Source organism: Symphalangus syndactylus, chromosome 16 (assembly GCF_028878055.3).
Source record: "Symphalangus syndactylus isolate Jambi chromosome 16, NHGRI_mSymSyn1-v2.1_pri, whole genome shotgun sequence".
Taxonomy (NCBI): Eukaryota; Metazoa; Chordata; class Mammalia; order Primates; family Hylobatidae; genus Symphalangus; species Symphalangus syndactylus.
Window position 1 is genome coordinate 743,055 of NC_072438.2, and position 144,179 is coordinate 887,233.

Consider the following 144,179-nt stretch of genomic DNA (forward strand, 5'->3'; position numbering starts at 1 on the left):
TAAACCTGAGTTTTCAGGTCTCCTAGTTATATTCATTTAAACTTATAGATGATTTGTCACTATTTTAAGTTGTTTTTCACTGAAAATTCAGTCTGAATATAGAGCCTTATTTCATTCAGAACAGAAAGAATGGGTTACGGTGAAATCTGTTTATCTATAATTTTTAAGTAAGTACAATTTTATAAACCAGTTATTCCTAACTTGAGAGGCCTGGAGGATTTATTACAATGTGTATTTCAGGGCCACATCTGCAGAAGTTTTGATACAACATTTCCTTACTAATCCCCCTGACAGCACATTTTAGCAGGCATCCTGTGTTATTGAGAAGCAGAACGTTTATGCACCACACTTTGGGAGAGAGAAGTGCATGTTATGTTACCATTTAAAGATGCCTGGTTCTTGTGGGGCAAATTGGCAAATGATTTATCTGAACTAATGGCAGAGTGGAATTTTAATATTTTAGGGTTTTCAGGAATCTTAGAGCTGTTTTCATTTGTCTCATACATAGAGCCTGAACCTTGAAGACATTAATGAATTTGTCACAGAAATTAAATTGGGCCAAAATTTACATTTCCAACCCATGTCTGTGCTCTTCATTCTAAAGCACAATGGCCTAGAGTCATATTTTAACCTCTAACTTTTATCTTATTAAAAAATAAAATAAAATAAATAATTGTAAATACATGCATGTATTATACCTATATATACAATTTATATACATTACAATATTAATTTGAACTACACATGACATCACTAGTAAAGGCCAGTTACAGTTTAGACTGAGATAAGCCCTGTGAGAATTTACTAAGATCAAAAAGACTCCTTTTAATAGTGACTCAGTGGCACCTACTCTAAGGACAAAGGCTCCAGTATGTATCCTAATCTAAGTTATTACTGAATGTGAGTCCTGTGATAGCTTCTAATGAAAATTTCCCATTGGAAAAAATCAATGTTAATAACTGGAACTCGAGAGCTGTAATGGGTTCTGCTGTGTTTTTCGGGCTTAGACTGTGTGCTATAATATGCTAAGAAGAGGAGTTGATGACCTGTGAGCTCTGGTCACTTCCTGATCTCATTTGATTCTTTGGTCTTTAGTTTTAAAAGGGTGATCAGAGAGGTTGCTTTATAATGGAGAAGTTGAACAAAAGGACCATCAACCTGCAGGCTCACTGGCACAGCGCAAGTTTCACCGGATAAGCATTTCAGTAAAGAGGACTATTGCCAACAGCAATACTTGCAAGGAAGCTTTGTTCCAGAGAGGATTTTTGTTTTTAAAGAAGCTGCTAGAAAAACTGACACTAGAAGCTAACTAGAGTCACTCTTTCTAGATATCAATGAAATTGTAAGTCTGAAGACATTACTTACCTAGATACAGAAATGGACTTTATTTAAGAACCAACTTTATACATATCTAATATACCTAGGCTTGTTGATCAAGTTGGCTGGCTGGGGAAGAATAAGACCATCTAGAAGATCCACATGATGAGAGAAAGCATTCGGGGAGGGCAGACAGATACTTGATGCTGGCCACAGATAGAACCCAGAGACGCTCTGTGATTGAAGTGGTTCTAATACCTAGAAGCTTCGATTTGCTCTTATAACGTGTTCTAAAGCCATTTAATTCAAGACTACCCTTCCTGGTTGGTACCTGTAGATGTAATGCATCTCCTAAGGTATTACTCTAGGCTCCATCGGACAGAACAACTACATGGAGGTAGGTGGTGGAGCCTCCGGACTCCACGACACATTTCACAGTGCTGTTTACTCCAAAACACTGGCCTAATTGAACTAATGTAGCTATTGGGTAAGACGAGAAGTAATACACGAACATTCTTAAAGTCTGTTCTCTTTTGCCTTGTGACCTTAAACATTTGAAAGACCAAGATGAACACTATTGAATAGAATTGTGTTTCCATCGTCATAACTAACCTGAAAGCCTAAGTTTTACCTCTTTCACTGCACATCCGATCTATTTTATGGGCAGAAGAGCACAATGGGCTCAGCTATCCAGGCTTTAGGAGTTATTTTAATCTTTAAAGAACAATAGACACAAGTAAAAGTACATACATAAAGTAGGTATTTTATATTTAATTTTTATTTTCATATGCATGAAAAGGGGGTTCCAAAAAAAGATTAGAGAAGTCCATGGCATGTCTTTCTGGTTAATGTTACTTTATTTTTTGGTTCATCTACCATACTACTTACAAGTTACTTGATTTTGTTCATGGAAAATTATTTTAAATGAATTGATTTTACTTTTCATCAGCACAGTTGTTGACTAATACCAAAGTTAGTTAGAAGGTTATGATTTTTGTATTTATAGAATGGCAGGGGCAGCATTTAGATAATACATCATAGTAACTTGGCATTTATGAAATATTAGTTTTCCATAAACATGAACTCAGAGAGGAAGGTTACATTTTTTTAAATTATAATAACATTTTGAAAAGCATCTGTCCTTTAAAATGTTACTGAAATATATATTGGAACTGGTGTTTTAGATGCCAGTCCTTCCTGAAGAGTGTTTTGAGATTTTTTTCAAATACTGCCTCAGTTCTATATAAAATAGAAAAAATTCTGCCTTGTAAAATGACTACTGGATGTAGGTAAGAAGAAGTTAAGGAAATATTACATAAAAATAGATTTGCAAAGGTAATTTGCTGGAGGATTATTTACACTTTGATGAGTGGATCTGGATATTTTGATACTAAGTGAAAGTGGTTCCACTGGAATTAGAAGGGAACAGAGATCTGCAAGCAGGAGTGAAAAGAATGTGTGTAAGCCGGGCACGGTGGCTCATGCCTGACCTCAGGTGAGCCGCCCACTTCAGCCTCCCAAAGTGCTGGGATGACACGCTTGTTAAGTGGTACTCTAATTAATCAGTAACTTAAACCTCAAAAGAGATTCATTATGTACACAAAATTAATCTTGTGTAATCAAGTGTATAAGTAAAATTAATTGAAGAAATCAAAAAACGCACGGTGGCTGACACCTGTAATCTCAGTGCTTTCGGAAGTCCAGGTGGGAGGATCCCTTGACTTAAGGAGGCTGAGACCAGTCAAGCAACACGGTGGGACCCATCTCTGTAAAAAAATTAGCCGGGGATGGTGGTGCGTGCCTGTAGTCCGAGCTACTTGAGAGGCCGAGGCAAAAGTATCGCTTGAGCCTAGGACTTGGAGTCTGCAGTGAGCTATGATCACACCACTGACTCCAGCCAGAGCAACAGGGGAGACAATGAGAACACGTGGACACAGGAAGGGGAACATCACACTCTGGGGACTGTGGTGGGGTGGGGGGAGGGGGCAGGGACAGCATTAGGAGATACACCTAATGCTAAATGACGAGTTAATGGGTGCAGCACATCAACATGGCACATGGATACATATGTAACAAACCTGCACATTGTGCACATGTACCCCAAAACTCAAAGTATAATAATAAATAAATAATAAACCACAAAACACTTGTAATTCCACATCCAGATATATAAACCACAGGAATACTTAGATAAACACACGCTATACACACGTATAGTATATATATGATAAAATATATTTGTATGTTCAACTTGGGAAAGGTTGATGATTTTAGAAACAAACTAATAATTCTTTTGCCTTGTGCTCTAATGATTTTCAATATGAAGATGTATTTGGGATCAAATACATGAGGCTCCACATACAAGACATCTTTCTTTCCCCTCTTCTCAGCACCATTTTTTGGCTGATTATTGGACTACAACTGGGAGATCTAGAACTAAATTCCTGCTTAGTGTTTACTTGTTCAGAGCATAGGCTTTGAAATCGTCCTGTTTTGCCTCAGTCTCCACAGTGGTACCTACTAACCTCATGACTAGGGGATCGTGTAGCATTTCTCTAAGCCTTGTTTTCTTAGCTGTGAAGTGGTAAATTTTGGAAGTGCTTTGTTCATAGGATTTCTGTGAAAACTGAATTGGGTAAAGAATGTAAGGCATTTAGCACAGTAAAATAACCTGGATTACAGTAACTTTTCCAGGAGTGTTTATTAGTACTTAAACTGTCATTGTCATCAAAATTCTGTTTTTACATATGAACTTAGAAATGTCATTGTAACCTTCTCAACTCATTTGGTCATTTAAAATGGAGAGGTTGAGTTAGGTGTTTCTTCAATTTCTCTTTAGCTCTGATACTATGAGTCTGACGTTAAGTAATGCAAAGTTGGTAATTAAATCTTCCCCTTTCGTGATGTAGGAGAAAGGCATAAAAAATTTCTGGGTGACTGGATTCCCTTGCAAGTTTATTAGAATTGTAATTACGTAGCATTTTGAATAAAGCATTCATTCTGGAAATCATTAAGTTTATTTTTCTTAACTCCGTTATTTTGTCAACTGTGGAAAAATTGGGATTTAGGAGTAACCTCTGATTTAAAATTCCACCTACTAACCATTTAAATTGTAGTCTTGTAATTTCCTAACTTTAGTCTTGAAGGTGTTTCTCATTCTTATGCGTTATTATACTGTATTATATATTTATGCAACATAAAATTTATAGTTTTAACTATTGCACATGTTTACATATGAAAGGTGTAATTTTGAACTTATCATTATTAAATTTGCTAGTTTTGCTTCACTATTCATTTTGGACACTTATCCATATTAGTACATGCAACTCAAGTTTATTCTTTTGAGCTACTGTATATCATTCAAATGTATGAATAAATAACCTTGCTTTGGTGGACATTTAAGTATTTTCATGTATCAGTATGAAAAGCAGTTTCAAAATGAACATTCAAATATACATTGTCATATATGTGTATAATATTTGTATATATGAAGGTTCCTGTGGGTCATAAATCTGAAATCAAAATTACAAGTGTTTTGTACCTTCTATAATTAATTTTACTCTCAATTTTAAGTAAACAAGATTAGTTTTTGCACATGATGCATCTCTTTATTCAGTTAAAATTACTGACATAATTAGAATACCACTTAAAACTTGAGAATATTTTCAAGGGTATTTATGCAAAACTTACATAAATGTGTTGAAAAGTCCTTTTGTATATATGTAGAGATTACATGGTATGTTAAATTCATCAATTTGCCTAAATATCAAGTTATACTTAAGTAGTGTCCATACACCATGCTTTTGCTTGACTGAACTCCAATATGTATATCGGGAGTACTTTTTAACATTCATAGGTTAAGTGGCCTGTTTTGGAAAATGATATTAAAAATGGAATTCAGATGAATGCTTAAAGATTAAAAATGAATGAGCTTTCGTATTAATCATCAATATGACAACCCTAAAGGGAAGCATGATTTTCAAATGTACCTCCTTGTAGGCAGGATAATTCAGAAATGCACAGTGCATATTAGATATGGGATTTGAGTCGTAGTGTATTTCTCTAAGAATGTAATTTATTGTACTTTCACATCCACCCCACTGAATATGCAGAGTTTAAGATGCAATGGCCAGAAGACACGAGCGTGTCACTAGAAGGATGTGGACGTGGGCTCCGGGGCTGTTGATGATGACGGTGGTGTTTTGGGGTCATCTGGGGAATGGACAAGGCCAAGGTAAGTGCAAGGATTTTCTAATTCTTTGCGAGTTGGATGCGAATTTCACTTTGTGATGAAATTATGTTTAGTGTTTGGTTTGATGTTTAAGCAATTTGTTACAATCTTCCGTCAGGTTTTTGTTACAGGGTATTGTAATATCTCTGCAGTTAAATTGAAATAGAATTAAGTGTGAGTAAATGCATCAAAATTGAAGCCATGTTTCTGAAATTGGCTTTTCTCTGTTGTAATTGATGATATGTATATATATGTGAGGTATTATGAGGCCATATATATGCGTGTGTCTCTGTTGCATTTGGTGACATGTATATATATGTGAGGTATTACGAGGCCATATAAATTCGAGTGTGTGGGTTTTGGGTGGGTGGGTGTGCCTGTGAGTTTGTGTATGTGGTATTTTACAGGAACACGTAGCATATAAAGTTGTTGTGATTTTGAAGAAAAGTTTTTGGACGTTTGTCTGTTTAGGGTTTTTATGTTTTTGGATGTTTGTCTCTTTAGGGTTTTTATGTTTAACATTTTAAAATTTCAAGAACCTATTCTTAAAGGATGTGATGTTCTTTAGAAATTAAATGAAAAATGTGACGTTTCTCGTTCTTCTGCCAAGGGTATTTAGGGGAAATTAATGAGAGAGTGGAGCTGCAAGGTTGTGGCATCCTGAAATGTCAGTTGGAGAGTAGAAAAGGGCCATAGATTTTGGAATAAGGCTTTCAATACTGATTTCATCAATAGCTGTATGGAGTGGTTTGTGCCAAATCTAGTATCTGTGAATGTATTTTGTGATAAGTATTGTATTATTTTTGGAGGTGTGTTGCCTGCTCATATACAAATTGCAATTCTGTACTTTATGTGATAAAACATCCTGACACCCCTGAAATTTTCTTTTCCTTTCGGGGCAAGTATATTCAGCATTGATTTTCTGCATTTTCAAGGCTTGAAATGAAATCTGTGAGCAGGAAGTTTACAGAGTTATTTCAAGGGATAGATATATTTCTCCAGATAAAATTGAAAGTGTGCAGTGTTATTATATAATTGTGATGAAGTTGAGCTTTGCTAGTTTGGAGTATCTAATAAAGTTTAACACTTTTTAAAAGATCCTTCAAAAAGATCAGTTTTCTTGCCATATGTAATATTGTTCAATGAAGATTTGAAATGAAATAGATATTTTTTCAAAACCACAAATGCGTCTGTGCCTTTGTATATGAACAGTTGTATATACATGTAAGCAGATAATACATTTTGTTAATTAAGATCAGCTTTGATTTTAATTTTTCTTTCCTGTCATTCAGAATTTGTATTTGCATCTAATAGAATTCTCATTTTTCTTTTGTGATAAAACTAATGTAAAATATATTCAATACACATAGTAGTTTTTTTCACCAAAGGTCTAAAACAAGAATATGTAGACAGTAGCTACGTTGGATTTCTTTGGCTATAAGAGTTGTCTATTTCTCTGGTGATGTGTAGAATTACTAAAATGCAGCATGACAACTGTTTCTCTGTAATAGTGATCCAACATGACATGTAGTATTACACAGGGTTGCTAATACCTTCCTCTGACCATCATTTCCAGTAATTGTGGCTTGTTTTAGATGAGGAATAGGTTATTAGATATTTAAAATATTTGAGAAAAATAGGTATCTTCTCTCTTATTTACCCAAACCCTTTTATTTACTCAATATTGATGGCTCAAGTATTCTATCTTTCACTAGGGACCATCATTTATTAAAAAATGGCCTGAAATCAATTCCAAGTCTAGCTGTAGTGAAGCTTCTAGTGGGAAATGCAAGTTAAGTAATTTGTTTTCTTTCTAAAAGGATAAATTAAAATAGACAATGATTCAAAGAACAAAACAACATAATAGAAAACATAATGGAATGCTTTGATACTATGATTCAGGGAATTTTGCTTCCTTAGTGGTAGCTAGATTGAGTGAAGGAGATTGCTTAGGTATAATGAGCAAATCTTATAATTGCAAGTATAACCCAAGCTGCATATCATCATTTAGCTCAATAAGCCTCATTAAATATTAAATATTACCTTTTAACTTTTATGCAATTAAGCAGAATTTAAAAATAAAAGTTTTAAAAATTAAAGTTTTTATTACTAAGTATCTTTTAAAATACAAATCTCACAGCTCCTTATTGTCAAGAAAAGAACACATGAAAATTTATAAATAAGGTTTTCTCTCTATTAAATTTACAGTCTTGCATTAAATATTGGTTATTGGGACCCACCATGTCCATGATTATGATTAAGTATCAATGAAAGATGACTCTTGCAGCAAATATGCATGCAAATGTTTTAAGATTATTTTCACATTATTTCACATAATTTCTTAAGCATAATAGGATAAGTAAATTATACTTTCTACACAAGCTCTTCATATTTATGAATAGACCATGTTCTAAATTTTTCAATCATTGGGGAATCCCAATGTCATATTTATGAATGGACCATGTTCTAAATGTTTCAGTCATTGGGGAATCCCAATGTCATATTTATGAATGGACCATGTTCTAAAAGTTTCAGTCATTGGGGAATCCCAGTGTCGTATTTATGAATGGACCATGTTCTAAATGTTTCAGTCATTGGGGAATCCCAGTGTCGTATTTATGAGTGGACCATGTTCTAAATGTTTCAGTCATTGGGGAATCCCAGTGTCGTATTTATGAATGGACCATGTTCAAAATGTTTCAGTCATTGGGGAATCCCAGTGTCGTATTTATGAATCGACCATGTTCTAAATGTTTCAGTCATTGAGGAATCTTCCTAGAGAAACCGTGTGAGAAATTGTAGCTAAGCTCAAAAACGGAAGACAAAAATCGATTTAACGAGGAATGTAGATTAATGTCACAGTATTATCGCCACTGTGTGCAACCACTACTTATAAACAATGATATAAGAAATGCAATCTGAAATCTGAATTCTAAATAGGAATGTAGTGCCATTATCCCTCTGGGACCCTTAGGGTCAAAATAAGATAAAAGTGATGAATGGTGGGTTGGAAGGCAGTCAGTGATCCTTGTCAAATTTTTGTATCTGTCAAGAAAAGCATCTGCTTGAGGACATCCATTTTCCTACTTCTGAGTTACAGAATAATAGGTACTTATCCTGAATGTGACATTCCCTGACGTGGACTCTGTCTTTGCTGCTTAGGTGGTGTGTGCATGAGAAAGTGCTTAACATCTGAAAACGGAGACAATCCTTAGAGAAAGATATATATGAATTTTAAAAGGAAATATACCTACGATGGAAATAAAACAAATAGCATAAATATCTAGCTGTATTTGGTCTTTTTGGTAACTATTACAATATATACATTTTCAAACAACTAAGTTCAGCACTGACTTTGGGAGAATCTAGATAAAACTGAACTGACATATAATAAGCATTGGTGTAATTAATAGCACAGCGGGCAGAACCATGGGGGTATTTCCTGAGGAAGAGGGACTATAGAGAGGCAAAAGAAAACCCAGCTCATTCTGGGGAGTGCCAGGAGCAGTTATTATATTCAGAACTGAGAACTTATTTCTAACTCACCAACCCATAGTTCTGGCTGAAGTGCAGTGGTGCAGTCATAGCTCATTCTCAGCCCCAAACTCCTGGGTTCATATGGTCCTCTCATCTCAGCCTCCTGGTAGCTATGACCACAGGTGTGCACTACTTTGTCCAGCCAGTTTATTTTATATTTTATTTTCATTTCATTTGTAAAGACTGGGTCTTGCTATGTTGCCCAGGCAGGTCACAAACTCCTATCCTCAAGCAGTCCTCTAACCTAGGCCTCCCAAAGTACTGACATTACAGGCATGAGCCATTGCATCTGGCTCAAAAATATTTCTGTCCTAATGGCTTTAACAAAGAAGTGCCGTTTTGGGGATATATACAATGGTGTGCTGCTTGGGAGTGACAAAAAAATAATTATAAGAAGAATGGAACGAATATGTCAGTATGTTTTCAAAAGCAAGTTAGCCCAAGTTTTTAAACAAGCATAATTTTAGGGTTTTTGTAACTAACTTAGGGTTTAAATGTAGCAAAAATTTTAAACATTATCATGCATACACAGAAAATTTTAATCAATTTGGTTTCCATGATGAATTTACATGCTTAAATTCCTAATTTCAATTTGCTGCTAGATATGAGAAAGTTTGAGATTTTGAAGAAGCAAGTGGTTCTTACAAATGTAGCAAACTTAAATTTTGAGGACAATTTAATTTAACTTCCATTTTTATGACCAGATTTTGGGTCAGCTGTTAAGCATTCAAAAAATAAAATCTGATAATATCTGGCAATTCCAATTTTCAGTTTTATTGATCTTCACCATGAAATAATATATAAGCTAAGGGGCAAAATTTTGGAAAAGCAGATCACTTTGTTGTCCTATTTAGCAAGTTCTCAAATTATGCCATCTTGGAATCATTACAAGTAATTATACGAAGACAGTATCTTGTGTTTTGTATTTCATTGTTACACATCCAATTGTTCTCTAGAGATATCAGAGAAAACCCACTCAAGAAGGGAAGGTTAGATAAACAGCCCTCTCTCTCTCTCTCTCTGTCTTTGCCTCCATTTGGTTCCTTATGTTCATTTCTCAGTGCATTTCAGTTACTTTTATTGTTCCCTTCATTTTCTCTTTCATTCCAGAAGTTTAAGTGATTGCATAATTCTTTTGACAGCTGAAAGTAGTATCCGACTTTGAATGAAAGGTTTACAGCTACAGCTTTTCAATTAGAAAATCTCAGATCATGTGATCTATGAGTTTTAATATCTTAGGATCTCGACCAGTAAGGAATAATCACTTTGAAAAACCTTGATGCTACCTAGAGTTTGTGTTTTGTGAGGTTGCTTGGTAAATTATTTTCCTTTGATAATTGAATATTGCTTCAAGAGAGGTGAGCTCAGACGTTTGGCAATGAATATTGAATGTGTATTCCAAGAGACATGACCTTAAAATATCATCAAGCTAAGTAGTAGTGAAATTGAACTCTGCTGTATAATAGAAGTCAGTGTTTCTTACATCTTTGTGATATATAAATATTTTTACATTGTGGTAGATAATAATTTGTATGGGAACATTTAATTGAATTTAATTTATCCTATGGCAGAATTATGTTGCATAGGTCATTTTAGTTTTTGATTTAAGCATCTTAAAATTACAAATGCAAATATTCAACACGTAAAACCCACATGAATACACACTCCCAAACATTTGAAATCCTAACAGTCATTTCCAACAGCTTTTTCCTACAAAAGAAGTCAGCTCTTCTTAGAGAAGACATGCATTCCCATAGCTTGAGAGGTGCACACTATAAGGTAAACAGAGAAAGGATTACAGCAGTTTAAGTATACCAGCGGATTTACTTTATAGACAATAGACTTTTGAATTACTTGTCTTCAAAATTTGGTTTCTTGAGAAAATTATCTGTGTAGATTAATCATGCATTTCAGATACTTTCCAGACATCTGAATGTTGTTTTCTTAAAAGTAGCCAGCACGCCTTTTTATGCAGTCTGCATGGGAGATAGTAAGAGATGTGTATGCTGTATATCTACTAGTAGAGATTTGTTTATGAGTGCTTCCTTAAAAAATTATTTTTTCTGAAGAAAGGGATTTCTTTTTTATAATTTAGATTAGATGATTTTAAATGTTTTTAGGTTTTAACCTCTCTGATCATCAGGGTCATTGCCATGGAAAAAATGCAAGTTATAGCATATTTCATTTTTATAAGGAAAGAAGTTGATAATTTAGACTTTTTTCTTTTACTAAATTGAATTACATCACTCAATATTTGGATGGCATTAATTCACAATAGCAACAAAAAAATCTTACTATTCAACAAAATAAAGTATGATTTCCTTCACATTTAACTTAATTTGTTCTTTAAAACATCTCCTAACGAAGGTTTTCTCATCCTCTGAAGCTGAATTTATTTAGGAAAAAATATTTTAAACACCATCCCAAGTGATATAACTATTTTTATTGAGCTTTGATGTTCTATTTGAACATATTTGAAGACTGTACAAGCACTCAATTTAGAATTAAGATTTTATTTGGAGATTTTGGTTGTATTTGAAATCTGTTGTGGAATTAAACATGAAGAATACGTCAATTTACTAGATGTCATTGTCTATGACACATTTTAGTCTTATCTTTCTGCCTATATGTAAAGAGGAATAGAAATAATTGGTATAAACAGGAAAAAAGAAGTAAAGTGGTAGGATCAGATGTGAGAAATATATAAGCTAAGATACTCTTTTTTTGTTTGTTTGTTTTTTGTTTTTGTGAGACAGAGTCTTGCTCTGTTGCCCAGGCTGGAGTGCAGTGACACAATCTTGGCTCACTGCGGCCTCCACCTCCCAGGCTCAATGGTTCTCCTGCCTCAGCCTCCTGTGTAGCTGGGATTACAGGTACGCATCACCACACCCGGCTAATTTTTGGATTTTTAGTAGAGACTAGGTTTGACCATGTTGGCTAGGCTAGTCTCAAACTCCTGACTTCAGTTGATCCGCCCACTTCAGCCTCCCAAAATTCTGGGATTTCAAGTGTGAGCCACCAGGGCCAGCCTAAGCTAAGATATTCTAGAAGCTATTAATAGTAAAATATAATGTAAATTGTTTAAAATTAATCTGTATATGAAATTTTTTCTAGGACTTTCCTGCCAGAAAAGTAGGAATAGAATGGCAAAAGGAACGAGGTTCCTTCTACAAGTAGGCACACATCCTATTTCACTTTATCCTGTGATCAGTCTCATAACCATCTCCTGGTGTGAAGTGCTAAAACTGTGCTTTAAGAATAACTTAAGTCCTTTATGTACAAACTAAAGTATGAGAGCCTGAACCTTGGAAACCAAGAGATTCCAAAAAGCCTTATGTGTGAGACTGGGTGCCACAGATCTTGGCAGAAATTACTGCTTATTCTTAATTCTTATTGTTCCTTTCTAGCACTTCAATTTATAATGCCAATATCTACCTCAGCCTAAAGACAAGCTCTAGAATCACTTGTGTTACTTATTACATTTCTTTTAAAAAGCTCATGAATTACACATGAATTTCAAAGTTGCCAACTGAGATTCCAAGGACTTAGAAAAGAAAAAACGTGGCACCTTTCCATTATAAAGGCTGTACGCAGTCTTCATAGTGTTTGTCTTTAAGGGACAACATGCCTCATCCATCAGCAACTTTTCTTCCTTAAATCATCATATCTTGCCTAAAAAGGTTTTCTGAAAACTAAGATTTGCAGATTGTTATATCACATCTTAATCTACGTATCAACTTTAGCATTATCAAAGCATGAACTGTTCTGGGTTTTCATAGTTAATTGTGTTTGTGGTAATAACTGGGATGCAATTGTTTTTCTTCTGATGATTTTGTACTTGCTTTTCTTATGGTAACTTCTGATGCTTGTTTGTAAGATCTTCCTCTCTTTTCTCCATCTGGTTATCTTCTTACCTTCTGTCCTTTAACTCAGATGTCACCCACACTGTGTGTCTTTCTGGATTGCTTCTTATTTAACTGTTGCTTCTCATAGTTTACATACCTCCTCCTGTACCACACTATCAACATTTCTCAAGCTGCACTATATGCTGGGTTGTGTCTTTATTTATTTATAAGTTCCTTGATAATTCGGACTATATATTAGTATATTCAAAAAATACTTATGAAGTGTTTACTTTGGGTCAGGAATTATTGAGTGAAGGAAATTGACCAAAACTCTGCCATCATGAAGCTCGCATTCTAACTTAGGGAGACAGATAACAGACAATGAGCCACATAAATATGCAAAGTATCGTAAGTTAGATGGTGAAAAGTAATCCTGGATGGGGATCAGATAATTTTGATAGGATAATTTTTAACTGGGTAGTCAAGAAAGGCCGCACAGAGAAGATGGCAATTGGAAGAACAAGGTGGTGAGAACTGCTGAGTCTGGAGCAAACACACAATTTGGAGCAGTAGAAGATTCCAGAAGTAACAGTATAGAGGCGAAGAAGTGGGAATTGTGTGGAGTCTTTTACTTGCTGTTGTAATGACCTTGGCTATGCTTTGAAGTGAGGTGGAAAGTTGGCAGGGACCTTAGTTTTCTTTTTAATAATTCACTATGAATTTTGAACGGTCACTATTATAGACTCAATAATTTTGCTTTATTACTCTTGCAATTGACTACAAAAGAGCGTATTGAAGAAATGTTAAATTCTAATTTAAACTGATTGAAATAGGTTTTTATCTTTTTATGTTTCTCATCACTGAATATCTCATTTTTAATTAGTTTGAAAGCATTCTAAGATAGTGAGCCAATGCAATTTAGCATAATGCATAACTTATTATTCATCAGATTTAGGTATTTAACCGAGGATGCTAATTAGGAAAGTAACTTGTTCTGTTGGATGATTTTGATAAAGCTACTTTCAAATGATTATCACATCCATTGATGTCATATTAAGTTGTGTTTCTGGAAACCAAATTTAGGCAGTGGTAATGAGTTAATATCTCTAAGTGGATACCTTTTATCTCTACAGTCAAGGATACTTGAAAGTGGAAAAACATACTGGCTTCAAGTCTTGGGAACTAGGACTTACCGGAAATGTGTGTGTTTTTTTTGTTTCCTGGTGGAATTGTCTTCTCGGAAAGATGGTGTTTCCTTTTCAATAGGAAAAAATTGATCCTATGCTGCTTTACTTTAATGCTTTGCTTTTGTCAAAATAGTGTTTTCTTAGGAAAATTAACCTATCATAATATAATGAAAAGAGAAATGCTGAAGACACAAAATGATGTCCATGTTAATATTGAGTAGGAAGCATCAAGGGACATGAGAAGAGGGAAGCGAAGAGAGGGAGAAGAGAAATTTATAGTGTAACAACAATTAGTAAAAAGGATTAGCATATACATGTAGTCAATAAGTCAATAAATGGCTGTTTATAGAAAGCCTACCAGGCACTAGGGGATATAGCAGTGAAGAAGGCAAAGACACAATTGGCTATACTGTAGTGAGGAGGGAAAGAGGAGGAAGACATACAAATACCTAAACAAAGCAATGGTGTGAAGGGCTATAAAGTACACTACTACGAAGAAGATTACATGTGATAACATGGCTGAGTAAAACTGTCAAGGAGGAAGGCACTGATCTGGCTGTAGGTATTTCAGAGCATTTTTCTCTCTGAGGAGGTAATATTTCATTTGAGAGTTGAGTGAAGACAAAGAGGAAGGTACTTTGAAGATCTGGGGTGCTCTGAGCAGAAAGAAGGGCAGATATAAAGATTCTGTAATTTAAAAAGAGAGCTTGATAGTTTCTTACAAAGAAAAGAAGGCCGGTTTGGCTGGAATGTCCATGAAGGAAGAGCATGGAGAGAGATTACATGAGTGTTCTCAGGGACCAAATCTAGATCTTATATCAAAATGTGAATATAAATTAACTACATTGAAAAGTGTATGATGGATGTGTGATACGATGAGGTTAGCTCTTAGGAGGGTGTACTATTGTGGAAGGGTACACTAGTGAAGGAAGGGGGTTCATTTAGCTGACTATTGCACCTGTCCAGTTGAAGGATGATGGTAGTTGGGATTATGAGTGTAGCAATAAAGTTGGAGAAAATCAGTTGAGATTGGAAGTTGATTTGAAGATGATTGAATTTACTGAGCAAGAATTATATCAAGGTATTTGGATTTAGGGACATGGGGGATTATGGTCACTTTTAGTGATATGGCAAAGTCTTGATGACATGAGGCAGTTTGCAAGTGACAGAGGTGTGGGTAGGTGCGTATGTGTGATTGATTTTACATTTTTTAATCTTAAATTAAGACGCTAGTTAGAATCCAAGTGGAGACATCAAGTAGGCACTGACAAGTTGACTTGGCTAGAGATGTGAGTTAGATCATCGTAGCCTATAGAGCATGCCTAAAGTCATGAATCTAGGTGAGGGGTTGGAAAACTATTATAGCCCATGAGCCAGATCTGGTCTGCCACCTATTTTTGTATGGCTCATGAGTTATAAGTACGTGTGGCATTTATAAGTCTAAAATGTAAAATACAGGGAAATTTTTCAGCAGGGAAAGTTCCATAAATTTGCCTCTTGGCAACACAAAGCCTGCAATATTTACTATCTGGCTCTTTGTCAAAAATGTTACTGACTCCTGATCTGGATGAAACCCTGTGAGGAGAGAGTGTTGACAGAAGAGAGAGAAGCATCACAGTGGAAATTAAAATTATGTCAACTGAAGTGTGTAGGGTAGAGAATTTAAGCCTGAGTATAACAGTAAGAGATTAAAATAACAGTAAATTCATTATCAGCGTGATCAATGAAACCTTTGGGGGCAAAGAGGAACTATCTTCGTCACACCTTTCACTCACTCATAGAAAGATCTTAGGCAGGAAATATAACTTGTTTGAAGATCTGAGATAAGGCTAATGTAGTTTGGACAAAGAAAGCCAATGGGAGGATGACATTACATCTGGCCAAAGATTTAGGGAAGAGCCAAATACTTCAGGCTTTTTAAAGTGATCTTTAGATAAAGAGGAGGTCATCAAGGCATTCCGAAGTTGGAGGATCAAATCACATCTGATGGGAAAAAATCTGGCTGTATGTGCATCTAGGATGTAAGGAAGCCAACATGGATGTGAAGTTAAAATTGTCCATTGCAAATAATAAAATGAAGGCCCCAGGTAGCCTTGGCAAGGGCAGATTTGGTATAAAATCCTTATTGGAATGGGCTTAAGCAGTAACGGGAATACGGATCTAGCTGTTGTGTTTAGTGGAATTTTATCAGTCTTTTTGTTGTGTATGATATATAGATGGTCAAAATAAGGAACTTCTACATTTTCGGTTTTTGTTTTATTTTAATTGAGATTTGAATTAAAAATAAGAAACTTTTATTTTGAAACTTGGAGACTGTGTTTAAAAAGTATAGAGTAGGGCTAGAAAAAAACCTAAAACTCTCCTGATGAGGAGAGTGCTAATCGTGACTCTAATAATAATAAAATACTTTTCTGATAATTTTTTGTGTGTTTCATTATTTATATATGTATGGGAAGTTGTACCCTAGCCACATGCCAATTCACCTGGTGAACTTGCTCTTCAACGTGGCACAAATATTTCCTTCTATCTTTAGCCTTCCGGGGTTTCTCACATGGACTATTGGCTCTTCCTACATGAACCTGCTGGTAGTACCCTGTAGGAGACATGCTACTCCATGACAACAGGCACCACGCTGTAGGGGAATTACCATACCTGTCAATCACTATCTCTAGAATGTGGCCTTTCATGAGCCCTGAGATTTCATACTGTTTCTCTGAGCTGTAACAATATTTATATTGAAAAAATAAACATGTTCTTCTATCTTTAATATTTTATATCTTATAATTTGAATATCCCATTTTCATTATACTACTTAGCTGCTAAGTTATGTTATAAAAACAAGTTTTAATTATCTGCAAACACCTTCAAATCTAATCCTTACCGGTGAAGACTGATGTCTGGTTAACATCTGTTAGGACATTTATTTCCATACAGTATTTATAGCGCCTTTTTGTTATTGATTGGTATGATAAATGTGTAACTCTTACACAAAGACAAAATTTTTAGATTTTTGTATTTAAAATACTGGTTATCAAAAGAAAAACCCAGATGTTATTTGTTTATGTTTCTGCTTGAGGTACTGAATCTATTTCAAGTCATATTTCTCAGTATTGATATACTTAATTTTGCTGAAATAATAACACACTAACTTTAGCTACTTTTTTTCTCAGTGTATCTCCTTGTCGCTCACCATTTCCGCCTCATTTCACTTCTCATCTTTATTTCTTTTTCTTTGGTCTTCTTTTACTTTAGGGATTCTTTCAATTTAGAAGTGTTCTTGTTTTCTGTTAATTACTATTCTTCTTGGATGTACACAGTTATCCTTTTCCATTTCATTTGTGAATTCATCTCAGAGGCATTTTGTATGTGCCTTTTACTCATAGCTTCTCAGAAGTCCCTTTCGAGGTTACCGATTTAACATGTCATGTACTATAAGGTTTGCATGGCATGGTGGCAGCTGACTTTGATCTTTACAAGGATTGAAATGTTCACTCAACATGGATTGGTAGAATTTATTTTTTCCTTAAACATTTCATCGCCTTGTAAACAAACAAAAGCAAACCCAAGACTCAAAACTGACATTACTATTGGTGCCCCTGGAAATAGCTACCTTCTCACTAAAGTAGATTTTGTCATCCAACTTTATGTGTTGTTGAACACACATGGTATGAGCACTCACTCACTAGTCTAGAAAACATTGCTGTGACCAGTTACCAGAAAAATAAATTCAGATTGCTCTTCACCTTCCACAGATGACCCTTCTGAAAGCCATTTGAATTCATTATAAATTATAGTTATATTAGTGTGACTTTAATTCACTTGTAATCTGAACTTTATGTGCAATGCATTTTTTCCCGTGTTTAATCATTTTTGAATGCTAAATCATTTGCAAACAAATGGCTTGTCCTTGAGAAAGAATTTAAGGCTGAAAGTACATTAAGTGCCATCTGGGTATCTGTGTCAATGGTTTTGTCACTACAAATGTGTGTGTGTGTGCATATCACCTACTTTATCACATTTATTTGATAAAATTGATATGCAATCTCTAAATCATTGTGTCTCCAACTTGTGTTATGCCACAAATACAAATTTTTGTCCTAAAGTTGATGGTACCCTTTGTAAAACTAGAAGTTCTCATTTGTGCAAAGGAAGGAAAAATAAAACAAGAAACAAATTCAATAAAAAAATTAAAGGTCAGATTTCTTTTATAGCTGCTGAATTCCTTTCTTTCCTTTCCATCATCCTCACATTCCCAAATCTCAACAAAGTTAAGAAATTAAAACACACATCATGAGATCATATGTTCACCTTGTTCAGGAACTGAAGGATTACATATACAAGACTATACCTTAATAAGTAGAGGGAGAAATATGAAGATATGAATAGAATATGAAAATTTATCATAATGCAGTTGTATTCTAAAGTGTTTCCTAGGCAGGCTAAGAGTATGTTGCCAGGAAATTTTAAGAGACCCACTCCATTATATAGAAGAGGATGTGTGTAGATCTCTTAATTCTGAAATGTTTAGAACTGAGTACAACAGGTCTTTGAATAACGACGTTTCATTCAATGTCATTTCATTATGATGTTGATGAGAAAAAACAAATTGATTCCAATTGGGGTTCACTGTCTGTGTAGAGCTTATGTATTCTCCCCATGTCTGCATTGATATTCTCTGGATGCTCCAGTTTCCTCTCACTTCCCAAGGCTGTGCATGTGAGGTTGATTGACGTGTCTATGTGGTCCCAGTCTGAGTAACTGTGGGTATGTGTGAGTGCACCTGCAATGCGACGGCACCCTGTCCAGGGCTGGTTCCCACATTGCGTCCTGAGCTGACAGGATAGGCTGCGGTCAACTGCAACCCTAAACTGAAATAAGTAGGTAAATAATGATTTTACTAGCTTTTATTAATCTTAAACGTATGAATAGCTGAAATTTATTTCAGCATTTAATATTAGAAGTGTTTTGATCTTTATTTACAAGTTTGTTGACGTTTTAGTTACCAAAAGCCATAGAAGCTGAACTCTTTTGATGTCAACCTATGGTAAAATGGGTTTCGCTGACTGTATTTTTGTACCAATTAACCATCCCCAATTTATCCCTCCGTATGCATGTATCAAAACATCACGTGACCATAAATATATATACCTATGACCAGTTTTCAAGCACCTGTCAATGATGTTAAGTGAAGACTTATTGTAGTCCTTTTTTGGCATAACGAAAATGTGTGTGTTTTGTTCAAGATTGGAAAAGTTCTTTGTGTAAAGAACTAGACAGTAAATATTATAGGCTTTGCTGGCCATATGTAGTCTCTGTCTCTCCTTCATCTACTCATTCTTCTTCTCCCCTTCCTTCTCCTTCTTTAAACACTTCCAAAATGCCAAAACAATTTTTAGCTCTCAGCCATATGAAGCAAGCCATTGATTAAATTTGGCTTGTAGGCCCATAAGGTGTGAATTCCTTTACATCATCAGAATGCCGCATATATATGAAATGTTATCTATGAGAAATTAATGGTGCTCCCAGCAGAGAGAAATTAGCCTAAGTTAAGTTTGGGCTTTGGAATTCAGGGGAATGCCATGCACAAAAATGCTCTGCTTTTAAAACTAGTTACTAACAGTCCATTTCTGATATCAGAAATACATGAAAACTACCAATTGAACGGACATTATTCACTACTTTAGTGCTGCTACTCCTGTGTGGTGGAAAAAGAATCCAGAAAGTTTTCCTTTCCATTTGAACATTCATGCAATAAAAATTTCCAAATCTTTTTTTGAACAAATTTTTATCTTATAGCTCTCTTGTGTACTTTATAAGTACGTTTTGCTGCTTATTCTCAGTAACTGTATTGAAACAATCTGTTTTCCTTTATCAATCAAAATAAAATAAGAAATTTAGCTTAATACTAATATTAAGCTGAAGTGCAAGATATATGAAAAAGAGAGAAAAGAAGCAGGATAAACTGACCTTTTGATAACTGCAGAGGACAGCAGATCAAAGACTGGACTTTAACGTCTGACATTTTCAGAATCTATCACAGTAAGTCCACTGGGTCCAGAAATAGGTTTTAATCCTAGATTGAAATGACAATGCTGTCATGACATTGAGTTTGATGGAAAAAGTGAAGTTAAAGTTTTTCTCAATATTTTTTTAAAATCAATGATTGATTTAACTATAAAATGGACTGATTCTGAAGAACTCATTCTGACGTTGGAGGTGAAAATGCTTTTACTCTAATCATTAAAATCAATTTCTCTAGATATCTGACTTTATTCTGCTTTATAACATAAAGAATGAAACTATATTTATTAATGAAGTGTAATCTAGCAAAGTGGCATAAGCATAATTATGAGTCACTTACTAAAGTTGTGTGTTTTTTTCCATTGCATGAAAACCCTGCCTTGTTTTAATTTTTATTGACTCTTTAAAAGCAATTTTAGGTTTGTAGAAAGAAGTGAATAAGCATTCACACGTCATCCTCAGCCTCTACCCCAATTTCCCCGATTTTTAACATCTTGCAATAGCGTGGTACATTTGTTATAGTTGATGAGTCAATATTGGTACATTACTATTGACTAAAGTATGTAGTTTGTATTAGAGTTTACTCCTTGTCTTATGAATTCTATAGGTTTTGTCAAATGTGTAATGACAAATAATCCTCATTACAGTGTCATACAGAATAATGGATTCACTCTCCTAAAATTCTTCCTTGCTCCATCCGTTCATCGTTTCCTCTACTAATTTATGTAGAAGATAAATTAGTAGATTGAGTTGATGGTTATAGCAGTTTAAAGCACAGATAGAAAACTAGATTGACCTGCCTACCCAGACTGTGCTTCTCACTCTCACTGTGCCCTTTCTTAACCTTTGGAAATGCTTTTATTCATATATAAAATAGGCTATAACTTCATATAGTTGTATTACAAAAAGTTAATGCACAGAAAAAGACTTGTGCTAGGTATATGGTTTCTTCTCAGTTAAATGGAAGCCATTGCGTGTGTTTGTCAATAGAATTCGTCATACTTTATCTCACATATCTTTACGTCATTGTTGGCACATGACATGTTTAGACTGCACAAATCTCCTCCAAATCCCTAATAGCCACTGATCTCTTTACTGTCTCCATAGTTTTGCTTTCTCCAGAAGGTCATGTAGTTGAATCATACGGTATGTAGACTTTTCAGACTGGCTTCTTTCACTTGGCAATATGCATTTAAAGGTTCCTGTGTGTCTTCTGTAGCTTGACAGAATACTATTCCATTGCCTGGATATACCACAGTTTATTTTTCCATTCACTTCCTGAAGGACATTTCGATTTTAGTGATCATGAATAAGGCTCCTGTAACATTCATGGGAAGAAGGCTTTTGTGTGCATGTAAGTTTTCAAATCCTTTAAGTAAATACCGGGAATGTAATTGCTGGGTTGTGTGGTAGGAGTATGTTTAGTTTTATAAGAAACTGCCAAACTGACTGCCAAAGTAGCTGTACTATTCTGCATTCTCACAAGCAATGAATAAAAGTTCCTGTTTCTCCTCACATTTGCCAGCTTTTGGTATCATCAGACTTTTGGATATTGGTCATTTTAATAGTCATGTAATAATATCTCACGGTTGCTGTGACTTGCAGTTCCCTAATGATACATGACTAGTAACTTCAAAATCCCCATTTGACAGCTGTATTTAGACCTTTGGACTATTTTTTAAATGAGTTGTTTTCTTTCTTATTTTCGAGTTCTCTGTATACTTTAAATACCAGTAATTTATCTGATATGTTTTGAAAATGTTTTGAATATGTTTTGAAAAAATTTTCTCCCAACCTGTGGCTTTTGTTTTCATTCTAAGCACAGTTTTAATAACAAAAGTCTTTAATTTTAATGATGCTCAATTTCTCAATTTTTTCTTTGTCTAACCCAATAAATCAGAAAGCTTTTTATCATTTCACATGACTTAATATTCAGGCAAGGTCTATATAGGCCCCTTTCAAACAGTCATAAAGTTTAGAAGCTCTGACCTCACAAACAATAACAACGACAACATAGAAACAAAAATGACAGCTTTTGATGTTGTCTCAGTAATTTCTCAATTCAAGAACAGATTACTGAGCTTTATAAGCAATACGTATAGATATCAATTTCACAGTAAAATACCTTATGATATTTATCAAATCACCTTAGTTTTGGTCACTTATTACTATTAGACTAAAATGTAATTTGTCAGACATGAGAAATCCTTTGGAGTATTTTTTAGAGAACCAAGTATTTGTTTTAGCCTTTTCAGTTCTTCTCTTGCTGTTTCTCCAGTATAGTCATTCCAATTGTCTCTATAGATGTATTAATACCAGGTACATAGTAAACACAATTATCTCCCACGTGTACCCCAACCCCCTTCCCTGTTCATGCAGTGAACATAAAGGAAGCAGGTCAAAAGGAAGCAGGTCATGTACCCTGTGATGTGCTGGGTTGTAAGGAAAGGTACACAATTAATGTACCATGTCTGAGTTTTCTTCTTCTCTGTATTTGTTCCATTTAATGCATGTATGTTTTTTATTCCTTAGGCCTCTCCAGTCCTAACACACTCAGGGATACTTGATACAGCTATAAGGCTGTGTCTTTATCAGGTACCTTTGGGTTACCCCCGGCCAGGGGTGGGAAATAGAGGAAGTGAATGTCTGTATCCTCATTAAGTATCACACAGAGCAGAAACATAAAGAAGCCTGTGCCATGAATGGGTCTCTTCTTTCTCCAAAAACCACCTACCCCTTCAACTCCCACTGCTTAAAGGAAAATCTTGTATTAGTCTCCCCATTTTCTCCTCAAACTTGCTTTAGCAAAGCAGTTCCTAAACCTCTGTTAATGTATGTCCCCACCCCTAACTCAACACACAGTCTCATGTCACATCACAGAAAAGAAGTTCAAAACAAAACAAAACAAAGCCACAGTCTTATAAGAAAAATAGGTAAGTTTTACAAAAGTTGTGTACTGTATCTCTGCTTTGAATTTTGTCATTGGCCAAGGATAGTAAAACTCTTGGAAAACTATAAAACAGGAACTTACGTAATATGTTTTACCCAAGATTTTTCAAACATTTTTGGAAGGATACTTATTAACATCTTGCAGAGGTAATGTTACATGAAAAACTTAGCATAAGACCAATCAGGTATTCTATGCAATAATGCAGATATATGAAAAAATAATATAATGAAATAAATGACTTTTCAAAAGGTATTGATCCTAGATCCACATTCTTTTTTTGGTTCAGGTGAGGCAATTAGAATGTGAAAAAAAGAAGCATAGAACAACTGTCTAATGAGAGGGACGAATGCTCCTGGGTGGAAAGTTATTAGAAGATAAATTAGTAGATTGACCCTTTTGCTGTCTACGCAGGTTTTTTTTTTTTTTGCTAGTACCAATAGAAACAAATTCATTTTATGGTTTGTGTCACTGGAAATGTATAACTTAGTGGTAGCTGTATAGCAAACTTTGAATATGTAATAATAAGAGATTAGATGTAGGTTTAATATCATTATTTAATTTATTTGCTTGAATACCAGTGAGGAATTTCCACTTAAGCTCTCGTTTTCCAGATGAGTGTTTAATTGAATTCCAGAATTCATTTTGAAATAGAACTTTGTGTAGAATATGAATTTCTTTGCAAGAAGAATCATTTGTACACTTGGGTTTGAGAGCAGTTTAATGTCAATATAACTTCTTTCCAGGCTTTCATTTCCTACTTTTTGATATGGGAATAATCTCATGGCGTGATTGTGAAAGTCTTAAAAGATAATGTTTGGGGGGAGGGGAAGGGATAGCAATAGGAGATATACCTAATGTTAAATGATGAGTTAATGGGTGCAGCACACCTACATGGCACATGTATACATCTGTAACAAACCTCCACGTTGTGCACATGTACCCTAAAACATAAAGTGTAATAAAAAAAGATAATGTTTGCAAAGATACTCTGTGCACTCAAAGCGTGCTCTATGAACTTCATTGCCGTTCACATTTTGGGTTTATGAGGCTTCCATTTGCTGGCAATTGAAATGTGACTCTGAGTTAGATGCCGTGGTGTGGGAGATGATGTTTATTGGAGTTTAAAGCACAGATAGACAACTAGATTGTCCTGCCCACCCAGACTGTGCTTCTCACTCTCACCGTGCCCTTTCTTAACCTTTGGAAACACCTTTATTTATATATAAAATAGTTTCATATACTATTTTATACTATATACTTCATATAGTTGTATTATGAAAAGTTAATGCACAGAAAAAGACTTGTGCTAGGTATACGGTTTCTTCTCAATTAAATGGAAGCTATTGCCTGTATTTGTCAATGGAATTCATCATACTTTATCTCACATATTCAGTGCTTTACATCATTTTTGGCACATGGTATGTTTAGACTGTGCAAGGGTTAATTACGCCAAATTTATCTATCTACAGTTAATATAGCCCAAGGTACCTTGTTTAGCTGAGCCAAAGTTTGCATTTATTAAAAATGTAAATTTATCTTGAAGTGATGCCTGATCTCACAGAACTATGGGTTCCAATCTCTAAATCACTGTGATCAGTAGTAAAACTATGTACTCTGTGTCTGTCCTACTAGCTATATTGCCGGAATCTGGAGCATGACTTTTGGGTCTTTCTGTAATGCCTTACCTCTCATCAAAATTCACAAAATTCACAAGACCTGCTCTCTGGATTGTGAGACTTTTGCATTACAAAGAAAAAGGTACTGTCCTAATGGCATTCCAAAGCCATTTGAAATGAGTTGCTGTCGTTTCCAGGGAGTCATTTTTGTGTTGGTTATCATTACTTTACCATTACCTTTTAATTTGGAAATGTTAAAATCCATTGCCATGCTCCTTGGAATATAAAGATCATATAGGGTCATTGACATGAGTCTGAAAGTATCAGTCACTGGAGACCTTCTAGTGGGATGATGTTGTTAATATTGCTGGTATTCTATTCTTCACGTTTCCTCCAGTAAAATGTAAAGTGACCAAAATATAAGCGTCACGCAGGCAAAGATTCTTTTATTTGTTCAACGAACACTGCTTTCACAGAGTAGTCAGTTAATATTCACTACTAGAATGCATGTTGAATGGCAGCTCTTTTATTTGCCATTAGCGTTGGCCCACTTGATAGCAGTTGGACAAAAAAATTGGACAAAGTGTGTTGATCTTTTATGAAAAAATAGATATCTCTTTCTTTCTTTCATTGTTGCGTTTTCTCTGGACAAGTTGATACACACTGTAGACCTGATGTTATTTTAGGGATACAGTTGAAGTTACTAGATACTTTAGAGTTTATTTAATTATAATATGAAGCTTTGAGTTTCTGTTTCATTATTAAATAATTTATTTTATGATAGTGTTGCTTAACTTAGTGTGCAAGGCCTACAAATAAACCTAATAAATATCTTACAAACTACCTTAAAATAAATCTAACATTTTTTACTGAAATATTTTTAAACATGTTGAAGTTGGAATGCCAGGTAATTGTATACATACACACACACACATTTTCTTTTGGTTTCTTTGTTCCTATTATTGAAATTCCTATGCTAATAACCATATCAATTTATGAAACTCATTTTGAGAAAAAAGGCCTAAAATATAACTCATTTTTAAAATGATTTTCTCTTAATTTATAATGTCATACTTTAATAAAATAGGGTAGGGCAATTTTGTATAAATATTTATGCTAAGTTTTCTACATAAGTTACTGCATGTAGTCTAGTTTTTAATAGAAGGGTTTTCTTTTTCTTCAGTATCCACTTTAAAGTCAATGACATTTAGTGTTTTTTACTTTACAGTTCTAAGTTACTTATGCTTAAAAAGACATCTGACTTTTAAGTTACTGTCCAACTTGATTGTTATCTCTCTGTATCTTATCGATGTGTTCTTGAAAGTAGTTAGATTTTGAAAGACATTACTAAGAGGGCTTTTTCTCATCTTTGGAGAGTAACTTGGGGTAAACGGTTGTCTTTCGTCTTTGTCCTCCTCTCTACCCACAACTCCCCATCCCAGATCATTAGCTGAACTTGTGTGCTCAGGTTAATGTTCTGTTTCACCTTTCTTGTCAAATTGCTAGATACAACTCTCTTCAGTTATATACTGTACAAACAGAATCTCATCTTTTTAATCTCTCTCTTTTAAACAAATGTGTTCACGCTCAGATTTGTTGTCATTTAGAACAGGACTTCCTATTAGAAATATAATAATTTTCCTTCATGTTGTATCTTCAATACAAAAAAAAAAAAACAGAAAAACACGTATCAATGGTTTGCATGTGTCATGCTGATAGTTGGAGGGCAACTGATATTAGAAAAAGTGACACTATATTTCTGAACACAAACCTTGTTTCATCTTAGAATTTGGTGTTGAACCAATTGTGTACCTCATAGCAATAAACTTTAATGAGTTGTTAATATGTGATTAACTGCCTTGGCCAAACTCAAAATCTTATTCACACATACAATACACACAGAGAACTTATTTTTATTTGTTCAGTCACTCCTTTAGTCCTTCATTTATTTCACAAACATTCATTGACACTTACGTGGCAGCACTCTTATAAGAATAGAATATACCCTGTTAAATCAGACATGATACTTGCTTTTGTGGAGCTTATGCTTTAATGGAGAAACAGAAAGTCAAGCAAAAACTCAAACTATATAACTTTAAATTGGATATGTGCTAATGAAGGAAAATGTGGCAGTGTAAGAAAAAATAATAGGGAGTTAAAGGATAAATAGGAGTTTGGTGGATGAAATTTATGAAGGGCTGAAGATTTCAAACAAAAGAAACTGATGCAGGAGGGTGCAGCTTTGGAGTCAAGAATGAAGTTCTAGGAGATAGCAAGGAAATGGTGGGAGAGGAGGTCAAAGTAGGTAGGATTTTATATATTATCAATGGGAAAATATTGAACAACCCTAAGCAGAAAGGCAATGATAGGGGGTCAAAGTAGGTAGGATTTTATATATTATCAATGGGAAAATATTGAACAACCCTAAGCAGAAAGGCAATGATAGGAGGTCAAAGTAGGTAGGATTTTATATATTATCAATGGGAAAATATTGAACACCCCTAAGCAGAAAGACAATGATATATATTCATCTTCATTACAAATTCTTATATCTTTAGTAGACCTGTTTTCAGGCAAAATTTCATGAGAGAATAGTAACAAAGAGAAAAAAAGTGGTGTTCTCAGATTATCTCTAACTCACCTGATGACTTTAAGCTAAATGACCTCAACATTTTGTGAGGCTTTTCCTTCTTATAAAGTAAGGAGTTTAGATGAGGTGAGGTGTCCAATTTCATTTAGCTTCAATTTCCTGTAATTTGACGGCTGTCAAGTCATGCTTTGATTTGTTCTGTTTGTGAGCCAGAGTAACTTTAAGGCAGTATATTAACTAGGAGAACTATTTCTTTACTTTTAAACTTCAAAATTATGATGACATAAGTATTTTAAAGAGCATTTAGAAAGTAGACAAATGAAAAATTTTTAACATTTTGGAATGCTTCTTGTATTTCTTTTTGAAACCTAGGTTTTTGGTGGTAGTGTTGATATTTATTTTTGCCAAACTAACCATTCCATGTAATTTTGTAGCATTTTGGGTTGATGACCACCGTAAGTCTAGTATTCCCATATGTGTTAAAATTTATCTTTACAATTAATATATTTTCACTGAATTATTTAATTAAAAATTAAACTACGATTTCTAATACATGTTCAGTGAGATATTATTAGGCATTACCTGAAAGGGATTTCTGGAGAAAGAAAGAATTTCTGGTTAAAAAGAGTTGAGCAGGTTTTCCTAGAGCGATTCTCTTGGTCTCTAGGATGGTGCTACAGCATAAAATATCCTCCTAATTTACTTCACAAATTAGCCCTTAGATTTCATGAATTACTTATAATTTTTTTTGTAGACCACAGTTTCTTTGCTCTTCAGTATTACACTTGCTTATGTGAGTTTCTAAAACTAAGTTTAATTTTGGAAATTCTTAATTTTATATTTATATTTTGAATTGTGTTTAAAATTAAGTTTAGTAAAAAGCTAGGTTTTTATTTCTACCTACAAATTCAGTGTCCCATCAATAGAAAAAAAATTCTCAATAATATTTTAAAGTTACTTACTTTAGTCTTTGTCATTAAAGAATAAAATTTACCAGGCAGAAATGCCCCAGAAGCTACCTATGGAGGAAATATAAATATTATTATTACCTACTAATAGTAATATACAAAATAGTCAATTATGTGTATAGAAGTTAAATATATATAAAAGTTAAATATTTATAAATGATACAGGACTCACGTGTTTGTATTCTCTGACTGCTGTGCAGTCACAGTCTGATAAATTGATAAACAGAGTTTGCAGTAAAGAAGGAGTTTAATGATTGCAGGACAGCTGAGTGAGGAGATGCGAGCACCCTCAAATCTGTCTTTCCAGAGAGTACTTGGTTGGGGTGAAGGGATTGTAGAGGACCAGGGGCTGGATAAATGGGGTCACTGACTGGTTTGGGTTAGGGGGATTAAATCTTAAATCACCAGGATATAGAAACTTCACCCTTTAGTGAGTCAGCTTCTCCTGGAGCCCTTCGGAGGAGCTGATGTCAGTAGTTTCACTGGTATGTAGGATCTGAAAGAATACCTCAGAGAGAAAACAACATTTCACAATGCTCAAGTTGTTATCTATGAGTAGTTAAGTTAAGGGATGAATATTCTGATATATGTAAGTCATCAATTCTGATATATGTAAATCATCTATTCTGATATATGTAAATCATCAGTTCTGATATATGTAAATCATCAGTTCTGATATATGTAAATCATCTATTCTGATATATGTAAATCATCTATTCAGATATATGTAAATCATCACTACTCACTATGCTGCATGATCCTTGACAAATTTTCTGATTTCCTTGTATTATTAAGTAATAGCTGCATTCTTTTAGGATACTATTTCATGATCAGCACTCTTCCTTCAGGCTCTACATAAAAATTATATAAGACTACTAAATCAGTTTATGATCTAATTATGTCATTTCTTTATTTGTCTATTATTTGCCACTGTAACTCAATTGTTCAAAGATTCAATGTAGGAGTCATATAATTCAGCCTGATTAATATAAGTATTTGCTCTAAATGACATTGGAAATATATATATCCATTATAGCTCATTTTAGCACATATGTTAATATTTCTGTTGCAGGATTCACTCAGTTATATCCTCATTAAATGTTGGTACACTTCGAAGATATCAAATGATATCAAATCAGCAATACTGAGCAGCTAGCTACATTTATGAATTTCTTATTTGCTAGTTGAAGTTACTTATATTTGTTACAATCTGGGAAGCTCTTAAAAATATAATTATGCCTTTAAATATATCTCTGCAAAAAAAACTTTTGGAAAGAATTTCTTTGGTGTCTCTGAGAACTGTGAAGTCTTAAGTCTGAACGGAATTAAAGGCATTTGTATTCATCCATTCTTTTTTTTTTTTTCCTGAGACGGAGTCTCGCTCTGTCGCCCAGGCTGGAGTGCAGTGGTGCAATCTCGGCTCACTGCAAGCTCCGCCTCCCGGGTTCACACCATTCTCCTGCCTCAGCCTCCCGAGTAGCTGGGACTACAGTTGTCCGCAACCACGCCTGGCTAATTTTTTTTTTGCATTTTTAGTAGAGACGGGGTTTCACCCTGTTAGCCAGGATGGTCTCGATCTCCTGACCTCGTGATCTGCCTGCCTCGGCCTCCCAAAGTGCTGGGATTACAGGCCTGAGCCACTGCACCTGGCAAGTGGTGTCTTTTCACTTAGTTTAAGTTTACTCAGTGATGAGGATATGAACATTTTTCTAATTGGCATTCACTTCCATAACTGTGAACTCTACCCAGTGACCAGTATCTGTGATGGTATTAAGTACCACCTGTTCAAGCTATTTATGTGTTGTAAATTAGTCCCTAATACCCCCTGTTTCCAAAGTCTTATGACATCTAAGATGAAATGATAATAGATAATTTCATTAATTTATAAAACTCTGACTGAAGATGGGAGAAAGATGTCTAAACTAATTCTTTAGATTATATTTATCAAGAACCAGACAGATTCTAATCATTCTACATGTACATTAAATATATTGAATTAGATTTCTCTTCTAACCTTTACAATAAATGCTATATGAGCTTGTGTGTTTATTTAGCTCCTGGAAAATATTAGCTCTAATCTCCCCTATTTCATGCTATTTATGTTTTAAACCTCGTTTCTGAATGTGCTTTGTTAATTTGAATTTTATTGGCCTAAACAAATTTTTTCTTATAATCAACATAAATTACATCGCCATAACTCATATGAAGTTTTCTTCCCTCCCTCAGAAAGTTGTGACCAAACAGGATTTTAATACATTGCAGTTTTTGTAGAACTCCTCTACCAACAATTTCATAGCTAGTTAACTGTTTAAATGCACACTTACTGTGCTAATGGCTGGAGAATAAGAGGTCAAGATGGTGGCTTTTACAAGGAACACATATTTCTGAGCTTATGGCCTGCAAAGCTAAGATAAATTTTAAGAGAGAGAAAAATATCCTAAGTATTTATATATTTAATTATGTTATATTTGAAGTCACATATTTAGGAAATGAAAGTAGGTGTTTTCAAACAATGTCAGTTTCTATCAGCATGCAGCAGGGGTATCCCTCTCCATGCACAGATGCACAGAAACGAGAGAAAAATTAAGTACTAAATTCTAGTGACTATTATAGGATGGTGCAAGTTTCAAGACATGTGAAAGAAAACACAAACTAAAATAATTAGTGAGGACTGTGATGTCCGATAAGGCAAGCAATGAATTCTCTCTTAGCCTCATCTTCTTCATTTGTAAAATTGTTAAATATTTTGCATGACTTCTTCATACTCAGACTTTAATTGTGGTTGGCTTAGAACTCTTTCTCTTTCAACATTGTCTTCATTTCTCCACCGTTTTACTAAATCTTAGTCGTGACTGTTGATATGTCCTCAAGTATCATATACGCACCACGTTCCTTGGAGGTGGTAGAGTGTAGTGAATAGTCAAACAGGTTCTGGGTTTAAATCCTGCATCCTCTGCTTTCTAGCTGTGTGATTTGGGTCAGGCTAGTTGCTATCTGAGCCTCATTTTCCTCATCTGATTGTTTTAAAGACAAAATAGTATATAAGACAAAAGAGTTAAACAATATGTGAAAATATTCCAGCCTCGGACACATCGAAATTCTCAAGAAATATTTACTGTTCTCAGAACAATATTCTATTCTATTCACAATAACAATTGTTACAATTTTTATGCCTGTTCTAAGTTAAAATCTCTACAAGTCCAAGGGTTAATCAAGAAACATTAAATGTCCCACAAATAATTATTTCTATTTAACATAATTTAATTTTAAAACAGTTTTAGGTTCACAGCAAAACTGAGCATTGAAGTGTAAAAGCTTTAAGATAATTTTTTGCCCTTTCAGTATTTAATTTATTTTATTTAGACCTGATTAATTATAAAATTATTTTTCCTTAGCCATGAGAATTCAATATTACGTTATAAAGATATTTCAACTGGAAAGCTTTTTTTTTTTTTTTTTTTTTTTTTTTTTTTTTTTTTGAGATGGAATCTGGCTCTGTCGCCCAGGCTGGAGTGCAGGGGCACGATCTCGGCTCACTGCAAGCTCCACCTCCCGGGTTCACCCTGTTCTCCTGCCTCAGCCTCCCTAGTAGCTGGGACTACAGGCGCCTGCCACCATGCCTGGCTAATTTTTTTGTATTTTTAGTAGAGATGGTATTTCACCATGTTAGCCAGGATGGTCTCGATCTGCTGACCTCTTGATCCACCCACCTCGGGCTCCCAAAGTTAATTTTTGAATATATTTCAGATTTTGCTCTAGCATATTTAATGAGATATTAATGTCACTATACAATCTAAATTTTGGCATATCATTTTATGTCCCTCAGCGTGTAAAAATCCTTTGTCATTATAGCTTGTACTCTCTGTCTTTTAATAGTGAACTTAATGTATTTATACTAAATATGATTTTGACACATATGGATATATTTCTGCATCTTTAATAAAATTTCACTGTATTTTTACTTCTTTACTTTTTTCGTTTGTTTTCTGCTTTTCATTGACTTGATTGCATATTTTTGGGGGGTGTGTTGTTTGTATATTTCCTTTTCCATTTAATCTGTGTCGCTTTTCATTGCTCTTTAGTTATTAAATGTTGAACAAAGTGCATTAGCACTAATGAAGCACAAGGTTGCATTAGCAAAGTACAACTTGAAACAATCATCTCCTTCTACCTGAACAATTTAAAGGCTGTAGAAAATTTTAGATATGATCATCTCTTCCAGTTTTTATATTATTGCAATTTGTAAATATAATTATGTATTGTTTTTTAAATTCCAAGCTAAATAGTCATTATCCTTAATGTTATTATTGCTGTTACTTTGGTTATTGATTATTTAGATACACCAACGTGTTTTCAAGTTTCTGTATAACTCAGTGCCACTTAGATCTCACTCTTTTCTTCTCATTGAAGCATATATTTTGGTGCTCTTTGGTATGTAAACTCAATCATTTATTTGAATATGTGTGTGTGTGTATGTGGCAGGGTCTCAGGCTGTCACCCAGGCTGCAGTGCTGTGGTGCAATCATGGTTCACTGCAGCCTTGACTTTCTGGGCTCAAGCAGGTCTCCCACCTCAGCCTCTTGTGTAACTGGGACTACAGGCATTTGCCACCATGCCCACACCAGGCTAATTGTTTGTATTTTTAGTAGAAATGAAGTTTCACTATCTTGTCCAGGCTGGTCTTGAACTCTTGAGCTCAAGCAGTCTGCTCTCCCGAGCCTCCCAAAGTGCTGAGATTACACGCATGAACAACCATGGCTGTCCTGAAAATTATCTTATTTTATATATCTTACTCTTAATAATTTAGAAAGGTTTAAAATAATAGATTGATGGATATTTTCTCTTAGCACTTTGAAGAGTTTAAAATCATAGGTTGATGGAAATTTTCTCTTAGCACTATTGTCTTTTATAATTTCAAGATGCTTTCATTTTAAATTATGAGTAGAAAACAGAAATTACCTAAAAGGGCACAATTACTAGACTGACAGTGTTATGGGTTGAATTGTGTACCTTCAGCAAATAATGAGGCGGTAATTCCAGTAGCTGTGAATGTGACCTTGTATGGAAATACAGCCTTTGCAGATGACCAAGTCAGGATGAAGTCATTAGGATGGGCCCAATCCAATATGACTCTGTAGTTACAAAAAGGAGAAATGTGGACACAGGGAAAGATAGGTATACAGAGAAGGCGATGTGAAGACACAGGAAGAATGCCATTGATAAGCCAAGCGATATGGTCTGTCTTAGCTCCTGTAACTCCCATGTGTTGTGGGAGGGATTTGGGGGAGGTAATTGAATCATGGTTGTAGTTTCCGTAACTCCCATGTGTTGTGGGAGGGATCTGGTGAGAGATCATTGAATCACGGGGTGGTTTTCCCCATACTGTTCTTGTGGTGGTGAATGAGTCTCACAAGATCTGTTGGTTTGATAAGGGGTCTCCTCTTTGCTTGGTTCTCATTCTCTCTTGCCTGCCGCCATGTGAAATGAGCCTTTCGTCTTCTGCCATGACTATGAGGCCTTCCCAGCACATGGAACTGTGAGTTCATTAAACCTCTTTTTCTGTATAAATTATCCAGTCTCTGGTATGTCTTCATGAGCAGCAGGAGAACAGACTAAAACACCAAGAAACACCCAAAGCTGCATGACATAAGGAGAGAGACTTCTCTGGAATAGCTTTTTCCTTGTGGCTCTCAGAAGGAGCCACCTTTTCAACACCATGATTTTAGACTTCTGCCTTCCAGAACTCTGAGACAGTACACTTATGGTTAAGCCACCCACTGTGCGCTGTTTTGTTAGGGCAGTCCCAGGAAACTACTACAGATACAAATCGTAAACAGAAACAAGAGCCAGGAGAAACCAGAACCTTCAACCCTCTATGCAGTACTCTGTCCTTTCTTTCTGGAGGTTTTCAGAAGGAATTTCAAGGATTCGGCAGGGGGTTGGTAGACCATGCTGGGCCCACTGTGTCCCATTCCTGCCAGATTCCTGCGGGAACTGCACGGTTTACTAGGTTACACTTTCTTTTCTGTTTATGGCTTCTCAGGATGCACACTTGACCCTATGCCCTCTCTTAATCCTGGCAACCCCCCATACTCTGCCTAAATAAATACCAGTGGACATAACTACCGACATGCCAAAGTCCTCAACATCTCATATTCCATGGAAGAGTACATAGACGGGCTCTTTATACTGTCATAGATTATACCAGCCGGGTATCCAAGTGATGTCAACAGGGCCCCAGTGTTTTTTAGACATTTTAATAAAAATTTCTTTTTAAAAAATCAGATTTTGCTATAGAGTCAGGCTTATAATCCCTATGTTCTTTTCTTGACAGTATGTTTTTCCAAAAGAATCCTCAGCCATCCACATAAAAACAGTTTCCATATATGCGAACTGGAAATTTTTATAACTGGTAGAAACAGACTAAAAACTGGACTTTCAAAAAATATAGTTGGCCTTTCCTGTGTACGAGCTCCGCATTCACAGATTCAACCAACTATGGATAGAAAATATAGTATTCCCAGATTGGGCAGCCCAAGGATGCAGAGGGCTCAGTTTTAATTTTCCCAGGTTATACAGGACCAATATTGGAATTTTAGCATTTCTGGATTTTGGCATCCATCAGGGTTCTAGAACTAATCTCTCACGGAGAACGTGGAACCACTGTATATACCAATGGCAAATAAGCAGTGAAAATTTGCTTAACGCCACTAGTCATTAGGAAAATGCAATTAAAACTGCAATGAGATGCTCTATACAGCTACTAGGACGGCTATAATCAAATCACAGAAGACGGAGTACTGATGAGGATATGTAGAAACATCAGTGGTATAGTTGCTTTGGATAACAATAGGGAAGTTTCTTTTAAATTTAAATATACATTTATCATATGACTCAACTGTCAATTCCTGGATGTTTACCCAAGAGAAATAAAAGCATGTTCATACAGAGACCCATTTGCTAATGTTTATAGCAACTTTATTTGCATGGCCTTAAACTAGAAATAATCCAGAGGCCCATGTATTAGTAAAGGTATAATCAAATGGAACACTAGTTGGCGATAAAAAAATACAATATAGACATATGTAACAGCATGAATAAATCTCCAACGCATTAAGTAAACTCAATAAAAAACAATCAAAGCTACATAGTATATGATTCAATTTTTGTGACATTATTTAATAGCCAAAACTGTAGCCACCCAAATCTGAGTGGGGTAGACAGGGGCTAGGTGTCAGGTTGGGGGCGAGGACTGATTACAAAGGGGCACCAGGTAACATAGTACTTTAGGTTGCTGTAACAGAATATCATAGACTGGGTAGTTTATAAACAACCAAAATTTATTTTTCACAGTTTTGGTGACCAGAAGTTCAAATTCACGTTACTGACAGATTCAGTGCCTGGTAATGACTCACTTCCTGATTCAGAGGTGGCTGTCATTCTTTTGTCTCCTCACATTGTAGAAGGACGGGATATCTCCAGGGTCTCTTATAAAAAGCACTAACTCCTTTGATTAAGTCTCTGTTCTTATGATCTAATCACCTTCCAAAGCCTCCAACTCGCAATACCATTATATTGGGTATTAGATTTCAGCATAAAATTTCAGAAGAATATAAAAATTGAATCTATAGAACAAGGGAATTTTTAGGATGAAACGTCTCCATTGAAGTGGTTGTTACACTACTGTAAACATTTGTCAAAATTCATCAAAATGAACACTTAGAAAATGCTGTTATATATCATTATCGTTTGGCTGTGTCCCTCCAAAAGGCATGTGTTGGAACATAATCCAATGAACCACTGTTGGGAGGTGGGGCCCAATGGGAGGTGTTTAGGTCATGAAGGCTGAAGCCTTGTGAACAGATTCATGCTGATTTAAAATAACTTAAAGCTGGGAGTTCAATCTCTTGCTGTCTCACCTTCCACCATGAGATGACACAGAAAGAAGGTCCTCACCAGACACTTGCCTTTGCATCTTGGATTTTCCAGTTTCCAGAACCATGAAGAATCTCTACAAATTGCCCAGTCTCTTATATTCCATTATAGCAGCACAGACTGAATGTAACTATACATGTATTGCATTTGAATGAATATTAGTAAGAAATTAAACATTCACCACAATAAAGGGATCTTTGAATGAGCACTGGGTCCCTCTGAGCAAGGCCATGGACAGATGTTATGTAAGAGAAAGGACTGGATCAGAACTTTGAGAGCAGAAAGCATCAAATATTCTACAGCTTGAGCCTTCTGTAATGGTAGCAGTAGGAACTGAAGATTCCTATGTTTTTGTTATCTTAGATGGTGAATTGGACTCCACTAATGGAGGGGCTTAAGATATCAGCAGCCATTTATTTTGTATAAACAGTTGTGCAAAATGAATGTGCCAATAAACCATAACAAAATAAATTGGGAGAGCTTCAAATCTAATCCACCTTTTAGGAAGTCTATGATGGATAGACTTGACCTACAGAATCTATGCACACTTTTGATAAGCCAATAATTTCCTCTCTATATAGATACCCCTAATTCAGGCTTCAGGGGCTAAAAAGTGTTCCCAGAGTTGCAACAAAATCATCAATACTTGAACAATATAACACACACTACAAGATTCCTTACTTTGAATGTTGAATATGTGTAGATATAGATACTAACAGAAGAAATTAAAGTTTGGCAGCTTTTGAAAGTGTAGTCATTCAAATATGTAAGGCACTGTTTGATGACACAACTAAAAATAAAGTTTTCATATTTCTTTTTTCAGTATTTTACATAATCTAGGGAGATATAAACTTCTGGCTAACAAAAAAATAAATGTTTGCTTAGGAAACAAGACTCCCAGACTTAAAAATCGTTACAAAAATACATATGTGACCAGCTATGTTTGGTTTCTCCGTTGTCTTTTGTTTGCATTCTAATTTTTCCAGCTTGAAGTATCTTGTCCTTACTCATTTTTAGACATCCAATACAGAGGTAATATTTATTTATTCAGTATTTGTCACTTTGAGAGTACTATGTTTTCTCAGATGTGAATCATCAAGTTGTTCTTGAATATTATACATTTCATTTTCAGGGTAGGATAAACTTTGTACCGATTATATTTGAATTTGTTACTTGAAGTGGAAATTGTATGTGATAGCAGAAAGGCTGAGTGCTTTGAAATGAGTAATACTGGATAGTGAAATATTGGTTAAAATTCTGGATCTTCCAGTGATAGCTGCCATCAAGGACACATTTCTTATCATTTTTAGCCTTAAGTCACTCACTTTGAACATGGAAATAATAAACACATTTTACAAAGTTATACTGGTGTGATGAGATCAGCATTCAGTAAAGGGAAGCTGATACGACTGTCAGTCAACGGATTCATCTAGCTATTTACCTACCGTTCTTTTGTTTTCCTCTCTGCAGCCAAAAGATTTAAGTTCAAATTCTGGATTGACAGTTTATTACATCTGTGACTTTTAGCAAATTATGTACTTTGCAGTCTAAAATTTCACATTTATAATGTATGATATTATTATTAAAGAGTCTATAAGAATCCAGTTTAGTGCCTGAAATATAGTAGGTGCTCATTTAATGACAGCTACTATTTCAACTTTTAGACATCACTATTACTACAAAACTGGCTTTGATATTTTACCTTTCTAAAATTTATTTTTTTGCTTCCTAAAATGCAGACTGTCCTACATCCAAACTATATTGGAAATTAAATATTTTAACGGAAAATAAAAATCACACACAGGTCAAGTAAGTTATAGTGGTTTTGAACAAAAGGCATACAATTTCTTTTTAAAAAAATATAAAAAGTACTAAAGCTATGTTCAACACGAATATACTTATATGTGTATTATATACATGCTGGAAATATCAGTTTTTAAGGGACTACATAGCAGCTACATGTTTTGATAATTGACATTATTCAGCAAATTATTCTAATACAGGAAGTATGTCAAATGATGAGTTCAGTATAACATTTTTATCTGCATTGCTTTGTTACTTTTGTGCATTACTATTAAATGCATTGTTATATGTTGCTGTAAGTTGTATTATTGCATATTAAAATCATTCTTAGATAAAATAAAAATCAACAAGGTCATTTGCACAGCTCGAGAAAATGTTTTTATCATACAGAGATTACGCATTTTTCTTTTAGCACTTTTTTTGCATGAAATCAATTGTTTCAGGGTTTTTTTTTTAAAAAAAACACATCTTCCAGGTAAAGTAAATATTTTCACTTTTAGCTACACATGGATATCCTCCATTATTTATGTTGTCATATACTTATCTTAGTAAAAGTTTGCCTAAAAATAACTGCTTATCCAAAGTGTACTTATGTTAAGTGTAGATATATTTTGAGTAAATAAAAAGCAGGTATTGTTTTCAGAGATAATCTTAAAAATGCTTTATCATGAATCTGGAGGTTAAATAGCTGGAAATGAAATCCAGAAGTAAATGATACCACTTGTAAACATACCTCTGACATTAGGAGTATACAGGAAATTATGACAAGTATCTGTTATCATAGATAAGTAAGGGTATCCCATGGGTAACTAAAAATGAGCATATTTAATGGGAGCCAAGTTTCGTATTTTTAAAAGACATGGAGAAATTTATTTTATAAGAAAAATCTGTTTAAAATGGAAAATCTTTGTAAAAAAACTACTCTTTTTAAAATCCTTTGCTAATGGCCTTCTTGAACTTTATCTTAATGTATATAAGAATTCTTCAAAAGTCACATTATATAATTAATTAAGGATACTAGAGAAAATTAGATACTGCAATGTGTCAACAATGTTTAGAACTGATGTTAAATAAGTCTGGGTGCAGTGCCTCACTCCTGTAATCCCAGCACTTTCGTAGGCGGGTCACCTGAGGTCAGGAGTTCAAGACCAGCTTGGCCAACATGGTGATACCCCAACTCTACTAAAAATATGCAAATTACCTGGGTGTGGTGGTGGATACCTCTAGTTACAACTACTCTGGGAGGCTGAGGCAGGAGAATTGCTTGAACCTGGGAGGTGGAGGTTACAGTGAGCCGAGATCACGCCACTGCACTCCAGCCTGAGAGACAGAGCAAGACTGTTAAAAAAAAAAAAAAGAAAAAATATCGCTGCTAAATACGTTTCTGGCTATTACTAATTTCTATTTGTGATGGTCTAGTTTGTGCTTTTCTTTTTAATAAAGACTTGTTTTTTAAAAGAAAGCACAGTGATCTGGATGATGTCTTATGGTAAAGCCTTGGGGTAAACTCCAAAGGGTAAGTATTAGCAGTGTCGATGCCACCTCATTACGGTAACCACAATACCACATTTAAAGTGAAAAAAAAAATCAGACTTTTCTGAAGTGTCTTGCAAATTCAAATCCTTTCTATGATGGCAAATAAAACAGGAATTTGGAGCACCAAACTTGCCCCTTCCTCTGCAATAAAGTAAACAAAAGTTTCAAACATGTTTTAGAATGAATTCCTAATTTTATACATCAAATGACCACCCTCTCATCACATTGAATACCTATGGTAAGAAATTAGAATTCTCTCTCTCGTCCTTCCTTGTTAGTGTAGGGTAGAAGGGATTTTTTTTTCTCATCCATCACTAGGTTCATGGCTGAAGCACCTATAACAAAAGGCAGTTTAACAACAGAAAAGCATACATATTTATTTAATGTAAATTTTATGTGACATGTGGACCTTCAGAAATGAAGACCCAAAGAAATGGCGAAATCTATGTATATTTATGCTTAGGTTGGATGGGGAGTAGACAGTCATGAGGAAGCATGATTGAACAGAAGGAGTATGATCTAATGGTAATAAGCTGGGGGAACTTAGCAAGGCCTGTTTGTTCATATTATTTTCTGTGTCCCAGTGTGACATTCCTTGTCTCCAGATATGAGGCACATGAGGCTCTTATCACATACTTCAGAGGAAGATCAGATTCTTTTTTTATTTTTTTTTTGAGACAGAGTCTCGCTCTGTCGCCCAGGCTGGAGGGCAGTGGCGTGATCTCCGCTCACTGCAAGCTCCACCTCCCGGGTTCACACCGTTTTCCTACCTCAGCCTCCCGAGTAGCTGGGACTACAGGTGCCACCACCACACCCGGATAATTTTTTGTATTTTTAGTAGAGACGAGGTTTCACCGTGTTAGCCAGGATGGTCTCAATCTCCTGACCTCGTGATCCACCCACCTCGGCGTCCCAAAGTGCTGGGATTACAGGAGTGAGCCACCGCACCCAGCTGAAGATCAGATTCTTTTACAGCTTGCTTCAGAGAAGAAGGATTGGAGAAGGTCAGAGACCTTTCTCCTTTGTGATTTTCTCAAATGTGAAGGTGCCATCTTCTGGGGTAGCACGTTCTGAACCCAATGCTCTGGGGTAGCGTGTTTCTATTTGTAGAATATCAAGAGAATGGTGTTGCATCTTTCAGAAAACCCAGTCTAGAAAATCTTAGGAATGAAATATACAACCTAATTTTATACATTTTTCTAATTTCTATTTATGGTTAATATTTGAAGAAACATTCCCTCATGCATATAGAGTTTTAATTTAATGTAAGTGGATAATATACATAATAATGCTGGTTGCAAAGATTTTGTGTTCCAGAAGAGTTCAATAATATTTTCCTTAAAGGTTGGCGTGGAAGAAGAAAATTTATTTCCAACATTTTAATCTTTGACTCTGCATTAGCCATTTTCAAGTAGATAAATTAATTTTTTTCACTTGAGTTATTTACTGAAAATTGGTGAACTTAATTGCTGAAAAGCTTTAGCTTTTGCTGTTTTTTTTTCGCTAATCATTGATTCAGTGATTACTATTTCTTTTCTATTTTCTTTATATGTACTGTAATTTCTCAATGGCATTCAAGAAACCCAGGAAAGCACATTGAAAGTGGAATTATTTGAGCTGGACATATACTTGTGCATTAAAAAATTCTCCAAATATGTCTTTAAAACTTAATTAAAAATGTCAACTTAGAAACTTAATGTGCCTGGGGCTTAGTCCAGAGGACAGTGGTATCAGCTGAAACAGGAAGATAATGGAAGGGGATTTGAACTTTATGATAAGGACTCCTGGTCAGTTTAAGAAAGACAATGGCAGGATCAGAATATACGTTACTGCCTGCTGTGTATATGCAGCAATAGTGGTTATACCTGGTTCTTTGTCTCCAAATCAGAGCACAGGCCCAACAAGAACAATCCTCGGTCCACTTATGAAGGAGGCTTATCCACTCAGTTGGAGGTATGGTTTCCCTGCATATTGCTGCCAACTTCCTGTCACTGCCCCAGAGGTTTAGAATTAGCATTAATGACCTTCAAACAGCTTAATTTCCCCAGAGTCATTGAACACAGCTAGTTGGCCCTACTAGGCTGAAAGCCATATGGCATCAATTGTAAATGTTTTGCTACCATTTCCCAACATAACCACCTGCCTGATTTACTGTTTGCTGGATACTCACCTTGAATGTGAATATGTCCACATAAATTTTTTCTTTAAATTAAGAAATGTAGTTTAAAATTATGATTCATTTTATCCTATTAAGATGTTGAAGGGGGATGCTGAAGAAGATTCACATTGTCAGTTTTGTATAAATCCACTTGTTGGAGAAAAGTGTTGAAATGAAATTAACAAAACCATCACATAAATATAAACGTGTAGATTGTTAAAATTACAGTTTTAGGAAATTTGCAACATAAAGTACAAGGTAAATAAATATCTCATTTTGAACTTAGTACAAATTATTGCCCAAAATACATCCTAGGGCTTGGGGATAATTAGAAAAGAGAAGACCCCCAGAGCTATAAATCATTAAAAAACCAGATAGCTTAACTTCAAAATGCATTTTATTTTTTTTAGTCTTGGGTTTCAAGATAAAACCTTGAAGAAAACTGTAGAAGCCTTTTCTCTTAGCCATAAAATAGACTCCATATCCCTCCCTTTCCTACCATGTATACTCCCTTCACATTTATCTAATTGTATGCTGTCGTCTATATGCCTTCTTAGAAGTTGCAGGGGCTAATCTTGAGTCTGACAAAGGAAGCTTGGAGACTCAGCTGCAAAATTCCCAAGATTATTTCAAGGTGGCTGGCTAGTCAACAACCCCGCCATTGTTGAGATGCTGCCAGCTCGTGATTCAGGAGGACTGAGACACAAAATAGCCACCAGAGCAAGACACACAGACATTGTACTCAGCACAATTTTGCGCGCCTTCCTTATCAATTTTTCCACACTTAAACTCCTACCCTCACCCCCAAAATTGAAGTGGTTGCTTTGGATGGGAATCCGGCCACATCCCCTTTACTAGTTTTGGTTAGTAAAATCCCTTTCTTTCCACCAGACCTCACTCTTGTGAATTGGACTCTGCAAGTGGTAAGCATTCAGATCTGTATTCAGTTACAACGAAGTGATCTCTCTGCAATGGATACAGAAAAGATAGGTTCAAGGGGAAATATAGGGGAAGAGGGAGGGGGAACTTAAATAGGGGGGATAAATGAATTTGTGATAATTAAAAGCAGACATAGAGAAAATTCTGAAGGGAAACTGGTAATAGTGTATATGGAGACATTGTGCTCCTCAATGGAAATTTTGAGGGTACGATATTGTTTCCATGCATCTCCCTTTCAGCAATTCATCCCAGTGACTTGATGCAATGACATCACCTGTTCTCTTCTGAGGAAACAGTTTTAGACATTCAAAGCCCAGTTGTTCAATGTAGCCGAGATTCTTTAATTTCTATTTCAGCTAATTAGTAGCAATACAAACTCTTGCCAAACAAGAAATGTGAATTCTTAAAGATTAAATTTTATTTTCTCTCTATCTAGAGGTAGGAAACCAATCTTTCGGGAGGCACAAATTACGATGACAGCCAACATTCATTTATTCATTCCAAAATAAAGCCTTTATGTGTAATGAATTATTTTTCGTAATTCTAGAAAGTGGCGTGTTCCAGCAATTATAATTATAAAGTGTACTGTTTTTGGAGGGTAAAATAGTAAGTCACATCATTAAGGTCAAAATGATGTTTAAAGGAAAACTATAACTATGCCTTTAGTATATTAAAATTAGATAATATTTTATACATCTGTCCCTGCAAAATAAAACACTTTTCATATGTTTTCTTTGGCTCACACACAACTAAATTTGATGAGATAAAATATACAAATATTTGACAGGGTCAATTTCCTTTTCAAGTTGGATTTTAATTAATTCAATAAGCATGTATTGATGACCTACTGTATGCAATACATTTGGCTAAATTTAGCATATCTGATTTTGCTCTATCATCATGGATCGTGATGTTTGTGACGGGGGATGTTTGTGACTGGGAGCTTTTTTTTCCCATTAGCCAAATAAATAAGTAGGTAAATGCTTAAAGATTTTTTTAAAAATCCACGTGGTGTTATTTTGAGAGGTATAGAATTTATCTAAGCTCCAGTTCCTTCCATTGGAAAAATGCATATTTAAATGAGGTAATATGTATAAAGGCAATGGTGGCTGGGCACGGTGGCTTGTGCGTGTAATCCCCGCAATTTGGGAGGCCCAGGTGGGACGATCGCTTTAGCCCGGGAGTTCAAGATCAGCCTGGGCAACAGGGAAAGACCCAGTTTCTACAAAATATTTTTAAATTTAGCTGGGTGCAGTGGCACGTGCCTGTAGTCCCAGCTACTTGGGAGGCTGTAGCAGAAGGATTGCTTAGGCCTGGGAGGTTGAGGTTGCAGTGAGCTGTGATCGCGCTACTGCCTTCCAATCTGAACCACAGAGTGAGACCCTGTCTCTAAAAATAAATAAATACAGAAATAAATAAATAAAGACATACATACATACATACACAAAAAAGGCAAAGAGTAGGCCCTCAATAACATGAGCTAATATCAATCTGTATTTCCATAAATTGGTATCATTCTATGTATTCATAGCCTCCAAACCTGTTACAGTCCAGTCTTCGGCTCCTTTTCCTGTGGCTTTAAAAATTTATATTAGATAAGGAAAAGAATCACACTATATACTTATCCTTAACTGTTTTATAGTTATTTTCAGATTTACATTTCCTGTGGTTACCAAATTACAAATGGCTACATGTAAAAACATACCTTTCTGGACAGTTTAGTTTCTCAAAGTTCAGAGGAACTCATATGCACTTACATGTAAAAATTATATAAAATATGCATATGTTAACTTCTCATATATACTTGAAAGACACCTAACAAAATTGAGAGTTCGCAATGGCGTTACACACATATTTGAAGTTGCAAATAGAAAAAAACAGATATCCAGAAATCAGGCTGAGTTTATACCCTAGAGATATTTGCAATTCCTCCATAATAAAGTGACAAAATTTGTGACTTTGAAGCTAAAAATTATGTATAACTACATTTTACACAATTTTAGCCATCAACAACTTATATTAACAAATAAATTAAGTTATACATCAAGCCAGAAAAGATAGCAAATTTCTTATGTTCTAGTATGGGAAGAAGAAAGGCATTTTTAGTTTAAAATTTAGTATGCGACACAAAATGGCCAGATGGTGCACATAATCCATTTGTTGCAGGGCTTCTAGTTCTTTCTGTGCATTGGAAGAAAACCAGGTGACAAGTTAGGCAGCAGTTTTTATGTAGGACATTTCCAAATTGCATATAATCAGAGAATAAGGATCTAGAAGATAACTTCCAACTAAAAACAAGCCATTCTGACTCAAAGTCACAAGAATTCAGTCTTAATAATCACAAATGCTTTCTGGTCTCAAGCTTAAATATCTATTCTCTATTTTCTTTGGACTCTCAGTGTCTTAGAATTTTTGCACACATAGTCTTACATTTTCCTCTTCAGAGAATGGGATTGGCAGAAGAAATGAGAGAACTTTTTGCAGCCAGTCATTTTTTCCAAGATCACAGAGCTAGTCAATGCACCCTGAGATTCACATAAAACATGAGAATAGCCAGTATGGGGTACCTAGAAATGAGGAGCACTGCAATTATAATACAAACAAAAATTATACCCCATTTTACTAGTTTGAATCATTACCACAATAAACATGGATTCATATGTTAGGCTGTGATAGAACCAAAAGAAGACATTTATGTGATTTTTTTTTTTTTTAATGGCATGCATCTGCTCGGGACAGGCTGTGCTTTTTAGAGGAACAAATTTATCCTTCAGTAAAAAATTCTGGAGAAGTGTGATATAAAAGATCAATTAAACTTGATATTTAAAGTCTTTGTACCAAAATAATGAATCTATTCATGAACAATACAAGAATGAGATTTGGCAGGAAAGCTATGTCAGTATATCTCATATCAGTGCCTAGCTAGGATGCTAATTCACAAGAAAAAATATTGTCATTCTCCAATGTCAGACGGTTATTTGAAGCCTGTCTGCTTTTTTTGGTAAAGATACTTTAAATAAGGAACCTGGGGAAAGAGTTACAGATATCTACTGGCATGAAGAGGAAGACTGTTTACTGAATAGAATTGAATGGATTTTTTTATGAGTATTGGTATTATTTCAATTTTCAATTAAAAAATAAACTGGTATATGCAAAATCTTCATGCTGTGGGCCATATTGAAAGATAGTAAATAATTGAAATAAAATGCCAAGATATTGGTGGGGACCCGTCTGCACCTACTAGGGTCTTGATGTTACCTGAGCCCCCTTAGGTATTTTAAATATGTGCCAGAAGACATGCTTCCCAGGACATGATTTTTCTATTCCTAAAAATAAGTTACAGGAAAAATAGACAAATGAAGACTAAATGTTTCAAGAGGGAACCCATATAATGGGTTAAATGAGGCATAGGATAGCAGTGTGTGAGGCATTTTGTATTAGAGCTCATTTAAAATACCATCGGTTACATGAGGTTTCAGAAAAAAAGAAAACAGCCTGTGTTCTGCATAAACAACTGTATGCAATGCATTGTAAAATGGGTATGAGGAATTAAGGAAAGAATGCCTTTTCTTCTGGTGTTCATCTTCCTCCTGGTTCCTAGCCAACTACAACAATTTGTTTTATAATCTTGCTTATGGCACCTTCCATGGCAACAGGTGCTTACTCATTTTGACAAATGTCACTTTATTAACAATCGTGATGTATGCAAAGAGGACTAACAATCCCTCTAGTTATGCAAAGGACAGGCACAGTACCCGCTGGGGATCAGAGCCTACCAACTTTGTGACAGCTCACAGTATATTTTCACTATTGAAGCCAATGGAGTATATATTGAATATACACTTTGTTCAAGGATTGGTCCTGCTTTATGCTTGAGGCTTATTTTATTTTCAACGTGTCCTGATTTATTAAACTAGTTTTATGATGGACACACCTAAAGAGCATCTGTCTCCTATACAGGAAATGGCCATGTTATAGTGACAAACTTGGCAATGTAGAAATAAACTTAGAAATGTAGGCAAATATGAGATGATACCTGAACATCATCTCAGCCACACCACAGTTATTGAGATATTGTTTTCTAAGGGTAAGGTCCAAACACTTTATCATATTTTTATATCTTGCATGTAGTAGATAATTTATATACCTACCAATCACACACACACACACACACACTTAATGTCATAGCAATCTAATTAGAAATAAAAGTTTCTAAATTTCAAACAATGTGGAGCAAAACTATAAAATATTGTCTTAAGTTTTACAAATTTTTTAAAAAGGTGATTCACAGGATTATGGAGGATATTGATCCAATTGAATAAAACATAAAGCCCTGAATACTTCTCCACTCTTCCATTTTTATAGAAACTAAGAAGCAATTTAAGGATTTCTTTTTTAATGTGAAGAAAAATGTTTTGTTAGATTTTCTGCTAAATGCCATTTAAATAATCAATTTGCCAACATTTAGGGAAATTGAGTATGCCACTTCTCTAAAAAGCTTGTCATTTCTCTTTAGGGTAACGTGTAACAGAGATGCATAGGAAAATTCAGGGATGTGCTTTGAAATACTATTAGTAGATAGCAAATGGGGGATAGATGGATAAAAATTTAATCTATATATTACTGGGCAAGAGTTAAAAGGGATAAAGTATCTCTCTATACACATGGGTCTCAAAATTGGCCTCAAAAATGATACTGAGTTAAAAAACACTAAGTGAAACATGGTGAATATCACATTTCCCTGTGTAAATATAAAAATAGAAAAAATATAACAATCATTGTTGATATATATTTAGGAAAGAAAGGATTAATAGTTTAATATTGAGAGTAGATTAGACACACACATATATTAAATATATAAGAATTAGCCTTTCGATTTGTTAATCTTTTTGTTTTAATCTGCTGTATCTCTATTTACTATTTCATTCATTATTATTGTTGGTTTTTATAATTGCATTTCTTCTGCTTGGGTTTCTTATATTTTCCCTAATATCTTAAGTTAACTGTTGAATTTATCGGTTTTCAGACTTTATTGCTTTCTTGTATGTTTTAAATATGCTTTCCTATTTCCAAATCTACAAATTTTTTTAAAAAAAATGTTTTTTTCTGACTTTGAACTTCGTTGTGCTAAGAGAAGTATATCTGTCTGATAATTCCTTGGAATTGGCTGATATGTGCATTATGTCTTCCCCATGTGGTTCGGCTTTCTCTGAAGTTCCGTGCGTACCTGAGAACACTGTGTATTCCTTGGTATGATGGGTTTGTTGACTTCTTTATATGTTTTGAGGCAAGTTATTAGAGGCATCAAAGTTGAAATGAGTGTATAATTATCATTGTTTTATGATGTTTTCCATTCTATATGATGCTTTGTGCCTTAAAGACTTCACTCTATAATATTAATATAGATACACCAGCTTTCCTTTGACTAATATTTAAGCTGCCTAATTTCTTATCCTTTGTGTATCAGTTTTTCCATGTTTTTATTTTCATGTGTGATTCTTCGATAGTATAATCCTGGATCTTATCTTTTATTGAATTTAACCTTTAACTAGAAAGTTAATTTATTTACATTTATTAGGATTGCTGATATATTTGGATTCATTACCATCCTATTTCTTGTTTTGTATGTTCCTCTTTTGCTTCATCGCTTTTACTTTTTATCACTTTTTCTGCATCTTTTACATGAAGTTTTTATTTAAATTCTATTTCCCTCTTTATTCTTTTAATAGTTACCATGAAATTTTAACAGATTTATTTACTTAAAGTCTACATTAATCATTTTCTCTATTCCTTCTTTATATAACATAGGGACCTTAGAATTATAAAAATCAAATCACCTGCTAGTCTTACTTATTGTCCCATATTTTAATTATATCCTTTCTGTATTCCCAAATTTAATTTTTTTGTTATTTCACACAGACCCTGTGGTTTATCTACATGCTTTCCATGTTCTTCACTCAACATTTCTTCTTGTATCTGCAGCTTTCCTTTTGTAGTTATTTTCCATCTTGCTGACATATCGTCAAAAGTTTGTTGAAGTGTGAATCTATTCACTTTTAGGTTTCCTAAAGGGAGTTTTAGTTTTTCTTTTAGGTTTACTTACATCTTACTTTTGAATTATTTCACACATGACAAAATATGTGAGAGGAGTACAACTATTAATACTTCCTATATACCTTGCGCCCACATCCTTTACTTGTTTATGTTTTACTGAATGCACTTTATCATTCTCTCTCTCTTCATCCTCAGTGTTCATTTTATTACCATGTTGACAGGAAGAGTTGTTCTTGATATTAAGTAAGGATTTTAAATCAACTTATTATCACTGCAAATTTCCAAAAGACAGAAAGAAGGGTAACAGTGTGAATCTCTCTGGCTTCTAGTAGAAATGGAAATATTGCTTAGATTGGAGGAAGGTCATAGAGCACTCAGAAGAAATATGATCGTATTGTCATCATAGAAGCAATACATTTGTCTTTTGTCTCCTTACTTGTTTATATTTTTTCAACTATTTAAATCAAACAATTTGAGGTGAAAGTTCACCACCACTCTCACCTACCAATAACAAGATAGAACAGTGGAAATATTAATTCACAAACATGTGTTTTCATTTTGATGATAGTCAGCTACTAATCTAGATGCTTGATATAAGAGACATTATCTAAGCTCTACCATACCTGTATCAGTAGAATTACTTCCCTATTATACATGAAGATATACAGGCATACCTTGGAGATATTACAGATTCAGTTCCAGACCACTGCAGTAAAGCAAACATTGCAATAAAGTGAGTCATACAAGTTTGTTGGTTTTCCAATGCATAAAAAAGTCATGTTTACATTACAATATAAGCAGCTGAGTGTGCAATAGAAGTATGTCTAAAAAACAATGCACATACTTTAATTTTAAAATACTTTATTGCTAAAATGCTAATGATTATCTGTTCCTTCATCAAGTTGTGATTTTTCACAGGTAAAGGGTTTGGTCCAAGTGTTGGTGGCAGCTGACCAATCAGGGTGGTGGTTTCTTAAAGTTAATGTGGCTGTGGCAATTTCTTCTAACAAGGCAGCAATGAAGTTTGCCACATTGGTTGACTTTTCCTTTCATGAAAGATTTTTTTTTTTTTTTTGTAACGTGATGCTGTTTGATAGCTTTTTCCCCACAGTAGAACTTCTTTCAAACCCAAATTCTACCACTGCTTTATCAACTAAGTTTCTGTAATATTCTAAATTCTTTGTTGTTATTTGAAGAATGTTCACAGCATCATTACCAGGAGTAGATTCTATCTCAAGGAACGACTTTCTTTGCTCATCTCTAAGAAACAAATCCTAATGCATTAAAATTGTATCTTGAAACTGCAGCAACTCAGTCACATTTTCAGGCTCCAGTTCTAATTCTAGTTGTCTTGCTGATTCCACCACATCCGCATTTACTTCCACTGAAGAGTTAAACCCCTCAAGGTCATCTGTGAGAGTTGGACTCAACTTCTTCTAAACTCCTGTTATTGTTGATATTTTGGACTCCTCCCAGGAATCACAAATGTCCTTAGTGTCATCTAGAGTGGTGAATCCTTTCCTGAAGATTTTCAATTTATTTTACCCAGATTAATCAGAGTAGTCATTATGGCAGCAATAACCTTACCATGTTTAGTTCTTATGTAATAAAACTTGAAAGTTGAAATTACTCTTTGATTCAGAGGCTACAGAATGGATGTTGTGTTAACGAGCTTAGAAACACTAATATCCTTGTTCACCTCCATCGGAACTCTTGGGTGGTCAGGTACATTGTCAATGAACAGCAATATTTTGAAAGGACTCTTTTTTTTCTGAGCAGTAGGTCTCAAGAGCGGGATAAAAATATCCAGTATACCATACTGTTAACAGATATGCTGTCATTCAGACTTTGCTCCATTTATAGAGTACAGGCACAGTAGATTTAGCATAATTCTTGCTATTTTCAGAATCGTTAATCAGTATTGGCTTCAACTTCAATTTACCAGCTGCATTAGCCCCTACCAAGAGTGTCACCCTGTGCACTGAAGCTTTAAAGCCAGGCATTGACTTATTTTCTAGCCATGAACGTCCTAGACAGCATCTTCTTTCAATATAAGTCTGTTTCATCTACACTGAAAATCTCTTGTTTAGTGTAACAAACTTCATCTATTATCTTAGCTAGATTTTCCAGATTATGTGCTAAAGCTTCTACATCAGCACATGCTACTACTTCACCTTGCACTTTTTCTTTTATTTTGGGATGGCTTCTTTCCTTAAAAATTATCAACCAACTTCTTCTAGTTTCCAACTTTTCTTCTTCATTTCTCTCAGCCTGAAGAGAATTGAAGATAATTTGGGCCTTGTTGTAGTTGGTTTGATTTTCTATCCAGACTGATAAAACGTTCTCCATATCAGCAACAAGCCTGTTTTACATTCTTCATCGTTCATTTGTTCACTGTAGTAGCACTGTCAATTACCTTCAAGAACTTTTCCTTTGTGTTCATAAGTTGGCTGTTTGTTATAAGAGACCTAGCTTTTAGCCTCTCTCAGCTTTCAACATGCCTTCTTCATTAAGTTTAATCATTTCCAGCTTTTGACTTAAAGTGGGAGATGTATGATGCTTTTCTTCTCACTTGAACACTTACAGGCCATTGCAGGGTTATTACTTGGTCTAATTTTAATATTGTTGTGTCTCAGGGAATAGTGAGGCTTGAGGAGAAGAAGAGAGATGGAAGAACAGCTAGCTGCTGAAGAAGTGGGAACACACATGATATTAATTAAGTTTGCTATCTTATATGTGCAGAGTGTATGGTGTCCCACAATTACAATAGTGACATAAAAGATCATTGATCACAGATAACCATAAGTAATATAATGACAATGATAAAATCTGAAATATTGTGAGAAGTATTGAACTGTGACCCAGAAACCAAAAGTGAGCACATACTGTTGGAAAAAATAGTGTGGATAGAATTGCTCAAGGCAGGCTGGCCACAAACCTTCAATTTGTAAAAAACACAACATCTACAAGAAAAGTGCAATGAAACAAAGTACGCTTGTCATTGCTCCAGGTTACAGAGAAAAAAAGTGGAAGAGATTAGATTCAAATCAAATCTCTCTGATGCCAAAATCCATGATCTTAATCATTAAATACATTGCTTCCAATTTTATGTCTAGATAATATATATTTCATAGGTTTTATATAAAAATCTATTGTTTAACCTCATCTCATTAGTAATATATATATAATATTCAGAAAGTTTAATTAAACAATGGTTGCTTAAATGAACTACTGCTTTATTAAGCAAGAAACAAATCTTAATCTGTAATATATATTTAGAAGTAGCATTTATAACATTAAAATAAGCCATGATGGTTTTTCCAAAATAATGAGAAAATGACCCCTTAAATCAATTATACTTTAAAAAGAAAGATGCCTGTTTTGTCTGTCTTTATGAAGGAGATGAAATTTGGCAAGGCAAAAACTATAGATTGTTAAAAGAAGCAAGTTAACTCATGTTTATGTTTTATAACTTATTTTATTTTTTAAAACAACCTTGAGTAGAGTTTTCTTTGTATTTATTTTGTACTATTTTAAGATGTATAGGTCATTTGCAAGTAGTTAGTTTCTGAATTTTCGGTGCAATCCAAATACTTAGTTTAGTATTACATGTGGTTTACCTGCTAATTTAAAAAAATGACTAACATGCAAATTAAGATTATAACCACGCATTTTCAACTGCAAACTATATGGAGAGAGTATTCGTTATGAAAAAGATAAAAAATAAAAATCACATAGTTTCTATTTTCTTTGCAGTTTAAAAATGAATTGGAAAATGAATTAGTAATAATGTTTAAAATGCATTTAATTGTGTTTTTTAATGTTGCATGGCATAAAATTTTAATAGCTCGGTTAGAAATCTATGTCTGAACTAGATTTCAGAGAAATTGTTTTCCTCTTTCTATTGGTGAAATACAAACTGCTGTGTCTTGATATGACCACTTGATGGAACTCTTTCATTTTGCTTTCAGCAATCTCTAAGCAGTGACAAACTTACCTTTCTTGGCAGGTATAAAAGTGTATATAAGTATGTATGTGTGTATATATACATGTATATGTATGTGTGTGTGTGTATATATATGTATATATATGTGTGCGTATGTATATATGTATATATATATGTGTATATATGTGTATATATATATCTATGCTTAAAGGAATTCGTTATTTGGCTCAATCAGAAGTATGGTTTAACTCCGTTAGCTGAATGCACAGATCAGAAAGAAGTTTCACAGAATGCTTCTGTGTAGTGTTTATATGAAGATATTCTTTTTACCAATATAGGCCTCTTAGCGCTCAGAATGTCCAATTGCAGTTTCTATAGAAAGAGTGTTTCAGAACGGCTCAATGAAAAGTAAGGTTCACCTCTTTTACTTGAATGCACAGAACAGAAAGAAGTTTCACAGAATGATTCTGTGTCGAATTTAGTTGAAGATATTCCTTTTTTGACTATTACCCACTTAGCGCTCTGAATATCCACTTGCAGTTTCTACACAAAGAGTGTTTCAGAACTGTTCCTTCAAAAGTAAGGCTAAACTCTGTTAGTTGAATTCAGAGAACGGAAAGGAGTTTCTGAGAATGCTTCTGTGTAGTTTTTATTTGGAGATATTCCTTTTTACTCTATTACAATCTTAGCGCTCCGAAGGTCCACTTGCATTTTCTACACAAAGAGTGTTTCATAACTGCTCAATCAAAAGTATGGTTTAGCTCTGTTAACTGAATGCACAGATCAGAAATAAGTTTCACAGAATGCTTCTGTGTAGTTTTTATTTGAAGATATTCTTTTTCCCAATGCAGGCCTCTTAGCGCTCAGAATGTCCAATTGCAGTTTCTACAGAAAGAGTGCTTCAGAACGGCTCAATCAAAAGTAAGGTTCAACTCTGTTCGTTGAATGCACAGAACAGAAAGAAGTTTCACAGAATGCTACTGTGTAGTTTATATTTGAATATATTCCTTTTTCCACTATTACCCTCTTAGCGCACCGAATGTCCACTTGCATTTTCTACAGAAAGAGTGATCGGAACTGCGCAATCAAAAGTATTGTTTAACTCTGATAGCTGATTGCACATATCAGAAATAAGTTTCACACAATGCTTCTGTGTAGTTTTTATTTGAAGATATTATTTTTCCCAATATAGGCCTCTTAGCGCTCAGAATGTCCAATTGCAGTTTCTATAGAAAGAGTGTTTCAGAACGGCTCAATCAAAAGTAAGGTTCAACTCTGTTAGTTGAATGCACAGAACAGAAAGAAGTTTCATACAATGCTTCTGTGTAGTTCATATTTGAACATATTCTTTTTTCCACTATTACCCACTTAGCGCTACGAATGTCCAGTTGCATTTTCTACAGACAGAGTGTTTCAAAACTGCTCAATCAAAAGTATGGTTTAACTCTGTTAGCTGAATGCTCAGATCAGAAAGAAGTTTCACAGAATGCTTCTGTGTAGTTTATATTTGAATATATTCCTTTTTCCACTACTACCCTCTTAGGGCTCCAAATGTCCAGTTGCATTTTCTACAGAAAGAGTGTTCAGATCTGCTCAATCAAAAGTATGGTTTAACTCTGTTAGCTGAATGCACAGATCAGAAATATGTTTCACAGAATGATTTTGTGTAGTTTATATTTGAAGACATTCCTTTTTCCACTATTACCGTCTTAGCGCTGCGAATCTCCACTTGCATTTTCTAAAGAAAGAGTGTTTCAGAACGGCTCAATCAAAACTAAGGTTCAACTCTTTTAGTTGAATGAACAGAATAGAAAGAAGTTTCACAGAATGCTTCTGTGTAGTTTTTATTTGTAGATATTTTTTTCCCAATATAGGCCTCTTAGCGCTCAGAATGTCCAATTGCAGTTTCTACAGAAAGAGTGCTTCAGAACGGCTCAATCAAAAGTAAGGTTCAACCCGGGTAGTTGAATGCACAGAACAGAAAGAAGTTTCACAGAATGCTTCTGTGTAGTTTATATTTGAATATATTCCTTTTTCCACTATTACCCTCTTAGCGCTCCGAATGTCCACTTGCATTTTCTACAGAAAGAGTGTTCTGATCTGCGCAATCAAAAGTATGGTTTAACTCTGTTAGCTGAATGCACATAGCAGAAATAAGTTTCAAACAATGCTTCTGTGTAGTTTTTATTGGAAGATATTATTTTTGCCAATATAGGCCTCTTAGCGCTCAGAATGTCCAATTGCAGTTTCTACAGAAAGAGTGTTTCAGAACGGCTCAATCAAATGTAAGGTTCAACTCTCTTAGTTGAATGCACAGAACAGAAAGAAGTTTCACAGAATGCTCCTGTGTAGTATTTAGTTGAAGATATTACTTTTTGGACTATTACCCACTTAGCGCTCCGAATATATACTGGCAGTTTCTACACAAAGTGAGTTTCAGAACTGCTCCTTCAAAAGTAAGGCTCAAATCTGTTAGTTGAATGCGGAGAACAGAAAGGGGTTTCAGAGAATGCTTCTGTGTAGTTTTAAATTGGAGATATTCCTTTTTCCTCTATTACAATCTTAGCGCTCAGAATGTCCACTTGCATTACCTACAAAAAGAGTGTTTCATAACTGCTCAATCAAAAATATGGTTTAGCTCTGTTAACTGAATTTACAGATCAGAAATAAATTTCACAGAATGCATCTGTGTAGTTTTTATTTGAAGATATTCTTTTTCCCAATGTAGGCCTCTTAGCGCTTAGAATGTCCAATTGCAGTTTCTACAGAAAGAGTGTTTCAGAACGGCTCAATCAAAAGTAAGGTTCAACTCTGTTAGTTGAATGCACAGAACAGAAAGAAGTTTCACAGAATGCTTCTGTGTAGTTTATATTTGAATATATTCCTTTTTCCACTATTACAATCTTAGCGCTCCGAATGTCCACTTGCATTTTCTACAGAAAGGGTGTACGGAACTGCGCAATCAAAAGTATGGTTTAACTCTGTTAGCTGAATGCACATATCAGAAATAAGTTTCACACAATGCTTCTGTGTAGTTTTTATTTGAAGATATTATTTTTCCCAATATAGGCCTCTTAGCGCTCAGAATGTCCAATTGCAGTTTCTACAGAAAGAGTGTTTCAGAACGGCTCAATCAAAAGTAAGGTTCAACTCTGTTAGTTGAATGCACAGAACAGAAAGAAGTTCCATACAATGCTTCTGTGTAGTTTATATTTGAACATATTCTTTTTTCCACTATTACCCACTTAGCGCTACGAATGTCCAGTTGCATTTTCTACAGACAGAGTGTTTCAAAACTGCTCAATCAAAAGTATGGTTTAACTCTGTTAGCTGAATGCTCAGATCAGAAAGAAGTTTCACAGAATGCTTCTGTGTAGTTTATATTTGAATATATTCCTTTTTCCACTACTACCCTCTTAGCGCTCCAAATGTCCAGTTACATTTTCTACAGAAAGAGTGTTCAGATCTGCTCAATCAAAAGTATGGTTTAACTCTGTTAGCTGAATGCACAGATCAGAAAGATGTTACACAGAATGATTCTGTGTAGTTTATATTTGAAGACATTCCTTTTTCCACTATTACCCTCTTAGCGCTCCGAATCTCCACTTGCATTTTCTACAGAAAGAGTGTTTCAGAACGGCTCAATCAAAACTAAGGTTCAACTATTTTAGTTGAATGAACAGAACAGAAAGAACTTTCACAGAATGCTTCTGTGTAGTTTTTATTTGTAGATATTCTTTTTCCCAATATAGGCCTCTTAGCGCTCAGAATGTCCAATTGCAGTTTCTACAGAAAGAGTGCTTCAGAACGGCTCAATCAAAAGTAAGGTTCAACCCTGGTAGTTGAATGCACAGAACAGAAAGAAGTTTCACAGAATGCTTCTGTGTAGTTTATATTTGAATATATTCCTTTTTCCACTATTACCCTCTTAGCGCTCCGAATGTCCACTTGCATTTTCTACAGAAAGAGTGTTCTGAACTGCGCAATCAAAAGTATGGTTTAACTCTGTTAGCTTAATGCACATATCAGAAAAAACTTTCAAACAATGCTTCTGTGTAGTTTTTATTTGAAGATATTATTTTTCCCAATATAGGCCTCTTAGCGCTCAGAATGTCCAATTGCAGTTTCTACAGAAAGAGTGTTTCAGAACGGCTCAATCAAATGTAAGGTTCAACTCTCTTAGTTCAATGCACAGAACAGAAAGAAGTTTCACAGAATGCTTCTGTGTAGTATTTAGTTGAAGATACTCCTTTTTGGACTATTACCCACTTAGCGCTCCGAATATCCACTGGCAGTCTCTTCACAAAGAGTGTTTCAGAACTGCTCTTTCAAAAGTAAAGCTCAATTCTGTTAGCTGAATGCGGAGAAGAGAAAGTGGTTTCAGAGAATGCTTCTGTGTAGTTTTTAATTGGAGATATTCCTTTTTCCTCTATTACAATCTTAGCGCTCCGAATGTCCGCTTGCGTTTTCTACAAAAAGCGTGTTTAGTAACTGCTCAATCAAAAATGTGGTTTAGCTCTGTTAACTGAATTTACAGATCAGAAATAAGTTTCACAGAATGCATCTGTGTAGTTTTTATTTGAAGATATTTTTTTCCCAATGTAGGCCTCTTAGCGCTCAGAATGTCCAATTGCAGTTTCTACTGATAGAGTGTTTCAGAACGGCTCAATCAAAAGTAAGGTTCACATCTGTTCGTTGAATGCACAGAACAGAAAGAAGTTTCACAGAATGCTACTGTGTAGTTTATATTTGAATATATTCCTTTTTCCACTATTACACTCTTAGCGCTCCGAATGTCCACTTGCATTTTCTACAGAAAGAGTGTTCGGAACTGCGCAATCAAAAGTATGGTTTAACTCTGTTAGCTGAATGCACATATCAGAAATAAGTTTCAAACAATATTTCTGTGTAGTTTTTATTTGAAGATTTTATTTTTGCCAATATAGGCCTCTTAGCGCTCAGAATGTCCAACTGCAGTTTCTACAGAAAGAGGGTTTCAGAACGGCTCAATCAAATGTAAGGTTCAACTCTCTTAGTTGAATGCACAGAACAGAAAGAAGTTTCACAGAATGCTTCTGTGTAGTATTTAGTTGAAGATACTCCTTTTGGACTATTACCCACTTAGCGCTCCGAATATCCACTGGCAGTTTCTACACAAAGAGGGTTTCAGAACTGCTCCTTAAAAAGTATGGCTCAAATCTGTTAGTTGAATGCGGAGAACAGAAAGGGGTTTCAGAGAATGCTTCTGTGTAGTTTTTAATTGGAGATATTCCTTTTTCCTCTATTACAATCTTAGCGCTCCGAATGTCCACTTGCATTTTCTACAAAAAGAGTGTTTCATAACAGCTCAATCAAAAATATGGTTTAGCTCTGTTAACTGAATTTACATATCAGAAATAAGTTTCACAGAATGCATCTGTGTAGTTTTTATTTGAAGATGTTCTTTTTCCCAATGTAGGCGTCTTAGCGCATAGAATGTCCAATTGCAGTCTCTACAGAAAGAGTGTTTCAGAACGGCTCAATCAAAAGTAAGGTTCAACTCTGTTAGTTGAATGCACAGAACAGAAAGAAGTTTCACAGAATGCTACTGTGTAGTTTATATTTGAATATATTCCTTTTTCCACTATTACCCTCTTAGCGCTCCGAATGTCCACTTGCATTTTCTACAAAAAGAGTGTTTCATAACTGCTCAATCAAAAATATGGTTTAGCTCTGTTAACTGAATGTACAGATCAGAAATAAGTTTCACAGAATGCAACTGTGTATTTTTTATTTGAAGATATTATTTTTCCCAATATAGGCGTCTAAGCACTCAGAATGTCCAATTGCAGTTTCTACAGAAAGAGTGTTTCAGAACTTCTCAATCAAAAGTAAGGTTCAACTCTGTTAGTTGAATGCACAGAACAGAAAGAAGTGTCATACAATGCTTCTGTGTAGTTTATATTTGAACATATTCTTTTTTCCACTATTACCCACTTAGCGCTACGAATGTCCAGGTGCATTTTCTACAGACAGAGTGTTTCAAAACTGCTCAATCAAAAGTATGGTTTAACTCTGTTAGCTGAATGCTCAGATCAGAAAGAAGTTTCACAGAATGCTTCTTTGTAGTTTATATTTGAATATATTCCTTTTTCCACTACTACCCTCTTATTGCTCCAAATGTCCAGTTGCATTACCTACAGAAAGAGTGTTCAGATCTGCTCAATGAAAAGTATGGTTTAACTCTGTTAGCTGAATGCACAGATCAGAAAGATGTTTCACAGAATGATTCTCTGTAGTTTATACTTGAAGACATTCCTTTTTCCACTATTACCCTCTTAGCGCTCCGAATCTCCACTTGCATTTTCTACAGAAAGAGTGTTTCAGAACGGCTCAATCAAAACTAAGGTTCAACACTTTTAGTTGAATGAACAGAAGAGAAAGAAGTTTCACAGAATGCTTCTGTGTAGTTTTTATTTGTAGATATTATTTTTCCCAATATAGGCCTCTTAGCGCTCAGAATGTCCAATTGCAGTTTCTAAAGAAAGAGTGTTTCAGAACGGCTCAATCAAAAGTAAGGTTCAACTCTGTTAGTTGAATGCACAGAACAGAAAGAAGTTTCACAGAATGCTACTGTGTAGTTTATATTTGAATGTATTCCTTTTTCCACTATTACCCTCTTAGCGCTCCGAATGTCCACTTGCATTCGCTACAGAAAGAGTGTTCGGAACTGCGCAATCAAAAGTATGGTTTAACTCTGTTAGCTTAATGCACATATCAGAAATAAGTTTCACACAATGCTTCTGTGCAGTTTTTATTTGAAGATATTATTTTTCCCAATAGAGGCCTCTTAGCGCCCAAAATGTCCAATTGCAGTTTCTTCAAAAAGAGTGTTTCAGAACGGGTCCTTCAAAAGTAAGGCTCAACTCTGTTAGTTGAATGCGGAGAACAGAAAGGGGTTTCAGAGAATGCTTCTGTGTAGTATTTAGTTGAAGATACTCCTTTTTGGACTATTACCCACTTAGCGCTCCAAATATCCACTGGCAGTTTCTACACAAAGAGTGTTTCAGAACTGCTCCTTCAAAAGTAAGGCTCAACTCTGTTAGTTGAATGCGGAGAACAGAAAGGGGTTTCAGAGAATGCTTCTGTGTAGTTTTTAATTGGAGATATTTCTTTTTCCTCTATTACAATCTTAGCGCTCCTAATGTCCACTTGCATTTTCTACAAAAAGAGTGTTTCATAACTGCTCAATCAAAAATATGGTTTAGCTCTGTTAACTGAATTTACAGATCAGTAATAAGTTTCACAGAATGCATCTGTGTAGTTTTTATTTGAAGATATTCTTTTTCCCAATGTAGGCCTCTTAACGCTTAGAATGTCCAATTTCAGTTTCTACACAAAGAGAGTTTCAGAACGGCTCAATCAAAAGTAAGGTTCAACTCTGTTAGTTGAATGCACAGAACAGAAAGAAGTTTCACAAAATGCTACTGTGTAGTTTATATTTGAATATATTCCTTTTTCCACTATTACCCTCTTAGCGCTCCGAATGTCCACTTGCATTCTCTACAGAAAGAGTGTACGGAACTGCGCAATCAAAAGTATTGTTTAACTCTGTTAGCTGAATGCACATATCAGAAATAAGTTTCACACAAAGCTTCTGTGTAGTTTTTATTTGAAGATATTATTTTTCCCAATATAAGTCTCTTAGAGCTCAGAATGTCCAATTGCAGTTTCTACAGAAAGAGTGTTTCAGAACGGCTCAATCAAATGTAAGGTTCAACTCTCTTAGTTCAATGCACAGAACAGAAAGAAGTTTCACAGAATGCTTCTGTGTAGTATTTAGTTGAAGATACTCCTTTTTGGACTATTACCCACTTAGCGCTCCGAATATCCACTGGCAGTCTCTTCACAAAGAGTGTTTCAGAACTGCTCTTTCAAAAGTAAAGCTCAATTCTGTTAGCTGAATGCGGAGAAGAGAAAGTGGTTTCAGAGAATGCTTCTGTGTAGTTTTTAATTGGAGATATTCCTTTTTCCTCTATTACAATCTTAGCGCTCCGAATGTCCGCTTGCGTTTTCTACAAAAAGCGTGTTTAGTAACTGCTCAATCAAAAATGTGGTTTAGCTCTGTTAACTGAATTTACAGATCAGAAATAAGTTTCACAGAATGCATCTGTGTAGTTTTTATTTGAAGATATTTTTTTCCCAATGTAGGCCTCTTAGCGCTCAGAATGTCCAATTGCAGTTTCTACTGATAGAGTGTTTCAGAACGGCTCAATCAAAAGTAAGGTTCACATCTGTTCGTTGAATGCACAGAACAGAAAGAAGTTTCACAGAATGCTACTGTGTAGTTTATATTTGAATATATTCCTTTTTCCACTATTACACTCTTAGCGCTCCGAATGTCCACTTGCATTTTCTACAGAAAGAGTGTTCGGAACTGCGCAATCAAAAGTATGGTTTAACTCTGTTAGCTGAATGCACATATCAGAAATAAGTTTCAAACAATATTTCTGTGTAGTTTTTATTTGAAGATTTTATTTTTGCCAATATAGGCCTCTTAGCGCTCAGAATGTCCAACTGCAGTTTCTACAGAAAGAGGGTTTCAGAACGGCTCAATCAAATGTAAGGTTCAACTCTCTTAGTTGAATGCACAGAACAGAAAGAAGTTTCACAGAATGCTTCTGTGTAGTATTTAGTTGAAGATACTCCTTTTGGACTATTACCCACTTAGCGCTCCGAATATCCACTGGCAGTTTCTACACAAAGAGGGTTTCAGAACTGCTCCTTAAAAAGTATGGCTCAAATCTGTTAGTTGAATGCGGAGAACAGAAAGGGGTTTCAGAGAATGCTTCTGTGTAGTTTTTAATTGGAGATATTCCTTTTTCCTCTATTACAATCTTAGCGCTCCGAATGTCCACTTGCATTTTCTACAAAAAGAGTGTTTCATAACAGCTCAATCAAAAATATGGTTTAGCTCTGTTAACTGAATTTACATATCAGAAATAAGTTTCACAGAATGCATCTGTGTAGTTTTTATTTGAAGATGTTCTTTTTCCCAATGTAGGCGTCTTAGCGCATAGAATGTCCAATTGCAGTCTCTACAGAAAGAGTGTTTCAGAACGGCTCAATCAAAAGTAAGGTTCAACTCTGTTAGTTGAATGCACAGAACAGAAAGAAGTTTCACAGAATGCTACTGTGTAGTTTATATTTGAATATATTCCTTTTTCCACTATTACCCTCTTAGCGCTCCGAATGTCCACTTGCATTTTCTACAAAAAGAGTGTTTCATAACTGCTCAATCAAAAATATGGTTTAGCTCTGTTAACTGAATGTACAGATCAGAAATAAGTTTCACAGAATGCAACTGTGTATTTTTTATTTGAAGATATTATTTTTCCCAATATAGGCGTCTAAGCACTCAGAATGTCCAATTGCAGTTTCTACAGAAAGAGTGTTTCAGAACTTCTCAATCAAAAGTAAGGTTCAACTCTGTTAGTTGAATGCACAGAACAGAAAGAAGTGTCATACAATGCTTCTGTGTAGTTTATATTTGAACATATTCTTTTTTCCACTATTACCCACTTAGCGCTACGAATGTCCAGGTGCATTTTCTACAGACAGAGTGTTTCAAAACTGCTCAATCAAAAGTATGGTTTAACTCTGTTAGCTGAATGCTCAGATCAGAAAGAAGTTTCACAGAATGCTTCTTTGTAGTTTATATTTGAATATATTCCTTTTTCCACTACTACCCTCTTATTGCTCCAAATGTCCAGTTGCATTACCTACAGAAAGAGTGTTCAGATCTGCTCAATGAAAAGTATGGTTTAACTCTGTTAGCTGAATGCACAGATCAGAAAGATGTTTCACAGAATGATTCTCTGTAGTTTATACTTGAAGACATTCCTTTTTCCACTATTACCCTCTTAGCGCTCCGAATCTCCACTTGCATTTTCTACAGAAAGAGTGTTTCAGAACGGCTCAATCAAAACTAAGGTTCAACACTTTTAGTTGAATGAACAGAAGAGAAAGAAGTTTCACAGAATGCTTCTGTGTAGTTTTTATTTGTAGATATTATTTTTCCCAATATAGGCCTCTTAGCGCTCAGAATGTCCAATTGCAGTTTCTAAAGAAAGAGTGTTTCAGAACGGCTCAATCAAAAGTAAGGTTCAACTCTGTTAGTTGAATGCACAGAACAGAAAGAAGTTTCACAGAATGCTACTGTGTAGTTTATATTTGAATGTATTCCTTTTTCCACTATTACCCTCTTAGCGCTCCGAATGTCCACTTGCATTCGCTACAGAAAGAGTGTTCGGAACTGCGCAATCAAAAGTATGGTTTAACTCTGTTAGCTTAATGCACATATCAGAAATAAGTTTCACACAATGCTTCTGTGCAGTTTTTATTTGAAGATATTATTTTTCCCAATAGAGGCCTCTTAGCGCCCAAAATGTCCAATTGCAGTTTCTTCAAAAAGAGTGTTTCAGAACGGGTCCTTCAAAAGTAAGGCTCAACTCTGTTAGTTGAATGCGGAGAACAGAAAGGGGTTTCAGAGAATGCTTCTGTGTAGTATTTAGTTGAAGATACTCCTTTTTGGACTATTACCCACTTAGCGCTCCAAATATCCACTGGCAGTTTCTACACAAAGAGTGTTTCAGAACTGCTCCTTCAAAAGTAAGGCTCAACTCTGTTAGTTGAATGCGGAGAACAGAAAGGGGTTTCAGAGAATGCTTCTGTGTAGTTTTTAATTGGAGATATTTCTTTTTCCTCTATTACAATCTTAGCGCTCCTAATGTCCACTTGCATTTTCTACAAAAAGAGTGTTTCATAACTGCTCAATCAAAAATATGGTTTAGCTCTGTTAACTGAATTTACAGATCAGTAATAAGTTTCACAGAATGCATCTGTGTAGTTTTTATTTGAAGATATTCTTTTTCCCAATGTAGGCCTCTTAACGCTTAGAATGTCCAATTTCAGTTTCTACACAAAGAGAGTTTCAGAACGGCTCAATCAAAAGTAAGGTTCAACTCTGTTAGTTGAATGCACAGAACAGAAAGAAGTTTCACAAAATGCTACTGTGTAGTTTATATTTGAATATATTCCTTTTTCCACTATTACCCTCTTAGCGCTCCGAATGTCCACTTGCATTCTCTACAGAAAGAGTGTACGGAACTGCGCAATCAAAAGTATTGTTTAACTCTGTTAGCTGAATGCACATATCAGAAATAAGTTTCACACAAAGCTTCTGTGTAGTTTTTATTTGAAGATATTATTTTTCCCAATATAAGTCTCTTAGAGCTCAGAATGTCCAATTGCAGTTTCTACAGAAAGAGTGTTTCAGAACGGCTCAATCAAAAGTAAGGTTTAACTCTGTTAGTTGAATGCACAGAACAGAAAGAAATTTCATACAATGCTTCTGTGTAGTTTATATTTGAACATATTCTTTTTTCCACTATTGCCCACTTAACGCTACGAATGTCCATTTGCATTTTCTACAGACAGAGTGTTTCAAAACTGCTCAATCAAAAGTATGGTTTAAATCTGTTAGCTGAATGCTCAGATCAGAAAGAAGTTTCACAGAATGCTTCTGTGTAGTTTATATTTGAATATATTCCCTTTTCCACTACTACCCTCTTAGCGCTCCAAATGTCCAGTTGCATTTTCTACAGAAAGAGTGTTCAGATCTGCTCAATCAAAAGTACGGTTTAACTCTGTTAGCTGAATGCACAGATCAGAAAGATGTTTCACAGAATGATTCTGTGTAGTTTATATTTGAAGCCATTCCTTTTTCCACTGTTACCCTCTTAGCGTTCCGAATCTCCTCTTGCATTTTCTACAGAAAGAGTGTTTCAGAACGGCTCAATCAAAACTAAGGTTCAACTCTTTTAGTTGAATGAACAGAACAGAATGTAGTTTCACAGAATGCTTCTGTGTAGTTATTATTTGTAGATATTCTTTTTCCCAATATAGGCCTCTTAGCGCTCAGAATCTCCAATTGCAGTTTCTACAGAAAGATTGCGTCAGAACGGCTCAATCAAAAGTAAGGTTCAACCCTGGTAGTTGAATGCACAGAACAGAAAGAAGTTTCACAGAATGCTTCTGTGTAGTTTATATTTGAATATATTCCTTTTTCCACTATTACCCTCTTAGCGCTCCGAATGTCCACTTGCATTTTCTACAGAAAGAGTGTTCCGAACTGCGCAATCAAAAGTATGGTTTAACTCTGTTAGCTGAATGCACATTTCAGAAATAAGTTTCACACAATGCTTCTGTGTAGTTTTTATTTGAAGATATTATTTTTCCCAATATAGGCCTCTTAGCGCTCAGAATGTCCAATTGCAGTTTATACAGAAAGAGTGTTTCAGAAAGGCTCAATCAAATGTAAGGTTCAACTCTCTTAGTTGAATGCACAGAACAGAAAGGAGTTTCACAGAATGCTTCTGTGTAGTATTTAGTTGAAGATACTCCTTTTTGGACTATTACCCACTTAGCGCTCCGAATATCCACTGGCAGTTTCTACACAAAGAGGGTTTCAGAACTGCTCCTTCAAAAGTAAGGCTCAACTCTGTTAGTTGAATGCGGAGAACAGAAAGTTGTTTCAGAGAATGCTTCTGTGTAGTTTTTAATTGGAGATATTCCTTTTTCCTCTATTACAATCTTAGCGCTCCGAATGTCCACTTGCATTTTCTACAAAAAGAGTGTTTCATAACAGCTCAATCAAAAATATGGTTTAGCTCTGTTAACTGAATTTACAGATCAGAAATAAGTTTCACAGAATTCATCTGTGTAGTTTTTATTTGAAGATATTCATTTTCCCAATGTAGGCCTCTTAGCGCTTAGAATATCCAATTGCATTTTCTACAGAAAGAGTGTTTCAGAACGGCTCAATCAAAAGTAAGGTTCAACTCTGTTAGTTGAATGCACAGAACAGAAAGAAGTTTCACAGAATGCTACTGTGTAGTTTATATTTGAATATATTCCTTTTTCCACTATTACCCTCTTTGCGCTCCGAATGTCCACTTGCATTTTCTACGGAAAGAGTGTTCGGAACTGCGCAATCAAAAGTATGGTTTAACTCTGTTAGCTGAATGCACATATCAGAAATAAGTTTCACACAATGCTTCTGTGTAGTTTTTATTTGAAGATATTATTTTTCCCAATAGAGGCCACTTAGCGCTCAGAATGTCCAATTGCAGTTTCTACAGAAAGAGTGTTTCAGAAAGGCTCAATCAAAAGTAAGGTTCAACTCTGTTAGTTGAATGCACAGAACAGAAAGAAGTTTCATACAATGATTCTGTGTAGTTTATATATGAACATATTCTTTTTTCCACTATTACCCACTTAGCGCTACGAATGTCGAGTTGCATTTTCTACAGACAGAGTGTTTCAAAACTGCTCAATCAAAAGTATGGTTTAACTCTGTTAGCTGAATGCTCAGATCAGAAAGAAGTTTCACAGAATGCTTCTGTGTAGTTTATATTTGAATATATTCCTTTTTCCACTACTACCCTCTTAGCGCTCCAAATGTCCAGTTGCCTTTTCTACAGAAAGAGTGTTCAGATCTGCTCAATCAAAAGTATGGTTTAACTCTGTTCGCTGAATGCACAGATCAGAAAGAAGTTTCACAGAATGATTCTGTGTATTTTATATTTGAAGACATTCCTTTTTCCACTATTACCCTCTTAGCGCTCAGAATCTCCACTTGCATTTTCTACAGAAAGAGTGTTTCAGAACGGCTCAATCAAAACTAAGGTTCAACTCTTTTAGTTGAATGAACAGAACAGAAAGAACTTTCACAGTATACTTCTGTGTAGTTTTTATTTGTAGATATTCTTTTTCCCAATATAGGCCTCTTAGCGCTCAGAATGTCCAATTGCAGTTTCTACAGAAAGAGTGTTTCAGAACGGCTCAATCAAAAGTAAGGTTCAACCCTGGTAGTTGAATGCACAGAACAGAAAGAAGTTTCACAGAATGCTTCTGTGTAGTTTATATTTGAATATATTCCTTTTTCCACTATTACCCTCTTAGCGCTCCGAATGTCCACTTGCATTTTCTACAGAAAGAGTGTTCTGAACTGCGCAATCAAAAGTATGGTTTAACTCTGTTAGCTTAATGCACATATCAGAAAAAACTTTCAAACAATGCTTCTGTGTAGTTTTTATTTGAAGATATTATTTTTCCCAATATAGGCCTCTTAGCCCTCAGAATGTCCAATTGCAGTTTCTACAGAAAGAGTGTTTCAGAACGGCTCAATCAAATGTAAGGTTCAACTCTCTTAGTTCAATGCACAGAACAGAAAGAAGTTTCACAGAATGCTTCTGTGTAGTATTTAGTTGAAGATACTCCTTTTTGGACTATTACCCACTTAGCGCTCCGAATATCCACTGGCAGTCTCTACACAAAGAGTGTTTCAGAACTGCTCTTTCAAAAGTAAAGCTCAATTCTGTTAGCTGAATGCGGAGAAGAGAAAGTGGTTTCAGAGAATGCTTCTGTGTAGTTTTTAATTGGAGATATTCCTTTTTCCTCTATTACAATCTTAGCGCTCCGAATGTCCGCTTGCGTTTTCTACAAAAAGCGTGTTTAGTAACTGCTCAATCAAAAATGTGGTTTAGCTCTGTTAACTGAATTTACAGATCAGAAATAAGTTTCACAGAATGCATCTGTGTAGTTTTTATTTGAAGATATTTTTTTCCCAATGTAGGCCTCTTAGCGCTCAGAATGTCCAATTGCAGTTTCTACTGATAGAGTGTTTCAGAACGGCTCAATCAAAAGTAAGGTTCACATCTGTTCGTTGAATGCACAGAACAGAAAGAAGTTTCACAGAATGCTACTGTGTAGTTTATATTTGAATATATTCCTTTTTCCACTATTACACTCTTAGCGCTCCGAATGTCCACTTGCATTTTCTACAGAAAGAGTGTTCGGAACTGCGCAATCAAAAGTATGGTTTAACTCTGTTAGCTGAATGCACATATCAGAAATAAGTTTCAAACAATATTTCTGTGTAGTTTTTATTTGAAGATTTTATTTTTGCCAATATAGGCCTCTTAGCGCTCAGAATGTCCAACTGCAGTTTCTACAGAAAGAGGGTTTCAGAACGGCTCAATCAAATGTAAGGTTCAACTCTCTTAGTTGAATGCACAGAACAGAAAGAAGTTTCACAGAATGCTTCTGTGTAGTATTTAGTTGAAGATACTCCTTTTGGACTATTACCCACTTAGCGCTCCGAATATCCACTGGCAGTTTCTACACAAAGAGGGTTTCAGAACTGCTCCTTAAAAAGTATGGCTCAAATCTGTTAGTTGAATGCGGAGAACAGAAAGGGGTTTCAGAGAATGCTTCTGTGTAGTTTTTAATTGGAGATATTCCTTTTTCCTCTATTACAATCTTAGCGCTCCGAATGTCCACTTGCATTTTCTACAAAAAGAGTGTTTCATAACAGCTCAATCAAAAATATGGTTTAGCTCTGTTAACTGAATTTACATATCAGAAATAAGTTTCACAGAATGCATCTGTGTAGTTTTTATTTGAAGATGTTCTTTTTCCCAATGTAGGCGTCTTAGCGCATAGAATGTCCAATTGCAGTCTCTACAGAAAGAGTGTTTCAGAACGGCTCAATCAAAAGTAAGGTTCAACTCTGTTAGTTGAATGCACAGAACAGAAAGAAGTTTCACAGAATGCTACTGTGTAGTTTATATTTGAATATATTCCTTTTTCCACTATTACCCTCTTAGCGCTCCGAATGTCCACTTGCATTTTCTACAAAAAGAGTGTTTCATAACTGCTCAATCAAAAATATGGTTTAGCTCTGTTAACTGAATGTACAGATCAGAAATAAGTTTCACAGAATGCAACTGTGTATTTTTTATTTGAAGATATTATTTTTCCCAATATAGGCGTCTAAGCACTCAGAATGTCCAATTGCAGTTTCTACAGAAAGAGTGTTTCAGAACTTCTCAATCAAAAGTAAGGTTCAACTCTGTTAGTTGAATGCACAGAACAGAAAGAAGTGTCATACAATGCTTCTGTGTAGTTTATATTTGAACATATTCTTTTTTCCACTATTACCCACTTAGCGCTACGAATGTCCAGGTGCATTTTCTACAGACAGAGTGTTTCAAAACTGCTCAATCAAAAGTATGGTTTAACTCTGTTAGCTGAATGCTCAGATCAGAAAGAAGTTTCACAGAATGCTTCTTTGTAGTTTATATTTGAATATATTCCTTTTTCCACTACTACCCTCTTATTGCTCCAAATGTCCAGTTGCATTACCTACAGAAAGAGTGTTCAGATCTGCTCAATGAAAAGTATGGTTTAACTCTGTTAGCTGAATGCACAGATCAGAAAGATGTTTCACAGAATGATTCTCTGTAGTTTATACTTGAAGACATTCCTTTTTCCACTATTACCCTCTTAGCGCTCCGAATCTCCACTTGCATTTTCTACAGAAAGAGTGTTTCAGAACGGCTCAATCAAAACTAAGGTTCAACACTTTTAGTTGAATGAACAGAAGAGAAAGAAGTTTCACAGAATGCTTCTGTGTAGTTTTTATTTGTAGATATTATTTTTCCCAATATAGGCCTCTTAGCGCTCAGAATGTCCAATTGCAGTTTCTAAAGAAAGAGTGTTTCAGAACGGCTCAATCAAAAGTAAGGTTCAACTCTGTTAGTTGAATGCACAGAACAGAAAGAAGTTTCACAGAATGCTACTGTGTAGTTTATATTTGAATATATTCCTTTTTCCACTATTACCCTCTTAGCGCTCCGAATGTCCACTTGCATTCGCTACAGAAAGAGTGTTCGGAACTGCGCAATCAAAAGTATGGTTTAACTCTGTTAGCTTAATGCACATATCAGAAATAAGTTTCACACAATGCTTCTGTGCAGTTTTTATTTGAAGATATTATTTTTCCCAATAGAGGCCTCTTAGCGCCCAAAATGTCCAATTGCAGTTTCTTCAAAAAGAGTGTTTCAGAACGGGTCCTTCAAAAGTAAGGCTCAACTCTGTTAGTTGAATGCGGAGAACAGAAAGGGGTTTCAGAGAATGCTTCTGTGTAGTATTTAGTTGAAGATACTCCTTTTTGGACTATTACCCACTTAGCGCTCCAAATATCCACTGGCAGTTTCTACACAAAGAGTGTTTCAGAACTGCTCCTTCAAAAGTAAGGCTCAACTCTGTTAGTTGAATGCGGAGAACAGAAAGGGGTTTCAGAGAATGCTTCTGTGTAGTTTTTAATTGGAGATATTTCTTTTTCCTCTATTACAATCTTAGCGCTCCTAATGTCCACTTGCATTTTCTACAAAAAGAGTGTTTCATAACTGCTCAATCAAAAATATGGTTTAGCTCTGTTAACTGAATTTACAGATCAGTAATAAGTTTCACAGAATGCATCTGTGTAGTTTTTATTTGAAGATATTCTTTTTCCCAATGTAGGCCTCTTAACGCTTAGAATGTCCAATTTCAGTTTCTACACAAAGAGAGTTTCAGAACGGCTCAATCAAAAGTAAGGTTCAACTCTGTTAGTTGAATGCACAGAACAGAAAGAAGTTTCACAAAATGCTACTGTGTAGTTTATATTTGAATATATTCCTTTTTCCACTATTACCCTCTTAGCGCTCCGAATGTCCACTTGCATTCTCTACAGAAAGAGTGTACGGAACTGCGCAATCAAAAGTATTGTTTAACTCTGTTAGCTGAATGCACATATCAGAAATAAGTTTCACACAAAGCTTCTGTGTAGTTTTTATTTGAAGATATTATTTTTCCCAATATAAGTCTCTTAGAGCTCAGAATGTCCAATTGCAGTTTCTACAGAAAGAGTGTTTCAGAACGGCTCAATCAAAAGTAAGGTTTAACTCTGTTAGTTGAATGCACAGAACAGAAAGAAATTTCATACAATGCTTCTGTGTAGTTTATATTTGAACATATTCTTTTTTCCACTATTGCCCACTTAACGCTACGAATGTCCATTTGCATTTTCTACAGACAGAGTGTTTCAAAACTGCTCAATCAAAAGTATGGTTTAAATCTGTTAGCTGAATGCTCAGATCAGAAAGAAGTTTCACAGAATGCTTCTGTGTAGTTTATATTTGAATATATTCCCTTTTCCACTACTACCCTCTTAGCGCTCCAAATGTCCAGTTGCATTTTCTACAGAAAGAGTGTTCAGATCTGCTCAATCAAAAGTACGGTTTAACTCTGTTAGCTGAATGCACAGATCAGAAAGATGTTTCACAGAATGATTCTGTGTAGTTTATATTTGAAGCCATTCCTTTTTCCACTGTTACCCTCTTAGCGTTCCGAATCTCCTCTTGCATTTTCTACAGAAAGAGTGTTTCAGAACGGCTCAATCAAAACTAAGGTTCAACTCTTTTAGTTGAATGAACAGAACAGAATGTAGTTTCACAGAATGCTTCTGTGTAGTTATTATTTGTAGATATTCTTTTTCCCAATATAGGCCTCTTAGCGCTCAGAATCTCCAATTGCAGTTTCTACAGAAAGATTGCGTCAGAACGGCTCAATCAAAAGTAAGGTTCAACCCTGGTAGTTGAATGCACAGAACAGAAAGAAGTTTCACAGAATGCTTCTGTGTAGTTTATATTTGAATATATTCCTTTTTCCACTATTACCCTCTTAGCGCTCCGAATGTCCACTTGCATTTTCTACAGAAAGAGTGTTCCGAACTGCGCAATCAAAAGTATGGTTTAACTCTGTTAGCTGAATGCACATTTCAGAAATAAGTTTCACACAATGCTTCTGTGTAGTTTTTATTTGAAGATATTATTTTTCCCAATATAGGCCTCTTAGCGCTCAGAATGTCCAATTGCAGTTTATACAGAAAGAGTGTTTCAGAAAGGCTCAATCAAATGTAAGGTTCAACTCTCTTAGTTGAATGCACAGAACAGAAAGGAGTTTCACAGAATGCTTCTGTGTAGTATTTAGTTGAAGATACTCCTTTTTGGACTATTACCCACTTAGCGCTCCGAATATCCACTGGCAGTTTCTACACAAAGAGGGTTTCAGAACTGCTCCTTCAAAAGTAAGGCTCAACTCTGTTAGTTGAATGCGGAGAACAGAAAGTTGTTTCAGAGAATGCTTCTGTGTAGTTTTTAATTGGAGATATTCCTTTTTCCTCTATTACAATCTTAGCGCTCCGAATGTCCACTTGCATTTTCTACAAAAAGAGTGTTTCATAACAGCTCAATCAAAAATATGGTTTAGCTCTGTTAACTGAATTTACAGATCAGAAATAAGTTTCACAGAATTCATCTGTGTAGTTTTTATTTGAAGATATTCATTTTCCCAATGTAGGCCTCTTAGCGCTTAGAATATCCAATTGCATTTTCTACAGAAAGAGTGTTTCAGAACGGCTCAATCAAAAGTAAGGTTCAACTCTGTTAGTTGAATGCACAGAACAGAAAGAAGTTTCACAGAATGCTACTGTGTAGTTTATATTTGAATATATTCCTTTTTCCACTATTACCCTCTTTGCGCTCCGAATGTCCACTTGCATTTTCTACGGAAAGAGTGTTCGGAACTGCGCAATCAAAAGTATGGTTTAACTCTGTTAGCTGAATGCACATATCAGAAATAAGTTTCACACAATGCTTCTGTGTAGTTTTTATTTGAAGATATTATTTTTCCCAATAGAGGCCACTTAGCGCTCAGAATGTCCAATTGCAGTTTCTACAGAAAGAGTGTTTCAGAAAGGCTCAATCAAAAGTAAGGTTCAACTCTGTTAGTTGAATGCACCGAACAGAAAGAAGTTTCATACAATGATTCTGTGTAGTTTATATATGAACATATTCTTTTTTCCACTATTACCCACTTAGCGCTACGAATGTCGAGTTGCATTTTCTACAGACAGAGTGTTTCAAAACCGCTCAATCAAAAGTATGGTTTAACTCTGTTAGCTGAATGCTCAGATCAGAAAGAAGTTTCACAGAATGCTTCTGTGTAGTTTATATTTGAATATATTCCTTTTTCCACTACTACCCTCTTAGCGCTCCAAATGTCCAGTTGCCTTTTCTACAGAAAGAGTGTTCAGATCTGCTCAATCAAAAGTATGGTTTAACTCTGTTCGCTGAATGCACAGATCAGAAAGAAGTTTCACAGAATGATTCTGTGTATTTTATATTTGAAGACATTCCTTTTTCCACTATTACCCTCTTAGCGCTCAGAATCTCCACTTGCATTTTCTACAGAAAGAGTGTTTCAGAACGGCTCAATCAAAACTAAGGTTCAACTCTTTTAGTTGAATGAACAGAACAGAAAGAACTTTCACAGTATACTTCTGTGTAGTTTTTATTTGTAGATATTCTTTTTCCCAATATAGGCCTCTTAGCGCTCAGAATGTCCAATTGCAGTTTCTACAGAAAGAGTGTTTCAGAACGGCTCAATCAAAAGTAAGGTTCAACCCTGGTATTTGAATGCACAGAACAGAAAGAAGTTTCACAGGATGCTTCTGTGTAGTTTATATTTGAAAATATACTTTTTCCACTATTACCCTCTTAGCGCTCCGAATGTCCACTTGCATTTTCTACAGAAAGAGTGTTCTGAACTGCGCAATCAAAAGTATGGTTTAACTCTGTTAGCTGAATGCACATTTCAGAAATAAGTTTCAAACAATGCTTCTGTGTAGTTTTTATTTGAAGATATTATTTATCCCAATATAGGCCTCTTAGCGCTCAGAATGTCCAATTGCAGTTTCAACAGAAAGAGTGTTTCAGAACGGCTCAATCAAATGTAAGGTTCAACTCTCTTAGTTGAATGCACAGAACAGAAAGTAGTTTCACAGAATGCTTCTGTGTAGTATTTAGTTGAAGATACTCCTTTTTGGACTATTACCCACTTAGCGCTCCGAATATCCACTGGCAGTTTCTACACAAAGAGTGTTTCAGAACTGCTCCTTCAAAAGTAAGGCTCAACTCTGTTAGTTGAATGCGGAGAACAGAAAGTGGTTTCAGAGAATGCTTCTGTGCAGTTTTTAATTGGAGATATTCCTTTTTCCTCTATTACAATCTTAGCGCTCCGAATGTCCACTTGCATTTTCTACAAAAAGAGTGTTTCATAACTGCTCAATCAAAAATATGGTTTAGCTCTGTTAACTGAATTTACAGATCAGAAATAAGTTTCACAGAATGCAACTGTGCAGTTTTTATTTGAAGATATTCTTTTTCCCAATGTAGGCCTCTTAGCGCTTAGAATGTCCAATTGCAGTTTCTACAGAAAGAGTGATTCAGAACGGCTCAGTCAAAAGTAAGGTTCAACTCTGTTAGTTGAATGCACAGAACAGAACGAAGTTTTACAGAATGCTACTGTGTAGTTTATATTTGAATATATTCCTTGTTCCACTATTACCCTCTTTGCGCTCCGAATGTCCACTTGCATTTTCTACGGAAAGAGTGTTCGGAACTGCGCAATCAAAAGTATGGTTTAACTCTGTTAGCTGAATGCACATATCAGAAATAAGTTTCACACAATGCTTCTGTGTAGTTTTTATTTGAAGATATTATTTTTCCCAATATAGGCCTCTTAGCGCCCAGAATGTCCAATTGCAGTTTCTACAGAAAGAGTGTTTCAGAAAGGCTCAATCAAAAGTAAGGTTCAACTCTGTTAGTTGAATGCACAGAACAGAAAGAAGTTTCATACAATGCTTCTGTGTACTTTATATTTGAACATATTCTTTTTTCCACTATTACCCACTTAGCGCTACGAATGTCCAGTTGCATTTTCTACAGACAGAGTGTTTCAAACTGCTCAATCAAAAGTATGGTTTAACTCTGTTAGCTGAATGTTCAGATCAGAAAGAAGTTTCACAGAATGCTTCTGTGTAGTTTATATTTGAATATATTCCTTTTACCACTACTACCCTCTTAGCGCTCCAAATGTCCAGTTGCATTTTCTACAGAAAGAGTGTTCAGATCTGCTCAATCAAAAGTATGGTTTAACTCTGTTAGCTGAATGCACAGATCAGTAAGAAGATTCACAGAATGATTCTGTGTATTTTATATTTGAAGACATTCCTTTTTCCACTATTACCCTCTTAGCGCTCCGAATCTCCACCTGCATTTTCTACAGAAAGAGTGTTTCAGAACGGCTCAATCAAAACTAAGGTTCAACTCTTTTAGTTGAATGAACAGAACAGAAAGGAGTTTCACAGAATGCTTCTGTGTAGTTTTTATTTGAAGATATTATTTTTCCCAATATAGGCCTCTTAGCGCTCAGAATGTCCAATTGCAGTTTCTACAGAAAGAGTGTTTCAGAACGGCTCAATCAAAAGTAAGGTTCAACCCTGGTATTTGAATGCACAGAACAGAAAGAAGTTTCACAGGATGCTTCTGTGTAGTTTATATTTGAAAATATACTTTTTCCACTATTACCCTCTTAGCGCTCCGAATGTCCACTTGCATTTTCTACAGAAAGAGTGTTCTGAACTGCGCAATCAAAAGTATGGTTTAACTCTGTTAGCTGAATGCACATTTCAGAAATAAGTTTCAAACAATGCTTCTGTGTAGTTTTTATTTGAAGATATTATTTATCCCAATATAGGCCTCTTAGCGCTCAGAATGTCCAATTGCAGTTTCAACAGAAAGAGTGTTTCAGAACGGCTCAATCAAATGTAAGGTTCAACTCTCTTAGTTGAATGCACAGAACAGAAAGTAGTTTCACAGAATGCTTCTGTGTAGTATTTAGTTGAAGATACTCCTTTTTGGACTATTACCCACTTAGCGCTCCGAATATCCACTGGCAGTTTCTACACAAAGAGTGTTTCAGAACTGCTCCTTCAAAAGTAAGGCTCAACTCTGTTAGTTGAATGCGGAGAACAGAAAGTGGTTTCAGAGAATGCTTCTGTGCAGTTTTTAATTGGAGATATTCCTTTTTCCTCTATTACAATCTTAGCGCTCCGAATGTCCACTTGCATTTTCTACAAAAAGAGTGTTTCATAACTGCTCAATCAAAAATATGGTTTAGCTCTGTTAACTGAATTTACAGATCAGAAATAAGTTTCACAGAATGCAACTGTGCAGTTTTTATTTGAAGATATTCTTTTTCCCAATGTAGGCCTCTTAGCGCTTAGAATGTCCAATTGCAGTTTCTACAGAAAGAGTGATTCAGAACGGCTCAGTCAAAAGTAAGGTTCAACTCTGTTAGTTGAATGCACAGAACAGAACGAAGTTTTACAGAATGCTACTGTGTAGTTTATATTTGAATATATTCCTTGTTCCACTATTACCCTCTTTGCGCTCCGAATGTCCACTTGCATTTTCTACGGAAAGAGTGTTCGGAACTGCGCAATCAAAAGTATGGTTTAACTCTGTTAGCTGAATGCACATATCAGAAATAAGTTTCACACAATGCTTCTGTGTAGTTTTTATTTGAAGATATTATTTTTCCCAATATAGGCCTCTTAGCGCCCAGAATGTCCAATTGCAGTTTCTACAGAAAGAGTGTTTCAGAAAGGCTCAATCAAAAGTAAGGTTCAACTCTGTTAGTTGAATGCACAGAACAGAAAGAAGTTTCATACAATGCTTCTGTGTACTTTATATTTGAACATATTCTTTTTTCCACTATTACCCACTTAGCGCTACGAATGTCCAGTTGCATTTTCTACAGACAGAGTGTTTCAAACTGCTCAATCAAAAGTATGGTTTAACTCTGTTAGCTGAATGTTCAGATCAGAAAGAAGTTTCACAGAATGCTTCTGTGTAGTTTATATTTGAATATATTCCTTTTACCACTACTACCCTCTTAGCGCTCCAAATGTCCAGTTGCATTTTCTACAGAAAGAGTGTTCAGATCTGCTCAATCAAAAGTATGGTTTAACTCTGTTAGCTGAATGCACAGATCAGTAAGAAGATTCACAGAATGATTCTGTGTATTTTATATTTGAAGACATTCCTTTTTCCACTATTACCCTCTTAGCGCTCCGAATCTCCACCTGCATTTTCTACAGAAAGAGTGTTTCAGAACGGCTCAATCAAAACTAAGGTTCAACTCTTTTAGTTGAATGAACAGAACAGAAAGGAGTTTCACAGAATGCTTCTGTGTAGTTTTTATTTGAAGATATTATTTTTCCCAATATAGGCCTCTTAGCGCTCAGAATGTCCAATTGCAGTTTCTACAGAAAGAGTGTTTCAGAAAGGCTCAATCAAAATAAGGTTCAACTCTGTTATTTGAATGCACAGAACAGAAAGAAGTTTCATACAATGCTTCTGTGTAGTTTATATTTGAACATATTCTTTTTTCCACTATTACCCACTTAGCGCTACGAATGTCCAGTTGCATTTTCTACAGACAGAGTGTTTCAAAACTGCTCAATCAAAAGTATGGTTTAACTCTGTTAGCTGAATGCTCAGATCAGAAAGAAGTTCCACAGAATGCTTCTGTGTAGTTTATATTTGAATATATTACTTTTTCCACTACTACCCTCTTAGCGCTCCAAATGTCCAGTTGCATTTTCTACAGAAGGAGTGTTCAGATCTGCTCAATCAAAAGTATGGTTTAACTCTGTTAGCTGAATGCACAGATCAGAAAGAAGTTTCACAGAATGATTCTGTGTAGTTTATATTTGGAGACATTCCTTTTTCCACTATTACCCTCTTAGCGCTCTGAATCTCCACTTGCATTTTCTACAGAAAGAGTGTTTCAGAACGGCTCAATCAAAATTAAGGTTCAACTCTTTTAGTTGAACAAACAGAACAGAAAGAATTTTCACACAATTCTTCTGTGTAGTTTTTATTTGTAGACATTCTTTTTCCCAATATAGGCCTCTTAGCGCTCAGAATGTCCAATTGCAGTTTCTACAGAAAGAGTGTTTCAGAACGGCTCAATCAAAAGTAAGGTTCAACTCTGTTAGTTGAATGCACAGAACAGAAAGAAGTTTCATACAATGCTTCTGTGTAGTTTATATTTGAACATATTCTTTTTTCCACTATTACCCACTTAGCGCTACGAATGTCCAGTTGCATTTTCTACAGACAGAGTGTTTCAAAACTGCTCAATCAAAAGTATGGTTTAACTCTGTTAGCTGAATGCTCAGATCAGAAAGAAGTTTCACAGAATGCTTCTGTGTAGTTTATATTTGAATATATTCCTTTTTCCACTACTACCCTCTTAGCGCTCCAAATGTCCAGTTGCCTTTTCTACAGAAAGAGTGTTCAGATCTGCTCAATCCAAAGTATGGTTTAACTCTGTTCGCTGAATGCACAGATCAGAAAGAAGTTTCACAGAATGATTCTGTGTATTTTATATTTGAAGACATTCCTTTTTCCACTATTACCCTCTTAGCGCTCAGAATCTCCACTTGCATTTTCTACAGAAAGAGTGTTTCAGAACGGCTCAATCAAAACTAAGGTTCAACTCTTTTAGTTGAATGAACAGAACAGAAAGAACTTTCACAGTATACTTCTGTGTAGTTTTTATTTGTAGATATTCTTTTTCCCAATATAGGCCTCTTAGCGCTCAGAATGTCCAATTGCAGTTTCTACAGAAAGAGTGTTTCAGAACGACTCAATCAAAAGTAAGGTTCAACCCTGGTATTTGAATGCACAGAACAGAAAGAAGTTTCACAGGATGCTTCTGTGTAGTTTATATTTGAAAATATTCTTTTTCCACTATTACCCTCTTAGCGCTCCGAATGTCCACTTGCATTTTCTACAGAAAGAGTGTTCTGAACTGCGCAATCAAAAGTATGGTTTAACTCTGTTAGCTGAATGCACATTTCAGAAATAAGTTTCAAACAATGCTTCTGTGTAGTTTTTATTTGAAGATATTATTTATCCCAATATAGGCCTCTTAGCGCTCAGAATGTCCAATTGCAGTTTCAACAGAAAGAGTGTTTCAGAACGGCTCAATCAAATGTAAGGTTCAACTCTCTTAGTTGAATGCACAGAACAGAAAGTAGTTTCACAGAATGCTTCTGTGTAGTATTTAGTTGAAGATACTCCTTTTTGGACTATTACCCACTTAGCGCTCCGAATATCCACTGGCAGTTTCTACACAAAGAGTGTTTCAGAACTGCTCCTTCAAAAGTAAGGCTCAACTCTGTTAGTTGAATGCGGAGAACAGAAAGTGGTTTCAGAGAATGCTTCTGTGCAGTTTTTAATTGGAGATATTCCTTTTTCCTCTATTACAATCTTAGCGCTCCGAATGTCCACTTGCATTTTCTACAAAAAGAGTGTTTCATAACTGCTCAATCAAAAATATGGTTTAGCTCTGTTAACTGAATTTACAGATCAGAAATAAGTTTCACAGAATGCAACTGTGCAGTTTTTATTTGAAGATATTCTTTTTCCCAATGTAGGCCTCTTAGCGCTTAGAATGTCCAATTGCAGTTTCTACAGAAAGAGTGATTCAGAACGGCTCAGTCAAAAGTAAGGTTCAACTCTGTTAGTTGAATGCACGGAACAGAAAGAAGTTTTACAGAATGCTACTGTGTAGTTTATATTTGAATATATTCCTTGTTCCACTATTACCCTCTTTGCGCTCCGAATGTCCACTTGCATTTTCTACGGAAAGAGTGTTCGGAACTGCGCAATCAAAAGTATGGTTTAACTCTGTTAGCTGAATGCACATATCAGAAATAAGTTTCACACAATGCTTCTGTGTAGTTTTTATTTGAAGATATTATTTTTCCCAATATAGGCCTCTTAGCGCCCAGAATGTCCAATTGCAGTTTCTACAGAAAGAGTGTTTCAGAAAGGCTCAATCAAAAGTAAGGTTCAACTCTGTTAGTTGAATGCACAGAACAGAAAGAAGTTTCATACAATGCTTCTGTGTACTTTATATTTGAACATATTCTTTTTTCCACTATTACCCACTTAGCGCTACGAATGTCCAGTTGCATTTTCTACAGACAGAGTGTTTCAAACTGCTCAATCAAAAGTATGGTTTAACTCTGTTAGCTGAATGTTCAGATCAGAAAGAAGTTTCACAGAATGCTTCTGTGTAGTTTATATTTGAATATATTCCTTTTACCACTACTACCCTCTTAGCGCTCCAAATGTCCAGTTGCATTTTCTACAGAAAGAGTGTTCAGATCTGCTCAATCAAAAGTATGGTTTAACTCTGTTAGCTGAATGCACAGATCAGTAAGAAGTTTCACAGAATGATTCTGTGTATTTTATATTTGAAGACATTCCTTTTTCCACTATTACCCTCTTAGCGCTCCGAATCTCCACCTGCATTTTCTACAGAAAGAGTGTTTCAGAACGGCTCAATCAAAACTAAGGTTCAACTCTTTTAGTTGAATGAACAGAACAGAAAGGAGTTTCACAGAATGCTTCTGTGTAGTTTTTATTTGAAGATATTATTTTTCCCAATATAGGCCTCTTAGCGCTCAGAATGTCCAATTGCAGTTTCTACAGAAAGAGTGTTTCAGAAAGGCTCAATCAAAATAAGGTTCAACTCTGTTATTTGAATGCACAGAACAGAAAGAAGTTTCATACAATGCTTCTGTGTAATTTATATTTGAACATATTCTTTTTTCCACTATTACCCACTTAGCGCTACGAATGTCCAGTTGCATTTTCTACAGACAGAGTGTTTCAAAACTGCTCAATCAAAAGTATGGTTTAACTCTGTTAGCTGAATGCTCAGATCAGAAAGAAGTTCCACAGAATGCTTCTGTGTAGTTTATATTTGAATATATTACTTTTTCCACTACTACCCTCTTAGCGCTCCAAATGTCCAGTTGCATTTTCTACAGAAGGAGTGTTCAGATCTGCTCAATCAAAAGTATGGTTTAACTCTGTTAGCTGAATGCACAGATCAGAAAGAAGTTTCACAGAATGATTCTGTGTAGTTTATATTTGGAGACATTCCTTTTTCCACTATTACCCTCTTAGCGCTCTGAATCTCCACTTGCATTTTCTACAGAAAGAGTGTTTCAGAACGGCTCAATCAAAATTAAGGTTCAACTCTTTTAGTTGAACAAACAGAACAGAAAGAAGTTTCACACAATTCTTCTGTGTAGTTTTTATTTGTAGACATTCTTTTTCCCAATATAGGCCTCTTAGCGCTCAGAATGTCCAATTGCAGTTTCTACAGAAAGAGTGTTTCAGAACGCCTCAATCAAAAGTAAGGTTCAACTCTGTTAGTTGAATGCACAGAACAGAAAGAAGTTTCATACAATGCTTCTGTGTAGTTTATATTTGAACATATTCTTTTTTCCACTATTACCCACTTAGCGCTACGAATGTCCAGTTGCATTTTCTACAGACAGAGTGTTTCAAAACTGCTCAATCAAAAGTATGGTTTAACTCTGTTAGCTGAATGCTCAGATCAGAAAGAAGTTTCACAGAATGCTTTTGTGTAGTTTATATTTGAATATATTCCTTTTTCCACTACTACGCTCTTAGCGCTCCAAATGTCCAGTTGCATTTTCTACAGAAAGAGTGTTCAGATCTGCTCAATCAAAAGTATGGTTTAACTGTGTTAGCTGAATGCACAGATCAGAAAGAAGTTTCACCGAATGATTCTCTGTAGTTTATATTTGAAGACATTCCTTTTTCCACTATTACCCCCTTAGCGCTCCGAATCTCCACTTGCATTTTCTACAAAAAGAGTGTTTCATAACTGCTCAATCAAAAATATGTTTTATCTCTGTTAACTGAATTTACAGATCAGAAATAAGTTTCACAGAATGCATCTGTGTAGTTTTTCTTTGAAGATATTCTTTTTCCCAATGTAGGCCTCTTAGCGCTTAGCATGTCCAATTGCAGTTTCTACAGAAAGAGTGTTTCAGAACGGCTCAATCAAAAGTAAGGTTCAACTCTGTTAGTTGAATGCACAGAACAGAAAGAATTTTCACAGAATGCTACTGTGTAGTTTATATTTGAATATATTCCTTTTTCCACTATTACTCTCTTAGCGCTCCGAATGTCCACTTGCATTTTCTACAGAAAGAGTGTTCAGAACTGCGCAATCAAAAGTATGGTTTAACTCTGTTAGCTTAATGAACATATCAGAAATAAGTTTCACACAATGCTTCTGTGTAGTTTTTATTTGAAGATATTATTTTTCCCAATAGAGGCCTCTTAGCGCTCAGAATGTCCAATTGCAGTTTCTGCAGAAAGAGTGTTTCAGAAAGGCTCAATCAAAAGTAAGGTTCAACTCTGTTAGTTGAATGCACAGAACAGAAAGAAGTTTCATACAATGCTTCTGTGTAGTTTATATTTGAACATATTCTTTTTTCCACTATTACCCACTTAGCGCTACGAATGTCCAGTTGCATTTTCTACAGACAGAGTGTTTCAAAACTGCTCAATCAAAAGTATGGTTTAACTCTGTTAGCTGAATGCTCAGATCAGAAAGAAGTTTCACAGAATGCTTCTGTGTAGTTTATATTTGAATATATTCCTTTTTCCACTACTACCCTCTTAGCGCTCCAAATGTCCAGTTGCATTTTCTACAGAAGGAGTGTTCAGATCTGCTCAATCAAAAGTATTGTTTAACTCTGTTAGCTGAATGCACAGATCAGAAAGAAGTTTCACAGAATGATTCTGTGTAGTTTATATTTGGAGACATTCCTTTTTCCACTATTACCCTCTTAGCGCTCCGAATCTCCACTTGCATTTTCTACAGAAAGAGTGTTTCAGAACGGCTCAATCAAAACTAAGGTTCAACTCTTTTAGTTGAACAAACAGAACAGAAAGAAGTTTCACACAATTCTTCTGTGTAGTTTTTATTTGTAGACATTCTTTTTCCCAATATAGGCCTCTTAGCGCTCAGAATGTCCAATTGCAGTTTCTACAGAAAGAGTGTTTCAGAACGGCTCAATCAAAAGTAAGGTTCAACTCTGTTAGTTTAATGCACAGAACAGAAAGAAGTTTCATACAATGCTTCTGTGTAGTTTATATTTGAACATATTCTTTTTTCCACTATTACCCACTTAGCGCTACGAATGTCCAGTTGCATTTTCTACAGACAGAGTGTTTCAAAACTGCTCAATCAAAAGTATGGTTTAACTCTGTTAGCTGAATGCTCAGATCAGAAAGAAGTTTCACAGAATGCTTCTGTGTAGTTTATATTTGAATATATTCCTTTTTCCACTACTACGCTCTTAGCGCTCCAAATGTCCAGTTGCATTTTCTACAGAAAGAGTGTTCAGATCTGCTCAATCAAAAGTATGGTTTAACTGTGTTAGCTGAATGCACAGATCAGAAAGAAGTTTCACCGAATGATTCTCTGTAGTTTATATTTGAAGACATTCCTTTTTCCACTATTACCCCCTTAGCGCTCCGAATCTCCACTTGCATTTTCTACAAAAAGAGTGTTTCATAACTGCTCAATCAAAAATATGTTTTATCTCTGTTAACTGAATTTACAGATCAGAAATAAGTTTCACAGAATGCATCTGTGTAGTTTTTGTTTGAAGATATTCTTTTTCCCAATGTAGGCCTCTTAGCGCTTAGCATGTCCAATTGCAGTTTCTACAGAAAGAGTGTTTCAGAACGGCTCAATCAAAAGTAAGGTTCAACTCTGTTAGTTGAATGCACAGAACAGAAAGAATTTTCACAGAATGCTACTGTGTAGTTTATATTTGAATATATTCCTTTTTCCACTATTACCCTCTTAGCGCTCCGAATGTCCACTTGCATTTTCTACAGAAAGAGGGTTCAGAACTGCGCAATCAAAAGTATGGTTTAACTCTGTTAGCTTAATGAACATATCAGAAATAAGTTTCACACAATGCTTCTGTGTAGTTTTTATTTGAAGATATTATTTTTCCCAATAGAGGCCTCTTAGCGCTCAGAATGTCCAATTGCAGTTTCTACAGAAAGAGTGTTTCAGAAAGGCTCAATCAAAAGTAAGGTTCAACTCTGTTAGTTGAATGCACAGAACAGAAAGAAGTTTCATACAATGCTTCTGTGTAGTTTATATTTGAACATATTCTTTTTTCCACTATTACCCACTTAGCGCTACGAATGTCCAGTTGCATTTTCTACAGACAGAGTGTTTCAAAACTGCTCAATCAAAAGTATGGTTTAACTCTGTTAGCTGAATGCTCAGATCAGAAAGAAGTTTCACAGAATGCTTCTGTGTAGTTTATATTTGAATATATTACTTTTTCCACTACTACTCTCTTAGCGCTCCAAATGTCCAGTTGCATTTTCTACAGAAAGAGTGTTCAGATCTGCTCAATCAAAAGTATGGTTTAACTCTGTTAGCTGAATGCACATATCAGAAAGAAGTTTCACCGAATGATTCTGTGTAGTTTATATTTGGAGACATTCCTTTTTCCACTATTACCCTCTTAGCGCTCCGAATCTCCACTTGCATTTTCTACAGAAAGAGTGTTTCAGAACGGCTCAATCAAAACTAAGGTTCAATTCTTTTAGTTGAACAAACAGAACAGAAAGAAGTTTCACCCAATTCTTCTGTGTAGTTTTTATTTGTAGACATTCTTTTTCCCAATATAGGCCTCTTAGCGCTCAGAATGTCCAATTGCAGTTTCTACAGAAAGAGTGTTTCAGAACGGCTCAATCAAAAGTAAGGTTCAACTCTGTTAGTTGAATGCACAGAACAGAAAGAAGTTTCATACAATGATTCTGTGTAGTTTATATTTGAACATATTCTTTTTTCCACTATTACCTAGTTAGCGCTACGAATGTCCAGTTGCATTTTCTACAGACAGAGTGTTTCAAAACTGCTCAATCAAAAGTATGGTTTAACTCTGTTAGCTGAATGCTCAGATCAGAAAGAAGTTTCACAGAATGCTTCTGTGTAGTTTATATTTGAATATATTCCTTTTTCCACTACTACGCTCTTAGCGCTCCAAATGTCCAGTTGCATTTTCTACAGAAAGAGTGTTCAGATCTGCTCAATGAAAAGTATGGTTTAACTCTGTTAGCTGAATGCACAGATCAGAAAGAAGTTTCACCGAATGATTCTCTGTAGTTTATAATTGGAGACATTCCTTTTTCCACTATTACCCTCTTAGCGCTCCGAATCTCCACTTGCATTTTCTACAAAAAGAGTGTTTCATAACTGCTCAATCAAAAATATGTTTTATCTCTGTTAACTGATTTTAAAGATCAGAAATAAGTTTCACAGAATGCATCTGTGTAGTTTTTATTTGAAGATATTCTTTTTCCCAATGGAGGCATCTTAGCGCTTAGCATGTCCAATTGCAGTTTCTACAGAAAGAGTGTTTCAGAACGGCTCAATCAAAAGTAAGGTTCAACACTGTTAGTTGAACGCACAGAACAGAAAAAAGTTTCACAGAATGCTACTGTGTAGTTTATATTTGAATATATTCCTTTTTCCACTATTACCCTCTTAGCGCTCCGAATGTCCACTTGCATTTTCTACAGAAAGAGTGTTCAGAACTGCGCAATCAAAAGTATGGTTTAACTCTGTTAGCTTAATGAACCTATCAGAAAAAAGTTTCACACAATGCTTCTGTGTAGTTTTTATTTGAAGATATTATTTTCCCCAATGTAGGCCTCTTAGCGCTCAGAATGTCCAATTGCAGTTTCTACAGAAAGAGTGTTTCAGAAAGGCTCAATCAAAAGTAAAGTTCAACTCTGTTAGTTGAATGCACAGAACAGAAAGAAGTTTCATACAATGCTTCTGTGTAGTTTATAGTTGAACATATTCTTTTTTCCACTATTAGCCACTTAGCGCTACGAATGTCCAGTTGCATTTTCTACAGACAGAGTGTTTCAAAACTGCTCAATCAAAAGTATGGTTTAACTCTGTTAGCTGAATGCTCAGATCAGAAAGAAGTTTCACAGAATGCTTCTGTGTAGTTTATATTTGAATATATTCCTTTTTCCACTACTACGCTCTTAGCGCTCCAAATGTCCAGTTGCATTTTCTACAGAAAGAGTGTTCAGATCTGCTCAATCAAAAGTATGGTTTAAATCTGTTAGCTGAATGCACAGATCAGAAAGAAGTTTCACCGAATGATTCTCTGTAGTTTATATTTGGAGACATTCCTTTTTCCACTATTACCCTCTTAGCGCTCCGAATCTCCACTTGCATTTTCTACACAAAGAGTGTTTCAGAACCGCTCAATCAAAACTAAGGTTCAACTCTTTTAGTTGAACAAACAGAACAGAAAGAAGTTTCACACAATTCTTCTGTGTAGTTTTTATTTGTAGACATTCTTTTTCCCAATATAGGCCTCTTAGCGCTCAGAATGTCCAATTGCAGTTTCTACAGAGAGAGTGTTTCAGAACGGCTCAATCAAAAGTAAGGTTCAACTCTGTTAGTTGAATGCACAGAACAGAAAGAAGTTTCATACAATGCTTCTGTGTAGTTTATATTTGAACATATTCTTTTTTCCACTTTTACCCACTTAGCGCTACGAATGTCCAGTTGCATTTTCTACAGACAGTGTGTTTCAAAACTGCTCAATCAAAAGTATGGTTTAACTCTGTTAGCTGAATGCTCAGATCAGAAAGAAGTTTCACAGAATGCTTCTGTGTAATTTATATTTGAATATATTCCTTTTTCCACTACTACGCTCTTAGCGCTCCAAATGTCCAGTTGCATATTCTACACAAAGTGTGTTCAGATCTGCTCAATCAAAAGTATGGTTTAACTCTGTTAGCTGAATGCACAGATCAGAAAGAAGTTTCACCGAATGATTCTCTGTAGTTTATATTTGAAGACATTCCTTTTTCCACTATTACCCTCTTAGCGCTCCGAATCTCCACTTGCATTTTCTACACAAAGAGTGTTTCATAACTGCTCAATCAAAAATATGTTTTATCTCTGTTAACTGAATTTACAGATCAGAAATAAGTTTCACAGAATGCATCTGTGTAGTTTTTATTTGAAGATATTCTTTTTCCCAATGTAGGCCTCTTAGCGCTTAGCATGTCCAATTGCAGTTTCTACAGACAGAGTGTTTCAGAACGGCTCAATCAAAAGTAAGGTTCAACTCTGTTAGTTGAATGCACAGAACAGAAAGAATTTTCACAGAATGCTACTGTGTAGTTTGTATTTGAATATATTCCTTTTTCCACTATTACCCTCTTAGCGCTCCGAATGTCCACTTGCATTTTCTACAGAAAGAGTGTTCAGATCTGCGCAATCAAAAGTATGGTTTAACTCTGTTAGCTTAATGAACATATCAGAAATAAGTTTCACACAATGCTTCTGTGTAGTTTTTATTTGAAGATATTATTTTTCCCAATAGAGGCCTCTTAGCGCTCAGAATGTCCAATTGCAGTTTCTACAGAAAGAGTGTTTCAGAAAGGCTCAATCAAAAGTAAGGTTCAACTCTGTTAGTTGAATGCACAGAACAGAAAGAAGTTTCATACAATGCTTCTGTGTAGTTTATATTTGAACATATTCTTTTTTCCACTATTACCCACTTAGCGCTACGAATGTCCAGTTGCATTTTCTACAGACAGAGTGTTTCAAAACTGCTCAATCAAAAGTATGGTTTAACTCTGTTAGCTGAATGCTCAGATCAGAAAGAAGTTTCACAGAATGCTTCTGTGTAGTTTATATTTGAATATATTCCTTTTTCCACTACTACGCTCTTAGCGCTCCAAATGTCCAGTTGCATTTTCTACAGAAAGTGTGTTCAGATCTGCTCAATCAAAAGTATGGTTTAACTCTGTTAGCTGAATGCACAGATCAGAAAGAAGTTTCACCGAATGATTCTCTGTAGTTTATAATTGGAGACATTCCTTTTTCCACTATTACCCTCTTAGCGCTCCGAATCTCCACTTGCATTTTCTACAAAAAGAGTGTTTCATAACTGCTCAATCAAAAATATGTTTTATCTCTGTTAACTGAATTTACAGATCAGAAATAAGTTTCACAGAATGCATCTGTGTAGTTTTTATTTGAAGATATTCTTTTTCCCAATGTAGGCCTCTTAGCGCTTAGCAAGTCCAATTGCAGTTTCTACAGAAAGAGTGTTTCAGAACGGCTCAATCAAAAGTAAGGTTCAACACTGTTAGTTGAACGCACAGAACAGAAAGAAGTTTCACAGAATGCTACTGTTTAGTTTATATTTGAATATATTCCTTTTTCCACTATTACCCTCTTAGCGCTCCGAATGTCCCCCTGCATTTTCTACAGAAAGAGTGTTCAGAACTGCGCAATCAAAAGTATGGTTTAACTCTGTTAGCTTAATGAACATATCAGAAATAAGTTTCACACAATGCTTCTGTGTAGTTTTTATTTGAAGATATTATTTTTCCCAATGTAAGCCTCTTAGCGCTCAGAATGTCCAATTGCACTTTCTACAGAAAGAGTGTTTCAGAACGGCTCAATCAAAAGTAAGGTTCAACTCTGTTAGTTGAATGCACAGAACAGAAAGAAGTTTCATACAATGCTTCTGTGTAGTTTATATTTGAACATATTCTTTTTTCCACTATTACCCACTTAGCGCTATGAATGTCCAGTTGCATTTTCCACAGACAGAGTGTTTCAAAACTGCTCAATCAAAAGTATGGTTTAACTCTGTTAGCTGAATGCTCAGATCAGAAAGAAGTTTCACAGAATGCTTCTGTGTAGTTTATATTTGAATATATTCCTTTTTCCACTACTACGCTCTTAGAGCTCCAAATGTCCAGTTGCATTTTCTACAGAAAGAGTGTTCAGATCTGCTCAATCAAAAGTATGGTTTAACTCTCTTAGCTGAATGCACAGATCAGAAAGAAGTTTCACCGAATGATTCTGTGTAGTTTATATTTGGAGACAATCCTTTTTCCACTATTACCCTCTTAGCGCTCCGAATCTCCACTTGCATTTTCTACAGAAAGAGTGTTTCAGAACGGCTCAATCAAAACTAAGGTTCAACTCTTTTAGTTGAACAAACAGAACAGAAAGAAGTTTCACACAATTCTTCTGTGTAGTTTTTATTTGTAGACATTCTTTTTCCCAATATAGGCCTCTTAGCGCTCAGAATGTCCAATTGCAGTTTCTACAGAAAGAGTGTTTCAGAACGGCTCAATCAAAAGTAAGGTTCAACTCTGTTAGTTGAATGCACAGAACAGAAAGGAGTTTCATACAATGCTTCTGTGTAGTTTCTATTTGAACATATTCTTTTTTCCACTATTACCCACTTAGCGCTACGAATGTCCAGTTGCATTTTCTACAGACAGAGTGTTTCAAAACTGCTCAATCAAAAGTATGGTTTAACTCTGTTAGCTGAATGCTCAGATCAGAAAGAAGTTTCACAGAATGCTTCTGTGTAGTTTATATTTGAATATATTCCTTTTTCCACTACTACGCTCTTAGCGCTCCAAATGTCCAGTTGCATTTTCTACAGAAAGAGTGTTCAGATCTGCTCAATCAAAAGTGTGGTTTAACTCTGTTAGCTGAATGCACAGATCAGAAAGAAGTTTCACCGAATGATTCTGTGTAGTTTATATTTGGAGACATTCCTTTTTCCAATATTACCCGCTTAGCGCTCCGAATCTCCACTTGCATTTTCTACAAAAAGAGTGTTTCATAACTGCTCAATCAAAAATATGTTTTATCTCTGTTAACTGAATGCACAGATCAGAAATAAGTTTCACAGAATGCATCTGTGTAGATTTTATTTGAAGATATTCTTTTTCCCAATGTAGGCCTCTTAGCGCTTAGCATGTCCAATTGCAGTTTCTACAGAAAGAGTGTTTCAGAACGGCTCAATCAAAAGTAAGGTTCAATTCTGTTAGTTGAATGCACAGAACGGAAAGGAGTTTCACAGAATGCTACTGTGTAGTTTATATTTGAATATATTCCTTTTTCCACTATTACCCTCTTAGCGCTCCGAATGTCCACTTGCATTTTCTACAGAAAGAGTGTTCAGAACTGCGCAATCAATAGTATGGTTTAACTCTGTTAGCTTAATGAACATATCAGAAATAAGTTTCACACAATGCTTCTGTGTAGTTTTTATTTGAAGATATTATTTTTCCCAATATAGGCCTCTTAGCGCTCAGAATGTCCAATTGCAGTTTCTACAGAAAGAGTGTTTCAGAAAGGCTCAATCAAAAGTAAGGTTCAACTCTGTTAGTTGAATGCACAGAACAGAAAGAAGTTTCATACAATGCTTCTGTGTAGTTTATATTTGAACATATTCTTTTTTCCACTATTACCCACTTAGCGCTACGAATGTCCAGTTGCATTTTCTACAGACAGAGTGTTTCAAAACTGCTCAATCAAAAGTATGGTTTAACTCTGTTAGCTGGATGCTCAGATCAGAAAGAAGTTTCACAGAATGCTTCTGTGTAGTTTATACTTGAATATATTCCTTTTTCCACTACTACTCTCTTAGTGCTCCAAATGTCCAGTTGCATTTTCTACAGAAAGAGGGTTCAGATCTGCTCAATCAAAAGTATGGTTTAACTCTGTTAGCTGAATGCACAGATCAGAAAGAAGTTTCACAGAATTATTCTGTGTAGTTTATATTTGGAGACATTCCTTTTTCCACTATTACCCTCTTAGTGCTCCGAATCTCCACTTGCATTTTCTACAGAAATAGTGTTTCAGAACGGCTCTATCAAAACTAAGGTTCAACTCTTTAGTTGAACAAATAGAACAGAAAGAAGTTTCACACAATTCTTCTGTGTAGTTTTTATTTGTAGACATTCCTTTTCCCAATATAGGCCTCTTAGCGCTCAGAATGTCCAATTGCAGTTTCTACAGAAAGAGTGTTTCAGAACGGCTCAATCAAAAGTAAGGTTCAACTCCGTTAGTTGAATGCACAGAACAGAAAGAAGTTTCATACAATGCTTCTGTGTAGTTTATATTTGAACATATTCTTTTTTCCACTATTACCCACTTAGCGCTACGAATGTCCAGTTGCATTTTCTACAGACAGAGTGTTTCAAAACTGCTCAATCAAAAGTATGGTTTAACTCTGTTAGCTGAATGCTCAGATCAGAAAGAAGTTTCACAGAATGCTTTTGTGTAGTTTATATTTCAATATATTCCTTTTTCCACTACTACGCTCTTAGCGCTCCAAATGTCCAGTTGCATTTTCTACAGAAAGAGTGTTCAGATCTGCTCAATCAAAAGTATGGTTTAACTCTGTTAGCTGAATGCACAGATCAGAAAGAATTTTCACCGAATGATTCTGTGTAGTTTATATTTGAAGACATTCCTTTTTCCACTATTACCCTCTTAGCGCTCCGAATCTCCACTTGCATTTTCTACAAAAAGAGTGTTTCATAACTGCTCAATCAAAAATGTGTTTTATCTCTGTTAACTGAATTTACAGATCAGAAATAAGTTTCACAGAATGCATCTGTGTAGTTTTTATTTGAAGATATTCTTTTTCCCAATGTAGGCCTCTTAGCGCTTAGCATGTCCAATTGCAGTTTCTACAGAAAGAGTGTTTCAGAACGGCTCAATCAAAAGTAAGGTTCAACTCTGTTAGTTGAATGCACAGAACAGAGAGAATTTTCACAGAATGCTACTGTGTAGTTTGTATTTGAATATATTCCTTTTTCCACTATTACCCTCTTAGCGCTCCGAATGTCCACTTGCATTTTCTACAGAAAGAGTGTTCAGATCTGCGCAATCAAAAGTATGGTTTAACTCTGTTAGCTTAATGAACATATCAGAAATAAGTTTCACACAATGCTTCTGTGTAGTTTTTATTTGAAGATATTATTTTTCCCAATAGAGGCCTCTTAGCGCTCAGAATGTCCAATTGCAGTTTCTACAGAAAGAGTGTTTCAGAAAGGCTCAATCAAAAGTAAGGTTCAACTCTGTTAGTTGAATGCACAGAACAGAAAGAAGTTTCATACAATGCTTCTGTGTAGTTTATATTTGAACATATTCTTTTTTCCACTATTACCCACTTAGCGCTACGAATGTCCAGTTGCATTTTCTACAGACAGAGTGTTTCAAAACTGCTCAATCAAAAGTATGGTTTAACTCTGTTAGCTGAATGCTCAGATCAGAAAGAAGTTTCACAGAATGCATCTGTGTAGTTTATATTTGAATATATTCCTTTTTCCACTACTACGCTCTTAGCGCTCCAAATGTCCAGTTGCATTTTCTACAGAAAGTGTGTTCAGATCTGCTCAATCAAAAGTATGGTTTAACTCTGTTAGCTGAATGCACAGATCAGAAAGAAGTTTCACCGAATGATTCTCTGTAGTTTATAATTGGAGACATTCCTTTTTCCACTATTACCCTCTTAGCGCTCCGAATCTCCACTTGCATTTTCTACAAAAAGAGTGTTTCATAACTGCTCAATCAAAAATATGTTTTATCTCTGTTAACTGAATTTACAGATCAGAAATAAGTTTCACAGAATGCATCTGTGTAGTTTTTATTTGAAGATATTCTTTTTCCCAATGTAGGCCTCTTAGCGCTTAGCAAGTCCAATTGCAGTTTCTACAGAAAGAGTGTTTCAGAACGGCTCAATCAAAAGTAAGGTTCAACACTGTTAGTTGAACGCACAGAACAGAAAGAAGTTTCACAGAATGCTACTGTTTAGTTTATATTTGAATATATTCCTTTTTCCACTATTACCCTCTTAGCGCTCCGAATGTCCCCCTGCATTTTCTACAGAAAGAGTGTTCAGAACTGCGCAATCAAAAGTATGGTTTAACTCTGTTAGCTTAATGAACATATCAGAAATAAGTTTCACACAATGCTTCTGTGTAGTTTTTATTTGAAGATATTATTTTTCCCAATGTAAGCCTCTTAGCGCTCAGAATGTCCAATTGCACTTTCTACAGAAAGAGTGTTTCAGAACGGCTCAATCAAAAGTAAGGTTCAACTCTGTTAGTTGAATGCACAGAACAGAAAGAAGTTTCATACAATGCTTCTGTGTAGTTTATATTTGAACATATTCTTTTTTCCACTATTACCCACTTAGCGCTATGAATGTCCAGTTGCATTTTCCACAGACAGAGTGTTTCAAAACTGCTCAATCAAAAGTATGGTTTAACTCTGTTAGCTGAATGCTCAGATCAGAAAGAAGTTTCACAGAATGCTTCTGTGTAGTTTATATTTGAATATATTCCTTTTTCCACTACTACGCTCTTAGAGCTCCAAATGTCCAGTTGCATTTTCTACAGAAAGAGTGTTCAGATCTGCTCAATCAAAAGTATGGTTTAACTCTCTTAGCTGAATGCACAGATCAGAAAGAAGTTTCACCGAATGATTCTGTGTAGTTTATATTTGGAGACAATCCTTTTTCCACTATTACCCTCTTAGCGCTCCGAATCTCCACTTGCATTTTCTACAGAAAGAGTGTTTCAGAACGGCTCAATCAAAACTAAGGTTCAACTCTTTTAGTTGAACAAACAGAACAGAAAGAAGTTTCACACAATTCTTCTGTGTAGTTTTTATTTGTAGACATTCTTTTTCCCAATATAGGCCTCTTAGCGCTCAGAATGTCCAATTGCAGTTTCTACAGAAAGAGTGTTTCAGAACGGCTCAATCAAAAGTAAGGTTCAACTCTGTTAGTTGAATGCACAGAACAGAAAGGAGTTTCATACAATGCTTCTGTGTAGTTTCTATTTGAACATATTCTTTTTTCCACTATTACCCACTTAGCGCTACGAATGTCCAGTTGCATTTTCTACAGACAGAGTGTTTCAAAACTGCTCAATCAAAAGTATGGTTTAACTCTGTTAGCTGAATGCTCAGATCAGAAAGAAGTTTCACAGAATGCTTCTGTGTAGTTTATATTTGAATATATTCCTTTTTCCACTACTACGCTCTTAGCGCTCCAAATGTCCAGTTGCATTTTCTACAGAAAGAGTGTTCAGATCTGCTCAATCAAAAGTGTGGTTTAACTCTGTTAGCTGAATGCACAGATCAGAAAGAAGTTTCACCGAATGATTCTGTGTAGTTTATATTTGGAGACATTCCTTTTTCCAATATTACCCGCTTAGCGCTCCGAATCTCCACTTGCATTTTCTACAAAAAGAGTGTTTCATAACTGCTCAATCAAAAATATGTTTTATCTCTGTTAACTGAATGCACAGATCAGAAATAAGTTTCACAGAATGCATCTGTGTAGATTTTATTTGAAGATATTCTTTTTCCCAATGTAGGCCTCTTAGCGCTTAGCATGTCCAATTGCAGTTTCTACAGAAAGAGTGTTTCAGAACGGCTCAATCAAAAGTAAGGTTCAATTCTGTTAGTTGAATGCACAGAACGGAAAGGAGTTTCACAGAATGCTACTGTGTAGTTTATATTTGAATATATTCCTTTTTCCACTATTACCCTCTTAGCGCTCCGAATGTCCACTTGCATTTTCTACAGAAAGAGTGTTCAGAACTGCGCAATCAATAGTATGGTTTAACTCTGTTAGCTTAATGAACATATCAGAAATAAGTTTCACACAATGCTTCTGTGTAGTTTTTATTTGAAGATATTATTTTTCCCAATATAGGCCTCTTAGCGCTCAGAATGTCCAATTGCAGTTTCTACAGAAAGAGTGTTTCAGAAAGGCTCAATCAAAAGTAAGGTTCAACTCTGTTAGTTGAATGCACAGAACAGAAAGAAGTTTCATACAATGCTTCTGTGTAGTTTATATTTGAACATATTCTTTTTTCCACTATTACCCACTTAGCGCTACGAATGTCCAGTTGCATTTTCTACAGACAGAGTGTTTCAAAACTGCTCAATCAAAAGTATGGTTTAACTCTGTTAGCTGGATGCTCAGATCAGAAAGAAGTTTCACAGAATGCTTCTGTGTAGTTTATACTTGAATATATTCCTTTTTCCACTACTACTCTCTTAGTGCTCCAAATGTCCAGTTGCATTTTCTACAGAAAGAGGGTTCAGATCTGCTCAATCAAAAGTATGGTTTAACTCTGTTAGCTGAATGCACAGATCAGAAAGAAGTTTCACAGAATTATTCTGTGTAGTTTATATTTGGAGACATTCCTTTTTCCACTATTACCCTCTTAGTGCTCCGAATCTCCACTTGCATTTTCTACAGAAATAGTGTTTCAGAACGGCTCTATCAAAACTAAGGTTCAACTCTTTAGTTGAACAAATAGAACAGAAAGAAGTTTCACACAATTCTTCTGTGTAGTTTTTATTTGTAGACATTCCTTTTCCCAATATAGGCCTCTTAGCGCTCAGAATGTCCAATTGCAGTTTCTACAGAAAGAGTGTTTCAGAACGGCTCAATCAAAAGTAAGGTTCAACTCCGTTAGTTGAATGCACAGAACAGAAAGAAGTTTCATACAATGCTTCTGTGTAGTTTATATTTGAACATATTCTTTTTTCCACTATTACCCACTTAGCGCTACGAATGTCCAGTTGCATTTTCTACAGACAGAGTGTTTCAAAACTGCTCAATCAAAAGTATGGTTTAACTCTGTTACCTGAATGCTCAGATCAGAAAGAAGTTTCACAGAATGCTTTTGTGTAGTTTATATTTCAATATATTCCTTTTTCCACTACTACGCTCTTAGCGCTCCAAATGTCCAGTTGCATTTTCTACAGAAAGAGTGTTCAGATCTGCTCAATCAAAAGTATGGTTTAACTCTGTTAGCTGAATGCACAGATCAGAAAGAATTTTCACCGAATGATTCTGTGTAGTTTATATTTGAAGACATTCCTTTTTCCACTATTACCCTCTTAGCGCTCCGAATCTCCACTTGCATTTTCTACAAAAAGAGTGTTTCATAACTGCTCAATCAAAAATGTGTTTTATCTCTGTTAACTGAATTTACAGATCAGAAATAAGTTTCACAGAATGCATCTGTGTAGTTTTTATTTGAAGATATTCTTTTTCCCAATGTAGGCCTCTTAGCGCTTAGCATGTCCAATTGCAGTTTCTACAGAAAGAGTGTTTCAGAACGGCTCAATCAAAAGTAAGGTTCAACTCTGTTAGTTGAATGCACAGAACAGAGAGAATTTTCACTGAATGCTACTGTGTAGTTTATATTTGAATATATTCCTTTTTCCACTATTACCCTCTTAGCGCTCCGAATGTCCACTTGCATTTTCTACAGAAAGAGTGTTCAGAACTGCGCAATCAAAAGTATGGTTTAACTCTGTTAGCTTAATGAACATATCAGAAATAAGTTTCACACAATGCTTCTGTGTAGTTTTTATTTGAAGATATTATTTTTCCCAATATAGGACTCTTAGCGCTCAGAATGTCCAATTGCAGTTTCTACAGAAAGAGTGTTTCAGAAAGGCTCAATCAAAAGTAAGGTTCAACTCTGTTAGTTGAATGCACAGAACAGAAAGAAGTTTCATACAATGCTTCTGTGTAGTTTATATTTGAACATATTCGTTTTTCCACTATTAGCCACTTAGCGCTACGAATGTCCAGTTGCATTTTCTACAGACAGAGTGTTTCAAAACTGCTCAATCAAAAGTATGGTTTAACTCTGTTAGCTGAATGCTCAGATCAGAAAGAAGTTTCACAGAATGCTTCTGTGTAGTTTATATTTGAATATATTCCTTTTTCCACTACTACTCTCTTAGCGCTCCAAATATCCAGTTGCATTTTCTACAGAAAGAGTGTTCAGATCTGCTCAATCAAAAGTATGGTTTAACTCTGTTAGCTGAATGCACAGATCAGAAAGAAGTTTCACAGAATGATTCTGTGTAGTTTATATTTGGAGACATTCCTTTTTCCACTATTACCCTCTTAGCGCTCCGAATCTCCACTTGCATTTTCTACAGAAAGAGTGTTTCAGAACGGCTCAATCAAAACTAAGGTTCAACTCTTTTAGTTGAACAAACAGAACAGAAAGAAGTTTCACACAATTCTTCTGTGTAGTTTTTATTTGTAGACATTCCTTTTCCCAATATAGGCCTCTTAGCGCTCAGAATGTCCAATTGCAGTTTCTACAGAAAGAGAGTTTCAGAACGGCTCAATCAAAAGTAAGGTTCAACTCTGTTAGTTGAATGCACAAAACAGAAAGAAGTTTCATACGATGCTTCTGTGTAGTTTCTATTTGAACATATTCTTTTTTCCACTATTACCCACTTAGCGCTACGAATGTCCAGTTGCATTTTCTACAGACAGAGTGTTTCAAAACTGCTCAATCAAAAGTATCGTTTAACTCTGTTAGCTGAATGCTCAGATCTGAAAGAAGTTTCACAGAATGCTTCTGTGTAGTTTATATTTGAATATATTCCTTTTTCCACTACTACGCTCTTAGCGCTCCAAATGTCCAGTTGCATTTTCTACAGAAAGAGTGTTCAGATCTGCTCAATCAAAAGTATGGTTTAAATCTGTTAGCTGAATGCACAGATCAGAAAGAAGTTTCACCGAATGATTCTGTGTAGTTTATATTTGGAGACATTCCTTTTTCCACTATTACCCTCTTAGCGCTCCGAATCTCAACTTTCATTTTCTACAAAAAGAGTGTTTCATAACTGCTCAATCAAAAATATGTTTTATCTCTGTTAATTGAATTTACAGATCAGAAATAAGTTTCACAGAATGCATCTGTGTAGTTTTTATTTGAAGATATTCTATTTCCCAATGTAGGCCTCTTAGCGCTTAGCATGTCCAATTGCAGTTTCTACAGAAAGAGTGTTTCAGAACGGCTCAATCAAAAGTAAGGTTCAACTCTGTTAGTTGAATGCACAGAACAGAAAGAAGTTTCACACAATGCTACTGTGTAGTTTATATTTGAATATATTCCTTTTTCCACTATTACCCTCTTAGCGCTCCGAATGTCCACTTGCATTTTCTACAGAAAGAGTGTTCAGAACTGCGCAATCAATAGTATGGTTTAACTCTGTTAGCTTAATGAACATATCAGAAATAAGTTTCACACAATGCTTCTGTGTAGTTTTTATTTGAAGATATTATTTTTCCCAATATAGGCCTCTTAGCGCTCAGAATGTCCAATTGCAGTTTCTACAGAAAGAGTGTTTCAGAAAGGCTCAATCAAAAGTAAGGTTCAACTCTGTTAGTTGAATGCACAGAACAGAAAGAAGTTTCATACAATGCTTCTGTGTAGTTTATATTTGAACATATTCTTTTTTCCACTATTACCCACTTAGCGCTACGAATGTCCAGTTGCATTTTCTACAGACAGAGTGTTTCAAAACTGCTCAATCAAAATTATGGTTTAACTCTGTTAGCTGGATGCTCAGATCAGAAAGAAGTTTCACAGAATGCTTCTGTGTAGTTTATACTTGAATATATTCCTTTTTCCACTACTACTCTCATAGTGCTCCAAATGTCCAGTTGCATTTTCTACAGAAAGAGGGTTCAGATCTGCTCAATCAAAAGTATGGTTTAACTCTGTTAGCTGAATGCACAGATCAGAAAGAAGTTTCACAGAATTATTCTGTGTAGTTTATATTTGGAGACATTCCTTTTTCCACTATTACCCTCTTAGTGCTCCGAATCTCCACTTGCATTTTCTACAGAAATAGTGTTTCAGAACGGCTCTATCAAAACTAAGGTTCAACTCTTTTAGTTGAACAAACAGAACAGAAAGAAGTTTCACACAATTCTTCTGTGTAGTTTTTATTTGTAGACATTCCTTTTCCCAATATAGGCCTCTTAGCGCTCAGAATGTCCAATTGCAGTTTCTACAGAAAGAGTGTTTCAGAACGGCTCAATCAAAAGTAAGGTTCAACTCCGTTAGTTGAATGCACAGAACAGAAAGAAGTTTCATACAATGCTTCTGTGTAGTTTATATTTGAACATATTCTTTTTTCCACCTTTACCCACTTAGCGCTACGAATGTCCAGTTGCATTTTCTACAGACAGAGTGTTTCAAAACTGCTCAATCAAAAGTATGGTTTAACTCTGTTAGCTGAATGCTCAGATCAGAAAGAAGTTTCACAGAATGCTTTTGGGTAGTTTATATTTCAATATATTCCTTTTTCCACTACTACGCTCTTAGCGCTCCAAATGTCCAGTTGCATTTTCTACAGAAAGAGTGTTCAGATCTGCTCAATCAAAAGTATGGTTTAACACTGTTAGCTGAATGCACAGATCAGAAAGAAGTTTCACCGAATGATTCTGTGTAGTTTATATTTGAAGACATTACTTTTTCCACTATTACCCTCTTAGCGCTCCGAATCTCCACTTGCATTTTCTACAAAAAGAGTGTTTCAAAACTGCTCAATCAAAAATGTGTTTTATCTCTGTTAACTGAATTTACAGATCAGAAATAAGTTTCACAGAATGCATCTGTGTAGTTTTTATTTGAAGATATTCTTTTTCCCAATGTAGGCCTCTTAGCGCTTAGCATGTCCAATTGCAGTTTCTACAGAAAGAGTGTTTCAGAACGGCTCAATCAAAAGTAAGGTTCAACTCTGTTAGTTGAATGCACAGAACAGAGAGAATTTTCACTGAATGCTACTGTGTAGTTTATATTTGAATATATTCCTTTTTCCACTATTACCCTCTTAGCGCTCCGAATGTCCACTTGCATTTTCTACAGAAAGAGTGTTCAGAACTGCGCAATCAAAAGTATGGTTTAACTCTGTTAGCTTAATGAACATATCAGAAATAAGTTTCACACAATGCTTCTGTGTAGTTTTTATTTGAAGATATTATTTTTCCCAATATAGGCCTCTTAGCACTCAGAATGTCCAATTGCAGTTTCTACAGAAAGAGTGTTTCAGAAAGGCTCAATCAAAAGTAAGGTTCAACTCTGTTAGTTGAATGCACAGAACAGAAAGAAGTTTCATACAATGCTTCTGTGTAGTTTATATTTGAACATATTCTTTTTTCCAATATTACCCACTTAGCGCTACGAATGACCAGTTGCATTTTCTACAGACAGAGTGTTTCAAAACTGCTCAATCAAAAGTATGGTTTAACTCTGTTAGCTGAATGCTCAGATCAGAAAGAAGTTTCCCAGAATGCTTCTGTGTAGTTTATATTTGAATATATTCCTTTTTCCACTACTACTCTCTTAGCGCTCCAAATGTCCAGTTGCATTTTCTACAGAAAGAGTGTTCAGATCTGCTCAATCAAAAGTATGGTTTAACTCTGTTAGCTGAATGCACAGATCAGAAAGAAGTTTCACAGAATGATTCTGTGTAGTTTATATTTGGAGACATTCCTTTTTCCACTATTACCCTCTTAGCGCTCCGAATATCCACTTGCATTTTCTACAGAAAGAGTGTTCAGAACTGCGCAATCAAAAGTATGTTTTAACTCTGTTAGCTTAATGAACATATCAGAAATAAGTTTCACACAATGCTTCTGTGTAGTTTTTATTTGAAGATATTATTTTTCCCAACAGAGGCCTCTTAGCGCTCAGAATGTCCAATTGCAGTTTCTACAGAAAAGTGTTTCAGAAAGGCTCAATCAAAAGTAAGGTTCAACTCTGTTAGTTGAATGCACAGAACAGAAAGAAGTTTCATACAATGCTTCTGTGTAGTTTATATTTGAACATATTCTTTTTTCCACAATTAGCCACTTAGCGCTACGAATGTCCAGTTGCATTTTCTACAGACAGAGTGTTTCAAAACTGCTCAATCAAAAGTATGGTTTAACTCTGTTAGCTGAATGCTCAGATCAGAAAGAAGTTTCACAGAATGCTTCTGTGTAGTTTATATTTGAATATATTCCTTTTTCCACTACTACGCTCTTAGCGCTCCAAATGTCCAGTTGCATTTTCTACAGAAAGAGTGTTCAGATCTGCTCAATCAAAAGTATGGTTTAACTCTGTTAGCTGAATGCACAGATCAGAACGAAGTTTCACCGAATGATTCTGTGTAGTTTATATTTGAAGACATTCCTTTTTCCACTATTACCCTCTTAGCGCTCCGAATCTCCACTTGCAATTTCTACAAAAAGAGTGTTTCATAACTGCTCAATCAAAAATATGTTTTATCTCTGTTAACTGAATTTACAGATCAGAAATAAGTTTCACAGAATGCATCTGTGTAGTTTTTATTTGAAGATATTCTTTTTCCCAATGTAGGCCTCTTAGCGCTTAGCATGTCCAATTGCAGTTTCTACAGAATGAGTGTTTCAGAACGGCTCAATCAAAAGTAAGGTTCAACTCTGTTAGTTGAATGCACAGAACAGAAAGAATTTTCACAGAATGCTACTGTGTAGTTTATATTTGCATATATTCCTTTTTCCACTATTACCCTCTTAGCGCTCCGAATGTCCACTTGCATTTTCTACAGAAAGAGTGTTCAGAACTGCGCAATCAAAAGTATGGTTTAACTCTGTTAGCTTAATGAACATATCAGAAATAAGTTTCACACAATGCTTCTGTGTAGTTTTTATTTGGAGACATTCCTTTTTCCACTATTACCCTCTTAGCGCTCCGAATCTCCACTTGCATTTTCTACAGAAAGAGTGTTTCAGAACGGCTCAATCAAAGCTAAGGTTCAACTCTTTTAGTTGAACAAACAGAACAGAAAGAAGTTTCACACAATTCTTCTGTGTAGTTTTTATTTGTAGCCATTCCTTTTCCCAATATAGGCCTCTTAGCGCTCAGAATGTCCAATTGCAATTTCCACAGAAAGAGTGTTTCAGAACGGCTCAATCAAAAGTAAGGTTCAACTCTGTTAGTTGAATGCACAGAACAGAAAGAAGTTTCATACAATGCTTCTGTGTAGTTTATATTTGAACATATTCTTTTTTCCACTATTACCTAGTTAGCGCTACGAATGTCCAGTTGCATTTTCTACAGACAGAGTGTTTCAAAACTGCTGAATCAAAAGTATGGTTTAACTCTGTTAGCTGAATGCTCAGATCAGAAAGAAGTTTCACAGAATGCTTCTGTGTAGTTTATATTTGAATATATTCCTTTTTCCACTACTACGCTCTTAGCGCTCCAAATGTCCAGTTGCATTTTCTACAGAAAGAGTGTTCAGATCTGCTCAATCAAAAGTATGGTTTAACTCTGTTAGCTGAATGCACAGATCAGAACGAAGTTTCACCGAATGATTCTGTGTAGTTTATATTTGAAGACATTCCTTTTTCCACTATTACCCTCTTAGCGCTCCGAATCTCCACTTGCAATTTCTACAAAAAGAGTGTTTCATAACTGCTCAATCAAAAATATGTTTTATCTCTGTTAACTGAATTTACAGATCAGAAATAAGTTTAACAGAATGCATCTGTGTAGTTTTTATTTGAAGATATTCTTTTTCCCAATGTAGGCCTCTTAGCGCTTAGCATGTCCAATTGCAGTTTCTACAGAATGAGTGTTTCAGAACGGCTCAATCAAAAGTAAGGTTCAACTCTGTTAGTTGAATGCACAGAACAGAAAGAATTTTCACAGAATGCTACTGTGTAGTTTATATTTGCATATATTCCTTTTTCCACTATTACCCTCTTAGCGCTCCGAATGTCCACTTGCATTTTCTACAGAAAGAGTGTTCAGAACTGCGCAATCAAAAGTATGGTTTAACTCTGTTAGCTTAATGAACATATCAGAAATAAGTTTCACACAATGCTTCTGTGTAGTTTTTATTTGGAGACATTCCTTTTTCCACTATTACCCTCTTAGCGCTCCGAATCTCCACTTGCATTTTCTACAGAAAGAGTGTTTCAGAACGGCTCAATCAAAACTAAGGTTCAACTCTTTTAGTTGAACAAACAGAACAGAAAGAAGTTTCACACAATTCTTCTGTGTAGTTTTTATTTGTAGCCATTCCTTTTCCCAATATAGGCCTCTTAGCGCTCAGAATGTCCAATTGCAATTTCTACAGAAAGAGTGTTTCAGAACGGCTCAATCAAAAGTAAGGTTCAACTCTGTTAGTTGAATGCACAGAACAGAAAGAAGTTTCATACAATGCTTCTGTGTAGTTTATATTTGAACATATTCTTTTTTCCACTATTACCTAGTTAGCGCTACGAATGTCCAGTTGCATTTTCTACAGACAGAGTGTTTCAAAACTGCTGAATCAAAAGTATGGTTTAACTCTGTTATCTGAATGCTCAAATCAGAAAGAAGTTTCACAGAATGCTTCTGTGTAGTTTATATTTGTATATATTCCTTTTTCCACTACTACGCTCTTAGCGCTCCAAATGTCCAGTTGCATTTTCTACAGAAAGAGTGTTCAGATCTGCTCAATCAAAAGTGTGGTTTAACTCTGTTAGCTGAATGCACAGATCAGAAAGAAGTTTCACCGAATGATTCTGTGTAGTTTGTATTTGAAGACATTCCTTTTTCCACTATTACACACTTAGCGCTCCGAATCTCCACTTGCATTTTCTACAAAAAGAGTGTTTCATAACTGCTCAATCAAAAATATGTTTTATCTCTGTTAACTGAATTTACAGGTCAGAAATAAGTTTCACAGAATGCATCTGTGTAGTTTTGATTTGAAGATATTCTTTTTCCCAATGTAGGCCTCTTAGCGCTTAGCATGTCCAATTGCAGTTTCTACAGAAAGAGTGTTTCAGAACGGCTCAATCAAAAGTAAGGTTCAACTCTGTTAGTTGAATGCACAGAACAGAAAGAATTTTCACAGAATGCTACTGTGTAGTTTATATTTGCATATATTCCTTTTTCCACTATTACCCTCTTAGCGCTCCGAATGTCCACTTGCATTTTCTACAGAAAGAGTGTTCAGAACTGCGCAATCAAAAGTATGGTTTAACTCTGTTAGCTTAATGAACATATCAGAAATAAGTTTCACACAATGCTTCTGTGTAGTTTTTATTTGAAGATATTATTTTTCCCAATAGAGGCCTCTTAGCGCTCAGAATGTCCAATTGCAGTTTCTACAGAAAGAGTGTTTCAGAAAGGCTCAATCAAAAGTAAGGTTCAACTCTGTTAGTTGAATGCACAGAACAGAAAGAAGTTTCATACAATGCTTCTGTGTAGTTTATATTTGAACATATTCTTTTTTCCACTATTACCCACTTAGCGCTACGAATGTCCAGTTGCATTTTCTACAGACAGAGTGTTTCAAAACTGCTCAATCAAAAGTATGGTTTAACTCTGTTAGCTGAATCCTCAGATCAGAAAGAAGTTTCACAGAATGCTTCTGTGTAGTTTATATTTGAATATATTCCTTTTTCCACTACTACGCTCTTAGCGCTCCAAATGTCCAGTTGCATTTTCTACAGAAAGAGTGTTCAGATCTACTCAATCAAAAGTATGGTTTAACTCTGTTAGCTGAATGCACAGATCAGAAAGAAGTTTCACCGAATGATTCTGTGTAGTTTATATTTGAAGACATTCCTTTTTCCACTATTACCCTCTTAGCGCTCCGAATCTCCACTTGCATTTTCTACAAAAAGAGTGTTTCATAACTGCTCAATCAAAAATATGTTTTATCTCTGTTAACTGAATTTACAGATCAGAAATAAGTTTCACAGAATGCATCTGTGTAGTTTTTCTTTGAAGATATTCCTTTTCCCAATGTAGGCCTCTTAGCGCTTAGCATGTCCAATTGCAGTTTCTACAGAAAGAGTGTTTCAGAACGGCTCAATCAAAAGTAAGGTTCAACTCTGTTAGTTGAATGCACAGAACAGAAAGAATTTTCACAGAATGCTACTGTGTAGTTTATATTTGAATATATTCCTTTTTCCACTATTACCCTCTTAGCGCTCCGAATGTCCACCTGCATTTTCTACAGAAAGAGTGTTCAAAACTGCGCAATCAAAAGTATGGTTTAACTCTGTTAGCTTAATGAACATATCAGAAATAAGTTTCACATAATGCTTCTGTGTAGTTTTTATTTGAAGATATTATTTTTCCCAATAGAGGCCTCTTAGCGCTCAGAATGTCCAATTGCAGTTTCTACAGAAAGAGTGTTTCAGAAAGGCTCAATCAAAAGTAAGGTTCAACTCTGTTAGTTGAATGCACAGAACAGAAAGAAGTTTCATACAATGCTTCTGTGTAGTTTATATTTGAACATATTCTTTTTTCCACTATTAGCCACTTAGCGCTACGAATGTCCAGTTGCATTTTCTACAGACAGAGTGTTTCAAAACTGCTCAATCAAGAGTATGGTTTAACTCTGTTAGCTGAATGCTCAGATCAGAAAGAAATTTCACAGAATGCTTCTGTGTAGTTTATATTTGAATATATTCCTTTTTCCACTACTACTCTCTTAGCGCTCCAAATGTCCAGTTGCATTTTCTACAGAAAGAGTGTTCAGATCTGCTCAATCAAAAGTATGGTTTAACTCTGTTAGCTGAATGCACAGATCAGAAAGAAGTTTCACAGAATGATTCTGTGTAGTTTATATTTGGAGACATTCCTTTTTCCACTATTACCCTCTTAGCGCTCCGAATCTCCACTTGCATTTTCTACAGAAAGAGTGTTTCAGAACGGCTCAATCAAAACTAAGGTTCAACTCTTTTAGTTGAACAAACAGAACAGAAAGAAGTTTCACACAATTCTTCTGTGTAGTTTTTATTTGTAGACATTCCTTTTCCCAATATAGGCCTCTTAGCGCTCAGAATGTCCAATTGCAGTTTCTACAGAAAGAGTGTTTCAGAACGGCTCAATCAAAAGTAAGGTTCAACTCTGTTAGTTGAATGCACAGAACAGAAAGGAGTTTCATACAATGCTTCTGTGTAGTTTATATTTGAACATATTCTTTTTTCCACTATTACCCACTTAGCGCTACGAATGTCCAGTTGCATTTTCTACAGACAGAGTGTTTCAAAACTGCTCAATCAAAAGTATGGTTTAACTCTGTTAGCTGAATGCTCAGATCAGAAAGAAGTTTCACAGAATGCTTCTGTGTAGTTTATATTTGAATATATTCCTTTTTCCACTACTACGCTCTTAGCGCTCCAAATGTCCAGTTGCATTTTCTACAGAAAGAGTGTTCAGATCTGCTCAATCAAAAGTATGGTTTAACTCTGTTAGCTGAATGCACAGATCAGAACGAAGTTTCACCGAATGATTCTGTGTAGTTTATATTTGAAGACATTCCTTTTTCCACTATTACCCTCTTAGCGCTCCGAATCTCCACTTGCAATTTCTACAAAAAGAGTGTTTCATAACTGCTCAATCAAAAATATGTTTTATCTCTGTTAACTGAATTTACAGATCAGAAATAAGTTTCACAGAATGCATCTGTGTAGTTTTTATTTGAAGATATTCTTTTTCCCAATGTAGGCCTCTTAGCGCTTAGCATGTCCAATTGCAGTTTCTACAGAATGAGTGTTTCAGAACGGCTCAATCAAAAGTAAGGTTCAACTCTGTTAGTTGAATGCACAGAACAGAAAGAATTTTCACAGAATGCTACTGTGTAGTTTATATTTGCATATATTCCTTTTTCCACTATTACCCTCTTAGCGCTCCGAATGTCCACTTGCATTTTCTACAGAAAGAGTGTTCAGAACTGCGCAATCAAAAGTATGGTTTAACTCTGTTAGCTTAATGAACATATCAGAAATAAGTTTCACACAATGCTTCTGTGTAGTTTTTATTTGGAGACATTCCTTTTTCCACTATTAGCCTCTTAGCGCTCCGAATCTCCACTTGCATTTTCTACAGAAAGAGTGTTTCAGAACGGCTCCATCAAAACTAAGGTTCAACTCTTTTAGTTGAACAAACAGAACAGAAAGAAGTTTCACACAATTCTTCTGTGTAGTTTTTATTTGTAGCCATTCCTTTTCCCAATATAGGCCTCTTAGCGCTCAGAATGTCCAATTGCAATTTCTACAGAAAGAGTGTTTCAGAACGGCTCAATCAAATGTAAGGTTCAACTCTGTTAGTTGAATGCACAGAACAGAAAGAAGTTTCATACAATGCTTCTGTGTAGTTTATATTTGAACATATTCTTTTTTCCACTATTACCTAGTTAGTGCTACGAATGTCCAGTTGCATTTTCTACAGACAGAGTGTTTCAAAACTGCTGAATCAAAAGTATGGTTTAACTCTGTTATCTGAATGCTCAAATCAGAAAGAAGTTTCACAGAATGCTTCTGTGTAGTTTATATTTGTATATATTCCTTTTTCCACTACTACGCTCTTAGCGCTCCAAATGTCCAGTTGCATTTTCTACAGAAAGAGTGTTCAGATCTGCTCAATCAAAAGTGTGGTTTAACTCTGTTAGCTGAATGCACAGATCAGAAAGAAGTTTCACCGAATGATTCTGTGTAGTTTGTATTTGAAGACATTCCTTTTTCCACTATTACACACTTAGCGCTCCGAATCTCCACTTGCATTTTCTACAAAAAGAGTGTTTCATAACTGCTCAATCAAAAATATGTTTTATCTCTGTTAACTGAATTTACAGGTCAGAAATAAGTTTCACAGAATGCATCTGTGTAGTTTTGATTTGAAGATATTCTTTTTCCCAATGTAGGCCTCTTAGCGCTTAGCATGTCCAATTGCAGTTTCTACAGAAAGAGTGTTTCAGAACGGCTCAATCAAAAGTAAGGTTCAACTCTGTTAGTTGAATGCACAGAACAGAAAGAATTTTCACAGAATGCTACTGTGTAGTTTATATTTGCATATATTCCTTTTTCCACTATTACCCTCTTAGCGCTCCGAATGTCCACTTGCATTTTCTACAGAAAGAGTGTTCAGAACTGCGCAATCAAAAGTATGGTTTAACTCTGTTAGCTTAATGAACATATCAGAAATAAGTTTCACACAATGCTTCTGTGTAGTTTTTATTTGAAGATATTATTTTTCCCAATAGAGGCCTCTTAGCGCTCAGAATGTCCAATTGCAGTTTCTACAGAAAGAGTGTTTCAGAAAGGCTCAATCAAAAGTAAGGTTCAACTCTGTTAGTTGAATGCACAGAACAGAAAGAAGTTTCATACAATGCTTCTGTGTAGTTTATATTTGAACATATTCTTTTTTCCACTATTACCCACTTAGCGCTACGAATGTCCAGTTGCATTTTCTACAGACAGAGTGTTTCAAAACTGCTCAATCAAAAGTATGGTTTAACTCTGTTAGCTGAATGCTCAGATCAGAAAGAAGTTTCACAGAATGCTTCTGTGTAGTTTATATTTGAATATATTCCTTTTTCCACTACTAATCTCTTAGCGCTCCAAATGTCCAGTTGCATTTTCTACAGAAAGAGTGTTCAGATCTGCTCAATCAAAAGTATGGTTTAACTCTGTTAGCTGAATGCACAGATCAGAAAGAAGTTTCACAGAATGATTCTGTGTAGTTTATATTTGGAGACATTCCTTTTTCCACTATTACCCTCTTAGCGCTCCGAATCTCCACTTGCATTTTCTACAGAAAGAGTGTTTCAGAACGGCTCAATCGAAACTAAGGTTCAACTCTTTTAGTTGAACAAACAGAACAGAAAGAAGTTTCACACAATTCTTCTGTGTAGTTTTTATTTGTAGACATTCCTTTTCCCAATATAGGCCTCTTAGCGCTCAGAATGTCCAATTGCAGTATCTACAGAAAGAGTGTTTCAGAACGGCTCAATCAAAAGTAAGGTTCAACTCTGTTAGTTGAATGCACAGAACAGAAAGAAGTTTCATACAATGCTGCTGTGTAGTTTATATTTGAACATATTCTTTTTTCCACTATTACCCACTTAGCGCTACGAATGTCCAGTTGCATTTTCTACAGACAGAGTGTTTCAAAACTGCTGAATCAAAAGTATGGTTTAACTCTGTTAGCTGGATGCTCAGATCAGAAAGAAGTTTCACAGAATGCTTCTGTGTAGTTTATATTTGAATATATTCCTTTTTCCACTACTACGCTCTTAGCGCTCCAAATGTCCAGTTGCATTTTCTACAGAAAGAGTGTTCAGATCTGCTCAATCAAAAGTATGTTTTAACTCTGTTAGCTGAATGCACAGATCAGAACGAAGTTTCACCGAATGATTCTGTGTAGTTTATATTTGAAGACATTCCTTTTTCCACTATTACCCTCTTAGCGCTCCGAATCTCCACTTGCAATTTCTACAAAAAGAGTGTTTCATAACTGCTCAATCAAAAATATGTTTTATCTCTGTTAACTGAATTTACAGATCAGAAATAAGTTTCACAGAATGCATCTGTGTAGTTTTTAATTGAAGATATTCTTTTTCCCAATGTAGGCCTCTTAGCGCTTAGCATGTCCAATTGCAGTTTCTACAGAATGAGTGTTTCAGAACGGCTCAATCAAAAGTAAGGTTCAACTCTGTTAGTTGAATGCACAGAACAGAAAGAATTTTCACAGAATGCTACTGTGTAGTTTATATTTGCATATATTCCTTTTTCCACCATTACCCTCTTAGCGCTCCGAATGTCCACTTGCATTTTCTACAGGAAGAGTGTTCAGAACTGCGCAATCAAAAGTATGGTTTAACTCTGTTAGCTTAATGAACATATCAGAAATAAGTTTCACACAATGCTTCTGTGTAGTTTTTATTTGGAGACATTCCTTTTTCCACTATTACCCTCTTAGCGCTCCGAATCTCCACTTGCATTTTCTACAGAAAGAGTGTTTCAGAACGGCTAAATCAAAACTAAGGTTCAACTCTTTTAGTTGAACAAACAGAACAGAAAGAAGTTTCACACAATTCTTCTGTGTAGTTTTTATTTGTAGCCATTCCTTTTCCCAATATAGGCCTCTTAGCGCTCAGAATGTCCAATTGCAGTTTGTACAGAAAGAGTGTTTCAGAACGGCTCAATCAAAAGTAAGGTTCAACTCTGTTAGTTGAATGCACAGAACAGAAAGAAGTTTCATACAATGCTTCTGTGTAGTTTATATTTGAACATATTATTTTTTCCACTATTACCCACTTAGCGCTACGAATGTCCAGTTGCATTTTCTACAGACAGAGTGTTTCAAAACTGCTCATTCAAAAGTATGGTTTAACTCTGTTAGCTGAATGCTCAGATCAGAAAGATGTTTCACAGAATGCTTCTGTGTAGTTTATATTTGAATATATTCCTTTTTCCACTACTACTCTCTTAGCGCACCAAATGTCCAGTTGCATTTTCTACAGAAAGAGTGTTCAGATCTGCTCAATCAAAAGTATGGTTTAACTCTGTTAGCTGAATGCACATATCAGAAAGAAGTTTCACAGAATCATTCTGTGTAGTTTATATTTGGAGACATTCCTTTTTCCACTATTACCCTCTTAGCACTCCGAATCTCCACTTGCATTTTCTACAGAAAGAGTGTTTCAGAACGGCTCAATCAAAACTAAGGTTCAACTCTTTTAGTTGAACAAACAGAACAGAAAGAAGTTTCACACAATTCTTCTGTGTAGTTTTTATTTGTAAACCTTCCTTTTCCCAATATAGGCCTCTTAGCGCTCAGAATGTCCAATTGCAGTTTCTACAGAAAGAGTGTTTCAGAACGGCTCAATCAAAAGTAAGGTTCAACTCTGTTAGTTGAATGCACAGAACAGAAAGAAGTTTCATACAATGCTTCTGTGTAGTTTATATTTGAACATATTCTTTTTTCCACTATTACCCACTTAGCGCTACGAATGTCCAGTTGCATTTTCTACAGACAGAGTGTTTCAAAACTGCTCAATCAAAAGTATGGTTTAACTCTGTTATCTGAATGCTCAGATCAGAAAGAAGTTTCACAGAATGCTTCTGTGTAGTTTATATTTGAATATATTCCTTTTTCCACTACTACGCTCTTAGCGCTCCAAATGTCCAGTTGCATTCTCTACAGAAAGAGTGTTCAGATCTGCTCAATCAAAAGTATGGTTTAACTCTGTTAGCTGAATGCACAGATCAGAAAGAAGTTTCACCGAATGATTCTGTGTAGTTTATATTTGAAGACATTCCTTTTTCCACTATTACACTCTTAGCGCTCCGAATCTCCACTTGCATTTTCTACAAAAAGAGTGTTTCATAACTGCTCAATCAAAAATATGTTTTATCTCTGTTAACTGAATTTTCAGATCAGAAATAAGTTTCACAGAATGCATCTGTGTAGTTTTTATTTGAAGATATTCTTTTTCCCAATGTAGGCCTCTTAGCGCTTACCATGTCCAATTGCAGTTTCTACAGATAGAGTGTTTCAGAACGGCTCAATCAAAAGTAAGGTTCAACTCTGTTAGTTGAATGCACAGAACAGAAAGAATTTTCACTGAATGCTACTGTGTAGTTTATATTTGAATATATTCCTTTTTCCACTATTACCCTCTTAGCGCTCCGAATGTCCACTTGCATTTTCTACAGAAAGAGTGTTCAGAACTGCGCAATCAAAAGTATGGTTTCACTCTGTTAGCTTACTGAACATATCAGAAATAAGTTTCACACAATGCTTCTGTGTAGTTTTTATTTGAAGATATTATTTTTCCCAATATAGGCCTCTTAGCGCTCAGAATGTCCAATTGCAGTTTCTACAGAAAGAGTGTTTCAGAAAGGCTCAATCAAAAGTAAGGTTCAACTCTGTTAGTTGAATGCACAGAACAGAAATAAGTTTCATACAATGCTTCTGTGTAGTTTATATTTGAACATATTCTTTTTTCCACTATTACCCACTTAGCGCTACGAATGTCCAGTTGCATTTTCTACAGACAGAGTGTTTCAAAACTGCTCAATCAAAAGTATGGTTTAACTCTGTTAGCTGAATGCTCAGATCAGAATGAAGTTTCACAGAATGCTTCTGTGTAGTTTATATTTGAATATATTCCTTTTTCCACTACTACTCTCTTAGCGCTCCAAATGTCCAGTTGCATTTTCTACAGAAAGAGTGTTCAGATCTGCTCAATCAAAAGTATGGTTTAACTCTGTTAGCTGAATGCACAGATCAGAAAGAAGTTTCACAGAATGATTCTGTGTAGTTTATATTTGGAGACCTTCCTTTTTCCACTATTACCCTCTTAGCGCTCCGAATCTCCACTTGCATTTTCTACAGAAAGAGTGTTTCAGAACGGCTCAATCAAAACTAAGGTTCAACTCTTTTAGTTGAACACACAGAACAGAAAGAAGTTTCACACAATTCTTCTGTGTAGTTTTTATTTGTAGACATTCCTTTTCCCAATATAGGCCTCTTAGCGCTCAGAATGTCCAATTGCAGTTTCTACAGAAAGAGTGTTTCAGAACGGCTCAATCAAAACTAAGGTTCAACTCTGTTAGTTGAATGCACAGAACAGAAAGAAGTTTCATACAATGCTTCTGTGTAGTTTATATTTGAACATATTCTTTTTTCCACTATTACCCACATAGCGCTACGAATGTCTAGTTGCATTTTCTACAGAGTGTTTCAAAACTGCTCAATCAAAAGTATGGTTTAACTCTGTTAGCTGAATGCTCAGATCAGAAAGAAGTTTCACAGAATGCTTCTGTGTAGTTTATATTTGAATATATTCCTTTTTCCACTACTACGCTCTTAGCCCTCCAAATGTCCAGTTGCATTTTCTACAGAAAGAGTGTTCAGATCTGCTCAATCAAAAGTATGGTTTAACTCTGTTAGCTGAATGCACAGATCAGAAAGAAGTTTCACCGAATGATTCTGTGTAGTTTATATTTGAAGACATTCCTTTTTCCACTATTACCCTCTTAGCGCTCCGAATCTCCACTTGCGTTTTCTACAAAAAGAGTGTTTCATAACTGCTCAATCAAAAATATGTTTTATCTCTGTTAACTGAATTTACAGATCAGAAATAAGTTTCACAGAATGCATCTGTGTAGTTTTTATTTGAAGATATTCTTTTTCCCAATGTATGCCTCTTAGCGCTTAGCATGTCCAATTGCAGTTTCTACAGAAAGAGTGTTTCAGAATGGCTCAATCAAAAGTAAGGTTCAACTCTCTTAGTTGAATGCACAGAACAGAAAGAATTTTCACTGAATGCTACTGTGTAGTTTATATTTGAATATATTCCTTTTTCCACTATTACCCTCTTAGCGCTCCGAATGTCCACTTGCATTTTCTACAGAAAGAGTGTTCAGAACTGCGCAATCAAAAGTATGGTTTAACTCTGTTAGCTTAATGAACATATCAGAAATAAGTTTCACACAATGCTTCTGTGTAGTTTTTATTTGAAGATATTATTTTTCCCAATAGAGGCCTCTTAGCGCTCAGAATGTCCAATTGCAGTTTCTACAGAAAGAGTGTTTCAGAAAGGCTCAATCAAAAGTAAGGTTCAACTCTGTTAGTTGAATGCACAGAACAGAAAGAAGTTTCATACAATGCTTCTGTGTAGTTTATATTTGAACATATTCTTTTTTCCACTATTACCCACTTAGAGCTACGAATGTCCAGTTGCATTTTCTACAGACAGTGTGTTTCAAAACTGCTCAATCAAAAGTATGGTTTAACTCTGTTAGCTGAATGCTCAGATCAGAAAGAAGTTTCACAGAATGCTTCTGTGTAGTTTATATTTGAATATATTCCTTTTTCCACTACTACTCTCTTAGTGCTCCAAATGTCCAGTTGCATTTTCTACAGAAAGAGTGTTCAGATCTGCTCAATCAAAAGTATGGTTTAACTCTGTTAGCTGAATGCACAGATCAGAAAGAAGTTTCTCAGAATGATTCTGTGTAGTTTATATTTGGAGACATTCCTTTTTCCACTATTACCCTCTTAGCACTCCGAATCTCCACTTGCATTTTCTACAGAAAGAGTGTTCCAGAACGGCTCAATCAAAACTAAGGTTCAACTCTTTTAGTTGAACACACAGAACAGAAAGAAGTTTCACACAATTCTTCTGTGTAGTTTTTATTTGTAGGCATTCCTTTTCCCAATATAGGCCTCTCAGCACTCAGAATGTCCAATTGCAGTTTCTACAGAAAGAGTGTTTCAGAACGGCTCAATCAAAAGTAAGGTTCAACTCTGTTAGTTGAATGCCCAGAACAGAAAGGAGTTTCATACAATGCTTCTGTGTAGTTTATATTTGAACATATTCTTTTTTCCACTATTACCCACTTAGCGCTACGAATGTCCAGTTGCATTTTCTACAGACAGAGTGTTTCAAAACTGCTCAATCAAAAGTATGGTTTAACTCTGTTAGCTGAATGCTCAGATCAGAAAGAAGTTTCACAGAATGCTTCTGTGTAGTTTATATTTGAATATATTCCTTTTTCCACTACTACGCTCTTAGCGCTCCAAATGTCCAGTTGCATTTTCTACAGAAAGAGTGTTCAGATCTGCTCAATCAAAAGTATGGTTTAACACTGTTAGCTGAATGCACAGATCAGAAAGAAGTTTCACAGAATGATTCTGTGTAGTTTATATTTGGAGACATTCCTTTTTCCACTATTACCCTCTTAGCGCTCCGAATCTCCACTTGCATTTTCTACAGAAAGAGTGTTTCAGAACGGCTCAATCAAAACTAAGGTTCAACTCTTTTAGTTGAACACACAGAACAGAAAGAAGTTTCACACAATTCTTCTGTGTAGTTTTTATTTGTAGACATTCCTTTTCCCAATATAGGCCTCTTAGCGCTCAGAATGTCCAATTGCAGTTTCTACAGAAAGAGTGTTTCAGAACGGCTCAATCAAAACTAAGGTTCAACTCTGTTAGTTGAATGCACAGAACAGAAAGAAGTTTCATACAATGCTTCTGTGTAGTTTATATTTGAACATATTCTTTTTTCCACTATTACCCACATAGCGCTACGAATGTCTAGTTGCATTTTCTACAGAGTGTTTCAAAACTGCTCAATCAAAAGTATGGTTTAACTCTGTTAGCTGAATGCTCAGATCAGAAAGAAGTTTCACAGAATGCTTCTGTGTAGTTTATATTTGAATATATTCCTTTTTCCACTACTACGCTCTTAGCCCTCCAAATGTCCAGTTGCATTTTCTACAGAAAGAGTGTTCAGATCTGCTCAATCAAAAGTATGGTTTAACTCTGTTAGCTGAATGCACAGATCAGAAAGAAGTTTCACCGAATGATTCTGTGTAGTTTATATTTGAAGACATTCCTTTTTCCACTATTACCCTCTTAGCGCTCCGAATCTCCACTTGCGTTTTCTACAAAAAGAGTGTTTCATAACTGCTCAATCAAAAATATGTTTTATCTCTGTTAACTGAATTTACAGATCAGAAATAAGTTTCACAGAATGCATCTGTGTAGTTTTTATTTGAAGATATTCTTTTTCCCAATGTATGCCTCTTAGCGCTTAGCATGTCCAATTGCAGTTTCTACAGAAAGAGTGTTTCAGAATGGCTCAATCAAAAGTAAGGTTCAACTCTCTTAGTTGAATGCACAGAACAGAAAGAATTTTCACTGAATGCTACTGTGTAGTTTATATTTGAATATATTCCTTTTTCCACTATTACCCTCTTAGCGCTCCGAATGTCCACTTGCATTTTCTACAGAAAGAGTGTTCAGAACTGCGCAATCAAAAGTATGGTTTAACTCTGTTAGCTTAATGAACATATCAGAAATAAGTTTCACACAATGCTTCTGTGTAGTTTTTATTTGAAGATATTATTTTTCCCAATAGAGGCCTCTTAGCGCTCAGAATGTCCAATTGCAGTTTCTACAGAAAGAGTGTTTCAGAAAGGCTCAATCAAAAGTAAGGTTCAACTCTGTTAGTTGAATGCACAGAACAGAAAGAAGTTTCATACAATGCTTCTGTGTAGTTTATATTTGAACATATTCTTTTTTCCACTATTACCCACTTAGAGCTACGAATGTCCAGTTGCATTTTCTACAGACAGTGTGTTTCAAAACTGCTCAATCAAAAGTATGGTTTAACTCTGTTAGCTGAATGCTCAGATCAGAAAGAAGTTTCACAGAATGCTTCTGTGTAGTTTATATTTGAATATATTCCTTTTTCCACTACTACTCTCTTAGTGCTCCAAATGTCCAGTTGCATTTTCTACAGAAAGAGTGTTCAGATCTGCTCAATCAAAAGTATGGTTTAACTCTGTTAGCTGAATGCACAGATCAGAAAGAAGTTTCTCAGAATGATTCTGTGTAGTTTATATTTGGAGACATTCCTTTTTCCACTATTACCCTCTTAGCACTCCGAATCTCCACTTGCATTTTCTACAGAAAGAGTGTTCCAGAACGGCTCAATCAAAACTAAGGTTCAACTCTTTTAGTTGAACACACAGAACAGAAAGAAGTTTCACACAATTCTTCTGTGTAGTTTTTATTTGTAGGCATTCCTTTTCCCAATATAGGCCTCTCAGCACTCAGAATGTCCAATTGCAGTTTCTACAGAAAGAGTGTTTCAGAACGGCTCAATCAAAAGTAAGGTTCAACTCTGTTAGTTGAATGCCCAGAACAGAAAGGAGTTTCATACAATGCTTCTGTGTAGTTTATATTTGAACATATTCTTTTTTCCACTATTACCCACTTAGCGCTACGAATGTCCAGTTGCATTTTCTACAGACAGAGTGTTTCAAAACTGCTCAATCAAAAGTATGGTTTAACTCTGTTAGCTGAATGCTCAGATCAGAAAGAAGTTTCACAGAATGCTTCTGTGTAGTTTATATTTGAATATATTCCTTTTTCCACTACTACGCTCTTAGCGCTCCAAATGTCCAGTTGCATTTTCTACAGAAAGAGTGTTCAGATCTGCTCAATCAAAAGTATGGTTTAACACTGTTAGCTGAATGCACAGATCAGAAAGAAGTTTCACAGAATGATTCTGTGTAGTTTATATTTGGAGACATTCCTTTTTCCACTATTACCCTCTTAGCGCTCCGAATCTCCACTTGCATTTTCTACAGAAAGAGTGTTTCAGAACGGCTCAATCAAAACTAAGGTTCAACTCTTTTAGTTGAACAAACAGAACAGAAAGAAGTTTCACACAATTCTTCTGTGTAGTTTTTATTTGTAGACATTCCTTTTCCCAATATAGGCCTCTTAGCGCTCAGAATGTCCAATTGCAGTTTCTACAGAAATAGTGTTTCAGAACGGCTCAATCAAAAGTAAGGTTCAACTCTGTTAGTTGAATGCACAGAACAGAAAGAAGTTTCATACAATGGTTCTGTGTAGTTTATATTTGAACATATTCTTTTTTCCACTATTACCCACTTAGCGCTACGAATGTCCAGTTGCATTTTCTACAGACAGAGTGTTTCAAAACTGCTCAATCAAAAGTATGGTTTAACTCTGTTATCTGAATGCTCAGATCAGAAAGAAGTTTCACAGAATGCTTCTGTGTAGTTTATATTTGAATATATTCCTTTTTCCACTACTACGCTCTTAGCGCTCCAAATGTCCAGTTGCATTTTCTACAGAAAGAGTGTTCAGATCTGCTCCATCAAAAGTATGGTTTAACTCTGTTAGCTGAATGCACAGATCAGAAAGAAGTTTCACCGAATGATTCTGTGTAGTTTATATTTGAAGACATTCCTTTTTCCACTATTACCCTCTTAGCGCTCCGAATCTCCACTTGCATTTTCTACAAAAAGAGTGTTTCATAACTGCTCAATCAAAAATATGTTTTATCTCTGTTAACTGAATTTACAGATCAGAAATAAGTTTCACAGAATGCATCTGTGTAGTTTTTATTTGAAGATATTCTTTTTCCCAATGTAGGCCTCTTAGCGCTTAGCATGTCCAATTGCAGTTTCTACAGAAAGAGTGTTTCAGAACGGCTCAATCAAAAGTAAGGTTCAACTCTGTTAGTTGAATGCACAGAAAAGAAAGGAGTTTCACAGGATGCTACTGTGTAGTTTATATTTGCATATTTTCCTTTTTCCACTATTACCCTCTTAGCGCTCCGAATGTCCACTTGCATTTTCTACAGAAAGAGTGTTCAGAACTGCGCAATCAAAAGTATGGTTTAACTCTGTTAGCTTAATGAACGTATCAGAAATAAGTTTCACACAATGCTTCTGTGTAGTTTTTATTTGAAGATATTATTTTTCCCAATATAGGCCTCTTAGCGCTCAGAATGTCCAATTGCAGTTTCTACAGAAAGAGTGTTTCAGAAAGGCTCAATCAAAAGTAAGGTTCAACTCTGTTAGTTGAATGCACAGAACAGAAAGAAGTTTCATACAATGCTTCTGTGTAGTTTATATTTGAACATATTCTTTTTTCCACTATTACCCACTTAGCGCTACGAATGTCCAGTTGCATTTTCTACAGACAGAGTGTTTCAAAACTGCTCAATCAAAAGTATGGTTTAACTCGGTTAGCTGAATGCTCAGATCAGAAAGAAGTTTCACAGAATGCTTCTGTGTAGTTTATATTTGAATATATTCCTTTTTCCACTACTACTCTCTTAGCGCTCCAAATGTCCAGTTGCATTTTCTACAGAAAGAGTGTTCAGATCTGCTCAATCAAAAGTATGGTTTAACTCTGTTAGCTGAATGCACAGATCAGAAAGAAGTTTCACAGAATGATTCTGTGTAGTTTATATTTGGAGACATTCCTTATTCCACTATTACCCTCTTAGCGCTCCGAATCTCCACTTGCATTTTCTACAGAAAGAGTGTTTCAGAACGGCTCAATCAAAACTAAGGTTCAAATCTTTTAGTTGAACACACAGAACAGAAAGAAGTTTCACACAATTCTTCTGTGTAGTTTTTATTTGTAGACATTCCTTTTCCCAATATAGGCCTCTCAGCACTCAGAATGTCCAATTGCAGTTTCTACAGAAAGAGTGTTTCAGAACGGCTCAATCAAAAGTAAGGTTCAACTCTGTTAGTTGAATGCACAGAACAGAAAGAAGTTTCATACAATGCTTCTGTGTAGTTTATATTTGAACATATTCTTTTTTCCACTATTACCCACTTAGCGCTACGAATGTCCAGTTGCATTTTCTACAGACAGAGTGTTTCAAAACTGCTCAATCAAAAGTATGGTTTAACTCTGTTATCTGAATGCTCAGATCAGAAAGAAGTTTCACAGAATGTTTCTGTGTAGTTTATATTTGAATATATTCCTTTTTCCACTACTACGCTCTTAGCGCTCCAAATGTCCAGTTGCATTTTCTACAGAAAGAGTGTTCAGATCTGCTCCATCAAAAGTATGGTTTAACTCTGTTAGCTGAATGCACAGATCAGAAAGAAGTTTCACCGAATGATTCTGTGTAGTTTATATTTGAAGACATTCCTTTTTCCACTATTACCCTCTTAGCGCTCCGAATCTCCACTTGCATTTTCTACAAAAAGAGTGTTTCATAACTGCTCAATCAAAAATATGTTTTATCTCTGTTAACTGAATTTACAGATCAGAAATAAGTTTCACAGAATGCATCTGTGTAGTTTTTATTTGAAGATATTCTTTTTCCCAATGTAGGCCTCTTAGCGCTTAGCATGTCCAATTGCAGTTTCTACAGAAAGAGTGTTTCAGAACGGCTCAATCAAAAGTAAGGTTCAACTCTGTTTGTTGAATGCACAGAAAAGAAAGGAGTTTCACAGGATGCTACTGTGTAGTTTATATTTGCATATTTTCCTTTTTCCACTATTACCCTCTTAGCGCTCCGAATGTCCACTTGCATTTTCTACAGAAAGAGTGTTCAGAACTGCGCAATCAAAAGTATGGTTTAACTCTGTTAGCTTAATGAACGTATCAGAAATAAGTTTCACACAATGCTTCTGTGTAGTTTTTATTTGAAGATATTTTTTTTCCCAATATAGGCCTCTTAGCGCTCAGAATGTCCAATTGCAGTTTCTACAGAAAGAGTGTTTCAGAAAGGCTCAATCAAAAGTAAGGTTCAACTCTGTTAGTTGAATGCACAGAACAGAAAGAAGTTTCATACAATGCTTCTGTGTAGTTTATATTTGAACATATTCTTTTTTCCACTATTACCCACTTAGCGCTACGAATGTCCAGTTGCATTTTCTACAGACAGAGTGTTTCAAAACTGCTCAATGAAAAGTATGGTTTAACTCTGTTAGCTGAATGCTCAGATCAGAAAGAAGTTTCACAGAATGCTTCTGTGTAGTTTATATTTGAATATATTCCTTTTTCCACTACTACTCTCTTAGCGCTCCAAATGTCCAGTTGCATTTTCTACAGAAAGAGTGTTCAGATCTGCTCAATCAAAAGTATGGTTTAACTCTGTTAGCTGAATGCACAGATCAGAAAGTAGTTTCACAGAATGATTCTGTGTAGTTTATATTTGGAGACATTCCTTATTCCACTATTACCCTCTTAGCGCTCCGAATCTCCACTTGCATTTTCTACAGAAAGAGTGTTTCAGAACGGCTCAATCAAAACTAAGGTTCAAATCTTTTAGTTGAACACACAGAACAGAAAGAAGTTTCACACAATTCTTCTGTGTAGTTTTTATTTGTAGACATTCCTTTTCCCAATATAGGCCTCTCAGCACTCAGAATGTCCAATTGCAGTTTCTACAGAAAGAGTGTTTCAGAACGGCTCAATCAAAAGTAAGGTTCAACTCTGTTAGTTGAATGCACAGAACAGAAAGAAGTTTCATACAATGCTTCTGTGTAGTTTATATTTGAACATATTCTTTTTTCCACTATTACCCACTTAGCGCTACGAATGTCCAGTTGCATTTTCTACAGACAGAGTGTTTCAAAACTGCTCAATCAAAAGTATGGTTTAACTCTGTTAGCTGAATGCTCAGATCAGAAAGAAGTTTCACAGAATGCTTCTGTGTAGTTTATATTTGAATATATTCCTTTTTCCACTACTACGCTCTTAGCGCTCCAAATGTCCAGTTGCATTTTCTACAGAAAGAGTGTTCAGATCTGCTCAATCAAAAGTATGGTTTAACTCTGTTAGCTGAATGCACAGATCAGAAAGATGTTTCACCGAATGATTCTGTGTAGTTTATATTTGAAGACATTCCTTTTTCCACTATTACCCTCTTAGCGCTCCGAATCTCCACTTGCATTTTCTACAAAAAGAGTGTTTCATAACTGCTCAATCAAAAATATGTTTTATCTCTGTTAACTGAATTTACAGATCAGAAATAAGTTTCACAGAATGCATTTGTGTAGTTTTAATTTGAAGATATTCTTTTTCCCAATGTAGGGCTCTTAGCCCTTAGCATGTCCAATTGCAGTTTCTACAGAAAGAGTGTTTCAGAACGGCTCAATCAAAAGTAAGGTTCAACTCTGTTAGTTGAATGCACAGAACAGAAAGAATTTTCACAGAATGCTACTGTTTAGTTTTTATTTGCATATATTCCTTTTTCCACTATTACCCTCTTAGCGCTCCGAATGTCCACTTGCATTTTCTACAGAAAGAGTGTTCAGAACTGCGCAATTAAAAGTATGGTTTAACTCTATTAGCTTAATGAACATATCAGAAATAAGTTTCACACAATGCTTCTGTGTAGTTTTTATTTGAAGATATTATTTTTCCCAATATAGGCCTCTTAGCGCTCAGAATGTCCAATTGCAGTTTCTACAGAAAGAGTGTTTCAGAAAGGCTCAATCAAAAGTAAGGTTCAACTCTGTTAGTTGAATGCACAGAACAGAAAGTAGTTTCATACAATGCTTCTGTGTAGTTTATATTTGAACATATTCTTTTTTCCACTATTACCCACTTAGCGCTACGAATGTCCAGTTGCATTTTCTACAGACAGAGTGTTTCAAAACTGCTCAATCAAAAGTATGGTTTAACTCTGTTAGCTGAATGCTCAGATCAGAAAGAAGTTTCACAGAATGCTTCTGTGTAGTTTATATTTGAATATATTCCTTTTTCCACTACTACTCTCTTAGCGCTCCAAATGTCCAGTTGCATTTTCTACAGAAAGAGTGTTCAGATCTGCTCAATCAAAAGTATGGTTTAACTCTGTTAGCTGAATGCACAGATCAGAAAGAAGTTTCACAGAATCATTCTGTGTAGTTTATATTTGGAGACATTCCTTTTTCCACTATTACCCTCTTAGCGCTCCGAATCTCCACTTGCATTTTCTACAGAAAGAGTGTTTCAGAACGGCTCAATCAAAACTAAGGTTCAACTCTTTTAGTTGAGCAAACAGAACAGAAAGAAGTTTCACACAATTCTTCTGTGTAGTTTATATTTGTAAACCTTCCTTTTCCCAATATAGGCCTCTTAGCGCTCAGAATGTCCAATTGCAGTTTCTACAGAAAGAGTGTTTCAGAACGGCTCAATCAAAAGTAAGGTTCAACTCTGTTAGTTGAATGCACAGAACAGAAAGTAGTTTCATACAATGCTTCTGTGTAGTTTATATTTGAACATATTCTTTTTTCCACTATTACCCACTTAGCGCTACGAATGTCCAGTTGCATTTTCTACAGACAGAGTGTTTCAAAACTGCTCAATCAAAAGTATGGTTTAACTCTGTTATCTGAATGCTCAGATCAGAAAGAAGTTTCACAGAATGCTTCTGTGTAGTTTATATTTGAATATATTCCTTTTTCCACTACTACGCTCTTAGCGCTCCAAATGTCCAGTTGCATTCTCTACAGAAAGAGTGTTCAGATCTGCTCAATCAAAAGTATGGTTTAACTCTGTTAGCTGAATGCACAGATCAGAAAGAAGTTTCACCGAATGATTCTGTGTAGTTTATATTTGAAGACATTCCTTTTTCCACTATTACACTCTTAGCGCTCCGAATCTCCACTTGCATTTTCTACAAAAAGAGTGTTTCATAACTGCTCAATCAAAAATATGTTTTATCTCTGTTAACTGAATTTTCAGATCAGAAATAAGTTTCACAGAATGCATCTGTGTAGTTTTTATTTGAAGATATTCTTTTTCCCAATGTAGGCCTCTTAGCGCTTACCATGTCCAATTGCAGTTTCTACAGATAGAGTGTTTCAGAACGGCTCAATCAAAACTAAGGTTCAACTCTGTTAGTTGAATGCACAGAACAGAAAGAATTTTCACTGAATGCTACTGTGTAGTTTATATTTGAATATATTCCTTTTTCCACTATTACCCTCTTAGCGCTCCGAATGTCCACTTGCATTTTCTACAGAAAGAGTGTTCAGAACTGCGCAATCAAAAGTATGGTTTCACTCTGTTAGCTTACTGAACGTATCAGAAATAAGTTTCACACAATGCTTCTGTGTAGTTTTTATTTGAAGATATTATTTTTCCCAATATAAGCCTCTTAGCGCTCAGAATGTCCAATTGCAGTTTCTACAGAAAGAGTGTTTCAGAAAGGCTCAATCAAAAGTAAGGTTCAACTCTGTTAGTTGAATGCACAGAACAGAAAGAAGTTTCATACAATGCTTCTGTGTAGTTTATATTTGAACATATTCTTTTTTCCACTATTACCCACTTAGCGCTACGAATGTCCAGTTGCATTTTCTACAGACAGAGTGTTTCAAAACTGCTCAATCAAAAGTATGGTTTAACTCTGTTAGCTGAATGCTCAGATCAGAAAGAAGTTTCACAGAATGTTTCTGTGTAGTTTATATTTGAATATATTACTTTTTCCACTACTACTCTCTTAGCGCTCCAAATGTCCAGTTGCATTTTCTACAGAAAGAGTGTTCAGATCTGCTCAATCAAAAGTATGGTTTAACTCTGTTAGCTGAATGCACAGATCAGAAAGAAGTTTCTCAGAATGATTCTGTGTAGTTTATATTTGGAGACATTCCTTTTTCCACTATTACCCTCTTAGCACTCCGAATCTCCACTTGCATTTTCTACAGAAAGAGTGTTTCAGAACGGCTCAATCAAAACTAAGGTTCAACTCTTTTAGTTGAACACACAGAACAGAAAGAAGTTTCACACAATTCTTCTGTGTAGTTTTTATTTGTAGACATTCCTTTTCCCAATATAGGCCTCTCAGCACTCAGAATGTCCAATTGCAGTTTCTACAGAAAGAGTGTTTCAGAACGGCTCAATCAAAAGTAAGGTTCAACTCTGTTAGTTGAATGCACAGAACAGAAAGAAGTTTCATACAATGCTTCTGTGTAGTTTATATTTGAACATATTCTTTTTTCCACTATTACCCACTTAGCGCTACGAATGTCCAGTTGCATATTCTACAGACAGAGTGTTTCAAAACTGCTCAATCAAAAGTATGGATTAACTCTGTTAGCTGAATGCTCAGATCAGAAAGAAGTTTCACAGAATGCTTCTGTGTAGTTTATATTTGAATATATTCCTTTTTCCACTACTACGCTCTTAGCGCTCCAAATGTCCAGTTGCATTTTCTACAGAAAGAGTGTTCAGATCTGCTCAATCAAAAGTATGGTTTAACACTGTTAGCTGAATGCACAGATCAGAAAGAAGTTTCACAGAATGATTCTGTGTAGTTTATATTTGGAGACATTCCTTTTTCCACTATTACCCTCTTAGCGCTCCGAATCTCCACTTGCATTTTCTACAGAAATAGTGTTTCAGAACGGCTCAATCAAAACTAAGGTTCAACTCTTTTAGTTGAACAAACAGAACAGAAAGAAGTTTCACACAATTCTTCTGTGTAGTTTTTATTTGTAGACATTCCTTTTCCCAATATAGGCCTCTTAGCGCTCAGAATGTCCAATTGCAGTTTCTACAGAAATAGTGTTTCAGAACGGCTCAATCAAAAGTAAGGTTCAACTCTGTTAGTTGAATGCACAGAACAGAAAGAAGTTTCATACAATGCTTCTGTGTAGTTTATATTTGAACATATTCTTTTTTCCACTATTACCCACTTAGCGCTACGAATGTCCAGTTGCATTTTCTACAGACAGAGTGTTTCAAAACTGCTCAATCAAAAGTATGGTTTAACTCTGTTATCTGAATGCTCAGATCAGAAAGAAGTTTCACAGAATGCTTCTGTGTAGTTTATATTTGAATATATTCCTTTTTCCACTACTACGCTCTTAGCGCTCCAAATGTCCAGTTGCATTTTCTACAGAAAGAGTGTTCAGATATGCTCAATCAAAAGTATGGTTTAACTCTGTTAGCTGAATGCACAGATCAAAAAGAAGTTTCACCGAATGATTCTGTGTAGTTTATATTTGAAGACATTCCTTTTTCCACTATTACCCTCTTAGCGCTCCGAATCTCCACTTGCATTTTCTACAAAAAGAGTGTTTCATAACTGCTCAATCAAAAATATGTTTTATCTCTGTTAACTGAATTTACAGATCAGAAATAAGTTTCACAGAATGCATCTGTGTAGTTTTTATTTGAAGATATTCTTTTTCCCAATGTAGGACTCTTAGCGCTTAGCATGTCCAATTGCAGTTTCTACAGAAAGAGTGTTTCAGAACGGCTCAATCAAAATTAAGGTTCAACTCTGTTAGTTGAATGCACAGAACAGAAAGAATTTTCACTGAATGCTACTGTGTAGTTTATATTTGAATATATTCCTTTTTCCACTATTACCCTCTTAGTGCTCCGAATGTCCACTTGCATTTTCTACAGAAAGAGTGTTCAGAACTGCGCAATCAAAAGTATGGTTTAACCCTGTTAGCTTAATGAACATATCAGAAATAAGTTTCACACAATGCTTCTGTGTAGTTTTTATTTGAAGATATTAATTTTCCCAATATAGGCCTCTTAGCGCTCAGAATGTCCAATTGCAGTTTCTACAGAAAGAGTGTTTCAGAAAGGCTCAATCAAAAGTAAGGTTCAACTCTGTTAGTTGAATGCACAGAACAGAAAGAAGTTTCATACAATGCTTCTGTGTAGTTTATATTTGAACATATTCTTTTTTCCACTATTACCCACTTAGCGCTACGAATGTCCAGTTGCATTTTCTACAGACAGAGTGTTTCAAAACTGCTCAATCAAAAGTATGGTTTATCTCTGTTAGCTGAATGCTCAGATCAGAAAGAAGTTTCACAGAATGCTTCTGTGTAGTTTATATTTGAATATATTCCTTTTTCCACTACTACTCTCTTAGCGCTCCAAATGTCCAGTTGCATTTTCAACAGAAAGAGTGTTCAGATCTGCTCAATCAAAAGTATGGTTTAACTCTGTTAGCTGAATGCACAGATCAGAAAAAGTTTCACAGAATGATTCTGTGTAGTTTATATTTGGAGACATTCCTTATTCCACTATTACCCTCTTAGCGCTCCGAATCTCCACTTGCATTTTCTACAGAAAGAGTGTTTCAGAACGGCTCAATCAAAACTAAGGTTCAAATCTTTTAGTTGAACACACAGAACAGAAAGAAGTTTCACACAATTCTTCTGTGTAGTTTTTATTTGTAGACATTCCTTTTCCCAATATAGGCCTCTCAGCACTCAGAATGTCCAATTGCAGTTTCTACAGAAAGAGTGTTTCAGAACGGCTCAATCAAAAGTAAGGTTCAACTCTGTTAGTTGAATGCACAGAACAGAAAGAAGTTTCATACAATGCTTCTGTGTAGTTTATATTTGAACATATTCTTTTTTCCACTATTACCCACTTAGCGCTACGAATGTCCAGTTGCATTTTCTACAGACAGAGTGTTTCAAAACTGCTCAATCAAAAGTATGGTTTAACTCTGTTAGCTGAATGCTCAGATCAGAAAGAAGTTTCACAGAATGCTTCCGTGTAGTTTATATTTGAATATATTCCTTTTTCCACTACTACGCTCTTAGCGCTCCAAATGTCCAGTTGCATTTTCTACAGAAAGAGTGTTCAGATCTGCTCAATCAAAAGTATGGTTTAACTCTGTTAGCTGAATGCACAGATCAGAAAGAAGTTTCACCGAATGATTCTATGTAGTTTATATTTGAAGACATTCCTTTTTCCACTATTACCCTCTTAGCGCTCCGAATCTCCACTTGCATTTTCTACAAAAAGAGTGTTTCATAACTGCTCAATCAAAAATATGTTTTATCTCTGTTAACTGAATTTACAGATCAGAAATAAGTTTCACAGAATGCATCTGTGTAGTTTTAATTTGAAGATATTCTTTTTCCCAATGTAGGCCTCTTAGCCCTTAGCATGTCCAATTGCAGTTTCTACAGAAAGAGTGTTTCAGAACGGCTCAATCAAAAGTAAGGTTCAACTCTGTTAGTTGAATGCACAGAACAGAAAGAATTTTCACAGAATGCTACTGTTTAGTTTATATTTGCATATATTCCTTTTTCCACTATTACCCTCTTAGCGCTGCGAATGTCCACTTGCATTTTCTACAGAAAGAGTGTTCAGAACTGCGCAATCAAAAGTATGGTTTAACTCTGTTAGCTTAATGAACATATCAGAAATAAGTTTCACACAATGCTTCTGTGTAGTTTTTATTTGAAGATATTATTTTTCCCAATATAGGCCTCTTAGAGCTCAGAATGTCCAATTGCAGTTTCTACAGAAAGAGTGTTTCAGAAAGGCTCAATCAAAAGTAAGGTTCAACTCTGTTAGTTGAATGCACAGAACAGAAAGAAGTTTCATACAATGCTTCTGTGTAGTTTATATTTGAACATATTCTTTTTTCCACTATTACCCACTTAGCGCTACGAATGTCCAGTTGCATTTTATACAGACAGAGTGTTTCAAAACTGCTCAATCAAAAGTATGGTTTAACTCTGTTAGCTGAATGCTCAGATCAGAAAGAAGTTTCACAGAATGCTTCCGTGTAGTTTATATTTGAATATATTACTTTTTCCACTACTACTCTCTTAGCGCTCCAAATGTCCAGTTGCATTTTCTACAGAAAGAGTGTTCAGATCTGCTCAATCAAAAGTATGGTTTAACTCTGTTAGCTGAATGCACAGATCAGAAAGAAGTTTCACAGAATGATTCTGTGTAGTTTATATTTGGAGACATTCCTTTTTCCACTATTACCCTCTTAGCGCTCCGAATCTCCACTTGCATTTTCTACAGAAAGACTGTTTCAGAACGGCTCAATCAAAACTAAGGTTCAAATCTTTTAGTTGAACACACAGAACAGAAATAAGTTTCACAGAATGCATCTGTGTAGTTTTTATTTGTAGACATTCCTTTTCCCAATATAGGCCTCTTAGCGCTCAGAATGTCCAATTGCAGTTTCTACAGAAAGAGTGTTTCAGAACGGCTCAATCAAAAGTAAGGTTCAACTCTGTTAGTTGAATGCACAGAACTGAAAGAAGTTTCATACAATGCTTCTGTGTAGTTTATATTTGAACATATTCTTTTTTCCACTATTACCCACTTAGCGCTACGAATGTCCAGTTGCATTTTCTACAGACAGAGGGTTTCAAAACTGCTCAATCAAAAGTATGGTTTAACTCTGTTATCTGAATGCTCAGATCAGAAAGAAGTTTCACAGAATGCTTCTGTGTAGTTTATATTTGAATATATTCCTTTTTCCACTACTACGCTCTTAGCGCTCCAAATGTCCAGTTGCATTTTCTACAGAAAGAGTGTTCAGATATGCTCAATCAAAAGTATGGTTTAACTCTGTTAGCTGAATGCACAGATCAAAAAGAAGTTTCACCGAATGATTCTGTGTAGTTTATATTTGAAGACATTCCTTTTTCCACTATTACCCTCTTAGCGCTCCGAATCTCCACTTGCATTTTCTACAAAAAGAGTGTTTCATAACTGCTCAATCAAAAATATGTTTTATCTCTGTTAACTGAATTTACAGATCAGAAATAAGTTTCACAGAATGCATCTGTGTAGTTTTTATTTGAAGATATTCTTTTTCCCAATGTAGGACTCTTAGCGCTTAGCATGTCCAATTGCAGTTTCTACAGAAAGAGTGTTTCAGAACGGCTCAATCAAAATTAAGGTTCAACTCTGTTAGTTGAATGCACAGAACAGAAAGAATTTTCACTGAATGCTACTGTGTAGTTTATATTTGAATATATTCCTTTTTCCACTATTACCCTCTTAGTGCTCCGAATGTCCACTTGCATTTTCTACAGAAAGAGTGTTCAGAACTGCGCAATCAAAAGTATGGTTTAACCCTGTTAGCTTAATGAACATATCAGAAATATGTTTCACACATTGCTTCTGTGTAGTTTTTATTTGAAGATATTAATTTTCCCAATATAGGCCTCTTAGCGCTCAGAATGTCCAATTGCAGTTTCTACAGAAAGAGTGTTTCAGAAAGGCTCAATCAAAAGTAACGTTCAACTCTGTTAGTTGAATGCACAGAACAGAAAGAAGTTTCATACAATGCTTCTGTGTAGTTTATATTTGAACATATTCTTTTTTCCACTATTACCCACTTAGCGCTACGAATGTCCAGTTGCATTTTCTACAGACAGAGTGTTTCAAAACTGCTCAATCAAATGTATGGTTTAACTCTGTTAGCTGAATGCTCAGATTAGAAAGAAGTATCACAGAATGCTTCTGTGTAGTTTATATTTGAATATATTCCTTTTTCCACTACTACTCTCTTAGCGCTCCAAATGTCCAGTTGCATTTTCTACAGAAAGAGTGTTCAGATCTGCTCAATCAAAAGTATGGTTTAACTCTGTTAGCTGAATGCACAGATCAGAAAGAAGTTTCACAGAATGATTCTGTGTAGTTTATATTTGGAGACATTCCTTTTTCCACTATTACCCTCTTAGCGCTCCGAATCTCCACTTGCATTTTCTACAGAAAGAGTGTTTCAGAACGGCTCAATCAAAACTAAGGTTCAACTCTTATAGTTGAACAAACAGAACAGAAAGGAGTTTCACACAATTCTTCAGTGTAGTTTTTATTTGTAGACATTCCTTTTCCAATATAGGCCTCTTAGCGCTCAGAATGTCCAATTGCAGTTTCTACAGAAAGAGTGTTTCAGAACGGCTCAATCAAAAGTAAGGTTCAACTCTGTTAGTTGAATGCACAGAACAGAAAGAAGTTTCATACAATGCTTCTGTGTAGTTTATATTTGAACATATTCTTTTTTCCACTATTACCCACTTAGCGCTACGAATGTCCAGTTGCATTTTCTACAGACAGAGTGTTTCAAAACTGCTCAATCAAAAGTATGGTTTAACTCTGTTATCTGAATGCTCAGATCAGAAAGAAGTTTCACAGAATGCTTCTGTGTAGTTTATATTTGAATATATTCCTTTTTCCACTACTACGCTCTTAGAGCTCCAATTGTCCAGTTGCATTTTCTACAGAAAGAGTGTTCAGATCTGCTCAATCAAAAGTATGGTTTAACTCTGTTAGCTGAATGCACAGATCAGAAAGAAGTTTCACCGAATGATTCTGTGTAGTTTATATTTGAAGACATTCCTTTTTCCACTATTACCCTCTTAGCGCTCCGAATCTCCACTTGCATTTTCTACAAAAAGAGTGTTTCATAACTGCTCAATCAAAAATATGTTTTATCTCTGTTAACTGAATTTACAGATCAGAAATAAGTTTCACAGAATGCATCTGTGTAGTTTTTATTTGAAGATATTCTTTTTCCCAATGTAGGCCTCTTAGCGCTTAGCATGTCCAATTGCAGTTTCTACAGAAAGAGTGTTTCAGAACGGCTCAATCAAAAGTAAGGTTCAACTCTGTTAGTTGAATGCACAGAACAGAAAGAATTTTCACTGAATGCTACTGTGTAGTTTATATTTGAATATATTCCTTTTTCCACTATTACCCTCTTAGCGCTCCGAATGTCCACTTGAATTTTCTACAGAAAGAGTGTTCAGAACTGCGCAATCAAAAGTATGGTTTAACTCTGTTAGCTTAATGAACATATCAGAAATAAGTTTCACACAATGCTTCTGTGTACTTTTTATTTGAAGATGTTATTTTTCCCAATATAGACCTCTTAGCGCTCAGAATGTCCAATTGCAGTTTCTACAGAAAGAGTGTTTCAGAAAGGCTCAATCAAAAGTAAGGTTCAACTCTGTTAGTTGAATGCACAGAACAGAAAGAAGTTTCATACAATAATTCTGTGTAGTTTATATTTGAACATATTCTTTTTTCCACTATTACCCACTTAGCGCTACGAATGTCCAGTTGCATTTTCTACAGACAGAGTGTTTCAAAACTGCTCAATCAAAAGTATGGTTTAACTCTGTTAGCTGAATGCTCAGATCAGAATGAAGTTTCACAGAATGCTTCTGTGTAGTTTATATTTGAATATATTCCTTTTTCCACTACTACTCTCTTAGCGCTCCAAATGTCCAGTTGCATTTTCTACAGAAAGAGTGTTCAGATCTGCTCAATCAAAAGTATGGTTTAACTCTGTTAGCTGAATGCACAGATCAGAAAGAAGTTTCACAGAATGATTCTGTGTAGTTTATATTTGGAGACATTCCTTTTTCCACTATTACCCTCTTAGCGCTCCGAATCTCCACTTGCATTTTCTACAGAAAGAGTGTTTCAGAACGGCTCAATCAAAACTAAGGTTCAACTCTTTTAGTTGAACACACAGAACAGAAAGAAGTTTCACACAATTCTTCTGTGTAGTTTTTATTTGTAGACATTCTTTTTCCCAATATAGGCCTCTTAGCGCTCAGAATGTCCAATTGCAGTTTCTACAGAAAGAATGTTTCAGAACGGCTCAATCAAAAGTAAGGTTCAACTCTGTTAGTTGAATGCACAGAACAGAAAGAAGTTTCATACAATGCTTCTGTGTAGTTTATATTTGAACATATTCTTTTTTCCACTATTACCCACTTAGCGCTACGAATGTCCATTTGCATTTTCTACAGACAGAGTGTTTCAAAACTGCTCAATCAAAAGTATGGTTTAACTCTGTTAGCTGAATGCTCAGATCAGAAAGAAGTTTCACAGAATGCTTCTGTGTAGTTTATATTTGAATATATTCCTTTTTCCACTACTACGCTCTTAGCGCTCCAAATGTCCAGTTGCATTTTCTACAGAAAGAGTGTTCAGATCTGCTCAATCAAAAGTATGGTTTAACTCTGTTAGCTGAATGCACAGATCAGAAAGAAGTTTCACAGAATGATTCTGTGTAGTTTATATTTGGAGACATTCCTTTTTCCACTATTACCCTCTTAGCACTCCGAATCTCCACTTGCATTTTCTACAGAAAGAGTGTTTCAGAATGGCTCAATCAAAACTAAGGTTCAACTCTTTTAGTTGAACAAACAGAACAGAAAGAAGTTTCACACAATTCTTCTGTGTAGTTTTTATTTGTAGACATTCCTTTTCCCAATATAGGCCTCTCAGCACTCAGAATGTCCAATTGCAGTTTCTACAGAAAGAGTGTTTCAGAACGGCTCAATCAAAAGTAAGGTTCAACTCTGTTAGTTGAATGCACAGAACAGAAAGGAGTTTCATACAATACTTCTGTGTAGTTTATATTTGAACATATTCTTTTTTCCACTATTACCCACTTAGCGCTACGAATGTCCAGTTGCATTTTCTACAGACAGAGTGTTTCAAAACTGCTCAATCAAAAGTATGGATTAACTCTCTTAGCTGAATGCTCAGATCAGAAAGAAGTTTCACAGAATGCTTCTGTGTAGTTTATATTTGAATATATTCCTTTTTCCCCTACTACGCTCTTAGCGCTCCAAATGTCCAGTTGCATTTTCTACAGAAAGAGTGTTCAGATCTGCTCAATCAAAAGTATGGTTTAACACTGTTAGCTGAATGCACAGATCAGAAAGAAGTTTCACAGAATGATTCTGTGTAGTTTATATTTGGAGACATTCCTTTTTCCACTATTACCCTCTTAGCGCTCCAAATCTCCAGTTGCATTTTCTACAGAAAGAGTGTTTCAGAACGGCTCAATCAAAACTAAGGTTCAACTCTTTTAGTTGAACAAACAGAACAGAAAGAAGTTTCACACAATTCTTCTGTGTAGTTTTTATTTGTAGACATTCCTTTTCCCAATATAGGCCTCTTAGCGCTCAGAATGTCCAATTGCAGTTTCTACAGAAATAGTGTTTCAGAACGGCTCAATCAAAAGTAAGGTTCAACTCTGTTAGTTGAATGCACAGAACAGAAAGAAGTTTCATACAATGCTTCTGTGTAGTTTATATTTGAACATATTCTTTTTTCCACTATTACCCACTTAGCGCTACGAATGTCCAGTTGCATTTTCTACAGACAGAGTGTTTCAAAACTGCTCAATCAAAAGTATGGTTTAACTCTGTTATCTGAATGCTCAGATCAGAAAGAAGTTTCACAGAATGCTTCTGTGAAGTTTATATTTGAATATATTCCTTTTTCCACTACTACGCTCTTAGCGCTCCAAATGTCCAGTTGCATTTTCTACAGAAAGAGTGTTCAGATCTGCTCCATCAAAAGTATGGTTTAACTCTGTTAGCTGAATGCACAGATCAGAAAGAAGTTTCACCGAATGATTCTGTGTAGTTTATATTTGAAGACATTCCTTTTTCCACTATTACCTTCTTAGCGCTCCGAATCTCCACTTGCATTTTCTACAAAAAGAGTGTTTCATAACTGCTCAATCAAAAATATGTTTTACCTCTGTTAACTGAATTTACAGATCAGAAATATGTTTCACAGAATGCATCTGTGTAGTTTTTATTTGAAGATATTCTTTTTCCCAATGTAGGCCTCTTAGCGCTTAGCATGTCCAATTGCAGTTTCTACAGAAAGAGTGTTTCAGAACGGCTCAATCAAAAGTAAGGTTCAACTCTGTTAGTTGAATGCACAGAAAAGAAAGGAGTTTCACAGGATGCTACTGTGTAGTTTATATTTGCATATATTCCTTTTTCCACTATTACCCTCTTAGGGCTCCGAATGTCCACTTGCAATTTCTACAGAAAGAGTGTTCAGAACTGCGCAATCAAAAGTATGGTTTAACTCTGTTAGCTTAATGAACGTATCAGAAATAAGTTTCACACAATGCTTCTGTGTAGTTTTTATTTGAAGATATTATTTTTCCCAATATAGGCCTCTTAGCGCTCAGAATGTCCAATTGCAGTTTCTACAGAAAGAGTGTTTCAGAACGGCTCAATCAAAAGTAAGGTTCAACTCTGTTAGTTGAATGCACAGAACAGAAAGAAGTTTCATACAATGCTTCTGTGTAGTTTATATTTGAACATATTCTTTTTTCCACTATTACCCACTTAGCGCTACGAATGTCCAGTTGCATTTTCTACAGACAGAGTGTTTCAAAACTGCTCAATCAAAAGTATGGATTAACTCTCTTAGCTGAATGCTCAGATCAGAAAGAAGTTTCACAGAATGCTTCTGTGTAGTTTATATTTGAATATATTCCTTTTTCCCCTACTACGCTCTTAGCGCTCCAAATGTCCAGTTGCATTTTCTACAGAAAGAGTGTTCAGATCTGCTCAATCAAAAGTATGGTTTAACACTGTTAGCTGAATGCACAGATCAGAAAGAAGTTTCACAGAATGATTCTGTGTAGTTTATATTTGGAGACATTCCTTTTTCCACTATTACCCTCTTAGCGCTCCGAATCTCCACTTGCATTTTCTGCAGAAAGAGTGTTTCAGAACGGCTCAATCAAAACTAAGGTTCAACTCTTTTAGTTGAACAAACAGAACAGAAAGAAGTTTCACACAATTCTTCTGTGTAGTTTTTATTTGTAGACATTCCTTTTCCCAATATAGGCCTCTTAGCGCTCAGAATGTCCAATTGCAGTTTCTACAGAAATAGTGTTTCAGAACGGCTCAATCAAAAGTAAGGTTCAACTCTGTTAGTTGAATGCACAGAACAGAAAGAGGTTTCATACAATGCTTCTGTGTAGTTTATATTTGAACATATTTTTTTTTCCACTATTACCCACTTAGCGCTACGAATGTCCAGTTGCATTTCCTACAGACAGAGTGTTTGAAAACTGCTCAATCAAAAGTATGGTTTAACTCTGTTATCTGAATGCTCAGATCAGAAAGAAGTTTCACAGAATGCTTCTGTGTAGTTTATATTTGAATATATTCCTTTTTCCACTACTACGCTCTTAGCGCTCCAAATGTCCAGTTGCATTTTCTACAGAAAGAGTGTTCAGATCTGCTCCATCAAAAGTATGGTTTAACTCTGTTAGCTGAATGCACAGATCAGAAAGAAGTTTCACCGAATGATTCTGTGTAGTTTATATTTGAAGACATTCCTTTTTCCACTATTACCCTCTTAGCGCTCCGAATCTCCACTTGCATTTTCTACAAAAAGAGTGTTTCATAACTGCTCAATCAAAAATATGTTTTACCTCTGTTAACTGAATTTACAGATCAGAAATAAGTTTCACAGAATGCATCTGTGTAGTTTTTATTTGAAGATATTCTTTTTCCCAATGTAGGCCTCTTAGCGCTTAGCATGTCCAATTGCAGTTTCTACAGAAAGAGTGTTTCAGAACGGCTCAATCAAAAGTAAGGTTCAACTCTGTTAGTTGAATGCACAGAAAAGAAAGTAGTTTCACAGGATGCTACTGTGTAGTTTATATTTGCATATATTCCTTTTTCCACTATTACCCTCTTAGCGCTCCGAATGTCCACTTGCAATTTCTACAGAAAGAGTGTTCAGAACTGCGCAATCAAAAGTATGGTTTAACTCTGTTAGCTTAATGAACGTATCAGAAATAAGTTTCACACAATGCTTCTGTGTAGTTTTTATTTGAAGATATTATTTTTCCCAATAGAGGCCTCTTAGCGCTCAGAATGTCCAATTGCAGTTTCTACAGAAAGAGTGTTTCAGAAAGGCTCAATCAAAAGTAAGGTTCAACTCTGTTAGTTGAATGCACAGAACAGAAAGAAGTTTCATACAATGCTTCTGTGTAGTTTATATTTGAACATATTCTTTTTTCCACTATTACCCACTTAGCGCTACGAATGTCCAGTTGCATTTTCTACAGACAGAGTGTTTCAAAACTGCTCAATCAAAAGTATGGTTTAACTCTGTTAGCTGAATGCTCAGATCAGAAAGAAGTTTCACAGAATGCTTCTGTGTAGTTTATATTTGAATATATTCCTTTTTCCACTACTACTCTCTTAGCGCTCCAAATGTCCAGTTGCATTTTCTACAGAAAGAGTGTTCAGATCTGCTCAATCAAAAGTATGGTTTAAATCTGTTAGCTGAATGCACAGATCAGAAAGAAGTTTCACAGAATGATTCTGTGTAGTTTATATTTGGAGACATTCCTTATTCCACTATTACCCTCTTAGCGCTCCGAATCTCCACTTGCATTTTCTACAGAAAGAGTGTTTCAGAACGGCTCAATCAAAACTAAGGTTCAAATCTTTTAGTTGAACACACAGAACAGAAAGAAGTTTCACACAATTCTTCTGTGTAGTTTTTATTTGTAGACATTCCTTTTCCCAATATAGGCCTCTCAGCACTCAGAATGTCCAATTGCAGTTTCTACAGAAAGAGTGTTTCAGAACGGCTCAATCAAAAGTAAGGTTCAACTCTGTTAGTTGAATGCACAGAACAGAAAGAAGTTTCATACAATGCTTCTGTGTAGTTTATATTTGAACATATTCTTTTTTCCACTCTTACCCACTTAGCGCTACGAATGTCCAGTTGCATTTTCTACAGACAGAGTGTTTCAAAACTGCTCAATCAAAAGTATGGTTTAACTCTGTTAGCTGAATGCTCAGATCAGAAAGAAGTTTCACAGAATGCTTCTGTGTAGTTTATATTTGAATATATTCCTTTTTCCACTACTACGCTCTTAGCGCTCCAAATGTCCAGTTGCATTTTCTACAGAAAGAGTGTTCAGATCTGCTCAATCAAAAGTATGGTTTAACTCTGTTAGCTGAATGCACAGATCAGAAAGAAGTTTCACCGAATGATTCTGTGTAGTTTATATTTGAAGACATTCCTTTTTCCACTATTACCCTCTTAGCGCTCCGAATCTCCACTTGCATTTTCTACAAAAAGAGTGTTTCATAACTGCTCAATCAAAAATATGTTTTATCTCTGTTAACTGAATTTACAGATCAGAAATAAGTTTCACAGAATGCATCTGTGTAGTTTTAATTTGAAGATATTCTTTTTCCCAATGTAGGCCTCTTAGCCCTTAGCATGTCCAATTGCAGTTTCTACAGAAAGAGTGTTTCAGAACGGCTCAATCAAAAGTAAGGTTCAACTCTGTTAGTTGAATGCACAGAACAGAAAGAATTTTCACAGAATGCTACTGTTTAGTTTATATTTGCATATATTCCTTTTTCCACTATTACCCTCTTAGCGCTCCGAATGTCCACTTGCATTTTCTACAGAAAGAGTGTTCAGAACTGTGCAATCAAAAGTATGGTTTAACTCTGTTAGCTTAATGAACATATCAGAAATATGTTTCACACAATGCTTCTGTGTAGTTTTTATTTGAAGATATTATTTTTCCCAATATAGGCCTCTTAGCGCTCAGAATGTCCAATTGCAGTTTCTACAGAAAGAGTGTTTCAGAAAGGCTCAATCAAAAGTAAGGTTCAACTCTGTTAGTTGAATGCACAGAACAGAAAGTAGTTTCATACAATGCTTCTGTGTAGTTTATATTTGAACATATTCTTTTTTCCACTATTACCCACTTAGCGCTACGAATGTCCAGTTGCATTTTCTACAGACAGAGTGTTTCAAAACTGCTCAGTCAAAAGTATGGTTTAACTCTGTTAGCTGAATGCTCAGATCAGAAAGAAGTTTCAAAGAATGCTTCCGTGTAGTTTATATTTGAATATATTCCTTTTTCCACTACTACTCTCTTAGCGCTCCAAATGTCCAGTTGCATTTTCTACAGAAAGAGTGTTCAGATCTGCTCAATCAAAAGTATGGTTTAACTCTGTTAGCTGAATGCACAGATCAGAAAGAAGTTTCACAGAATGATTCTGTGTAGTTTATATTTGGAGACATTCCTTTTTCCACTATTACCCTCTTAGCGCTCCGAATCTCCACTTGCATTTTCTACAGAAAGACTGTTTCAGAACGGCTCAATCAAAACTAAGGTTCAAATCTTTTAGTTGAACACACAGAACAGAAATAAGTTTCACAGAATGCATCTGTGTAGTTTTTATTTGTAGACATTCCTTTTCCCAATATAGGCCTCTTAGCGCTCAGAATGTCCAATTGCAGTTTCTACAGAAAGAGTGTTTCAGAACGGCTCAATCAAAAGTAAGGTTCAACTCTGTTAGTTGAATGCACAGAACTGAAAGAAGTTTCATACAATGCTTCTGTGTAGTTTATATTTGAACATATTCTTTTTTCCACTATTACCCACTTAGCGCTACGAATGTCCAGTTGCATTTTCTACAGACAGAGTGTTTCAAAACTGCTCAATCAAAAGTATGGTTTAACTCTGTTATCTGAATGCTCAGATCAGAAAGAAGTTTCACAGAATGCTTCTGTGTAGTTTATATTTGAATATATTCCTTTTTCCACTACTACGCTCTTAGCGCTCCAAATGTCCAGTTGCATTTTCTACAGAAAGAGTGTTCAGATCTGCTCAATCAAAAGTATGGTTTAACTCTGTTAGCTGAATGCACAGATCAAAAAGAAGTTTCACCGAATGATTCTGTGTAGTTTATATTTGAAGACATTCCTTTTTTCACTATTACCCACTTAGCGCTCCGAATCTCCACTTGCATTTTCTACAAAAAGAGTGTTTCATAACTGCTCAATCAAAAATATGTTTTATCTCTGTTAACTGAATTTACAGATCAGAAATAAGTTTCACAGAATGCATCTGTGTAGTTTTTATTTGAAGATATTTTTTTCCCAATGTAGGCCTCTTAGCGCTTAGCATGTCCAATTGCAGTTTCTACAGAAAGAGTGTTTCAGAACGGCTCAATCAAAAGTAAGGTTCAACTCTGTTAGTTGAATGCACAGAACAGAAAGTATTTTCACTGAATGCTACTGTGTAGTTTATATTTGAATATATTCCTTTTTCCACTATTACCCTCTTAGCGCTCCGAATGTCCACTTGCATTTTCTACAGAAAGAGTGTTCAGAACTGCGCAATCAAAAGTATGGTTTAACCCTGTTAGCTTAATGAACATATCAGAAATAAGTTTCACACAATGCTTCTGTGTAGTTTTTATTTGAAGATATTAATTTTCCTAATATAGGCCTCTTAGCGCTCAGAATGTCCAATTGCAGTTTCTACAGAAAGAGTGCTTCAGAAAGGCTCAATCAAAAGTAAGGTTCAACTCTGTTAGTTGAATGCACAGAACAGAAAGAAGTTTCATACAATGCTTCTGTGTAGTTTATATTTGAACATATTCTTTTTTCCACTATTACCCACTTAGCGCTACGAATGTCCAGTTGCATTTTCTACAGACAGAGTGTTTCAAAACTGCTCAATCAAAAGTATGGTTTAACTCTGTTAGCTGAATGCTCAGATCAGAAAGAAGTTTCACAGAATGCTTCTGTGTAGTTTATATTTGAATATATTCCTTTTTCCACTACTACTCTCTTAGCGCTCCAAATGTCCAGTTGCATTTTCTACAGAAAGAGTGTTCAGATCTGCTCAATCAAATGTATGGTTTAACTCTGTTAGCTGAATGCACAGATCAGAAAGAAGTTTCACAGAATGATTCTGTGTAGTTTATATTTGGAGACATTCCTTTTTCCACTATTACCCTCTTAGTGCTCCGAATCTCCACTTGCATTTTCTACAGAAAGAGTGTTTCAGAACGGCTCAATCAAAACTAAGGTTCAACTCTTTTAGTTGAACAAACAGAACAGAAAGAAGTTTCACACAATTCTTCTGTGTAGTTTTTATTTGTAGACATTCCTTTTCCCAATATAGGCCTCTTAGCGCTCAGAATTTCCAATTGCAGTTTCTACAGAAAGAGTGTTTCAGAACGGCTCAATCAAAAGTAAGGTTCAACTCTGTTAGTTGAATGCACAGAACAGAAAGAAGTTTCATACAATGCTTCTGTGTAGTTTATATTTGAATATATTCTTTTTTCCACTATTACCCACTTAGCGCTACGAATGTCCAGTTGCATTTTCTGCAGACAGAGTGTTTCAAAGCTGCTCAATCAAAAGTATGGTTTAACTCTGTTAGCTGAATGCTCAGATCAGAAAGAAGTTTCACAGAATGCTTCTGTGTAGTTTATATTTGAATATATTCCTTTTTCCACTACTACGCTCTTAGCGCTCCAAATGTCCAGTTGCATTTTCTACAGAAAGAGTGTTCAGATCTGCTCAATCAAAAGTATGGTTTAACTCTGTTAGCTGAATGCACAGATCAGAAAGAAGTTTCACCGAATGATTCTGTGTAGTTTATATTTGAAGACATTCCTTTTTCCACTATTACCCTCTTAGCGCTCCGAATCTCCACTTGCATTTTCTACAAAAAGAGTGTTTCATAACTGCTCAATCAAAAATATGTTTTATCTCTGTTAACTGAATTTACAGATCAGAAATAAGTTTCACAGAATGCATCTGTGTAGTTTTTATTTGAAGATATTCTTTTTCCCAATGTAGGCATCTTAGCGCTTAGCATGTCCAATTGCAGTTTCTACAGAAAGAGTGTTTCAGAACGGCTCAATCAAAAGTAAGGTTCAACTCTGTTAGTTGAATGCACAGAACAGAAAGAATTTTCACTGAATGCTACTGTGTAGTTTATATTTGAATATAATCCTTTTTCCACTATTACCCTCTTAGCGCTCTGAATGTCCACTTGCATTTTCTACAGAAAGAGTGTTCAGAACTGCGCAATCAAAAGTATGGTTTAACTCTGTTAGCTTAATGAACATATCAGAAATAAGTTTCACACAATGCTTCAGTGTAGTTTTTATTTGAAGATATTATTTTTCCCAATATAGGCCTCTTAGCGCTCAGAATGTCCAATTGCAGTTTCTACAGAAAGAGTGTTTCAGAAAGGCTCAATCAAAAGTAAGGTTCAACTCTGTTAGTTGAATGCACAGAACAGAAAGAAGTTTCATACAATGCTTCTGTGTAGTTTATATTTGAACATATTCTTTTTTCCACTATTACCCACTTAGCGCTGCGAATGTCCAGTTGCATTTCCTACAGACAGAGTGTTTCAAAACTGCTCAATCAAAAGTATGGTTTAACTCTGTTATCTGAATGCTCAGATCAGAAAGAAGTTTCACAGAATGCTTCTGTGTAGTTTATATTTGAATATATTCCTTTTTCCACTACTACGCTCTTAGCGCTCCAAATGTCCAGTTGCATTTTCTACAGAAAGAGTGTTCAGATCTGCTCAATCAAAAGTATGGTTTAACTCTGTTAGCTGAATGCACAGATCAAAAAGAAGTTTCACCGAATGATTCTGTGTAGTTTATATTTGAAGACATTCCTTTTTCCACTATTACCCACTTAGCGCTCCGAATCTCCACTTGCATTTTCTACAAAAAGAGTGTTTCATAACTGCTCAATCAAAAATATGTTTTATCTCTGTTAACTGAATTTACAGATCAGAAATAAGTTTCACAGAATGCATCTGTGTAGTTTTTATTTGAAGATATTTTTTTCCCAATGTAGGCCTCTTAGCGCTTAGCATGTCCAATTGCAGTTTCTACAGAAAGAGTGTTTCAGAACGGCTCAATCAAAAGTAAGGTTCAACTCTGTTAGTTGAATGCACAGAACAGAAAGAATTTTCACTGAATGCTACTGTGTAGTTTATATTTGAATATATTCCTTTTTCCACTATTACCGTCTTAGCGCTCCGAATGTCCACTTGCATTTTCTACAGAAAGAGTGTTCAGAACTGCGCAATCAAAAGTATGGTTTAACCCTGTTAGCTTAATGAACATATCAGAAATAAGTTTCACACAATGCTTCTGTGTAGTTTTTATTTGAAGATATTAATTTTCCCAATATAGGCCTCTTAGCGCTCAGAATGTCCAATTGCAGTTTCTACAGAAAGAGTGTTTCAGAAAGGCTCAATCAAAAGTAAGGTTCAACTCTGTTAGTTGAATGCACAGAACAGAAAGAAGTTTCATACAATGCTTCTGTGTAGTTTATATTTGAACATATTCTTTTTTCCACTATTACCCACTTAGCGCTACGAATGTCCAGTTGCATTTTCTACAGACAGAGTGTTTCAAAACTGCTCAATCAAAAGTATGGTTTAACTCTGTTAGCTGAATGCTCAGATCAGAAAGAAGTTTCACAGAATGCTTCTGTGTAGTTTATATTTGAATATATTCCTTTTTCCACTACTACTCTCTTAGTGCTCCAAATGTCCAGTTGCATTTTCTACAGAAAGAGTGTTCAGATCTGCTCAATCAAAAGTATGGTTTAACTCTGTTAGCTGAATGCACAGATCAGAAAGAAGTTTCACAGAATGATTCTGTGTAGTTTATATTTGGAGACATTCCTTTTTCCACTATTACCCTCTTAGCGCTCCGAATCTCCACTTGCATTTTCTACAGAAAGAGTGTTTCAGAACGGCTCAATCAAAACTAAGGTTCAACTCTTTTAGTTGAACAAACAGAACAGAAAGGAGTTTCACACAATTCTTCTGTGTAGTTTTTATTTGTAGACATTCCTTTTCCCAATATAGGCCTCTTAGCGCTCAGAATGTCCAATTGCAGTTTCTACAGAAAGAGTGTTTCAGAACGGCTCAATCAAAAGTAAGGTTCAACTCTGTTAGTTGAATGCACAGAACAGAAAGAAGTTTCATACAATGCTTCTGTGTAGTTTATATTTGAACATATTCTTTTTTCCACTATTACCCACTTAGCGCTACGAATGTCCAGTTGCATTTCCTACAGACAGAGTGTTTCAAAACTGCTCAATCAAAAGTATGGTTTAACTCTGTTATCTGAATGCTCAGATCAGAAAGAAGTTTCACAGAATGCTTCTGTGTAGTTTATATTTGAATATATTCCTTTTTCCACTACTACGCTCTTAGAGCTCCAATTGTCCAGTTGCATTTTCTACAGAAAGAGTGTTCAGATCTGCTCAATCAAAAGTATGGTTTAACTCTGTTAGCTGAATGCACAGATCAGAAAGAAGTTTCACCGAATGATTCTGTGTAGTTTATATTTGAAGACATTCCTTTTTCCACTATTACCCTCTTAGCGCTCCGAATCTCCACTTGCATTTTCTACAAAAAGAGTGTTTCATAACTGCTCAATCAAAAATATGTTTTATCTCTGTTAACTGAATTTACAGATCAGAAATAAGTTTCACAGAATGCATCTGTGTAGTTTTTATTTGAAGATATTCTTTTTCCCAATGTAGGCCTCTTAGCGCTTAGCATGTCCAATTGCAGTTTCTACAGAAAGAGTGTTTCAGAACGGCTCAATCAAAAGTAAGGTTCAACTCTGTTAGTTGAATGCACAGAACAGAAAGTATTTTCACTGAATGCTACTGTGTAGTTTATATTTGAATATATTCCTTTTTCCACTATTACCCTCTTAGCGCTCCGAATGTCCACTTGAATTTTCTACAGAAAGAGTGTTCAGAACTGCGCAATCAAAAGTATGGTTTAACTCTGTTAGCTTAATGAACATATCAGAAATAAGTTTCACACAATGCTTCTGTGTAGTTTTTATTTGAAGATGTTATTTTTCCCAATATAGACCTCTTAGCGCTCAGAATGTCCAATTGCAGTTTCTACAGAAAGAGTGTTTCAGAAAGGCTCAATCAAAAGTAAGGTTCAACTCTGTTAGTTGAATGCACAGAACAGAAAGAAGTTTCATACAATGCTTCTGTGTAGTTTATATTTGAACATATTCTTTTTTCCACTATTACCCACTTAGCGCTACGAATGTCCAGTTGCATTTTCTACAGACAGAGTGTTTCAAAACTGCTCAATCAAAAGTATGGTTTAACTCTGTTAGCTGAATGCTCAGATCAGAAAGAAGTTTCACAGAATGCTTCTGTGTAGTTTATATTTGAATATATTCCTTTTTCCACTACTACTCTCTTAGCGCTCCAAATGTCCAGTTGCATTTTCTACAGAAAGAGTGTTCAGATCTGCTCAATCAAATGTATGGTTTAACTCTGTTAGCTGAATGCACAGATCAGAAAGAAGTTTCACAGAATGATTCTGTGTAGTTTATATTTGGAGACATTCCTTTTTCCACTATTACATTCTTAGTGCTCCGAAGCTCCACTTGCATTTTCTACAGAAAGAGTGTTTCAGAACGGCTCAATCAAAACTAAGGTTCAAATCTTTTAGTTGAACAAACAGAACAGAAAGAAGTTTCACACAATTCTTCTGTGTAGTTTTTATTTGTAGACATTCCTTTTCCCAATATAGGCCTCTTAGCGCTCAGAATTTCCAATTGCAGTTTCTACAGAAAGAGTGTTTCAGAACGGCTCAATCAAAAGTAAGGTTCAACTCTGTTAGTTGAATGCACAGAACAGAAAGAAGTTTCATACAATGCTTCTGTGTAGTTTATATTTGAATATATTCTTTTTTCCACTATTACCCACTTAGCGCTACGAATGTCCAGTTGCATTTTCTGCAGACAGAGTGTTTCAAAGCTGCTCAATCAAAAGTATGGTTTAACTCTGTTAGCTGAATGCTCAGATCAGAAAGAAGTTTCACAGAATGCTTCTGTGTAGTTTATATTTGAATATATTCCTTTTTCCACTACTACGCTCTTAGCGCTCCAAATGTCCAGTTGCATTTTCTACAGAAAGAGTGTTCAGATCTGCTCAATCAAAAGTATGGTTTAACTCTGTTAGCTGAATGCACAGATCAGAAAGAAGTTTCACCGAATGATTCTGTGTAGTTTATATTTGAAGACATTCCTTTTTCCACTATTACCCTCTTAGCGCTCCGAATCTCCACTTGCATTTTCTACAAAAAGAGTGTTTCATAACTGCTCAATCAAAAATATGTTTTATCTCTGTTAACTGAATTTACAGATCAGAAATAAGTTTCACAGAATGCATCTGTGTAGTTTTTATTTGAAGATATTCTTTTTCCCAATGTAGGCATCTTAGCGCTTAGCATGTCCAATTGCAGTTTCTACAGAAAGAGTGTTTCAGAACGGCTCAATCAAAAGTAAGGTTCAACTCTGTTAGTTGAATGCACAGAACAGAAAGAATTTTCACTGAATGCTACTGTGTAGTTTATATTTGAATATAATCCTTTTTCCACTATTACCCTCTTAGCGCTCTGAATGTCCACTTGCATTTTCTACAGAAAGAGTGTTCAGAACTGCGCAATCAAAAGTATGGTTTAACTCTGTTAGCTTAATGAACATATCAGAAATAAGTTTCACACAATGCTTCAGTGTAGTTTTTATTTGAAGATATTATTTTTCCCAATATAGGCCTCTTAGCGCTCAGAATGTCCAATTGCAGTTTCTACAGAAAGAGTGTTTCAGAAAGGCTCAATCAAAAGTAAG